The 134,385-nt window shown below is 41.5% G+C and overlaps 1 protein-coding gene across 1 annotated transcript; it reads left to right on the top strand.

The window, feature by feature from the left end:
• Positions 1-56,312: 56,312 nt before the first annotated feature.
• xylt1 (xylosyltransferase I) lies at positions 56,313-131,152 on the top strand. The gene is made up of 11 exons (XM_051384887.1): positions 56,313-56,705; positions 95,752-96,340; positions 101,188-101,360; positions 101,549-101,751; positions 106,048-106,128; positions 107,555-107,771; positions 108,164-108,340; positions 113,271-113,536; positions 117,808-118,006; positions 123,864-124,197; positions 127,893-131,152. The coding sequence occupies exons 1-11, from the start codon at positions 56,424-56,426 to the stop codon at positions 128,213-128,215; spliced, it is 2,844 nt and encodes a 947-aa protein (XP_051240847.1). The 5' UTR covers positions 56,313-56,423; the 3' UTR covers positions 128,216-131,152.
• Positions 131,153-134,385: the final 3,233 nt, after the last annotated feature.

Genomic DNA, 134,385 nt, shown 5'->3' with positions numbered 1-134,385 from the left:
AGGTGCCCAGTGCTCACGAATGATTTGTGTTGGTACCTGCGGGCTTGAACTCTTGGCCTTTTCTGCCGTGACTCTGCATCAAACGTGCAGGCAAGAGCTGATCAGCCCTAACGAGCAATCTCGGGTTAACACTGATGAGCCGAGATTAAATGGGGAGCTACGCGTTAAAGCACTTAATCACACGGTTAATAGGTCTGGTTTTGGTGCCACAGAGGTAAGGAGGAGTGAGGTGAAAACCGTTGCCACCATTTCCTGCTCACCTGATCATGTTGCATTTCAAGGGTACATGAAACTCGTCCTGCACATTTAAAAATAGCATAAACTGTCCATGTAACCTGATTTAAACACTCCTCTAGGGGCTCTGAAATCATGAAATGATTTATCAGAGTTGACACATCAATTTCTTTGCACTCACAAATTTTGCTGCATATGCTTGCTGCATATGCTTATGGTCATGAGATTATTTTCTTATGAACACTGTCACAGATGTAAATTTTGACAACTTCTTTTTTCCCGCAGTAAAATGCTGTCACTTTTAATTCAACTAGCACATTTATCAGTTAAGAGCTTTGAATACAAATCCAGTCCTATCTATTACTGTACATAATTTTCATCTGTACATTAATATTCAGTGGAGCACAGTGAATCTATCATTCAGGCCCTTTTTCTGACAGTACAACACTATTCAGATTGCCGCCAATGCAATTATTCCACTTTAATTACATGACGGCTACGCACTCAGACAGAGGACTGACACATATTTGACAAGTGACATTTTTACAGAGTACTTCCATATCCACTGTGTTGTAAAATACATATATGCATTTCAGAGAAGCCAAATGTTTTATGGTGATATGGTGAATATAGCACACTCAGTCCTCTACGACTCTCACCTCCTTTATCACTCTGCCTACTTCCTTTTATCTGTCTTTTGCTGCTTTTCCCAGTTGGTTGTCTCTCGGGTCCATATAAAATGAGTTTGGAAGACTGGAGGATGGTAGTAGGGTTTAATTCCTCCATGGCCATTGGTCAGCTCTGCCTTCCCTGAAAACCAGATTGGGCCACTTTTCACTGCCACAGAGTTTACAAATCCCCTCCATAATGTCAGGACTGCTGTTCCAGGAATGTGGGATTTTGCTGGGAGGTTCCACTGGCATTTTCTCAAAAGGTCAAATGGAGCCATTCACTGTTCAGTTATAGGTATGACTTTTAGAGTATCCTTTTTAAACAAATGTTCGATAGTATTATTGAGTCTTTAAAGTTTAAATAAATGTATTTTAAGTCACTATCGCTGAATGATGTAACATTGAGGTAATGGTGACTGAGCCTTTGGGCCATTGAGGAAATTATTGTGATTTTTTAAAGAGTTTTTCTTTTGGCTTTTTATTGCCTTTGTTTGATAGATACAGCTGAAGACAGACAGGAAAGGGGAGTAGAGAGAGGGGATGACACACAGCAAAGGACTGCAGGTTGGATTCGAACCCTGGGCCGCTGCAGCAAGGACTCAGCCTCGGTACATGGGTTGCCAACTCTACCCATTGAGCTAACCGTGCACCCTATTGTGATTTTTAATGTGATTAATGAACTAGGTATCTGTGGCGACGTTCCCGTGGAAAATGCTGTATAAAGTCGATGCTAATTCAAAATTTCCTACTGCTGCAGCTTCACATTAAAAGCATTTAAGTGGCAAAATATTAGTTGACTTTTATTATGAAGTGCAAATCAATGCAATGTGGTTGTCAGTGAAACTGTCCAGCCCTAACTATAAAGTATCTTAAGTGTATATATGGTTCTGAGATGAAAACATTTTCATACAGTAGAAATTATTCTTAATCCAATTTATTGGATTTTTTATTTTTATTTTAAAGATGAATATTATAAAGGGCTCGTCTAACTGGAAACCTAACACTAGACAGGAGCAGTGATATTGGAAAATTTTGTAAAACCATGGATGACATTCAGTGACATGTCCAGTGCCAATAATTTGTTTCTAAAGTTATTGTTTTAGCCCATATGTGCATTACAAAAAATTTTGGGAAATAGTTACAGCAAAAAAAGGAAACTAACCATAACCATAGCAAATAATAAAAAAGCAAATCTGAATTGCAAGTTAAAGGGCAGGTCAGAAAACACTTGTTATAGAGGGCATGGACAATGTATATTTTTGCAAGCACTTGTTGCAGCAGTATATTATAGTTTCTCTTGTGTTTGTTTTCTATTTTCTATTGTTTTTCATGATGGAGATAGGAGCAAAAGCAGTAACTTGTCTGTATGTTAAGGAAACATGAGAATTGTGTCCATTATGAAAATGCAATACTTTTGCTGCCATGCATGAATTACTAAAGAAAGCCTCTTTTGTGTCTAAGTGTCTTAAGATGTTTTTTTCCTCTGCGTGTTTGTTGCAGACCATATATAATCTATTCTGTAGACGCAGCTCTGAGTACCTTGGAACATAACTCTGCAGTGTTGCGGAGATGTTTTTTTTTAAGCTGACAATGCTTAGAGGGTGTCTTTGCATTCCAACAAGCTTATGCATGAGAACTTTGATTTGACAAGATCCATTTTCAGAAGACCTGCGTGGAAATGTATTCCTTGCCATGAGCATACAGTAACATTCAGATAGCACAGTGGGTTTGCATTTATATAATCATCAATAAATTATGGATTTTAGTTTTTTTTCATTCTAGCTAAGAGTAAGAGAGCTGTCTGTGCTGCATTCTTGTTGGCCTTCACAGGAAGCCAAAAATTTTGTTATTTAATTTTTACTCCCATAGATATTATGTCTGGCAAAATCTTTTGGTAATGACAGTGAGTCACTGTTTTCTTAAGTACCAGGCATTTTACCCTTCCACAAACTTTTAGTAATTGGCAGACCAAACAAAGAACTTAAAGTGTGGGCACAGAGATGTTTTGTCGATTGTGTGTGTGTGAGAGAGAACTAGCATGTCTATCATGATGCAAGTGTGTGTACTTCTCATTTTTTATGCCGACTGTGAATATGTGTGATTGGACACACAAATATGAATGTGTGTGTGCACATGAATGGATGCGCTGAGAAGTAATTGGTTTGGTCCGTGCAGAATCACCAGTGGAACAGCAGAGGACAGGAGGAGAGGAGAGAGAAGGAAGAGAGAGGATGCTTTGCTTCAGCTCATTAACCAACGCCTGTTAGCTTGGAAATAAATTGGGTGAGATTCCACCACTGGAGAGGCTGATTAGTTCATTTTTCTCCTCCCCCCGACTGATCCGTCGTAGGTGTAGTGAGGCAAGGCCGCTCTCTCTCTCACACTCTCTCACTCTGTCTCACTTACACACTTGCCATGTGAGCCCAAGCACGCATACACTCAAATCAGCGGCCCATGGGTCTTGGAGCAGATGTGAATGAGACAGGTGTCAGATGACTTGCAGCCTGCCACAGCTCAAAGGTCACCTAGACCTACAGTATCTCTGTCTGGCTGGGCTCACAGCCAGTAGTCCGGGCTCCATCCAGTGGGACTGATGGCTGACAGAAAACTTCAAGAAGCAGACAGAGTGATGGGAATTGCTCAGAGCACCAGGAAAACAAGGAAAACTTTCCTCTGTGAAGCTGGTGGCTCTGCAAAGGTGTAACCCACTTTGCCAGAGATGGTTTTAGTCTAGTGTCGACTCTAACCTAACATATGATTCTGAGATATCATCCCTGTTATTACCACTGCATTGGAAAATGTCTCTAGTGCAGTGTCGCAGGCATCATAGCAGACTTCGGCATAAAAGCCGAATGAATGAATTTGGATCATATCTTGTCATTTGAAAAACCTTGGCATGGGTGGTTACCATTATTAGCATGCTGTTCAAAACTCTGGCTGAACAGTTGACCGGGCTGAAAAAACCATTGTCATCCTGAGTGAAAGCACCTCAATTTGGCAGAAGTGCAAGACAGAATGGAGATGATTTTTTTCAAAATAAGTATTTGCTGCAGTAACTGACTATAATATGTGTTTAGCTGAGAAACTGGCTCACAGCAGTGGAAAAACACCAAAGCATTTCACCGACCGGCTACTTCACACTACTGTTTTGATGAGTTTGTCAATAGACACTATACATGTGTGTACTGTATGTTCACTCCCTCATACCCACTTACACAGCTCATCAGAAGCAATGCATTAATAGACATCAATAGACACACTGCATGCATGAATGCACCGCTGAGCACAAATGTGCGATCTGGTGCACATTAAAATGTTAATTTTGTGTACAGACACATGTGGCAGAATGGACTTGTTGAAAACTTACTGCTCAAATGCACACACACACGTTAGTGGTCAATCACAGAATGGCCTGTCATCTTTTTCCCCCCCACTGCTCCTCCCTCCTTAATAACATCATTAATCAGGAGTGTCAGCGCTGAGATATGGGTCGATAAACAATTTGGTGCAACATGCCTAATGGAAACCGGAGTCATTTAATATATTCACCTGCTTATAAATCCTACAGATTAGACCCTGCTCTCTGGAATCCGCCCACCAAAGGTATTATGCAATACTTCTCTAACAGGGGTAAGCATATAAAGCATTTAAAGAAATCTCTACCAAGCACTCATTGTTTAATAGGATTGTAGCACTCTGTATGCCTGACCTTAACACCTGTTACACACCTGAAAGTCTTGGAAGGGAGACGCCTTTTCCGAGCTTGATTGATGTCTTTGATTAAAGTTGGACTTGACGAATTACAACAGGTTGGAAACAAACAGGTTTTCTCTGTCTAATAAAAATGTCATAAAGAATGTATTTTAACCTTTAACTTTAACCATTTTTAACACATTTGTGCCGATATTAATTAGGCACATGGGAGGGAAGGCTGCAGTGTCAGTATGGACCAATAGGCTTCATTAATTGTGATAATAAAATTATTACAAACATTTTAAATAAGCCCAAGTTCTTCCAGATACAATCAGACAACATTAATCATAAATCATACAATCAAATGAGTGTTACACATGTTTTAAAAACAAATGTCAGAATCTGTATATCAGAAGAAAAAAATCGACAACAAACAACAACAGAAATAACCACAAGCACAAGGCAAGATTACTCCTTGTCACTCCTTAGCTCATCAAACTAGACTTATGGAGGGAGTAAATGGTGTGGACATTTCAAAGAATAGTATAAGTACTTTATGTGTGGACGATTTGATATTTAAATATCATAAATTATGAAGTTAATAGTAGTAATGTAAAGATTGTGAGACAGTTAAATCGTGATACATGATACTCTTTTTGAACAGCAGAGGGCGCTATCTACTTTTGACAAATGCATTTTGTAGATTGTTGTCGGAGAAATAAAATAATCTTTTTCAGTCATAATTTGTCTTCAGTCTCATTTTGTTAGACAAATCATGAGAACATTGTAACGAGAACACAGTATTGTGAATTGCATCGAATCATGAGTTGAGTGTATCGTTACATCCCTCGTTAATAGCAATTAGAAAAATAATTTTGTAAAATAGGATGTTTCAAAATCAACATTGATAAAACCAAATTGATGATTTTGTTTTACTGTTCTTCAGTCAGTATCTTGTAATATTTTTAACATGTCATCAAGTCTCCCTTGGAAAGCACTTGCTTGCAAAGAATAAGATTGCTCTATTCAAAATTATATTTTATATATCTACAAATGTTTTTGATGAAATATAATTACACTCTGACCTGTACGAATTATAATTAACCATATCCTTAATTGGAATCTGACATGTGGGAATGATATCTCCAAAAGTCAGAATATTTCAGACATAATAATAACACAGATATCATAAAGCCATTTTAAAAGACAAACCAGATTCATACTGTGAATATCTGAGGCTTATTTATAAGAAGTCAAAACATTAATTGAAGATAATTCATTTCAGTACCTTTTGACCCTAAATTAATGATATCTACAACTTAGTTCAGACTATCTGAAATGAATTTAGATCACTAGATCACTCAGCAGCCAAATTTGTAAGGAGATATCTTGAATTTAAGTAAATACTACAGCACAACATTAAAGGGCCAATGTATAGGATTGAGTGTAATCTAGTGGTGAAGTTTCAGATTGCACCTAACTGAACACCGCTCGTGTCTGTATTTGTCGACCTGGGAATGAGAAGAGCCTGTGAATTGTTTAGGAGAAACTACAGTGGCAGCGAAACTTCCAAAAAACACAAAATGCCCTATCTATAGCCAGTGTTTGATTTGTCCATTTTTGACTCCACAGAATAAAACAGCTCATTCTGAGCTAACAAAAACATAACAATTCTTATATTCATGTAATTATACACTAATGAAAACATACCTATGAATATTAAATTCCATTTCTGCATATAGATCATCCAAAATGTTACACACTTGACCTTTAATAAACATAATATATTTATTGATACAATTATTGGAGTTTCATTATGTTTTTAAAAGAAAAAGAAACAAGTTTCTGAACTTTCGCCACATATTTCAGCAGCATCTGTGGTTGATGATTAATTTCAGACACGGGCACAGGCAGCAGCACTGATGGGAATAAAATCACACTTTTTGTTTGCCCACATCACACCCTCGAAAATGGATGTACAAATTTGTGCACATAAACCACCATGGGTTTAAAGAGGCCAGACTGGAGGCTATCTCTATTGTAAATGGCAAAGAGCACGCGCACACACACACACACACACACACACACACACACACACACACACACACACACACACACACACACACACACAGACACACACACACACACAAGCATCCAACTTTGTAGGTTACTGGAAGACACACTCATGCCAGACTGGTGGGGGAAGAGTGCTAACTGGATTAGTCATGCATACACAGTTTCATGTGTGTGTGTGTGTGTGTGTGTGTGTGTGTGTGTGTGTGTGTGTGGTTTTGTGTCCATACATACACATCCATGGCCTGCTCCCTAAAGCATCACTTGCTGTCACTACATCGACACAGCCTGCTGGGCTGCGAGGCTCACATACAGTACCTTCATGTTTGATGAAAGCAGTCAAATATGTCCCTCCTCAAAAGCTTGATGATGCTCACTGTTATCTTGCTATTATCTTGTTGCCTTGTCATCTCCACCTGAATGGTCCTCACCAGCATCTATTATGAAGAAGGTAACAGATAAATGCATGCATGTACACAGTGAGCAAGAAGGGCTGTATCCCTGACTGAGCCGATCTCAGGCTTGCCTCTCTCTCGTCTTTCTGTGTCAGCCCCCCTGAGTGACATGCAGCCTGAGTGGTCATGGCACTGTCATCTGACTTGGACCAAATGAGCCGTGAGTAACGACAGGGGACACCCAGCCCATTGGCTAATTGTCCTGAATAATGAGCCTGGTCCTCCTCTCTGATTGGTGTTAGAGGTGGGAGGTTGGCAGTTGGCAGATCTGTCCACGGTGTACAGCACAGTGTCACTAAAATGGATTTGTCATCTGCCTGCTGGTGTGGCAGGAGTCAAACCTCCATTTTCCATCCACCCACTGCAACATACTCTCTATGCGAGGGATAAGCCCTGGTAGTCTACTGCCCGGCTACTCTGCAGTACAAGAATATCCCTCAAAGACAGCTTTTGTTTCAGGTTTGGCTTCAGTGGACTTACATTCTAAGGCGTAGCTATTTTACAGAGCAGAGAAAATTTGATTTCAAAGCTTCTCTGGGTGAGTTTATTCCCTCTGCCCACATAAGGAATTTCATGTACCTGTACTTGAACTACCTGTTCAGTTTCCAAAACTAATTCCTAGAAAAAAATAGCTGCCATTACTTCCACATCTGAAGCTAAAACATGGTTATTTTTCCGATGTTTTGCAGCCTTATCCAGTACCAGAGCACAAAAACAACCTGTGAAAAAAGGTTTCACCAGTGCTACAGAAATAGGGGAGGCACTGCAGTTGCTTTATGTTACACAAGACTTGATTGTAGGTTTACTTCTAACTGGACTGTAATCCCATTTTCAGTGTGGCTAGCCGCTACTGCTGGTGCTCCTGCTGGTGCTCTTGATTGGGTTGTCAGAATCCAGCCAGTCGCTGTGTGACATGCAGAACACAGACCTGATTGCACTTGGAACCAGAGCTGACAAAAGTTGAGGGGGGTGGGTGGGAGAGTAAGAAACATGTAATAGAGGATGGGGCGTCATGAGTTCAAAGATCTCACTCTGGGTTCATTTGTATTACACATGGTTTGATATGAAATAATGATCTGAGTCCTTCATACACCATGGTGGGACATGCTAGGGAACAAACCAATAAACAGAGGAATATTGAAATGAAAAGTTGAACTCAAGTGCACAGAAACAAAGAATGACAACATTGCATTGCATGGAGAAATTTTAATGATTATTTGGTTTTACAGTTGCACTTGTTGAAACTGGCAATAAGGAGCAAAAAACATGCAATATAAAAAAAACAAATATAGAATGGAAAAGACTATCTTTATTCCAGAAAAGAGATCTTTATTCCAGCTGTAAAGCTAAGCCTGATAAATATCAACGATGCACCAATCGATATTTTCATATTAACAATGGATCAAATGATTATAATGTGAATGGGGTTGCTTGTGACGACCAACCAACCATGACGACCAACCAAGAGAATCATCAACCGACTCTGCAGTTCCCCTCAGATCTACAAAGCTTTTGAGCTTCTTTCAGCTCATTGTTTTGGTTTTACAGCCAAACAACTTTCACCACTCCCAACTTTGTTTCCAGCATCACTTTTCAGTGATACACTTTCTATATGCTGCTGTATCTACCAAGCACCAAACAGCAAACAGACACAGTTAGCATCTAGCAAAACAGAGCTAAAAGAAAATGCTTGATTAAATGTAAGTCCAAATAGTATTGGACATACATTTGTCAGGAGGCCAGAAACAAGACCCAAGTGGAATGATGGTTCTCTGTGTATGGTGGAAGTGCAAATAGGCAAATGTTTGCTAACACATTCACCACAAGAACATTTATCAAAAAAACCTAAATGCCCATTACAATGTATTTTAGACAGAAATAACCAGGGTAAGTTTTTACCAACCAATAACCAACGTTGGACAAATTGGCAAAACAACTGATTATGTTCAATTACAAGATTGTTCAATGCCAATGTTTTTAGCATTCTTTCATTTGAAATATCTACACATGGAAGCTAATGATGAGGATTAAGTAAAGAGAAACTATGGTGAAGAAGAGGTGACAAGTCATGAACGCTGGTCTGCCACATACAAGCCCAGCAACCTACCCATCCACCACCGTGACCTCCTCAGCCATAGATTCCACCTTGCTAAATAAAGGGCACACAATTCCCGCAATGGCACTGAACGTTGATGGGATGTAAATAGTGAGGTGTAGCATATTCTAATTATGGTAATTCTGGATACCGCTGGTTTTATAGTTAAACTGACTTATTACGAAGAACAAATTACTCTTACAGCTCCAAAACAAATATGTAAAGTAGGAGACAACCTTTCATGTAGCTATAAAACTTGACATGATATCTAAGTAGCTTTAATTTGTACCTTTCCCTTCCCCACAAGCTAACAGCAGATTTTTATGACAGATTTTGGTAAATAGATGCAAAAAAGGAGGCAGCTGTCTCTGTTATGCTTTTTTCGTGGTTGGTAATGGTTTGCACCTTTCATGGTAAATCAAAGCCGCAGTGTCATATATGCTTGGCACAATATGTCAACATAAATACGGAATTTCTGAATTACCAAAATATCAAGTCGTGTCATGTGACAAATGTATCAGTGAGACGCCGTCATAGATGTCTTTCATGTCATTCAGCTGATTTTTGCCTCTGTCTTTTCCTGGCTGTCATCTCCCCCCCCTCTTTCTCTTTTTCTCGCCCCCTCTGTGCTGAGGCTTGCTGGGACTTCACACAGCCCACTCACAGTCTGCTCATCAAGTCCGCTACACACACACATAAACACTCACACACATATATTCATGCACCTCGCCATTCTGCAGCACCTTGCGGCACAGCAGGTCGCCTTCGCCTGTCTGTCAGTGCCTCCCCCAAAACATACCCAGAGCAGCAGTAGTATTACTCTATCAGCAGCCGGGCCTAGGCCGACGAGCTGTGCTCTCGCACCCCCCTACTGAGCCTACCCACCGGAGCGTGACCACACCAGGTGGGAGACAGCCACATAGTGCCAGCTCTGAAAGGAAGTGGTTTGACTAATTCGTAATTCTACATTTATGGATTTTTGTCTTAAAATTTAAAAAGATTGTTTCACAGACACTCAGGTGCAAGTTCAAGTTCAAGTTCAAGTTCAAGTTGAACTGATCTGATCTCTTTTGGTCCGTAATTTTCTCACTCCAAGTACGAGTCAGGTATGCAAGTGTCTGAATACAAGTGTAACTGTGGTAGCTTTGTTATCTTGTGGCGTTTTTCCATACACATGTGCAGGCTTGGCTAGACTCGGTTTGACCCGGCGCACCAGCCCAGTGTGGCAAGGATTTGCATTTCCACAACAACAGCTACCCCCTCGAAGGTGTGTCTTTACCATCAGAGAGCTCAAGATTGAATGAAAAGAGGGGACTGGCATTTTTGTATTTTTTTAAAGAAAAGCTGCTAAGTAAGCTCTGCTACAGTGATAAACACATTTAACTTCCTATAAATTCTTCACAATAAAAGTCTCCGGTTAGTTTGTTATTTAAACGCTTTTATTATGAAGCAGCAAAAAAAAAAGGAAGTGTTGACAAGAAGAAAGGGGGGTGGAAGTGTTAACATTATGTGACAGGTGAAAATAATCTTGTAGGTTGGATCAATTTCCTAAACATTACCAAACATCAAGTTGAGATTTTGCATGTTTTAGACAATTTAGTACAAATCACATATACTTTACATCACAGCTAATCATTTTGCAATTCAGGCTGCTGGGTATTGAAAGTATTTCTTGCAGCGTTCCAGGAATCTATGTTTTTATTTCATTTGTGACGAGTACAGAATCTACTACTCTGTGTGGAACACACGCTTGAAACTTGTTTGAGCTGTGTGATCCATCACGGTGACCACCAGGTCTGCATTAATGTTTGTCAAAGCTACACTGTCATTATGCAGTGCAGACGTTTCAAATCAATCTGCATAACCATGCAATAATCATGTAACTGAAACAATTAATGCAGACTTGATGTTCACTGTGATGGATCACACAACTAGAACAGGTTTCGAGAGTTGATTGATTTTCATGCCGTAAGGAAATTAATGAAAAATTGGCTGCCTGGGAGTGGATGAAAAATACATTAAAAAAAATCTGAAACCTGCATTTGAAAAAAATTCTAAATGTACATGACTTAAAACAACTTAAACCTGCATTCAACAAGCTGTAAACACAATGTACATACTAACAGTATAGCAAATGTGACGCTTATTTATACATCTAACAGACATGGAGCAACATTGGCATTGATTCCACCTGATGAACGTTGTTGATATGTACTCTCCTTTTTTGCTCTGTTTTTGGTCTTTGCTGCCCTAGTCACTAACTTTGTTGACATTTGTCATTTGGTGCTAGGCAGGTAGTGTACAGTAGGTCTACTGGAGCTTTGTGTGCTGAAAACAGCCGCTTGCTGTGTCTGTAAAAGACACAGCAGGCAGGCATAAAACTTTTAAAAGCACACTTTCTCTCTTCTTTCTTTTCATCTCTTGATTCCACAAGAAGCAGTGCAGCCTTACTGCAGTCCAAAACGTTGTCAGTACTCCATCATTTGCTTGTAGCTTGTTAGCTTGGGTCCTTCTAGTTGCTGCAGAGGCTTTGACATTGGGAACATATGGTGACAAATGCACTGGTCAGACAATCGGAGGCTTGTTACAGCAGTCTTCCTCCAAGGAGATCCAGTAATCCTGGAGGTCTTGGAGGGAAAATTTGTCCATGCTGCCTCCTTGCCTTCCACTCAGAGTTAAGTTCTGGCCCTTGGTGACTTTAATTAGCAACAAATGGGTAAAGCCAATTGATGAATTAATTTTCACTGATGAAGAGTGCGGAGACCACCCATAAAGCGGAGGACCCACAATGCTTTGCCATCAGCCTGTATCTCTCTGTGTATCTCTGGGTTTCCCAGTCTGTGCGTCTGGGTCACCTCCATGCCCAGCACTACTTGTCTGGATAATTAGCTGCCCAGCCCTCGCTGCCAGACTGCACGCCCCATGGATTTATGATGGTGATGGCTGGTCTGGTCTCTCGGGGTGGTGGTGGTGTGTGTTTGTGTGTGGGTATGTGCCAATGAGGCCAAGGGAGACATGGCTGTCCTACTAATGAGGGGACACAAGGTTATTTACGGCAGGCTGGACCAGTGTCATGGATATGGAGATAAGGCAATACCTGGGTAATAAATCATTACGAATACGCGTGAGTTTGGAGGTGTGTGTGTGTGTGTGTGTGTGTGTGTGTGTGTGTGTGTGTGTGTGTAGTCCAAATGCTGAAATCATCGCAGATGGGTGTGCTTTTCAGTATCGGCCTCTTTCTCACACTTCTACTGCAAGGACAAGAGAGGCTTCATCTTTATGATTCACTATCTCTGCTCTCTACATATTCAGACACTCACATTCAGTAGAAAATATATCTGTCACCGGCGTTTCTTTACATTATGTATCACTCCCTTTATTAGCTTAGCTGTGAACAAAACTGAAAAGCTCTCTCTCCACTCCTCCACTGTAGTGACTCATCATTTCTTTATTTTCAGTCCATTACAGAGCAGTTCAGAGCAGAGCTGGACGTCCATTGCCTGCAGATCAATGGGCGACAGGTACTGAATACAGCTCGCTTGTTTTTAGTGTTGCTTCTGTAACTATTATGTAAACATTTGCACTGCTTGCATCAGAGCAGCTATTTGTGTGGTTCTTTTCTCTTTGTTACAAATGGTAAACAGAAGCATTCCAAGGACGTTAGTGTCGTCAGCATGCAAGGGAAGCGTGAATGGTTGAGAGTGTAAACCAGAAGCAATAGACCACTTTACTCTGATCTATGGTTATGAAATGTACTCTGAAGGTTTTAAAGCATGCCCCGCAGACAACAGTTTAATCGAGCATCCAAAATAAGCCTGCTGTATTCGAAGAGCACTCGTACACTGTAGGAATTAAAGTTTTCTGTTTCGAGAACTCCTTGAGTGTCTCTGTCCAGACAAGCTTGACCTATCTGACCCGTTCAAGGGCGAAAGCATCCAACTCATCCAGCATTGAGAAGATTAAAAATTGCCTCTGTACAATACGGGCCTGTTGCTGTGTGGATATTTTTCTCTCATAAAAAAAGGAATACATTTTAAAATGAAGCTCTGACAATTTTTGTAGCCAGTGATCTGACCTTTGGATAGATCTCTTTTATTAAAGTGGAGTGCTTGTCTGGCTGTGGATTGGCTGCACTGTCGGGTCTCCCTTCTGGTGACCTTGTTAACCAGAGAGCTGACCTGCGTCCTCACCTCCTTTTTTTTCCTGCTTCAAGCCAAATTTGTCCTCCAGCAGAAATGCGAACCTTTGACCCCATGTGCTTTTGTAATTTATGTTTTTTTCAGTCTGACTGTTATGCCGTGGTGTTTTTGTTTCACGTTACAGAGCTTTTTTCTCCCCGTGTCAGAGTCAGGCGCCCACAAGGAAAAATCACCTTGTCAGAGCAAACATAATACAGTCTGTATTTTAAACTCCATTTCTACATACCTCACTGGCCACCTACATTTCCCATTTCTGTTGTACTTGACAGTACTGTCAGACCTCATTAAGTGTATTATACAACACTTGTTTTCATTAGATCACTTACATTCTCTTGTACAAAGGCCCATCACCTTCTTAAATAGCACCCATTCATATTCTTAAGCGTAATGTCACAGCAGGTATATTCAAAAGTTCTTTAAGAGCTTTTTCAGACAATCTCTGACTGATCAAGGACACACAAATGTAAAAGCACACTGCACTTACACACTGTTAACAACAGCACTTTGCCTCAATACAATGTAGAAGGGGAGTGGTAGTTTATCAAAAGGCGTGGATTTTATTGTTTTTTTCAAGAGAGTGTAGGCCTCCCCCCTCAGATCAAGCCCTGCTTGTAATAGACACGTTAAACTACACTATTTCATACACATATAATGCGTTAAAAGGTCTCAAACTCAAATTTGCTTAGGGCCACTTCTGGTATTGTCGTCTTACAGGAGGGCCACTTCAAAGTTCAAGCACAAAAAAGTGCAATATTCAGAAAAATATTTCCATTACTAATATCCTACTTAACAAATTTTTTTATATTTTAATATTTTTTCATATCATCTTTTTCATTCGCAGCCAAACAACAAAAGAAGCCCCAAAACCTGTTCTCCTTATATCAACTCTTTGCACTGATTACGGTGCACCTGTGACCTTTGCCATTATTTGAAAAACTGGATTATATGATATATGATTTAAAGGGCCCTTCCATTGATTTTACATAGGAACATCAGCTAACTCCTTTCCAAGAGTACTTATCAGCCTGTGTAATGTCATCTGTGGCTCTGCATGGGGATTTCCAAAGTCAGTTTGCAGCCTCAATAATCAATGATCTCTGACAAAATCAGCTGCTGCAAATGTGGGCTGTGTAGTTTCCAGAAAATGCAATGCTAGATTGGTGGACTGCCTTTTTAACTGTACTGCTACGACTGAAAAGTATACTGACGCTGATGGAAACACAAGGAGCTGCAGAGCTCCATTGAAACATTGAGCATTTTAATTATTCAGCCTGGCCTGTGGCTTGAGACAAAGGCTCATCTATGATCTCTCTGGGCATCAGGAGGCAATACAGTGTAGACACACAAGAGAATTAAATGTCAATATGATAGCCTTTGATTGCTGACCTAACCACAGAACAAATAAGGGACTGTCAGTTTAGAGCATCAACCAGTCATACAATGTTCCTGCACGGATAACATCAAAAGCTTGCCATCAAACCCAGAAATGTTTGTGCTACAGTATCATTCTCTTCAAAAGTGTACTTCCAAGTTGCTCCAGGCACACAATCTCATCAAAAATAACATGAAGAGAGAGCTGCACACCTTCACTGAAATACCAAGACAGTTTAGCATGTAACCCCTTAGGTCTGCACAGGTAATTCCCTCAACATACTCTGTCAGATTTCTTCAAAGCTCTTCAAGTTGAAGAAGGCAGCAACAGAAAATACATATGATGTAGCGTTGGCAGGAATCATGGCAACCGCTTGAGGTTTCAGCTTGAAACGGGCATGATACTCTTTTTTTATTCGGCTTCATACAACAGAGACCTGTGTTTAAAAAAGGAAAAAGCTAAAGTTGGGGCTGAACATCAATATGAATGTGACACTGTCAAAAGAACTTCATTTCTGGGCCACTTAATATTCCCATCTGGCATCTGTTAGCTCCATTTTATGTAGATAGCATTTTGAATGGCTCAGTGGGAAAATGCAATGTCAATGAATTACATCACATTATCTTAGCCACCTAGCTTTGTCATTCACTTGATGGGTCTGTCGTCTGTATATGCCTGGACAACTCGGGCTGTTTGCCAGCTTGTCCTGTTGATGTAGCCAACTTTATCCCCTTTACCAGCGAGCTGTGACTAATATGAAAACACATCTGACATCTGGCTTACTCAATCTGCTGGTTTTAAATAGATGTTGGCTCGGTAAAGCATTCATTCGCTCTTTTCTTTAAGGAGGTAGACATCTGCCTGTGCTGTGTTTGGGGAAAATTCAAGAAAAGCTTCTCAGATGGTGATATTTGCACTGAAAGTGTAATGTGTACATATGGATAAGTGGGCATTTGTGACCTTTTCATATTACTTTTGTCCTGTGGTGTTTTTTGTTTTGGCATACAAAACCCCAGACAAATAATGTAACAAATATCGGCATTATGTAGACGTGTTCCTGCACTGCAAACTCCTTTTGGCGGGTCAGGTCACCTGGGTCCTGAGACTTTACTTGCCTTTCTGGTGAAACTCCTCGCTGTCAAATGAAAATGAAAAATCTGATGACTCTGTGTGTATAAGAGCAAACACACTTCACTACACCAGTGGTTCTAGTGTCTACTTTGACCCCTTGTCACAGGTCATGGCCGCATTGTGGACATGAGTTATAAGTTCAGATTGTTTCATTTAAAGGATTAAAGCATAGATAAAGGTGTCTAGTATTTCATAAGAAAAAGGAAATATTAGAAAGAAGTCAAAAAATAAACACAATTTAATTGTATATAAGTTGTGGGTCCCAACCCTCAGGTTGGGGACCTCTGGTCTTCAACCTCCCTAGGCCAACAGAGGGAGTTAGCAGTGACAAGGACTATAGTAAAAGAAAAGGGGGAAAGGGAAATGTAGTGAAAAAGGAAATGTAAGTAGGTAGATAGGCATAAGATTCATATTTTTTTCTATCTTGTAAAAATGATAACAGACAGATATGAGTTTTTAACTCTATGTACGTTTGTGGCTTCTACTTGATTCTCTGTGGTTTGAAGTTCAGTTGAACTCCTGTGTACTGTTTGTAGATATCAGCCTTATTATACTGTTTACTGATCTCTTTCAGTCCTACTGAAGTTGTGTTATGTTCAACAACAAAAAAACAAAATTTGAAAAACCCTTATACCTAACGGCTTTTTAACTTTCGGATGACATAAAACTTTACTGGCGGGATGGCAGTTGCAGAGTCTGACCTTTATCCATCAGCACCCTTCACAACTTCTTACATTATTTGCAGTTAAATCTGTGGAGCTCAGTCAACGAACAAGAAAACTGTTGAATAAAACAGGATATCTTCAGGGCAAGGCGATGGTTTGATGCATGTTCGCTGTGCAATAAAAGATTACTTGCTCTTAGTGTCTAATTACTCCTCCCATTGTACATCAGCTCTCTGCCGCTTCCCCCTCTCTGTCTTCTTTCCTTGACCTCAGGAAAAACAATGAAAAAAAAATCAACTGCTCAGGATCCCTTTGTTCCACTTGCATATTTTTGTAGCACAGAGCTAATTCATCAAATGCCTCACATTTACCCTGTCCTCCGGCTCCCTGACATCAGGAGAACCTTTTGTTTTTGTTCTCCCAGTTATTCACACCAAATCTACACTCTGTATGGAAGTGCTATTACTCAAAATCAAGTGTAATTATTAGGGATTTTTTGGCTTAGGGAAAAATAAATATGTGCCGTGGTCCTGTAAATGAGTAAAAACAGGAATATTATCAACTGTATTAACAAACATCAGCATGAGCACATTATGGTTTTAATATTAATATAAAAAATTCAAAGCACTGCCCTGCTTATCCAATCAAGAACTGGAGGTTAAACTTAGGTACCACTTGTTCCATTTTGGTGTCATGTATCTATAACCTATTACAGATGAATAATTCATTGACCATCAGCTGAAGCAGTGGATAATTAGTGCACAGTCACTGTACATCCCTGGCCTTGGTTTCCTCCTCTGAAGACATCCTGCAGTGCCAGCTAAGGACAAGTAACAAATTTATGCTTCAGTCTGCAGAAACAGCTGTGGTGCACTTCAGGACTCCTTTCTTCAAGACTGAAATAGCAAAGTGCAGTTTAAGTGGAATGCGATGAGCCCTCACAACTTACGCATTCCAAGAAATAGCATGTTTGAGTTTTCATGAAACCGATATATATGTTTCGGGCATTCCTTGGTGCTACAGGTACATAGCCCCCATACTGTAACTCATTGTGATTGTGAAGAATTGTTCTGGCCCCTCATTTCTATTTGATTCAATTATTGGATACTTGAAGTTACCTTGGGCCAAAATATTACCCAAATATTAATGAGAAGCCTTACTTTCACTTACTACACTTTGTTGTAACTAGTATTGAAAAGTACATAGATTAAAGCAAAAGCTGTACATGGCTCCAAATGACTGTAACACATACACTACTCTCAATCTTTGTTGCCACGGTTGTAAAACATTTGCAAATGCCTCCATAGCCCCTCCACTGTCTTGTTGCCTGCAAAGTACTGTCATTCATGAAGGTTTTTACTATAACATCCCATACTACAGAAAAAACTCACATATTAGAAAGCAGTTCTTTGCTGAATTCTCCTCAGGTTGACCTTAGAATGGAGAGTCATCAAACCTACAAAGAAACTGACTGAACAATGTTAACCCTGATCTTTACATAGTTGTTTGCTGCTATATTAATGTTTAAAATCTTATATATGTAACCTTTAAGACTGCAAACACCTAAAACAACACAAATCTTTTGACAGTATCTATCATTATTAGACATAGGCATATTCTGGGTCAGCATATGAATCCACACCAAAAACAAAACATTTGGCCGGTGGCATATTCCACCACATTTTACTAACGCTGTTCATTTTTTAAATATTCTGCTAACAAGTCAAACGAGACTGAAAACATAATCTCCTTGACAGAGGAAACAGTGAACACATTAAATAGAATGTACTTGATTTTTAAAGGATTAAAAGATGATCATTAATGAATAAAACAAAAGTATTATTAAAAGTATTAACTTAATGCAAAGGCAAGATTATGCAAGTGTAATACCAGTACCAACAATAGGGATAACACATGTATTAGACAGGGTTTATGTATATATATATATACCAGGCTGCCATCTGACAGAAAGAATAGGAAAAATGGAGGAAGCACAAAAAGGTGGAGGGGAGGTGGAGGGAAGGAAGAATGGATGTGGATGGAGAGAAAGAAGCCAGTGTAGTGATCTTTCATCATAATCCTGTTACTGTTGAATAATTTAAGTATCTCCTTGCAGACATTAATTTCCTATCATCTACTTTGCCTCTAATTCACTGGGAGAATTAATGAGGATTGACATGGCCGCTCTTTCTTGTGCCGTGAAAGCCAACATGGAGCTGTTGATAAGCGGGACGTGGTGCTGGAACAATGGGCAGCTGGTTATAGCCTAATCGTTTATTTTACATTTCATCCGAGCTTTCATTAGCTTCCATGGAAATAGGGCATGAAAATATATGAAATAATTATCTACAGTAATAATTATTATCAAAATTATTAAAGTACTACAGATATGTTGCATTTCCAATAAAAAAGTTAATTTATTTTAAAGTGAATTAAGAATATACCACCATCTTTAGTGTGCATTATCTCTGTAAGGTCACCTCTATGCAGTGTAGTAGACATGTCGAGGACAAAACCATGCAGCTGATAGGCCATCTGTTTCAAAGATTGATAGCTCTCTGCTGCTATCAACGATACGCCCATGTGCCTCTTAGCATTCTGTAGATCTTCAATGTTTTTCTTCAAGGACATCATATCATACAACAACATATAAAATGCCGTTTCTGAATAATAGAAAGAGGGATGCAGCAGGAAGAGTGGGAGAAATAAAGATAGTCCAAAAAAAAACACACCACTGTCAACAATGTTAGCACAATTGGTTTGAAATACAGCGCTGTAGTGTCGCACAGCTCGTCATTTTAGGCTGGAGGAGAGGAGCAGGAGAACATCGCCGGGAAGAGTGGGGGTGCGGCTTCAAAGATCTGTCATGTTCCAGGCCAACTTTAATGGCTGAGCTGGAGAACGGAGCTGCACTGACATTCACATCATAGAAACCCAAAGGAGTTTTATAAAAGATAAAAAACAAAGGATGTCAGTGTCTAGATGTAGAATGGTGATGGGGAATTACCTTAATTTTTATTTTATATGTTTTTGTGAATGGGCAGTCACCCTAGCTGTTCCTGTCTTTCTTTAGTCCAAACTATTTTCTAAAAACAGACATCTTTTAGTGTCAGTGAAACCTGAGATTGTTTCTGGCTCGTCTATCCTCTCCTGCTTTAGCTGGGGACATTTCCTACACTTTTCGAAGTAATTCAGATCCTTCAGAGTGAAAAAAAATCTGTACAAGATATGAAGTCAACAATACTCTTGGCACTTGTGATAGCAATTTAATTGAAATGTCAGTCGAGAGACAGGGACTCCAAATCCCCAGAATCTGTGTTTTTTCCGGTGTCCTCCTCTCTTTCTCTTCTCTTCTGTCTCTTTCTCTCCTTCTCTGCTCTGAGTTACAACTTCATCTTTCAGCCCATAACCGAGGACAGGGGGTGAGCCATGCATCAGGTAACGCCATCAATGCCGCACTCATTTGACCCATCACCCCAACAATGGAGGCTGACCCTGAGCTGCTCCTCCAATTAATCACCTAACCTTCCCTTCACACCACCAGCCACCCTCCCTCCTCCCCCATCTCTCTCCATCTCGACCCCCCCGTCCGAGTTGACCCAAGGCAGCCGAAAAACCTCCACTGCTTCCTCTGCCTACAAGGGTCGAAGACAGTCGTCCACCATTCCGCATGACTGCCAGTATAAATCTGACGGAAGTAATTACCCATCACCCTCTGGGGGCCATGAGCAGGCTTCACGCCCCCTCTTCAGCTTCAACATAGTTCAACCTTATTATACTCAGCTGGGAGGAGAATTGCGGTGCATGAGCGGAGAGAGTCGTATTTAGAGTTAATTGCCTCTGGCAGGTGAGGACATCAGTTCCACCGTGTGCCCAGGCAGATGGCTCACTGGAGGCAGGTTCAATCAACTAATTGTAAAGTTCTGATAGGGCTTTGGGGAGGTGTTGACCTAGAGCTGAGGTTGGGGGACATGAGACAGACTAAAGGTCTGCGCAGGGCGGAGTTTATTTTGCATGCTTCCAAATTTTCTGCATGTGCTAAATCACCCCTTTACACATTTCTGCCCCTTCAAACATCACATACAGTGTGTGCGCAGACTTTTAGGAATTCACAACACACACATACCGCACACAGGTATGCATAAACACATGCACGTATAAAGCGAGGCCCCGCTCAAGCACATGTCCTTGCTGTTGCCTTGAGCTGTGGCCTTTATTGCTGAGGGAATTGGGGGGAGATGTAAATAAAGTTGTAGGCTGAGGTGAAATTACTTTGCTGGCAAAAACAAAAGGTAAGGAAGCCAATATGGAGGGAGGCCAAAGAAAGAGAGAAGCGAGAGGCTATAGTCAACCAACCAACACCCACAGCTGTCAAATGCCACACACGTGAAAAAATAAAAGTTGCCTCGCCATTTCTTTTTAATATTGACTTGTGAGGTTTTATTCTTTTGCCCAGCTTTTCCACTGTCTTTATTTCAAAAGCTAAATGTCCAAAAGATTCTGAAGGTAACCGTATAAAACAGGCCAGAGCCAGACATTTGAACAAGATATGAGAGATAAAGTGGGAGAAAAGGACAGAGAGGGGTGAGGTGAGATGGATGGAGCGTGCTTCAGAGAGCAGAGGGAGAGTGATGACAGGTCAGGTGTGCCCATGGGGCTTGTGTCAGTGAATAATCTTCACATTACCGTTGACTCATTTAAATAATATGGATCACTCAGCAGATACAATGTTGCTTCAGGAATATTAAACCCTCAGCTGCCTTTAAACAAATGTGTTGTATTAAATCCCACTTGGGTTGATGTTTTGGGTGGTTAATTGTCTAAATATAATAGCATGCTAAACCTGATATGCTATAGTCGAATGAGACCTTTATACCTGCAGATGCCATAGGTCCCCGCCATGTTGAACCTCAAACCAAACACTGTCTCTAGATAGAGGCGTTCACAGTTTTTGTCTGTTTTCATAGTCTGGAAGGGGAGGGAAATGAAGGTAGGGAGTTACAATCTGCAACTACACCGCCACTAAATCCTACACACTGGTCCTTTAATGTTTGCCGCGGTGACTTCATGCAGTAGCACAAAAGAAGTCTGCACTATTAAGTCATGGGGTTCACACACCCTCCAACTCTGAACAAAACCAGCTGATTCCTGAATTCCTGAATGTAGGCTTACCAGCGTTAGCAAGCCAGATAAGTGCAAGCAACATGTAATCAACCACGCCACCCTGCCTAAGCTAACATGAGCACAATGTCAGTCTGAATAAATGAAGTGAAACAAACTGACTGTTGAGTCTGATTATCAGGCTACCACTGAAATTGCTTACTGTATTACTAGACATGAAAACCACTAAATCAATTCAACATTTGTTTAATATCATGTTTCATTACTTCAAACAACATTGCTCAATGCAATTACAAATCACTGCACTGCTGCAGAAAATGAGAAAACCTATATGGTCTTTTGAGCATGAAGCTGACCAGCGCAGTTAAAGGCAGGAGGTCACGGATGAGTTCATGTTCAAGTGGTTGCTGCTTTAACAATAAACTGTAATAGTGTTTTGGATACACAGTTTTAATTGGCTTTTGCGGGGTTACTGCAACCGTGAAGGAACACATTCACTTTGCTGATGTTGGAAAAACTTTTTGCTAAACATATAAAAGTTGTCTCGGTTTTGAGTTTTTCTCGCTGACAGTTCTTTATTAGAATATATTCCCAGAAATAATAAAAACAGAAGTGTGACAGGCACTGGGAGCAACTTTGCTTGGGGAAAGTCCTTTTTGTTTACTGTGATGTCGATCAGCCATCGGTTTAGATGGAACATGTAAAGCCTCTAAGCAGCAGCAGCTCTGCCTTTTCTCTGACAGGATATCCGTCATAAAACGTGATAGTCTTTCATTCCTCACTGAGACACTCAAAGTCAGCTTACCCCCTCCTCTAGCAGATTACACATTCGATCCACTTTGGATCTCTCTATTCGTCATGAGTGAATTGTTGTGCTGTTGACTGCGCTGTGTTGTGGTGATGCAGTTGATAAACGCCAACGGGGGCGACTGCTAAACCTCACCTTCACAAAAACATAAGAGCTGAAAACAACCAGACATGACTGAAATCTCACCTTGACTTTGATGGGTCACAACAGGACCAAAACAGTAATGAACTGCAGAGGCTCAGCCATAGAAACAGCAAGTGAGAGTTTGAGGGATGAGTTGAGGTGGCATTATACTCATCAGACACAATGACAGCTCTGGTGGATTGGATTTGTCTCCTTCTTTTGCAGCCATAACTCATTCTGCCCGTGCAGCTGCTGAGCCGCAGCAGACGGAGACAACAAGTGTCGTTTCAGTGGGTTATTGAATTGTTTTTCTTCTCTTATTTTAGTGAAAATGAATTCAGTTCATATTTGAGTGCAATGCTTTTAGCTCAAACTGCACGATGAATGTGTCAAATGAAGTGTGTTACACAAGCTCCTTGGCCTTGAGAGAACTGTGCTGCCTTTAATGAGCAATCCTTTACGTGTGTGTGTGTGAGAGAGAGAGAGAGAGAGAGAGAGAGAGAGAGGGAGAGAGTTAATGGTCTCTGTGTGTTTCCACATATGTGCTGCATGTGTGCAGACACTGATGTGCATTAGTGGGTAAGCAATAGGGATCCAGACTGCTTTTACAGAGGTGAGAATATTGAAAGTTGGGTTGCCACAGCAACCGTGATGACAACTATAAATCACATTAATGGTGCCTCTCATTGTGCCTCCATTTTGATCAAATTCAGGTGCTGAAAAAATGAAGGGGCCCTGCCCAGACTGCAGCTGACGCTGTCAGAGAAAACGCAATAACGACAGCAAGTCGCAGTGACAAGTTGTTCGTTCCATGTGTCCGTTTTCTGTCAATATTGTAATATCTCTCTCTTTAGATGCTTCCCATCACTGCAGATGTGTTAAGAGGGGAGCAGTAAGTTCACAGTGCTCTTGTTGTAGCTGATAATTGCTGAATAAGTGTATATGATTCATGTGTTGTCCTGAGACTGAAGGGGAGAGCAGCATAAAAACAGAACAAAATGTATTCTAAAATGGTAAATTTGATAATTTAATAATAACAATAATAATAACAATTTCACCTGATTGGCAATGAGAAAACACACTCTTGTCTTAACATTCCTTTTACAGAACCTATAAATATAACTATGTTCATGTTAAACCTGCTTTAATTGATATTTTTGGGCCACATGGGTGCAGCAGAACAAGGTGTAAACACAACATTGACATATCATCTTAAAGTTGATGAAGTTGAACATTACCATTAATTTGAAGTTGTGCTCATTTCCCCTGACAAAAAAGTCCAATATTGACTCTCCTTTTAGCTCTGGTTTCCTTTAACTCCTGAGGGAAATATCTGGCTTTAGCTGCTAAATGCTCCACTATGTTCCCAGCTAGTTGCTAACCCTGCCTCTCTGCTGTTTGGTGCATGGCAGGCGACATGCTGTAGGTCTACCGGAGCTTTATCTCTGAAGACAGCTGCCAGCTGTGGCTGGAAACAAGGTTGATGAGAGAGGTTGGTGAGACTGAACCAAAACAGTTAAGTTGTGGGATGTAAAACCAAAACAATAAGTTTAAAGATGCTACAATGGCTCATAGAGCTGAGGGGAACAGCAGAGTTGGGTGATGTTTCACGACACATATTGCACATTGTAATTATAAAAATATTAATTAGGGCAGTTTTAAAATCCTACGTTAAAATAAATACATATCTCTTTCCTAACAAGTAATTCTAAACACAAATCCATACCCATCACTGTCATTTACTTACTGCTCTGCTCCTGCACAGGTTCATGGTGGTGACCGTTGCCTCTGAGTTTAGAGGGAGTGGGCTCAAATGAAATTGTCAATTTGAAGTCAGACGAAAAGCCAAAGAAGCATTTGTTCACCTCCACCTCATCCCTCACAACCCCCACGGCTGTCTTCACAGAGACAGCAGCAAAGCTTCTAAGATACACATCTGCACACAACACATCCTGCATGCTGCTGTAGTGGACTGTCAAATATCTGCCACCGAATCTGTAAATTGTTACTTTAGCTGGAAATGCTTTAAAGGCAACGTATCGTTAATCTTTAATATGATGAGTAAATATGGTGCATATACTGTATTTTATCACATTCTTGCTGCAGTAATAACCAAATTCAGCCTCAGGGATCAATAGAGTTCATTTAATCTTCCCCCTTTAACAACAAGGGAGCAGTAAAAATGTCTTCCACAAACAATGATGCAGGCCCCCCTATGTGAGCCAATCAGCAACAAATACAGAACCTTATTTTTATCTGGAATATGTTGCGGTGTAATTTCAATCAAACTGTGAGATGCATCATTTTGCAAGTTCCCCAGTTGTTAAAAATTGAGATATCATCAGCACACATACTGTTTGCAACCTAATTGGGATAAAAAGTATTATTTTGAAAACACCACAATCTGGTGTGAGAAACACTATTTTTGATCAGTGCTGGCTGACAAAACAGAAAGTAAACAGAAGGAAACACACAGTTCTCCCCTAAAGGTGCAGCACAAGTTTATATGTTTCTGAGCAGTAATTTAGGTCTAACAGGTCAGCAGCACTGTGTGGGTGTCTGTCTTTGTTCCTGTTTGATGTATTTAGCCATGAAAATCTGCCATTGTTCAACTCCGATTTCTCCTTTTTGTGAAGAATTATTATCATTGCCACTCTGCAGGTGACTCTCTCTCAATAAACACAGTAACGAGAGAAAAGACTCTACGACTTATCTCCCAGACAAGGATAAGGATCAGTAACTGTACAGTGTCCTTTATTCTAAGGGCCCTCATTTTCACTGGGATGTAAGCACTCTCCCTGGTGAATGCTGAGTTTCGTGCATGTAAGGACACACACATATACATGCACATACTGTACACAGAGCCATGTACCGTGACCTCCCTCTGACATGAAGGGGGCAGAGGCACCAAGGCGTGACCGGGGTTGGAGGGCATGAATCAAGATCACCATAAACAGAATTAAAAAGAATAAATACTTAGCTATCATAGAGGCCGAGTGATTTATTCTACACATTCACAGCGCTGGCTGAACAGCGGCCCCCGAGAAATCAATATGTAATTATAGACATCCTACCCTGGGCCGTTCCTCTCCCAGCATCCAGCTCCCACCACCTGCCCCGCACCAACACCACCAGCCTCAAAACAAATGTCAGAACAGCACTGGGCGCGGAACAAGAAGAACAAGAAATAAAAGACTTCTCCCTGGTGAGCACAGCTTTGTGTCTTTGTGTGTTTACTGTCTGTACATGCACAGGTCTGTATCTTGGAGTCATTTTGCATGGATTTGATTCAACTGAGATAAAGTAAGGAATGAAAATAAAAAGTCATAGTGGGTCTATGTTATGAGACACTGCACCAAAACAATAGACATCTTTTTTTTTAAATAACAACTTTGAATTTTTAAGTCAGAACTTATCGGAATATTTTGACATTAGCTTAGCATAAAGACTAGAAATAGGTAGGCAGCTTGCCTTACTGTGTCCAAAGGCAAAGAAAATAGCTGACCAGCACCAATACACCTCTGTAATTAGCACATTATTTCTTGTTTGTTTAATCCGTGTAAAAATGACAACTTGTAGTTTTCCGGTCCATACTTTGGTCTCTTCAGTGTTCGATACAGTCATAGAGAAGGGCCTTGGTGGGTGCTGTAGGCCCTGACACATTGATGAACAGCTGTACAGGTCTGAACCCTGCTCATCGCTCTGTACTCACTCTCCCAACTAAATCAATGGGGTAACCAGTCAATGCTTGCCCACACTCAAGCTATTGCCAAGCCCTTATCTGGCCCCGGCAGTTTAACACTGACCCCCGCACAGGTAGCAGGAGACACACTAATCCATCTCTCCTTGCCCAGACAGACTCATCTCATTTCATCCCAGCTATCTCCCCCCTTTCTATCTCCCCAAGCCTCACCCATTCAGTTACTCAAACACATTTGCTTTTCTCTCCTCCAGTTTCTCTCTTCATGTCTCGCACAGTTTCATCTTCCCTGTATCTATGTACTCATCCTTTTCCCTGCTGCTGCATTTCTCTCTGTATCCTGATCCATCTGTAAACCCCCCTCCTGTCTTCCACAACTGGTTCAAAGCTCTCTCACTGTCCTCCCTGCTCTCACTGTGGGTGCCTCCCGGTCTGGCCATGGGAGACGGAGCTCTGGTCAAATTGACACACACATCATTGCCTATCAATATCTGCTCTCAATGAGGGCTGAAATGATTGGGAAGTGGAGCTGTTTTGATTCGCCTCCCCCTCCTTCCGCCTCGGGCTCCAGGGTTTGATTACAAAGAGCTTCAGTCGAGCTGCACAAGAATGTCTGAAAATATCCCTGTATCCATAATAGCCATATGGAAGTAAAGTCATTTGATGCAACGCACCTCTCAGATTGTTGCAGAGGAACAAGTGTTAGTAGCAGATTGAGACTGCAGACATAATTGTATCATAAGAGCAAACAGTGAATGTTGGAAGCCGCTATGGCTTATGGCGTTACCGTTGTGGAAACAATTAGCTGATGTTGTAAAAGCAAAAGACTTAAACAACATCTTAACTAAACATTTTTTTTGTGAATCTGAGTAAACACAGCCCACTGGATGCCTTATGTAGTTCATGTAAACAAAAACACTTCTCCGGCGTGAGACTATAACCCTATAGCAAAGCTCTGTATGAAAATTATAGGGTTGGAGAGGAAAGCGAAGCCAAGATCTCCAAACACTGTATTCGTGGCAAACATAACAAAGAGGTAAAAATACAACCACTCTCTACTTTTGAATAGAATTGCTGAAAAAATTGGTTTACATCCACCGAACATGCGAAGCATGAACCGTGTCACCACATAGCTGAATGAGACACCCCACTATTTTTGTTACCTACTCAGGATTCCAAATAATACAAATAAATATAAATTGCATTTTATTGTATTGTTATATGAGATCAGATATCTGAATGTTGTAAACCAATTACATATTGCTTAAATTGCATTCGTTTTGGGGACAATGTTGGAGAAAATTACTATAAATAGGGAGCAGTTATATCAAGAGACAATATCTGTGTGTGTGTGTTTTTCCCTTTTGTCATAGCACATGCTATGTCAGTGTTTGTTAGTCCAAATTCAAATCAGCACCATTTGGCAAGAAGAAAAACAGCACAATTCTCCAGGAATCTATAGCAAAACCTCCTATTACATTAATGTTAGCAACAACAAATCTCAATGTCAATCAAGACTGCATCCCCTCCCATTACGGTGGGAATCCTGCTGATCAGTCAGATATCTCCTGTACCATTGTGGCCGCAGGATCAGCACCTTGGACAGTGATCATGATGCGCTTTGTGTCGAAAATTAAAGAAGATCCACCTGTAAAGCAGGAGGCTCCTACAGGCCACAAGGTAGGCTGAACTACTGATACTGATGAACAAATGTGAGTTTAAAATGGTACAAATCATTAGTTTTAAATTGATGTCACAATGTAGGGCCAACATGTTAATGTCCTTAACAATGGTAGTCCAGTCTGCAGTTGATGGAGAAGCTGTTTGATAGAACAGACACATTATTTCTTGGCTGCAAACATTAATTATTTTAAATGGATTTGCGTTACAATACTGAATGGGGGTATTTCCCACAGAGCATAATCAGATACGAGACACTTCGATTTGCACAAATTGATTGACCAAAAGGACTATATTAATAACAGTCTATAATCTAGATCCTCTGCAGACGTGGGGTTTCCTGTGTATTAATCTGTGCCAGGGTACAGCCACCAACTGTGGCTCCTGGGGAGATTGAGCACTGTATTTCTGTAATGAAAACATTAAAACCAACAATCACTTTTGCCTAGAGCTTCTTAACAAGTCAAGAAAACGTTCTTTTATCTACAGTATCCATCCATTCGTTTATTTATTCAAACAAAAAGCAATAATGTCCTCACACCTTGCATCTTCTGTTTGGTCACCAACATGTTCCAGTGGAAACTAGCATTTTCTACAATGAAGTTTTATCATACACTATAAAATGAGAGTACAGTATATGATAAACATAACAAATGTGAAAGAAATATATATATTTATTTATTAATATTGTGAGGAATTTCAATGTGAACTCTCATCCCTCTCTCTAGCTCAACTCCTTACCTCTATATGGAGGAATTCAAAACACACCATCCCTAAAGTGTAGATAGAGGCAAAGATTTGCCAAGAGCAATGTAGAAAGAAAGTATTTGGTATTGGTATCTTTAAATACTTCATATAGGGACCAGAGGAAAAAGATTTAACTGAAACTAACAAGTAAGGTAAAAGAGAGACAGTGTGAAAAGAGAGTTAGGGAGAGAGAAAAAGAGTTAAACGTGTATCCAAAGCTCCTCAGCTTGCTGTCATACAGCATGTCTGACTATAGGGATCTGATACGCTGAATTGAACAAGAATTAAAGCGAGAGAGATAGGATTTCAGAGCAGAAAGAAGTGGGACAATGATGTGAACAAGAGCGAAAAAAGAAACAGAGAGGCAGGAAGGAAGAGTGAAGGCACTGGTGGACCCCCTAGTGCCCTCTTGTTTGAAAAAAGACACATCTTAAGTGCCCTCTTGGATGCCCCCCATGGTAGGTAAAACATGATAAAGTGCCCTCTGCAGGGGGTTCCAGAGGAGACATGTGGTGCAGTGCACTAATGGGTGCCTTTAAAATGGAGAAAACAGTGCCATGTCGGCTACCCTACATGCTAGAAAATGAGTTGGACTCTACGTGCTACTGGTTGATGGTTAAATAGTTAATAGTTCCTGTGTGTTTTTACTATAGTGGTGCGGTAGTTATACTTAAAATAATAAAATATTTTTAATCATGGTTTGGAACTGTTTCACCATAAATGCCTCACGACTTTTTGCATGCTGGTTGCATTTGGTGCGCTTTTTTATTTTTTTTGACACCACTGAGTGAAGGAGTGAAGGCCATATTGCCAGTAGGCATTGGCATTTAAGATTCATTACGTGCAACCACGCCTGTTTCAACAGGGAGAAACTCAGCCGTCATCCTGATATATGATAGCAGTGTTTCCCTTAAATTCTGACGGCCCACGGTAATTTGGTATTTAGTAAGTGATGTTTATCTGCCCTCCTTCTCTTTCTCCCTGCCACTCTCTGTAATAGCTGCACATTGACATTCTGCTTCGCTTTAAGGAGCTACAGTAAATAAGCAAGACAAAGTCGCTGTGGATGTTTTTGTATTTGAGGGAGATAGCTTGCTAGAGTCTCCCTGTTATTTGATGCGAAGTGACATCAGGTCGCACTGGCTTCCAGGGATTCAAGAGAACATCTACAACAGACTGGACAATCATTCTGCTGGTCTCAGTGCTTGTTCAGACAGGTGGCATGATTTGAACAATCTATGAGGCTGGAGCTACTCCAGTGTGTGGAGAAGGTCTGAGTCAGAGAATGTCTCACAGAGGGCATGAAGTGTCTATTTCAGACATGTGTGAGTTTTGACGACCACCTCTAGCTGGAGACAGGTTAAGGCAGTTCCCTTTTTCTATATGTCCCTCTTTGGACTGAAAAGAGTTTTACACCAGTGTAGACCAGTTTAATTTTTAATGACACTAGCGGTGTAAGGGTGACATTGTTGGCTGGTCATGTGGTCCATCACTTTGGTCCATTCTGGAATATCTCTATATTTATTTAACTATTTTTACCATTCCCTGATGCTTTATCTCACGCTACCAGCAGGTTGACTTTTCTATTTTTAATAAATTGTCCCAACAATTATTGGATGTAAATTTGTCAGACATTCATGCTCCTCAGAGGATACATTTGAATAACTCTGGGGATTCCCTGACTTTTCATAGCACCATTTCCAGGTAAAACTTTCAGTTGATCCAATAATATTTTGGTTCATGACGTAATACCTGCAAGAGAATCACACTCCATCATTATGCTGTTAGCCATTAACAGTATTTAACTATTTAACTATTTAACATTAACTTTTATTTTATTGAAATGAATCACAGTTGGGAAGCAGCATGATTGTTACTTATGTGTAAATGAAAAATGCAAGCTAAATTTTTTCCATCTGCCTTTTAGACACAAGGCTCTGCTACATTGACAGGGAACTCAACAGCAGGATAAATTTAGTCATCTTTTACTCAGTTACTTTTCAGCATTCACACCCAAAATACTGCATCAACACTAGATTGGCTTTATGATATAGAGGAAAAGCTGTTTTCCATGAGTAAAAAATGTTTTGTCAGGTTTACTGACAATCATGCATCTTCGGTGTTCACTAGCGGTGTGCATCTCTCCCATCTAACATGATCCAATATATATCCAGATACATAGGCTACGATGCAACTCAGGGACAAAGAATTTTAATTTGGAACAATATGGTTCGATCCGATTTGATGCAATCTAAAACAGTTCTTAACATTTTTTTTTCTTCCATACAGAATCCAAATATCTTCCAAACCTTAGTCAAACCTTAAACCTTTGTCGGACGTGTTTGTTTATGTACTGACCTCATAAGCCACACTGCATTAATGTTACTCTCGTCACTCTTGTCATGAGACCCTCACGTTGATATTTTACCATTCCCGAGAGAGGAGAGGCTGTTAGCAGCAAAGCTTAAGTAAATCGATTCATTCATCTTTAGAATCAGACCAACGACCGGTTCGTGGTACATTTAGATCGATCCGGGGTCCACGAACCAGTGTGGTGTAGAGTTAAAACCAAATTCCAACTTGTATTGGTAAATCTTTACACCCCTAGCATTCACCTTTGTAACCTTTTCTCATAACCTGAAAGCCTGCCATGCTCGCAGGGGCCTTTTTATAGCCTAACTGGCACATCCCAGCCTCGGCCTGTACTTGACATGCCAGTGTTTGTTTTGTGATAATAAGAGCATGAATAAATGTTACCATTGCGTACATGAGCATGTGTGGCTGCACAGCTGAGGTTTAAATACATACATTAACTTGGCATGCATGGGTGTAACACAAAGAGTCTCTGTTTGTGTCTGCAAAGTCATATCATCTATTTCTGCTGTGTCTCCTGAGCATGCATCCGATTCGTCTGGCGCTGTCCACTCGAGGCTTTTTCCCAAAAGATCTTTGTACCAGTGAAGCAAAAAGGCCTCGAATCAGACCAGCTGCATCCTTTGCTTTGGGCTACGTGACATAGATATAAAGGCAACTCTTCCTCCATGTAGGCTGTTTTCATTCACCCCCAAGCAGAGCCGTGTACAGCCCAGCATGGCAAATCTCTGCTGGTTGCCCCGTGTTTTCTCATCATCATTCCTCACCTGGGGAGCTGGATACAGCCGCGGATGCATATGTGACGAGAGGCTAAGAGAGAGAGAGAGAGAGGACAAGAGACAGAGAGAGAGAGAAAGAGAGAGAGAGAGAGAGAGAGAGAGAGAGAGAGAGAGAGAGAGAGAGAGAGAGAGAGGGAGATGAAACTTTCATGAGGCGCAGGGTTGGTGTGGGCAACCACAATGAAAATGCAAAGATTGAACTTTCCCCAAGACTGAGGGTGGGGTGATGAGAGTAAAGACAGCCAGGAGGCATGTGGGTGAGGGCAGGAGAGGCAGGTGAGGGGCTGGGGGAGTCAGGGAGTAAAGATAGCCCCTGGATGTGAGGAGGGAACAAAAAGAAAAGGTTTATCATTGGAATTCTAATCCCACTGTTCCTCTTCTATTCCCACCCTCTTGTGTTGTTTACCCCCTTTAATCTCCTCCTGTCTTTATTCCCCATCGGCCCCATTTTTCATTTATTTCATCCTCCATCTCATTTGAACCTCCTACTCTATTATTTTCCATCTCCACCAATGCTGCACCATCCTCCCGGATGTGGTGGGCGCAGGAACGAGAACTCTGACCACAGGCTGGAGGAAGCGTCAGGAGACCGGGGCTGGGAGGTGGCAGATGTCTGGGTGGTACCCTACAGAGGATGTCTAAGTCCCCAGAATGTCTTCCAGTCCTCTATTGTGTCAGTACACACACACACACACAAGTGCACCGGCTCCACTGTTCTCCCTCTCCGCGTCATCTTGTCTCCCTCTTCCAGGAAATGTGCGGTGCCGTGTTATGATCGATGGGTTGCGTTCAGAGACGGAGCAGCCCCCACTGTTTGTTTGTCTCTGTTACGCATGGCTGCAGAATGACAGCTGGGACCAATGCATGGTTTTAAGTCTGTCTGGCACGAAAAGTTGGGCTCCTTTGGTTTAACTCGTCTTTTGTTCCAAAGAAGGAAAGAGAAGAGAGTTTCACAGTGTTACATGGCTCAGATATGAATACCCTTTGGTAAACCATATTCACTCTGGGCACTTGAGGAATTTTGAATATTACATGCTGCTGCCAGAATGTATGTCGTCCAAGCTTGATTATGCAGCAAAAGAAATCAGAGGATGTTAGCTTTGCAAGTGTGTGTGTATCTAGGATGTTTGCCATCAGATGGAGTCTGTTTGAGGAAAGGAAAAGAAGGGCAGGAGATGTGTGTTTAGCATGTGTGTAAGGATATGAACGCTTTCAATTATTGCTTATTTCTGAGTGTTCTATCATCTCCTCTGTATATCCTCGGTACATGCTAATCTATGCTCTGTGTGTGTATGTGTGCTGCCAAAGCATAAAAACAGAGTAATCAGCAAAACATAAGGAGATGTGTTTTCGATCTGGAAGTCTAACTCAGGAAATGAAAGCAGTCTCACATCTCTGAGTTCATCTGATAATAAATTCTGCTTTTATAGCCCAAAAATGAAATTCAAGCATTTCTTGATCTTGACTGACGATGATTCACTGATTCACTAATTACCATTACCTTGGCATGGTGCATTGGAGATTAACCAAACCTATACTGATAAAACCCCACACTGCACAAACTGTACTACAGCTAATCTTACAACAACATTTCCTGTGTAATCTAGTTCCAGAGGCAGTTTGGGCTTACTTACAAACAAGATGAGAATATCAAGTGATGATAAGCTATTATCATCTTGTTTGATTTTCAATCAAGATTTTCAAGTTGCTATTTGAGGAGGTGTCCTAAACAGGGGCGGATCTAGAGGAAGTGGTGGCAAGGCCATAACCCTCCCTCCGGCCCACGACATGATGTCAAAAATATGTTATCTATATAATATAATCCAATCCTGTTATTTTTGATTTTTTTTTCTATTTGTTTCATATCAATTGAAACTACCCATTAATATCCAATTAAAATAAAAACACAATTATATTAGAAAAAAGTAGAAAAGAAAAGAGCAGGTTTTGGGCCTTCATTTGTTGTTTGGCTGCAAACAAAAAGATGTAAAGAAACTGCTGTTTGCATTTTTTGTAGTATGATCCTATTCTCGTATAACTTGAATGTTGAAGTGGCCCTCCTATGATATATGACAATTAAAGCAGTGGCCCCAAGCCAATTTGAGTTTGAGACTCATTCACAAACAATTACATAGATCAAAAAACCACATATATCAATTTGTAGTTTTTTTTATATTTGCATGGAGGAGCCCCCAAATTAAGATATTTAAACCCAAAAACATTACATTGTTGTGGCACATTAAATTATAGAAATATCTAAAGTTGACATTGACAAAAAGCTTTCTTATCACTTAGACTAAGATGTGGCCATAACAGATCATTAAATCATTGTTAAATTGTTTTTTAACATGTTATTTTTAAATTAATCTAAATGAATGTGTTACATTTGACAGCATTTGACATTTGGCCACCCCTCTAGATCTAGTTTTTTTCCTTGTTTGTTTGTTTTTTGTCAAAACACTGCAACATCCTCCAATTAGAGGTTTTATTTTACTCTTTCACTTTACATTATCCAAGTCCGGGTTTCTGTGTGAAAATCAATATTTCACTGAAAACACCCAGATTTCAATAAACAGTTAATCACAGCTAAAACTGGATTTGATGTCCCCTTGCACAAAAGTAGTGTTTCCTGCTGCAAGATGACACTGCTTGCACCAACGAAAGAGGCCCTTCCACAGCGCTGACAACCAAAAATGCTGCTGGGAATCCAAATTGAAGAGAAGAATGCAAATGAACTGCTAATTACTCATAAGAATCCAACCATAAGCCTACACTCGCATTGATTTTTTTGTATTTTCTAGGGCTGTAGTCAAACAAAAAAAATTATTGGTCGACTACAATTTTAACTATTCTTTAACCAATTGATTGGTTGATGAGAAAAAAAATCTGCACGTTATCTCTAGATTAACTAAATCGATAGTTAGTCCTTGTTAGGAAAGCAATCCGTAGTAAAATGCACACACACGTTGTCCCCTCAGCTCGTCTGTCCTCTGAGGCTGGGGGACAATGTGGCAGTTTTTGCTGGTCAGTTGACATTGTATCAGTTGGTTCGGAGGTGAGTAAATTAAAGCAAATTAAACCCTGCAGTCTCCAGGCTGGTCAGCTGAAGTTGTTAAAACAGGGTTGTTGTTTTGACATCCTGGGTTCCATAGGTCTTACCGTCTTTTTAACTGTACTATTACTGAAAAAAAAAAACATATTTGTTGAGTAAAATATATTGTCCCTCCCACCCCAAAAAAGATTAAGAAGCAGTCTTCTCCTTACGAGAGTAACACCAGCGATTGTCCAACCAATGAGAATTTGGACCAGACGATGTCAGCCCTAGTATTTTCAGTTTTTACTTAGATCATAACCAACACTGATAATATTAAACCCCTGAACAACTTTTGACTAATTAGGCCAGTTCTTATCACCTTCATTGGGCTTTTAGTTTTGTACATGGATGAACAGATTCGTTCAGTTGTTTTCCTTTACAGCATTTTGGAAACCTTGTGTTTGTTAAAATCGTGCTATATAAATAAAGTGGATTGGATTGGATTGGATTACTTTTAATTATGATTCAACCCTCTGTGAAAAATTTGGAGTTGGAGCTCCTGTTAAGTGTCGGATCAGTCTGAGTCTAACAAACATGGTTGGTGCATACATTGCTAGGTAGCCAACACAGATACAGCTACAGTGTATATGGTTCAAACACTGGTTGTTTGCTGCAAATAAACAGACTTTTTTTTGCATTCATCATTTATACAAGCCAGAAAAATGTTTTGCTTCAAAATTCATTTTATATATTAAAGAGTAACCTGTTATTGTTCATGTGTACTGTAGCCTACTTGAACTACCACCTACCAAATATAGTCTCAAACCCAAAAACAAGCTTTTTTATTTTTTTTCTATCCATAAGTACATGCTTTAACTTAAACTGTAAACCAAAAATGGGATGTAGCAGCCAAAATCAGGGCCCCTATGAAATGTATATTAGGATCATTTAAAAACCATGTTTGTTTTTTTAAACCTGCGGCCAGAACCAAAATGTAATGCCCTACAGGGCAAGCTACAAGCGACAGTAGGATTATCCTGATGCACTACCTCAGTTAAAAAAACTTCTGTTGGAATAGGATTTTGCATAAAATAGTTTTACACCTGGAAACTAATGAAAAAATACAACACTTAAAAAGACAATAGAAAAATGTATCAGGCCAACACAGAACAACTGAACATACTGCAGCCTCACGCTGTCTCACTACCACCCGCACCCATGGAGACATCAAAGGATTTCTCATCACAGCAGGGAAAGTTTCGAAGCTGGTTAAAATTATACAGCTGAACACAGTTGTTGTATCATCATATCATCATCCTCATGAAACATCCACAGAGAAATGCTGGCTGGCACGCAGGCTTCACACTGCTTTCATAGATAGATAATGAAGGAATGGTACAGCACTCCAACTCAACATCCTGTAATATTAAAGATTCTAGATGGATTAAAATAGCTGTATGGTTGTACGTCTGCTTGACAGATACTGTTGTTGATTATTGTATTTACATATTCACCTTATTATTAGATTCATATACATTGATATACTGTATACTCATACATAAAACACACAAGCCATTTGTGTAAGCATGTGTGAACGCATACATTATTGTTACTATTACATGCGCACAGATTAACGCTCACATACAAATACAATATTTGCAATATGCTGTACAAATACAAATCCAATAGAAATTAGTGTAATTTTCACTGTACCACCTGGTGCTCAAGCTTGATGATAAATAACATCATATTCACATTCATTTAACATGCCAGCACATTAATATGAACACAAGCATACTGTACAATGACACCCACAGAACAGACGGGCATGAGCCCCAGGATCCACAGACATGAACATATAGTGCATAAACACAAAAAAGCACTCAAGAGTGTGAATAAAAATACCTGCCTTCTTCTCTGACACACACGTACCTGTATATGCAAATAAATCCCTCCTCCTTTGAGACTCTCAGACATAAATACTTACACAGGTAGCAGAGTTGCCTGGGGTTTTCTGTGCACCTTTTGTCTTAACCTTGATGTTCTCTCCAATTCCCACACATCTGCTTAACACGTGTAGCCCTGAGCATTCACTTCCGCCTGACAAGAGAAAAAGGAGAGATGAGAAGAGAGGGAGAGAAGGGTTGGGGGGGGATCAGGTGTCTCCAGAGACACCAATTGGCATTCAGAAGTTCAGCTTCCAGTCCTCGTGCCCTGCATCCCTTAGAGGTCCACCAGGCCTTTGCAAGGTGTCGAGAAACGGAACAAGAGTTACAGATATCCTCGGTTTCCCTCTGACAGGAGGTTGGTTTTGAGAGTAGCATCGTTATTATAATGGTTATAATGGTTTATTAGTGATTAGTGTGGTTTTATGTTGCATCAAGGTCACTTGAGTTCAGTTTGGTTACAGATGGTTAGTTAGTTGGTTGGCAGGGCTGTCCCTGATTATTATTATTTGGTAAGCTTCAGTGAGTATGACCCAGGAATATCTGATGGGAGGAGGGTGTCCGGTTTGTTCATATGAGAAACAAAATGTGCTGTGAAGGATATGCTGAGACAGGGATACAAAGCTAGTGTTTCACTAGTGTTTACTCACAAACTATTTTAATCTGCTCGCCTTGCTTTTCCTTACAGTTCTCTTTCCCCCATACACACACACACACACACACACACACACACACACACACAGCTGCACCTCTGTCTCTGCACCGCTTTGCACAGAATACCACCTTGCCCTGCCCTGCCTCTTTCTATTTCTCTTTTCCTGTCAGTTGACTTTCTTCACCAGCAATATGTTTTATAAATTTTGCCCAAAACACACTCAACTCACGTTTTGTTTTTTTCCCTCTGCAATTCAGTTTTCACAGCAGCAGGCGAGCTGCTACACGTGGTGGACGCTTGTTAGTAAGGACGAAACCTATCGAAGCCAACTTGGTATCAAAGTTTACTGGTCCTGCTTGCAAAATATCCACCATGTCTGTGTCTTCCAACGAAATACCAGATAACGTCTCTCTCTCCCTCCTCTCTCTCTCTCTCTCTCTCTCTCTCTCTCTCTCTCTCTCTCTCTCTCTGAGCTTCACAATAGCTCTTTAGAAACCTATGGGTGGTATCAGCATAGCCAGCTGTCTAGATGTTGAAATTTTATTTTATTTAATTTTTATAAATTTTTAATTAAATTTAAGTCACAGTGCTAAACATCTAATTTATAAAATAAAAATGTGACCTTTGAAAAGCTAATTTAACACACTTGCTTCTGTTCTGAAGGTCTTTACAGACTCCTACATAGTGTGTCTTCTGCACAATAAAAGATTTCTTTCTTTATCCGGGTACGTTGCCAGAAAGTTTAATGCTGTATGGTTGCTCTTTTTATAAAAACAAACAGTGTTGACACATTATTTTGTTTGAAAATATAGTATGAAATATTTTGGTTCATGTTGTAATGTCCTGTCATTTCTGGCCACCATCTTTGTTTGGATTAGGAAAAGAAGAAACTTATTTTTTATTCAGATGGTTAGAACCATCGTTAAGGATGATTGAAATTCAGAACAGCAGCAAGTGTTGTTAAATGACCTTCTGAGTTTTACAACCAAAAAAAAAGCTGGGTATCTTATTTTCTGGCAAATGAGACACTTATCTCTGTGGTAGATGAAAAGCTTCCCACGTCACATACTAAAACCTCAGTGTCTTCAATATTAACTGCTAAACAGTGCTTAGAGAGATATTTATTTCATCCCCAGAAGACATCACAGACCTTAAGAAGCAAACAAGAAGGGCAAACACTTCTTTTATTTCTGGCCACAGACAGAGACAAGAACCAGAAGGAAATATCTTTGGTTACAGGAAGAACAAACGTAAAAGTATTCCTGCCTCTGTATATGTGTGTGAGTGCTTGTATGTGTGTGCATGGAGGGGGTGTTATTGCTGAGGGCAGAAAATCAAAGGGAAGAGAAAACAATACAGGCTATTCTCTCCATTCTCTCCCTTGGTGGCTCTCAGAGACCGACTTCTCTGCAGAGATGCGCCGCCTTCTCTTAATAGCTTCTCCCTCATTTTTTTCCCCATCTCTCATCCTTTCTTCTGTTTTTCCTCTGTGTTTTATGTACCATGTTTCCACAGTTTTCTCCTCTGTCTCTGTCTCCCTCTTTCTCTTGCACTTTGTCCCTCTGGAGAAAACCACTGAAGTTGTCTCCGCTTACTCAGGGGTTTGCAGCATGTAAGAGAAGGCTGCTCGTGCCTGTAACTGAAAACGGTGCCTAAAGTGAAAGAAATTAATAGTGACATGCCCCCAACACACACACATACACACACACACACACACACACACACACACACACACACACACACACACACACACACACACACACACACACACACACACATCTTCTGCAACTCATTTAGAGCTTTGCACATTCAAGTCATGCCCCCCTTGTAACAACACATCCTGGGATAGATGTTCCTACTCTCAAACCACTTCACCCCAACTCCCAGCTCGGATAAACAGTGCTTGTCATCTTGTAAAATACCCTCTATTCCTCTCTGTTTCCCATCTGACTTTGACTGAGTCCTCACTCCATCATTCTCCCACTCCATCAGTGTGATGTGACTTTTAAAAGAAAAAGAAGAGGTGGGGGGGATCCTCATGGACAGACTGGTTCCTGTCCAACCATTTGTGGCTTCCATTAGCCCGACCCATGCAGCCTCACTGGTTTCACACTACATTTCCCTTCATTCACTTTAACACTCCATTGGGTCTCAAAAAGAAAGGGGGTGGGGTGTAATTGCATTTTGAGTGATGTTTGTGTCATTACCTTGCTTCAAAGTCAGCGACAACAACAACAATTTAGCAACACACACTCAGCCTGCCTTAAAAGTCGCAGCTGGCAATTTGGAGTGGGGATGGTCTGGACCGAAAAATAAAGTCTGCAGGTTTTGAGGAGTCACTTTCAACAGTGCTTAATACTCGTCACACATCCTCTCAAGTAAATTCTCACTTTGTGTGTAAATAAGTAAGAAACAATAATGATATTGAGCAGATTTTTCCATTTCCACAGGACTGTAAAACCATTCTTGGACATATTGGAAACAGCATCTAAAATCCAAACTTGTTGTTGAGTATTTCCCATGGCAGCGTTTGACATTTAAGAGCCAGCGTTACTAGGAGACGCACTCTTCATTTCTGTGCTGCGATGACTGGGGCATTTCAAAGCCCTGTATTGCCTACAAACGTTGATTCAAAGCACACACCCCACCACCACCTACTTCAACAACTCCATATAGCGTTATCTTCCATCAGCAGTGTAAGTCTTAGATTTAAGTTTATGTTTGTTCCCTTAAAATATTTGATATTTGTGATGACCCTATTGTGCTGTTAAACTTTTATTCTAATCAGAAAGTTTGAGCTAGCAAGCTAGAGTAATTATTTCAACATCTGCTGAATTATCAGCAGCTCCCATATATTGAGTGTTGCACCAGTTAGGGTCCAGTTAGCTTTAACTTTTTCATGAACCCACACACCTGTCAGACTGTTGGAGTATTTTCTGCACGTTTGCAGCAATCAAATAACAGTAGCGTAATTGTCAGTCGGAACCAGAACTTCACGGCCCCCTGAGAACCCCAATTAATTTCTTCTTTAAATATGAATTACTAGAAAAATACATTCTAATTTCAGTTTGATTTTAAAGTGCTGACTTTAAATTTTACATGACAATATGGTAGTGGGTGTTTCAAAGCAAATGAGAAAAGATTAAATAATGACTCAGGGCTTAATCACACAAAACCCACTGACATTTCAGAATTTGAAGAAGCTGTCTGGTCAGCAACATTTAAAATGTATGTTTCTCAATTTGCGATCTTCAGATTGTTCCACAGTATTGTTCAGCGCATCAAGGCTTGAATATGTTGATTACACTTGAATATTGCATGTGACAGCAGAATGCCTTTAATCTATTCTACTTGAACGCTGCAGTTCTTTTGTTATCATTTGGCTTGTTGTTATAATGACGATCTGAGCTTATTCTACTACTGCTGGTATTATAGATGCCACTGATGTTGCAATGTGATTTCCTTTTGGCATGATGTGAAGCACAACATTTTAATGGCTGTGTCGAAGCTAGACTTCATTTATAAGCCAAGCAGACTCACACAGTTGCATAAACACAGCTGTTGTTTGTTTATGTTTACAAAGGCTCGCAATTGCAAATTGTTCCTCAGTTTCAGATTCAAAAGATAATAAAATTATGTGCTCAATTTCTACTCCAAAAAGCTGCGGAGCGCTGACCAGAAATAGACTGCTGTCTGTTCAATTAATGAGGGAGTCATTTGCCAAGGCGAGAGATGCTCAGCTGGACTGATTCAGCAAATAACCATATTCCAACCCAAAACACAGCTTTGGTTCAACCTGTCAAAAAGTCAAGAGTCATACTATCCTTTTTATCTCCTCTGTTGCCAAATTGCAGGGCCTGGCATCCTGCAGCGCCACGGCAACCTGGCGTTGACCTGTCCGTGTGCTCTTGCTGTTTCGGCCTGCAACATGCATATGCGAATACATGAGTGTACGCTTTTACTGTTTGAGCATGGTTTTGCTGTGCTGTGCTATGCTAATCTGCTCAGACAACAGGACCAGCCGTGTCCAGAGGCTATGGGCTAAGGACAGAAGGACCTTGACAGCGCTGAATCTGTGAGAGTGTAAAGATGCCTCCACCCACAGTGACTGGTCGGCCTCTCTCGCTGCGTGACTGTCAAGACAATTATTATTGTGCCCGTAGCGTAGAATTAGATTAAAACAAGGCTTGGGGGAGACAACTTCCTGAAATATAGACAGCCATCTAATGTGCAGTCTCAGAAACACATTGGGCATATTGGCAGCGACAGGAGGTGAGTCATTTTTTTTTTTAACATTAAAATAAAAAGACTGCGATAAAATGAAAGACAGGCAAGCTTAATTGAGTGACAGGACGGAGAACAAGATAACAGCATGACAGTAGCACAGAGATAGTAGAGGGGGAGATAAAAAGGAGGGAGAGAGACAGAGAGAGCGAGCTAGAGAGATATGGGCAGCCAGCCAGTGGTGGCTCTGGAGGGAAGCTGGGATTGCTGGGGGTTGAACAGCACGTCAAGCAGCTGGTCAGTCCGCGCCATTTGCTATATTGGCCTTAAAGCACTGCTGAGATGAAAGCCTCCCACAACCCAAACCCTTACACACACACACACACACACACACACACACACACACACACACACTTCGATATGCCCTCCTCTGAGTGCATGCACCTGCACTCCTGTGGCTAAAAGACATCTACAATTATCGCATAATAGATCTTTGCCCCGTTCCTGGAACCGAGCCACCTGGATATCAGATGAACTGAACTTCTTCTTCTTCAGGTGTTCGAAAGGAAAGAAGGAAGGAAGAAGGAAAAGAGTGAGAGAGGGAGATAGGACTGGAGAAAAACACATACATTTGTGGGGTCAGTCCAATATTAGCAGTCCACATGGAGCAGAAATCATGCATCAACTCTAATAGGTCTCATTCATCACTATGCTCACTGAGGAAGACCAACCTTATGCATACAGCGCTCCCTGCCAAAGACGTATTGCTTGTTGTCAGTGTGAGGGGCACTTCATAGATTAAATTCATCACTGACCTCATCAAGTGCACAAAGAAAACAAATTGGTTGAAAATGTACTATGTTTGTCATTAGTTGACATGTGGCCTATTTTCCACCCCCTCTTGTCACTCCCTAATTTGAAACATCGACGCCGCGGGCCGCCACACAGTGCAAAGAAATGTAACAGCGCTGCTCTGCCGAGAGCGCGCTCTGACTTGTATCTAGACAAACAAATCGATAAGCAGTCCACTCTGTTCCATTATCGGGCGGAAAAAGTTAACCACCAGCACCAACAGCGGGAGCACAACAGCAGCGGAGACTCATGAGGAGGAGGAAGAAAACAATATGAATTCCAAATTCATTTGAGAGCAAACACTTACACTGGCATCTTATTGATTGAGGACAAGTTGGGTGGAAACTATTAGTGTTTTAATGCTGAATTCAGCAGGGCTTTCTCTGCAGTGCCACCCCTACTTCTGCCAGAAAAATCAGATATGGCATTAAAGTTCAACCTTAGTTACATCTGAAGTTTGGAGCAAACTTCAGATGTAACTTTGAAAATGTATGTGATATTTCTCCAAGTTTGTACTTACTGCAAATATCAAGAGGCAAGATTTATCTTTCAGGCCATCTGTTGTATATTTTGTTTTTCGCGTTTCATGTAATCACCCATGAATGCGACATTTATCCTGGAATGACTCCATACCAACAGATTTTGATACACCTACAGAAAGGTACAAAAGATACTTACAGTAGCATTGATAAAAAATCTGCCTGTAATATTCAAATCAGGAAACTTCACAATTTGAAGAAAGCTGTGTGCTATGATGTAAGTGAGGTAATTTGTAATGTTGCAGCCTCTGTAGCAGAGGTCACTGCTAATCAGCCAAACCAGCAGGGGCATATAGTCTCTCTCACCTACGCAGCTGAAAGTTGGGCCGCTCTAAGGACTTCTGTAGCTGGCACATATATTTCCCAGGCTCGCTCTCCCTCATTACCTGCCTCCTTCCCTCCCTCTCTCTTTGTCTTTCTTCTTAACAGTCTCTTGCTTCTCTCAAATCATCACTGGTGTTACTATTTTTACCAATCTAACAAGGTTGCTTGGTCACAGAGGACTGTGGGGAGCGGCGGAGGAAAGAAATGTTCACTGAGATCGAAGATGCAGACATGCTACTTCTGTTACGCCTGCCCTCAGAGTAAAGGGTCCTGGGGCTGAAAGCGGAGGCCCCCCCCGAGATGGAGAGAGATGGGAGAAAAAGAAGACAGAGCGGGTGCAAGAGCTGCTGCTGCAGTCCAGGCGATGGTTAGACAAACTCTTAACCTTGAAGACAGATGAAAAGAATCAGCCTGGAGCTGAGTGAATATGAAGAAAATCTGAGTTTAAATCAGGGTTGTGTGGTGTCGTTTGGGGATGAAAAGTTGAACCTTTGAAAAGTCAAAAAGGAAAAAGACTTTGATGTACAAAATAAAGTGGAACTACTGAGTAACTATTTGAACTGGTCTTACCCTCTCGCCATGTTAGCTTTCACCGGAAGCATCAGTTGATCTAATGATTGTTTTGGATTAGTGTCAACCTTCAATGAATTCATATTACCTTTTCAAATGGAGCCAGGCTAGCTGTTTCCCGGTTTCCAGTCTTTATGCTAAGCTAAGCAGCTCCAGCTTCATATTTAATAGACAGATGTAAGAGTATATCGATTTTCTTATCCTACTCTTGGCAGAAAAGCGGATATGTGTATTTCCCAAAATGTCATACTACTCTGTTATAGAGTTTACAGTACAGTCAGAAGCTAGACAAAGTCCAGTTCAACCTCTGCTCCTATGTTGGCATAATACTTAATTTACAATCAGTTGTGGTAACTTTTTTAAGAAATATGCACCACGCAACCAGTATCTTAACTGACATAATAAAGCTGTTAAAACTAGATTTTGACTCAAAGGCTATCTGAAAGATATGGCCACAAAATGATCGTATAATGCAGGACACAGATCAGATTGTACTTCACTGTTGGGAATTCCCTGACAAATTTGCAATTAGTTAAATTACTAAAACCAACTGACATAGAGTAAACCTGGGTTTAGTTTTTTTTTTTGTTTTTTGACAAAAATGATTAAGCATATTTCCCAAAATGTCAAAATCCTTATTTAATAGTTTGTAAAATAGGTTTAGTTATATGGTACATTGATGCACTAGAAATATAATGTATATTACTGCCTTAGAGATGTATTGTCTGCGTACAAGATGACTTTTACAGGCATGAGACTCCATAATAAACTAAAAATACCGAAACCTGATTAGAGATCAAAGTATCTACACTGGTCGTGGTGATGATTTCCTTTTTCATAGAAATACTGTGCGGAGCTCTGAAGGAGCCAGGTCATATGAAATACAATATCTCCCTATTTACATAGAGGTCACACGTAGTCCATTTGATATAATCCACTGGCTTCCCATGTCATATGAATAACTCATGCTCATGAGAGGAGCAGACGTCAATGCGCAAAAAGTCATTTTCTGTCTGTCAGACATGGAAACTCATTCAAACCTATTTAACTGTGCTTTACATTATGTCTTGTCAGCAAAAAACAGGAGGGGCTGGATCTGGGAAAGATGAATTATTCAGTGCTTTAATGAAGGTGCACTGGGGTAAATTTGTTCTGTAAAATGGTGCGCCCACAGGAGAGGAAGTTCACTGAGTGACTCGGGACAAACAGAATAGATGTAAGGTCATAGAATATCAATATTAATAGATGTAAAGCTACAGAGAGCTGTAATATTCCCCAAAGGTTAATGCTACTGACAGGTTACATGACACGACATCCATACACTTTGGCTTGGAGAGGGGAAGGTCGGATTTAAAGGTGCCCTCTTTCTGTGGCGTTATTCCATCATGGTGACAAGCAGGGACCACGGCCAATTACATCCCAAACAGACAATGTGAGGGCCGACAGACAAAGACTGCTAGCTGTTCAAATGTCACCTAGATTATATACCATATATCTCAGATTTATCCAAAACCAGATCGGTTTTATAAAACATTTGGTGGCATCGCACCAGGGACAGTAATGTCAGTCCCCTTCCACTGAGCTGTTGGGGAGACTTTTAGGCTTGTTTTTTTCCTCAACCCTCTCAAATGGACTAGTAAAACAGCGATATAACAGAAAACCCTGTTTGATGGTTGGCTTGTTGGGAGACCACCACTTTAAACTGTCTAGTGTGAGGTGCTTTTGTCAAGACTAAAAAACACAATGAGCAGCTTTATTATGTGCTTGCTGTTCCACTAAGGCAGGGGAAAAGTATTTTACTGCTTTATAGATAAAAATTGTTCACATCAAGGAGAAAGTACAAATCAATTATCAGGACAAAAGACAATTGGTGATTGCTTCAATCATTTTGAAATTCATATTCATGATTATGACAGCCGGTAATCCAGGTCTGTTCAGATCGTGAAGTTTTTTTCCATATTTAGATATTCACTCTTTAAAAAATGAGCATTAAGGACAAATGCACAAACATAAGCTTTTATTACACCAGCATGTTTTACTATGCCCATCAATATTGTCTAATTGGTATAGATATATTGTTTTAGAAGGGAACTGTTCATTTCCTGTCGAGTGAGCATTTTCGTAAGTATAATACCAGTGTAATTTTACTTGCTTCCTTTCACCCTTAACGCATGACAAGACTAAACCCACTGATGTATTTGCAGTTGAGCCTCATTACATTTTTTGAAATGAGCACAGATTACATATGATTATGTTCCTCCACCACAATTTAAATTGTGTGAATTGGACACGAACTATGGAAACCCTTTTCTCTTGAAGGTCATGGTGCTAATATTTCCTTATTTCCTCTCTCAGAAGCTGCTACTATGTTCTACATAGTCATAGGCCGCCTTGAGTAATTTGTCATCTTAAATAACATATGTAGCACTTTATTGAATCCATCATAATTTCAGTAGAAATCATTTCAAATTTAGCTTCTTTCTGCAGGGACAGGATTTTGTAAGATTTTTGTGCATATTTTGCCTATACTACTCCCAGTGTGTATAATTTCTTAATACATGTGTAATTGTGCTTTAAAGGACCAGTGTGGAGGATTTAGTGGCATCTAGCGGTGTTGCAGATTGCAACTAAATGAATGCCACTTGTCTCTGTATATGACAACCTGGGAATGATAACAGGCTGTATGTAGGCGAAACTGTGGTGGCTGTGAAACTCGCTAAAGGTCCTATCTACAGCCAGTGTTGGGTTTGTAAATTCTGGGCTACTGTAGAAACATGGTGGTTCAACATGGCGGACTCCATGGAAGGCGACGTATGTAAATAAAAACAACTCATTCTAAGGTAAAGAAAACCCAACTACTCATGGAGTAGTCTCTTGTGAGGTAGTTCAGGTGACATGTCTCGCACACCATAACCAGCTCTCCCTCTGCAGCAGATGTCGCTCCTGCACTGCATCAGTATTGCTGCCTGATGTTCTGTAAGCCCCACCACCACCCCAGCATCCACCTGTAGGCAATGGCTAGGGGGTTTAAGGTATTTGCTCATCACTCTCCAGTATCTCTATGTGAGCCTTGACGCCAACATCTAACTATGTTATACTGCTGTAATAAACATTTCAAACGTGAGTTGTCTGACTATATTGAGGTTATTATAAACTGATGAAAACATACCCACGTACATTATTTTCCATTTCTGCCAATAGATCCTCCTAAATGTTACACACTGGACCTTTACAATCCCCTGTTACATTAGTCAAATGTCCCCACTTTCCATAAATTCTATAGCGCTGAAAGGTGAAAGAGCCAAGAGGTGGTAGATCTTAGAAGTGTATGAAAATAAAGCTGCACTAGAACTTCTGAATATAGCAAATACACAGGTTGATAGCAACAATAGGAAAATACTAGACTGTACTGTTCTTTAACTAAGAACAACATGCCAATTATAAATCTTGTTGTACAGGTAACTCGACAAGAAATTTTAGTCTACTTTAAAAAGAAAAAATGTCTCAGTGTTTGCTAGTGTACACAACAACATCTGCTGCTTTTGTTGCCTAGCAACTAAAACTTTATGGACTTGTAGCAAGGTCTGACCTTCTACTAACTTGACAGTGGTCTTTGAAGTGGGCATTGGGACCCAGAATTGTTGCCATGGCATTAGATTACTTCTACAAAGGTGCATAAAACTCCTTGATACTACAAATATAGAAATCGGCCCCATTCCAAACAACACATCAAATCACCACTCTGATGTGCAAATATGTTTTCTCCATCTTTTGATTATCCTCCACTACAAAACAAATGGCATAAATGCACTGTCTTGTAGAAATTTTCTTTCAGCTAACTTCATTTTTCTTTATCCGTTTGCCCTTTTGAAGCTGTGGCTCCACATTGTACTGGATGGTCTGTTTTCCCTGGTGGTGATTTCAGCTTTGTACCTGATAAGAGGTGCTGTGTTCCTCCAGGATAAGCTGTCTGATGTGAGAAAAGCTTAGTATCCTGGAATACATCCATTTCCTCAGGAAACATGCTCACATTCATGCACATGTGCACACGTGTCAGTGGAAACTGACATACAGCCTCTCGCCATATGAGATAAGGTGACTAACTTCACATCACCAAACTCAGCTTCAAAATGAGCCAATCATAACAGCAAGCTGTCACCAGTCAGCTAATGGCACTGTCACATCAAGGATGTGACACATACAGGGGGAATATTTTGATCCAACACCCTGACCTTTTAATAGCTTTGCAGTGACCTTTGTGACCCCTGACTGTGCTCAAGAACAGTGAGAGGTACTGACGTTAGTTAGCTAGCTAGTGTATGCTTACACTAAAACTCCATGAGTTGGTTGAAAACTACTGTCTCCTGTTGACTTTTTAATGTTTACAGATGATTCATTTTAACGCTCATGATGGATACTGTACATGGTAAAATTGTACTGTAGAAGCAAAAGCTACACATCCCAGGCCAAATGTCAGCATCCCTACCCGCTGATGATGAGTTGGGAAAAGCAGCACTGCATTAAGCATTGTTTGTGTATTGTAAGTAACGTTAGTTAGTCCCTGTATTGTAGTAGGCCTTACAGTAAAAAATAAATAATTATTATTATTCTTCACAGTATAACCCTTGGCTAACCCTTTGGGTGCTTTAAAAACATCCTTTGATAAGCAACATACAGTTTAAAATGAAGCTTTAATGTTGGAAAAAAAGAAATGTTATTTGAAATGTTATTCCTTTCTTTTATTATGCCTGGGCACCGGTGACCTGGCCAAAGGTATTATGTGTTTGGGTCCATCCGTCCTTCCATCCGTCCGTCCCAATCTTGTGAACGCGATATCTCAGTAATGCCTTGAGGACTGAAGAATGAGCTGATTAGACGGTAGATTTGGTGGTCAAAGGTCAATGTCAGTCCGACTTCACAAAACACATTTTTGGACATAATTAGGACAAAATTTCACAAATGTCTAATAGGATAAAATTATGAAGTGATGACATTTTATATTCTAAAAAGGTCAATGGTCAACTTCACTGTGACATCATCCGTCTGTCCCATTCTTGTGAATGTGATATCTCAGGTACGCCTCAGAACCAATTTAGCAAATTGGAGGTCAAGGTCATTGTGACCTGACAAAACATATATTTGTCAAGAATTAATGACCATATTTCACAATTGGTCAGACAATATTTTGGTGACACTTTTGATTCAGATGTTAAAGGTCACTGTGACCTCAAAATTACCACTAACACATTTTACTCAAGAATTAATGCAGTAATTATAACAAAATTTCACACAGTTGTTTAATGGGATACTAGGATGAAGATGACATATTTTTAGTCAAAAGGTCAAAGGGCACTTCCTTTTTCACTGTGTCATCATAATGCCTGGGAAACACTTATTTGGCCATCATTCAGCACTATAACTTATGAACAGAAGTGGAGATTGTAACAATATTTCACAGTTGGTCGGACAATTGATGACACCTTTGACTAAAAGGTCATCGTGACCTCAAAATAGGGTTTTAGCCATTATTTAAGAATAAACGAGGGAATTCCAGATTTCACATGCATGTTGACTGGGACAACACAATGAATAAACAATAACTAGCCCAGTACAGGCTTTCATCTTTCCATCTCATCCATTCACTTACTCTCTCATTCTGAATTTCAAGCGCCATCATGATCGCGTGAACTAGGGTTGGGGTTAGGGTTCACCTTTCTAGTTTTGGAGATGCTAAAAAAAAACCATAGCCATCCAAACTCTCAAGATAGAATATTGCACTTATTAGCCACCCTGTGCACACCGTTGTGTAGAAATCCAAAGCTTGATGTCCTGCCTGCTGTGCTGCAGGTTGCTAAGACATGATTGGACAATTGCTGTCCAGGGCAGGGGTTTAGTGTTCAATTAAAACAGTTTTACACCAGAACCAACAGGTCTTCCCTGGGCCCTCTTATACTCTAACAGCTTAAACGTTGCATGAACTTTCTAGCAGCCCTTTGTAGTTATGTAAAAAAGTCAACACCTCTGTCTCCCTTCCTGTGTGCACAGTGGCATCAGAAATGTACGAACCATGGCTGCTGCTTTAGTCTCTTGTCGTATCACAGTGGGAGAAAAAAGGCTCCCTCTGGTCCCCTGAGGGCATCGCTGTCAAGGACACCTGTCTGCTGCTGTGTTTTCACTGTGTTCTGCTGCACTCCAGTCAGCATGCTGCCTGATTACATAAAACACTGAAGGCATGAGAGTGTCCTACAGCAGGACGCCTAAGGCTTCAACAGTCATGTTGTGCAGCGCCTACTCGAGTTCCTCTCCCTCCTGTCCCAGACTCACTCCACCAGCTGGCTGCTCATCTGTCTCTCTCTCTACCTCGCCGTCTCTCTGTTATTTGTACTTCAGAAGACCCACTCGCTCGAATCTCCCAGTGAGTTACTCTGGTCAGTCTATGTGTGTGTGTCTGTCTCTCTGAGTGACAAAGAGGTCGGCTCTAATTAAAATCAGCATTTGTTGCCACAGGGAATGGTAACCACTGTCGTGGCGACAGTCAGCCCACTCGGTCCCCTAAGCAACAGAGCTACAGCTAATGAGAGGGGAAGACATGGCTGTGCTGCCAGAGGAGCATGAGCAGCTCTCCGTCTCATGTTATTTTCTTTTTACTGCGCCTTTTAATCATCTTTACATTGAGCTCATAAATGGTTTTGTTTTTCTGCTCTCTGTCTTCCTCTGATTCCACCCTTATCCATCTCTCTTTCTGCTAATTCAGTAGACCTGTAGGCGTACTTGCATGTATTGATTATGTTTTCTATTCCCTCTCCCGTTTTCTGACTTCACCCCTACTTTCCAATTACATCCAGTTTTGTCTTTTAACTGTTCTTCATCTCGCTCTTCTTTCATTTCGCTCTCATTAATGGCAGGACGTGCATCTCCTCCCTCCCTCACCTCTCCCTTCCTCTGTCTCGTCTCTGCCATAATTAACAACTTTACATTTCTCTCCATTGCAGGCTCTCTTTCCGTCCTCCTGTCCCTCACTCTCCTTGATGAAGAAAGAATTAACATTTATAAGATGTTGAAATATCTTTGGAGTGTCTGTGAGCATATAAAGACATTTTGGAATTCAACGACAGAATTTATCTGTCTGTGGTCTGCAGCCTTATCGCTGTAGCGTTAGCTCTGTTTGCCTGCAGAAATACCACCAAATTAATAATTTGTGCTGCAATTCAAATGCTGAAAGACTTCAATAAAGCTGTATGAGAATACAGATTAAACATGGATGACAGAATACTTTAGCAACTTCTCTTTGTGACAAGTGCTGCAATCCAATATATATTATATTCCTGCCTATCTAGCTGATGGCCAGCAAAACAGGTGACATCAATTGGTGTCTTTCATTTTGCTCAAGTTTGGATAGACATGCTCAATTGGGAATTGAGTTCCAGTTCTTTGATAGGGGGGAAGTGTACAGGGATAGGTTTAACAAACAGTTAAGCCAACAGTTATTCTAAAAAGCCCATGTGTAATTCTGAAAATGGCAGGAATGTTTAATTGCCATACCGATTGAAGAACCACAAGGTCAGCGACACGCACTCTGAGAGAAATATCTTCCTTTGTCTCCTACAGAGCTGTTGTTTTGGGCTTTGCACTATATGCTTTGTCTCTCTGTCAGTCGAGGCATTCCTGAAGATGAAAACCACACTGTGGTGCTCAAAATGATAACTTCTGTTTCTGAGTTTCAGCAGCCACTGCAGTATATAATTCACTTCCCAATCCAAGCCCTGATATATGCAAAACTTTGTCTGGTGTCAAAATTCGCATCCAGCAATTTTCATTTCTTTTCCGCCCACAATTATCTTATTTTGGCCACAATTCAGCACATAACCAGCTATCAATGTGTCAGAAAGCTATATCTACTGTCTGTTTCAGGTCTGCAATCGTATTTATTCACCTCAGTGGCATGTTGCTCAGAAACAAAGAAAAAAAAGACCAAAATGGCTTTGACCACAAATAGCTTTCATGAGTGTGTTTCTTCAGCATTATTAAATGAGCTGTTGGGTGTATTCTCTTTCTTTGGTGTGCAATAATATTGTAGCCTGTGTCCCAAAGCTTTCTGAGCCTTGGTTTGCTGTTATCCAAGGTCTACCTTTAAACATGAAACAAAGTGACAGACGCAATAGAGAGTACATAAATTCAAAGTTTCTTCTGCAGTCAGTTCAAACCTCTTTAAATTTGCCTTTTTTTTGGTTGGCGAATTATCATTTATCCCATCTATAGACTTTGGTAGCCTAAAGCTCTATCGCTTATTAATCACCACAGAGTAAACATGATAAATGCTTGGAGTAGGCAGTCTCTTCTTTCATTTACCAGTAGTCTGTGTCAGATCTTAGTAAATGAAAAACTCTCCCCTCGCAGCTTTCATTAAAAGCTTCAGTTCTTGTTTGAATGTGAGGCAGATGAAACTGTAACCTTAACATCAGACAGGTGTCTGTTGTGAGTGATTAGGCGAACTAATGTTACAGTCGGTGGCGCTTTAACATTAGCAGGCTCAAAACCTTTAGATCGAGGATGGTCTGGTTTATCACAGTTGTTTATCACAGTTGTCAGGGCTTCCTCATTGGGTGACTGTGGTGTGTCGAGGCTTTGAAGCTGCATTAATATCTTTATATAAACAATGGATCCAATGACTACATATAATGTGAAAGGTGTCTTATTGACGAACCCACAGAGAATTATCCCTGTCTGTTATAACAGATTATTTTGTGTTGATGTCGAGAACCATTACTCATAATAAGAAGCTGATTATGTATGTTTTCAGAGGCTTTAAGAGATAATTATGGAATGTCTAAATGGGTGAGGGCGGCCAAAAACCTTTCTTCTTTAGTGTGTGTGACAGCCGCAGGGAAATTCAAGACAAAATATAAAGTAGACTTGAATGAAGATTGGACGAATGGCTGTTACTGGGTCATTATCTGGTGCTTTGCTCCATTTTTAAATGTGCACAGATGTGGTAAAAAAAAAAAAAAGAAAAAAAGCAAAGTGATTGTAAGTGTTGTGTAACATTCATTTAATAAAATATGGTCCTTATGTTTGAATTGACAAAAAAATCAAAAAGATTTGAGGAATGGTACCTCTCAGAGCCTCTGAGGTGCAGCAACAGCAGCCTCATCTAGAGAGCTCCTAGTATTCTGAGACATCACCAGGCTGACGAAGACCAGTCTACTCTCAGGATGAGTTTTATTTCCATTTATACAGTCGCCCAAAGTAAAATTATGCTCTGTAGTGCATTTAAATGTCGTAATTTTAATCAAATTTCCATGTATAAACATTCTTTAGTGTTAAGACTTGGTCTCAGCCTATAAATTATTAAGAAAGCATGTATCACAACCCTGTTAGGAGTCAGTCAGACCTTCCAAAGTAAAAAATATATTTTGGAAATGTATGGAGACATGAAGTTGATCAAAGTTAGATAGTCTGTTCCACACTTATGGTCTTGAGTCCTTAGTTCAGCTCTATGTACAACCAGGTAAATTGGCAAGCCAAGATTCAGAGCTAAGTGTATCCCACAATTCATCATGGTCTACTGTGCCACATCACTACAGTTGTTGGTGGTTGTTGGTTAAGATACACAGCTATAAGCTAATTTGTCAAATGGCACTACTCAACAAACGTGGAGTAGAAATGAATCCTCAAGTTCATGGCATGTTGATTTATGTGATTACAATTAGATACTCTCATGTTAATGTAATCATGTTAATATTCCACATAGAGAGACTATAATAGAATAATAATAAAGATTATCATGGGCAAATATCTCATCACACAGTGCAAACTTTGTTATCCTTCAATATATTAAAGAATATGTAACACCGAATATAAATGAGTGATGAGTGGGCCTTCAGAGGTGTACATTAAACACTGACGAATGGTGTGATGCAGCCCTGACACATAACCTTTGGAGGCCTGCAATTGGCTGATTCAGTGCTTGAGGGAGAGCATTTTTGGTAGACATCACTTTAGTACTTATTTTTACAGCACTAAGGAGGCATTGCCGTCAGGACTTGAGTCACAGATTTGGATTTAGCTGTATGTTTATTTTAGCACTTTAAAGTGCCTGAGCCCTACTTCTGCGAAGAATTTCTTGACTCACAAGTCAAAGTGTAAAATTATTCTTAGGAGTATTTCTTATTCATTTTATAGCATGGCCAAGGTCTTAAGCTTGGCAGCATCAACATCATCCTGCTACTGTACAAATCAAGAGGCAAAACCAAAATGATTTGGTGTAGGTGAAGTGTTGTGTGTCTGCCAGGGAAGCTATCTCTGTTACTCATGGTGTTTGCATGTCAATGGAGCTCAGGAAGTGTTTTTAACAAGCATCTCTGAATCACTCTGAAAGTTTGATTGGACTAAAAATATTCACTCCTCAGAGTAAGACTTGAGAGTTATTTATGAAGCTTCCTACACAGACTCTCAACAAGTGCTAGACGGTCTCCTGTGTGAATGGAATCATCATCTTAAGAAGTGTTGTAGTTTTTCTTAGTAATTACCCTGTGCAGTCAAGACTAACAGACATAAATGTAGAATTTGAGGCGGGAATTAGGAGTGTCAAATGTGAAAGCGCTTTGATTAATTTACAGGGTGTTTTCATGTGAGCTATTCAGTCACAAATCAAAGGACACAACCAGTTTGAGTAGCATATTTTTAATCACATTAAGCAGCAGAGAAATACTGAACACAGGGTCCGTTTGAAGCACTGAGGTGCAATAAACTCTATCACTGTTGTGAAGGAGCCAAGTCATCACTGTTGTAGATGCTTTTTTTTAGTCACATAGTAACCACAGCGTTGTGGGGCCGGTACAATATCTTAATGTAATTTGAATCCAATCAATATAGTTAAAGAATCTTATTCTGAATCAAAAGTTCCATGAGTTCAGGTTGTTATGCTCTCTGATCATGTCCAAATAAGGTCAGCTCACAGGGTATATTAACTAAAGCTGTGCCACATGTTCAAACTCAACTTGGACAAAAAGGGCTTTAAATACAACATTCTTTAGAAATGAAATAAGATAAAAAAAACTTTTCAAACATTATGACATTTTTACTTATGAATGTATTCTTTAAGAACTACTGTCCACTGTGTATTTGAAGAGCCTCTTTGAATCTCTCCTTGTCTATTCTTTTTTACTGTATGTTTCCCTGCCTTTTGTCATGTGAGGATTATAACACTGTAGATCAACAATCAAACACCATATATCTACTAAATTTGGGTTTAAGTACATTTAACGGTGGTATCTAGCTGATGTGAGGCGTCCGTATTTGTTTTGTGTTAATAAGTGCCAAATGAGGTAGGTATATCAGAGCATGCAGAAAAAATCGGAGTTTCCCAGTTGTATGTATACGGCTTGGATGTTGATGTGAACACTACTTAGTCAACAAGTTTGCGAGAAAAAATGACATGGAAATCAGCAACATCAGTAAGTGAGTGGTGATAAATGAAATGTGTGGATGTTGATGGGAACAAATAATAAGAAACCCAAACAGGAGAATCTTTCAAAGGGGAAAGTGGCAGCTTTTTTTTAGTATCTGGAAGCATTGGGTACTGAGTGACCACCCCCGCCAGTCACCTGGAAGAGAGCTAGAATAAATGACCAGGCGCACCCAATCAGAGTGTCACAGGGGGCCAATCTCTGAATTCATAACAGCACCAGCACACAGCTGTAACTTACATCCTAGGAGGCAAGAGAAGAAAAATACTTTTTCCTGTTGGATTCCAGCTGGGATCCAGCAAGTGGGGTGTAAAATATAGCCAATATAATCTTCCCAAAGTTGGAGAGGCCCTACAAAAATTCCAGTGGGGTTTTTGAATTAGTTAAAAGTGTCCTGAGGCACTCAGAATTCCTGGCTACGCCCCTGTTGGGCTCAGCATGTCTGTCAAACCCTCCCTGGAGGCCCAATAACACTGCTGTTCTCTGCTTAATGATATTGAGCATTGCAAATTTCAACATTTGCAGGTATTTGGCCATTATCTGAATCCCCTCTTGGAAAGAGAAAAAAAATGAGGGTGTAATTTAGAGAACAGACAGCTGAGTCGCACAGTAGCCTGGAGCATCATGTCTGTCGCTGCACATCAACGCGCCGACTTTCACCACACGGTGGCCCTGTGCCTCTCCTTCTCAAAGCTCCTCCTCGCCTCCGCCACCGTAAAGCTCAGCCTCCCTCCCCTCCCCTCATCTCCCCCCTCCCCTCCCTTTCCTCCTCCTCCTCCTCCGCCACCACACAACCTCCTCATCGTCCTCCCCTCTACTTCCACTCCTTTCCTCCGGTCGCGCTGCGCAGAGCCACAGACGGTCCTCCAGCTCCGTGCAGCCCGGTGCGAAGATGGTTGGCGGCTTGTGTGCTCGCAGGTTGGCCCGCCGGTCGCGGTCCGCCCTGATAGCAGCCCTCACGGTGCTGCTGGTGCAGACGCTGATTGTGTGGAACTTCAGCAGCCTCGACTCCGGCGAAGACAGGGAAAACGGAGGCTCCAACATGCGGGAGAAGAGGGACCGGGTCGCAGGCAACAAAGCCACTGGCAGCGACTATATCCAGCACGGGGTCCGGCGGCAGCAGCAGCATCTTCCTCCGCTGGGGAAGGGGACGTCTCGCCACATACAGCAGCCGGTAAGACAGAGGCTTGCTGCCGATGTATTCATGTCATATCCCCGCTACATAAAGAGACTGTCTCGCCGGGGATGAAGCCCCTAGGGGTTGGCAGGCAGGTCAAAACATCTCCAGTTTGCGCTTTTTTTGGGGGGATAAGCCACACGGCCGGGCCTCAGAATGAATGAATGTATGATTGTTGTCACTTGAACGGAGGCTGCCTCGTAGGGAAATGATAGGATATCTGAAGCCAGGCAGATGCAAAGCGAGTCCCCCCCCTTTTATCGCTCCCCCCGATGCTGGGAGACGAGCATCCTCAGCTGAATGCTCGCTGAGGACAGGAGCCACATTGCGCCGTTTGAATGGACGCACTCCGGTCCAACACTCCGGCTTTAGAAATGCCAAAGCTGAGTATGAAATGTGAACTCAGCGGTGTAGTTCACTTCAGGGCAGCACGATGAGCACGACGGGCCAAATCCCTTCAAGATAGTAGCTGAGGGGGTGCGTGGATAGCAGAGTGACTGGCTGGGGTTGTAGCCTGTATAACTGTCACGGTCAGTTTGGTGTTTTAAGTCAAATACAGCAGCTGCATGGCTCAGCAGATGCTGTCTGGGCAAGGCCACATTGAAACATAACCTAATTTGCAGAGTTGTTTTTTGATGAGTGCACAAAGATTAGAGTCATCTGCTGTTTGTAAAGACACAAAGTGTTTTATTGGTGGTGGCAACATGAGACAGAAAGGTCAAGATAGATGTGATTGTGGAGCCGAAGCAAACATAATGAACATCAAAATGAATAAATGAAATTAAAGACAACCTGTGGACCGGTGTCCATTCAGAAGCAGTGGAGATGATGCCATGCTTTGCTCTTTTGAAAATGTAACAATTGGCTCCCCCCAAAAACCCAATTGTTTACCTGTAGGCTCCACTGACTGCTCCCTGTGCCCTGGAGGCTGCACACCGAGCAGGTTTTTGTATTCGCACAGTGCTTTTTTCCGTGCGCCGTGTGATTAATTTTAACAACCTGATGTCTGGAATTAAATTCTCGAAAAAATTGGGCTTCTCGCTCGCATGGTCTCTCAAGCAGTTAGGCTGCCTTAAAGAAATTGGCCGCAGTTGTTCCTGGCAAGAGTACAGCGTTTTCCCCTCCACAAAGCTGCCAGCCATTCAAGTACAGCCTACACTCTTCAGCCACCATGCAAACCAGTAGATAAGCGGCCTTGATGTAGCATGATACACTGTGGCCTCCGTGCTCAGTCAGTCACTCGGAGCCATGCACTGTATCATCTGTCTCCTCTGCAGATCTTACAGTGACTCACTCACTTCATTGTCCCACCTGCCGGCATCTCCACAGTACAAAGTCACACTAAGGACGGGTTATATTTGAGTCTATTTTTGGGCAATTGGAGAATCCTCTAACGAAGTATTCCTTGTGATAGTCCTGCAGAGACTCGTTAGTGAGTTTATACTATAACTCTTTGGGGTATTGTTATTATTGTGTGGAATCTCTGCAGTATTCCTATAAGGATTGTACATAAATGAGTAATGCTGTGACATAACAGGAACTGTGGCTCAGTTGTGTCAGAACTTATTCACGCTGCGTCAACACCGATTTGTCCGAATGTGTTTCACTATTAAAACACACAGTGGATCTGCACCCATGACCTTTTGATGAAGGGCTTTCATCCCCATCGCCTTGAGGCACTTCACACAGCCTGTATGCCAGTCAGTCCACCAGCCAGTCAGCTCGCCTGCTGCCTGCCTGTCAGCTTGTCGACTCTCTGCAGTTCTGTGGCCCCCGGACTCTTAACATTCAACTGGTCACCCTCGGCCACATGCACTCCCTCAACTGGTTAATCACTGCCTTTTCATTCTTTCTCCCCTAGTGTGGGTGTCTGTGTGTGTGTGTGTGTGTGTGTGTGTGTGTGTGTGTGTGTGTGTGTGTGTGTGTGTGTGTGTGTGTGTGTGTGTGAGAGAGAGAGAGGCTTGGCAAGGCAAGAGTTGTCCAGCCTAAGGGTGACGCATAAGCGCCAACTGATGCTATATGAGGCACCACGCCTGAGAGAGGGGAGAGCAGCACTTTGATCCAGAATAGAACAAGCCAGAAGCTACAGTATGACAATAGCAGAATTTCTATGTGATAACTTGTGTTGGATGGGAACATTATGCATAGCTTCGGATGTGTCATCCCAGCAGGCAGGAGCTACAGTTGTCATTAGTGGTTGTCTCCTGTTGTGTCTCTTGAGGGAAATGCTGCTAGAGAGCATAGATGTTTTCTTCTCTAGTCCGACAGACACCACAGCTTGTTGTTCACATCTCCACTGCCTCATATATATGGATATAATGGTCTGAATCATATTATGTTAGCTGTGAGTGTTAAGTCTTTACACGCAGACAGTAGCTACCTGTTGCTGATTCCCCCATCAGAATTGTCTAAACTTATTAATTAGTCTGTCTTGTTTTGCCTGACATCGGTTTATTACAGGAGATAGCATCACAATTATTATTAATAGGTGCTTATTAAGGCGGTCCTGGTGATGGATGTAAAAAAACGGCTAATGTGCCAGAATTAAACCAGTCTACCTTGAGCAGGAGACTGAGTAAAGCTTTGAAAAGCGCCTCCGAGCTTCACATCTGGTCGTCAGCGTTTTCTTTCCATCTGCCACTGTAGTCATATACTGTCATGATCCCCATGTGCCCACAGCGGGTGTCCAGCTCACACATGTTGTAAAGAGTTTCCCTATTAGTCATAGCATTACACGTAACATTACCTCTGATGTACACTTTTTCCATTGCAATGAGTTTTCCTAATGGATTCCGATGGCAAAGATGGCATGACAAACCATCTGAAAATTCACTTTTACCCTTTTTTTCTACTTGTTTTCCACAGTATGGTGATAATGTAATACATACATGACAAGCTTTACCAAGGAATATTATCTTAATATTTTATTACAAAGATGGTCACTACAGTTTTTTCCCCACAGTGGCTCACTTGGCTTTGCTGCATACCTAATTTATACAAAGAAGTGATTGCTAGCAGATATTTTACTTGAATAATTTGTGACTGACGGAGGATGTTGTACGTTCTGTGTCAGAGAGGGAAACAGAATTTAGAGAAGCAAGAAGTGGAAGAAAACCTGAAACTGCTGTCTCACCAGCTCTGTGGGGATTCCGACTGTAAATAGCCTGATATTAATGTTCTTATTAACAACATTTCTTATTCTCATATAGCAGTGGCAACTTATACCAACTGCAATCAAAGTCTTTGAAGCCGTTTTTCAGGAGTTAATGAGAGTAAATGAGCTCTTAGATGTTTGGCAAAGACTGTCAGAATTAACATTAAAGGGATTGGAAATGAAATAATTTAGTAAACACTCCAGTCATGCTGGGATTGTTGATTTTAAATTGTAATCATGTGTAGTACAAGTAACAATGCACCAATGCACTGTACAGATGTTTTGCATTTAGGAGCTATGCTGAATTCTATTGTTGCTACCAGTCTATTCTCCAGCTACCACCACAACCACAATGTGATTCATCCCACTGTGTCCGTGATCACAGTGCTGACTCACACACACACACACACACACACACACACACACACACACACACACACACACACACACACACACACACACACACACACACTGGCACTCACACAACCCAAAATTATGCATGTACATACGTAGATACAGGAAAGCAGCTCCACACAAACACACCCACATACATATTTATAGTAACACACACACACACACACACACACACACACACACACACACACACACACACACACAAAATTATGAGGGCTTTTTTTCCAATTTCCTTTTTTTTTTTGAATTGGTACATAGTGCTAGGATGTACGTTGTGTTGAAGAGGGTGCACACAGTCATAGCTAATGCAGTCCTATTAGCTCCGAGGTGTGTGACTGTGTGGCCACTTCTCTGTTTGTGAATATGTATTTGGGCTGTCAGCTTCAAATTGAAATTGGAACTGCAGTTTGGACTTGGGAACAAATCAAGTAATTGTGTGGGAAGATGGAGTCGTTTTTCGGAAACCACATTCATGGTCAAGAATGAGCTTCCCTTCTTAAACCTTACAGTTTATAAGCACAACGGGCCGTGTCTTCTGCTCCAACAAGGTGCTTTCGGATAATGCAGTCATGTATTATTTACCCCGCTGCTCTCAGAAACTGTTATTGTTCGCTTTGCTTGCGTAAAATGGTGTGAACTAGCAAGCTGTGCTGACCAGATAATTATGACACCAGACTTTCGTAATGTAATGTGAGGAAGCGTTTTGGACTCGATAACATTGAGGGGAAATTTGAGGATAAAGACAAGGCTGTTAGTTGACTTTGTAAAATGCAGCTTCCTTACGTAACTTTAGCTTAACGTCAGTCAAGTAAAGCCGCAGGGGAACAAAGTCAGTTCTACAACATCAGTTTCCGATTAGGCATGTATGTTTATGTGTTAGTTCTCATTCATTCAGACTTGGTTTTTTTGACAGTGACAGCCCTAATATATACTGTTTATTACAGAGGAGTATGACGGAAGTACTCCATTGTGTGCCAGGATTCTCATTTTTATTCCCTGAACGTCGTTTACTTATTTTACTTTACCGCCTTTCTCACCTTTCCCACGTGTTTCAGATTCACCCTCTCACATTGCGTTCTTTGGCAGTGTAGTTTGTTCCAGTGCCATTTCTTGTGCCAGTCACTGTCAGTGCTGGTTTTTGTATCATACAAACCACTTTAGTAGTGGTAATTGGCAGTTAAATTGGCACTCCTCGGGAGTAAATCGTCTTGGAGTATGAGCTATTCTGCTTTAAACAGACCTTTGAACATACATAATTACAGTCCAGAGACACCCAGAAGATGCACTGTGTGATTTAAAATTTCAAACGTCCCAATCATTACACCAATAAAGTGTGTCTCTGTAAAACCTGTAATGAGGGAAAAGTAAAGTACAGCCTGCCCATCAGTCCATCCATCTGTCGTTGAGATTTCGCATACAGAGAGCTTCTTTTGCTGTTAGTCTCGGAGAGAGGAGGGAACATATTGAGATCTGAGGGAAGAAGTATGCACCTCAGACTTGAAAGAGGTACATCGAAAACCCAAGACACTTTGATGTTGAAGTGTAATTTGTATACATGACACCATCCCTCAAAACCTGCAGTGGAAAACATTTTATTATTATCATAATGCAGTATACCGTTAAAACCCTGTCGTGTTATTTCCCCGAGCGACTCATATGCAAAATATCAATGTCAGAATGGAATCCTAAAACTTCAGCCTATGTATAGTTTGTAGACTGAAAGTTTGGGTATCCATAGCAGCTCAAACATCACAACGCAGACACGTCCCTGTGAAACACTCCTTCTAGCACAGGTGCTGAATGTACTGCAGGCCTCTTCAGTGTGGTATCCATGTAATCTGTTTACAGCAGAGGCTGCAGCCTCTCTCTCTGCCCCCTTCAGTCCTCTTTGCTGACTTTGTGTAAAGGAGAAGTAGCCATTTAACTATTCAACATGTGTCAGGATGTTAGAAATACTACACGTACACTCTGGAGCAGAAAACACACTGGCATGACTCACACAGTCCTGACAATTATATTGACTCTTGCTTAGGAGATGAGAGTAGAGCAAGTTCCATTATCATATTATATTTAACAGGGCAAATGGATTACTGCATCATCAAGTTAATAGCAAACAGTGTGTTGTGGGTTTAACATTTGTACCATATGTATATATTCTACTTAAAAATGGCTCAAAAGTAATGCGTAAATGCAGAATAGCTCTGGTGGTAGAATTTAATTCCTGTCTGATTAAAGAATGAGAGGACAAGAACTCTAACCAAGCAGTCAAGTACTGATGATACACATTGCTATGGATGCAATTTAATTTCAGTATAGAAGGCTGCAATGGGAAGGAAAGCCAAAATTCTCATATTTTATCACAAAGTTAGAATATGTAAAATAATTTGATGATATAACTTTTGGCTTCACTATTTTCTGATGGATTATTGACTAAAAGATTAATTAGCAACCACACAAGCAATGTAGCTCCATTTGTAATCCCCCTGTCATGTTTGAACATAATCAATACTGAGCTTTTCGGTAACACAGACCAACAGATGGGTGACAAATGGAACGAAAAATCCACGTAAAGGCTTGGAGCACGGCTTTGGGTCACGATGAGTCTCCTGAACAGCTTCAGGGCTCCTTGTTACAGATTCTTCAAGTCTCTGGTACTCTGATCTTTATAACTACCAAGCAAAACCGCTGCCTCATTCGGTGTTTGGTGATGGCGGTAGAGTGCGTCGTCTAACATCGTCGTCCGAAATAGGTGTTCAGTTGGTTTGAGATCTGGTGACCAGGCCATAGCGTATGTGACCCCTCGTGTCCTGTGTTTTTCCTTTCATCTGTCACTTGTCTGTCTGTTTGTTTGAAAACCCCAAACCAATTACGTTCAGATATATGAATATGGAAATGTTTGGGATGGCATGTCTAAAATGATTTTAAAAAAGGGTCTTTTTACAATACAGTGAAAAATATTTATGTCTGAAAGGGGCTTAACAGACACAATTCACTGTCCTCTCTCCTCTGTTAGTCTGTGTATATGCCTGCGTGTCTGTGTGTGCTTTGTGCTCAGCTTGATGTCTTTGTATGTCTCATCTGTAAAACTGCAAAATCAAAGATCATAACTACTGTTCATCTCTCTCCTGTCAAGTCTATTCAAACAAACCTCACCATTACCACCAATTAGAGTTGCAGCGCTCTGTGTCAATCCATACACACAACACATCACCACAACTCCAGCCCAGCCATCTCTCCCGCCTCTGCGAGACAGCCTGCCCCCCCCCCATCTTCCCCTCATCCTCCCATCATCCTCTGCCGCCGTTACAGATGGTTTCATTCCCCAACACATTAATAACGCATCATCCAGATGAATGAAGCTATATAATACCTAGCGTTGCCAATAATCCCATAGGTAAGAGGCTTAGCAGGCAGCCCTGAGAGAGAGACAGAGAGAGAGACATAGAGAGATAGGAAGACGAGGCCGGGTGGGGGGGGCTGAATTTGTTTTATCTGTAGTCGGGTATCCATGTTGATATTTAGCACAGAGCTAAAATTCTACACACACTCACACACCCAGACGTTTGGACTACACGGTCACCATATGGAGGGGTTATTAGGCCAATCGCTCAAGTCCCTCGCTGTTTAGTAGTTGCAGGGTTATCCCTTTAAATAGATCTGCTGTATATTTTATCAGAGATCAGTGCAAACTGCTTTAAGTGATGTACTTGAATTACACAATTTTCTGGATTTGTCATCATATTGAACTGCTTAATAAAAAGGTGTTTTTTTATTAGTCAAAGGACACGTTTGTAAATGTATTGAATTTTAATCAGATTATTTTTGACTTAAACTTTGATCTATGTTCAAACATTCAGTCTCTGAATGTAAGTACTATTGTCAATGCAAAAGAACTCTGTGAACTTTTGTGAAAACTAAAACTCAGAGTACCGCATTATCGGGTTTTTATTTTTAAGACCATGCGCACAGCATGTGTCTCAGAGCCTAATCTGAAGTGAAAAAAAAGCGTTTTAACTGGCTTTGACTTTGGACAAATTTATAACAGAAAATCTGTGTTACAAACTGGAGGTGTGAAGGAGTTTGAAAGAGGTTTACCAAACAGGGGTGGTCTAACGAAAGACTCCAATTGCGTTATAGGAAATCTGGGATCCAGCATTTTTGGATATTTGACTCATACTCAGGACTAAAAATCATCATATTTCAACCTCTGCTGCACATATTTGGACTACCCTTCCACCAACGTTAATAGAACTGCAATACTAAAATGCTTGAATATCTCTTTAAGAAGTTTTATGGGGCTTGAAGCCCACAAGTAAAAGTATACTTTTAAGCTGTTTTAATCTCCAATTATGCCTTACAACATCAGATTTTGAACTAACGTGTTCAACAAATGCATTTTTTTGAGCATGAAATGACTGCTGCTGAACAACATATAACCTCTGCTGGAACTAACCTTTATTCATAACCAGCAGAGGGACAATCAGTAGTAACAAAATGACTGCCTTATTGATTGTGTTTTTATACACAGATTCTGCAGAGACCTGTATTTTAGAGAGGATCATATGTTTTGTCTCTTTATGTTGTTAGCTGCCGAGATGGGAAGGTGTGACATGAGGAGAAGCTGCACTAGCACTTTCCCATCATGTCAGATTGCCTAGAGTGGCAGTCATATATCCTTTTTGTTGCTTTTTGTCTTTACAGTTTGTATTGTATCTATAGCATCTATATTGCAGCCCCAGCAGAATGGACTTCAGTAAGAGATCATTAGACAGTAGGGAGCTTGTTTGTCTCTCAACCATAATGGTCACATCACACTGAAAAACACTTGACAGCCTTGTCCTTGTCAGGAAGCATACAGTAGATTGCCCACTTCTCTGAAATCGCTGCAGTGCCGTGATGCAGACATGCAACATGCTGATCCACATGTAACACCCAACTGCACATGAACATGTAATCACACCCACACAAAGTAATGACACTGAGTATGAGCTACTGCCTTGCTATCTCCTCCTCAACACACCATACACTAATCCCCATGAATTGTGTTATTCTAATAAGACAGGGGGGTTTGTGACAGAAAAAGAAAAGAGTACGTGGCAGTATGGTGAGGACACAGGGCGATGACACGTCGGTTGGGTAGAGATAGGGGCGATCCGGCCTGTCAGGGAAAGCTTTTGTCCTTCCAGTCCCGTAGAGCAAGAGGAGAGGAACTGACAGCGGCGCTTTTCTTCTTTTCCTTCCTCCTCCTCCCTCTTTTTTCTTCTTCTCACTTCTGGAGCTGAATGCCAACAGCCCAGAAGACTTGTCTCTATCTATGATTAAGAGAGAAAGTGAGAGGAGAAAGAAAGAAACAGAGATAGAGACAGGCATAAAATGCAAGGGGGACAGATATGCAAGACGGAAGAAAGCTGGAAGAAATGTTTTTAGGGGAAAAAAGAAAAGATAAACGTCTCATCCCTTCTACAAATCCGACGTCAACTCAAATCCCGGCGTAATCCTCAGGAGAACCCGGTTTGGTTTGAAGGCTTGTTAGTGTAGCTTGGGCCCGGCTGGCAAAGACTGTGTGGTTGGAGACCATTTCTGGAAACTAACCTGAGTCCAAATGGCCTCCATGCATGCAGGGATCAGGTCTGTAATTTTCCCCTCTGTTGGTGAAGTTTAGGATTTAGAGGTAGGCTGATGCCAAGTAACTGATCAAGCTGGTTTTATCAAGCATCTCTAAGTAGGAGCTCTGATTTAGGATTAGACTGAAGAGGATGGTTGAGGGAATCTGCCCAATAATCCCAGTTCTTCACTGCCACTTGAAACAGGTTGTGATTCCACTAGTTTAATTATTCATCCTGATGGATCCTTGCTTCTGTTGGAAATTTCTTTGGATTATCCACATCTGGATAACATTTCAGAGTAGCCAATGCTTTGTAATGAGAATGTTTATTATGTTTTCTTATGCTATTCAACCCTACAGATTCTGAAATAGGCCAATGTATCATCATCAATGCAGAGAAATTATGCAAAAAGTATACAGTGTTCCATTGTATGCAATGGCGCCGCTACAGCTGTGCGTTGAGCCTCAATGCCAACTGAAGTACCATAGCTTGGCATCAAATGTCAGTTTTTTTATTTTATTGATTTATTTGATCAGATAGTTCCTCTTCCTGTGTGTCTACTTGTGTTTGGACACATTTTTGGTCCTCTTCTACAGAGTCTGCCATGTTGAAACGCCATGTTTTCTACAGTAGCCCAGAACGGACAAACCAAACACTGGCTCTAGATAGGGTCTTTCATGCTTTTTACGAGTTTCGCAGGTACCGTAGTTTCTCCTACACGCCTGGAACGAGAGGGTGAGTCTAGGGGGTTGTAATCTGCAACTACAGCGCTAAATGCCACTAAATCCTACACACTGGTCCTTTAAGGCTACATAAAAGATGGTTAAAGGAAACACTGGCAACATGAGAATTCAAGTGGTAAATATATCCTGTAAGAATACCTTGATGTGGTAGTATTGGCCTAGTTTGGCCTAGAGAGAGAATTACCACATGTTTCAACCATTACATACTCATGACACAGTTACCGGTTACATTATGCATAAGTGAATCAAGGTTTGGGTTCATGGTCAAGGTCACATTGAGTAATCGCTTGCTTAGAGGTCAGCTGAGGTTGCCTTTGCCTCAGGGCAGCCACTTTTACTAGATGTTGCAAGGACACAGTGGATACAGCCAGGATGCACTAGTTAGATATACACACCTGCAAAGCATCCACACAAATGCATACACGTGCATACACACTCCCACGCACTCTTCAGCGTCCCCTCGGTGCTAAACGCGCACACCTACAGAATACATAAAATACTCTCCTTCCTGTGTCACAAAAAAACACTCACCCACACAATCTCCCTCTCACAAACAAACACACACACACACACACACACACACACACACACACTTGCACATACACAGTGGCCTCTATCTTCCTGCTCCTTCCCCCTCGGCACATACGCGCACACACACACACACACACACACAAACACACACACAAACATGCATTTTGAGAGTAAATAAAATTATAAAACACTCTGTGCACCACATGAATAGCTGCTCTTCACCGCCAGGACAAGCCGGAGAGAGCTCTTACTCATTACTGAACAGGTGTTTCCTCCGTCAGCAGTGCATCTAGACCCTGTCTGTCCTTCCTGCCCGTCTCCACTCTGCCGCAGGCCTCAAGTGCGGAGCTCGTAAGCTCTTAACGCGCACGCACGCATGAACGCCGTCACGTTTGCCTCCTTCTCCTTGACTGCTTCCTCACCCTCTTCATCCCCGCATGCTCCCACTCCTCCTCTCCCCGGTCGTCCTCTCCTGCCTCCCCATCTTCTCCCATCTCAAGTGGAGATGTCTTACCGCACCACCAAGTCGCTCGCTGGTCCTCCAGACACCGCAGGCCTCCCAAATCAGCTTCAATGAGGAGCCCTGCAGAGGCTGTCGCTGCCGGGGAGAAATTGCGCTGTAATTGAGCTGCTTGATAATAATACGTTCTTCTCTCTGATTTCCTACCAGCAGTGAATCATCAACACCATCATCATCCTGCCATCACATCAGCAACGCTCCGCAGACGCTTCCACGCTGCCGCCGTCGGAGTTGACCTGCTCTTTCATATGACTCTCTCTCTCTCTCTCTCTCTCTCTCTCTCTCTCTCTCTCTCTCTCTCTCTCCGTCAATTGCTCTCGTTCCACTTATTTTATTCCCATTTCCTCTCCCTTTCACTTTTCTCCCGCTCCGTCCTCGCCACTACACTCTCCTCTCATCTGTCTCCAACCATCCTTCCCGTTTCTGTTCCATTTCATTGGACGGCATGCCTCAGAGGTATACAGAAATTACAATGTACGGAAAAAAAGTGTGTGTGTGTAGGGGGAGGGCAGTGGGAGAGAAGATAATTAGGATGGCTGATTGTGTGAGCACAATGTCAAATGCCTTTTTGCTACGTACTTAAGGCATTCATGCATCTATGGCAGGAACCGGGGAAGCTTGAACATTTTAGTAGAACAGTTTACTTTTTTAGAAGAGGATCTGAATTTCAAACACTTTGAACATTTAACCCATAAGAGCTCTGTTTTACTTACTCTCTCCATTCGGTTGCAAAATATTTCCTGTTCATGTATTCCCATGTAAAACTTTCAAAGGGCATAAAGGCCTCTGTTTTTCCCTTGTGGCATTTGCTGTTTGTTAAAGGCGAGGGAATGTTTGTGCGTGTGCACGCGCATGTTCATGTAAATGTGAGAAAGGATGAGAAAAAGTCTAATTATTGCCAAGCAATATTGGAAAGTTGGTTAAATTGTGAGGAAAGTAAGTAAGATTTTGTGGCCTAGAGGGGAAAAAACTGAGACAGAGGGTTAATCGACTCCGAGACTCACAGGCTCAGATGTAAAGAGAAAAAGAGGTTAAAGGAAAGGGAGCGCTTGCCAAGATGGGTTTTAGACTTAGTGAGAGAGTGTGTGTGTGTGAGTCGTGGGTGGGGGTGGGGGGAGGCTGGTTTACACATGGCTTTCAGTGCTTTAACCATCCTCATGAGAATTGCCTTTCCATAGAAGAGAACAATTAGGAAAATCATTGACTGCTTATTGGTGTCAGCACTCTATTGGTGTGTGTGTGTGTGTGTATGTGTGTGTGTGTGTGTGTGTGTGTGTGTGTGTGTGTGTGTGAGCTGAAACAAAGAACAATACTGCTCTTTTTTCTCAGTCCCTCTCTCCCCTCCGAATGGCCAGTCTAGTTTTTCGGGGGGGTAGGGAGGGGGTTTTAGAGCTTTTTTTTTTACTTCTCTCTTTGTCCTCAACTTTCCCCCTTAACTGCTGTGAGTGAAATACGTTTCACTCAAATAGGCCTAAAACAATCTTTTTATGTAACTCTCAGTTTATCCGCAGGATAGATGAATACGTCCAAGTAGGTCTCACAGCACTCTTCCAGTAACTTTCATACATACCTTATGGCTTTGTGATCTCTGGACATGGCTTGGCTGCTTCTATGGGGCTGAAATGTGAGTACACCCAACCACATGCCATACCTGTACATGCAAATTGGATTAGCGAGGAGCTGCTGTACAGAAGTATATATACTGTATGGATGTACTGAGTTAGTGTGTTTATTAATATTAGCCTGCTGCACATGTATTGCATATATGCATGTGTTCCAGTGGCATATAGAGTACGCAGACATAATTGTCTTAACTGCTGAGAAAGAGATTTGGTCAAGGCAATTATAATTCAGCCAGGGCACATCTGCTTGCTTAGCACTCAGTTTGTTTGCTTAAAAGACACAAATGACTGCAATTTAACAGCAATAGAGAAGGACTGTAATGAGTTGGTAACTATTTGCCTGATGTGAGCGTGTTGCTCTAAGGTGGGAAGAATAATCAAAGGAATGGGACTATGTTTTCACTGGCATTATGTCCAGTGGCAGCAATGGAGATTAATGAGTGTGAGGTTTATTAGCTTCTCAATGCTATTCTGCTTGCTTTTTTTTCAATCTTATTTTTTTTCTTTTTTCCCCCTAATAGACTCAGAATATAGCTTATATATTGCTTCTGCTGGACATATTCTGTTTAATACCTGATGGCGAGGTTATAATGATGCCTGCTGCCCTGGTAACAGTAGCAAGAAAATGTGCTCCACACATAGAGCTCCATACTATCTGTGGACGTGTTGCTACATTATTACTAACAATGGCTAACATTGCTAGAGCTTGGTTTTCCAACTTCTTGTACTGGAGCACGGTCAATTCACCATTGCCAGCTCCAACTTCACATTTCCGAGGTAAATGGAAAGCAGAATTAAGATGTTCACATGCATACCAGTGTCCTGGTTAAAGGAATAGTTCAACATAACACTAGTGCTGTCAAACGATTAAAATATTTAATCGCGATTAATCGCATTAATGTCATAGTTAACTCGCAATTAATCGCACATTTTTATGTATTCTAAATGTCCCTTGATTTCTTTTTGTCCCATTATTTTTTCTAATTTTAATGCTCTTATCAACATGGAAAAGTGGATCGGATTGCTTTGTGCAAATGTTGTTTTTATTGAAAAATCATCCATTGTCGCCTGGCTTTGACGAGGGGGCGGAGAATTCGTATCAGCTGTGTGTTTGGCCATCAAGTGGTATTTCAGACTGGACGTGCTGCGATGATAGCTTAATCACAACGACAAAACACGCTCGCCATCCACTAGGCGTGCTAGGCCAAAAATAACGTTAATCTTGCGATAAAAAAATGTACGCCGTTAAAATGGGTTTGCGTTAACGCCGTTAATAACGCATTTAACTCACAGCACTACTAAACACATTTAAGATATAACATGTTCATTAGGGAGCTTTAGAGGTTCTGATGAGCAGATGTTGTTACCTTTGGACTAAGGCTAGCTGTTTACCCCTGTTTCCAGTCTTTATGCTAAGCTAAGCTAACCTACTGCTTGCTCCAGCTACAGTACATACCAGTGTCCACAGTGGTATCAATCTTCTCACCTTACTTCTAGGCAAGAAAGCATATTTTTAAAAAAACTATTCTTACTAAGTGTTAACCTGGTTTTGATCACATTTGGGATAAGACATTTACATAGAGCATAGGGAAACGTGATTATGCTTATTCATATCCCTGAGTACATGTCAATATCCAAGCATGAGTCTCTGTAATTTGTGCACCATTTGATTTACCTCAGTTGTTGAGGACACTTTAGTTCGGGCTCTGTCTAATCACTGGCAATTTGAGACAGGAGTGATAAGTGAACCGATTTATGCCCCACATTAGTGATGTCAGACTTTCACTTCAGTGTCCATCATTATTACATGGTTTCTTATCATAGTTGATGTTGTTCGGACTAACTGCTATGTATTTTGAGATTGGGATCCTCCTGCACACATAACAGACCATCAGAAACCTGTTAAAGGTGCACACCCCCCTTAGTGTCTCAGTTTCTTTCTGAGTAACATATTGTGTTTTATCAAAATTGGGATTATGGTTTTATGCTGATTTTTTACATTTCAGGTTTGAAACAGCAGTTGACAGAACAATCTCAGCTCAAGGACCACCTACTCGCCTATTCTGGAGCTTTCAACCGTATCAGATGGCCCACACCAGCAGATGGAGTTTGCTCGTTTGAGTGATGGAATAGTAGAACTTTCTATTATACTGAGCACCATCTGCTGATGAGGATTGTATGATACAGCCGGAAGCTTCAAAATGAGTGAAGCAAATAGGTGTACCATGAGATTGTTTGTATATCAATATATATATATATATATATATATATGTGTGTGTATATATATATGTGTGTATATATATATATGTGTATATATATATATATGTGTATATATATATATATATATATATGTGTGTGTATATATATATATATATATATATTTATATACACACTGTCACATTGCTCCTGTTTCTATCTTTTCTCTTCTTTCTATATGTGTGTTAGAATATACCACCGACACCAACGCAAATTCCTTTGCATTCATTTGACTTTAAAAAATGTAGTAAGAACATAATCCACAGTACTATATATGTTGAATTATAAATGAGGTGTGTGTGTTGAGTGTCTGAGATGCCTGAGATCAAACCGTTTGTTTCCTGCACGGCCCGTGCTGTGAGACGTGCACTGCACACTGTATGTATCACGTACAGAAATTCACTATAAAGTTGTATTACGTATCTTTAATGGATGAAGGGTTGTGAGTTTATGATGGCCCGTGGCTGCACACGCTTATGTTTGTGTGTGTGTGTGTGTGTGTGTATAGAAGTGGGGGCGGCCATGAGGAGATGTGTGCCTGCTGCATTGAACATCAAAGGTCAGGGAAGGTGATGGTTCCCTCTCGTTGTGTGTGCGTGCGCGTTGTGCTCCACATGGTGTCCCAGCCTGCAGCGGGCCTGATGATTCAGAGGACACAGGCTGCATGATGTGCACTGTCTTTGACCCTTCTCTACAGCAGCTGTTAATGTAACGCTGCAGCTGTGTGTTTGTTTATGTTGTTGTTTAGTGGCAATGAGGAGAGAGGGCAGTGTAAATGGGACTAAATATGTATGTTTGTCATAAAGTTGTCACTATTAGTATGCATTCATTGTGAATGATATGTACATTGCTGTGTGTCTTTCATATCAGTGTACAGCTGTGTGTATTTAGCGCCTGCTGGGTCACCCCAAGCCCTTTGCGCTCTTGCCAGTGCCCTGCTTTGGCTCCCAGGGGCCCCAGAGGATTTTTTGCTGGGATATAGCTGACAAATTGATGCTGCCGGATTGGCTAAATGCTCCTTCTGTGGCTGGGACCGGCTACAACATACTCTGAATACCAAGTGTTGGCCCTGAGCAACTTTTCTCTGTCTTTGTTCCCCACAAAAACACACACAAACAATATGACATCATCAGGCAAAACCCAGAATTTCAGATGGGCCCAGCTTGAGGAAAAAAGCCCCAAATCCAGCCTAAAATCTGGATCAAAAACCTAATCCTCCACTCTGGGGGATCTGATCTGAGTCGCTGCGGGCTCTGGCTATTGGCCATCACTCCATTCCTCATTGCCCTCTCTCTCTCCCTGTCTCCCCTTTCCTCTCTCTATAGTTCAGTCTCTCAAATTTTAGACAGCTGTTTCACACTGTGAAAATAGGGGAAAGTAGCTTTAATTTTGCCAATAATGCCTCAGTCTGTGCATCTGCTATGTCGGAGTGATTAGCGAAGCAGAAGCTGTCTTTACTATGGTGACAAGCCCATATGGTTTCCGTATGTACTAGTAAGCATTATGCTTGATCTGTCACTTTGTATTAGAATTTGTTTTACATATAATATAATATAATCATTACATCTTTCCCACAGTACGGTGGGGGCAGGGTTTGTGTGTTTGATTGTAGTATATGTGTTTGTAACTGATTTTCCAGGATGAGTTAACTCTTAAACCAAGAGTCTGTGTGGTTTTGGAGGTCAGAAATGGATTAGAAAAGACAACAGACATCAATGTAGAAGTCACTGAGTTAATCCAAATGGAGTGTGTGTGTGTGTGTGTGTGTGTGTGTGTGTGTGTGTGTGTGTGTGTGTGTGTGTGTGTGTGTGTGTGTGTGTGTGTTTGGGGGGAATTTGGCTACTGATCTGGTAAATGTGTGATAGATGTTTTGCTGTTGAGTCTAATCTCACACACTCCTCCACACAAACACACACACACACAAAGCAGTCTTTACATCCACAGTGTGACTGAACCCAGTGAACCTCAGCTACACTCTTCAGTAAAGATACTCCTTCTTGTTACACACACACACACACACACACACACACACACACACACACACACACACACACACACACACACACAGAGGGGGCTCTGTACGGCTCTTTAACAGTTTCCTCTCAGACAGAGGGAATTTAGCTCCATCCTAGTTTCGGTTTGCCACACAGTGCACCACTGTAGCCGGCTAGCCATGCCTTCGTCTTCCGGGGCCTTTAGCTGTACCAATAATCAGCTAACCTCCACCACTTGCCAAGGCTAACCACATAATTACTGTACTCATCTGGCCGAATCTCTTCTCAATGCAGCGCAGAAGCATGATCCTGCAGTTGCAGAGAGCCGCTTTAGCCGAACCCTCGAGCACCGAACACTACAAGGCTGCTGCTCAGCTCTCATAACCCTCACTGCAGCGTGGTGAAGATAGAGCCGACTTTCTCAGCTTATCTTTCTCAGAAGGTCATGGATTAGCAATCCTTGGGCCTTGTAGCTCTGACTCATTCTTATGGATCAGCATGGAGCACAGTCAACAAACCAGTATCGCAGTATGAAGTGCTCAGAGTTGTGGTAGGAAAGTCTGATTGGTGGTGGTCGGACTGTGTTGGAACAGGATCGCAATGGCATTCCTCTGGAGGACTGGAGAGTCACTCTGCTACACCAGCGCAGGAGCCGGGGCCAGACAGACTGGAGAAGCTAATGAATGAGTGTTTTATGGGGTGCATGGGAATGGCAGGTATATATATGCCTTTGCCTGTGTTCCAGAGTGTCTTTTTCATACCTAATTTATGTATGGCGTATGCATGAGCGAGTAGACGACATGAATTTCACCCTGGTTACATCCTGTCCCCATAACAGGAAAAGAAGGAGTAGACAAAACGCAGCCAGGAAATACTTTAATTGGACGCCTCTCTGTGCAGTCATTCATGAAACATGGGGATTTTCTCAGCTTTATGTTTTTTCCTCCATTGTACGTCAGAGAGCAACAGCGGAACTCTCAAGAGTGTAAGATCTAAAAGAAGGGGATTAGTGTGTCAACTAAATAAATAATTTGTTATTTTCCTGTGATTACATCTCCATCCATCTCCTCCAACTCAACGTCTCACTATCAGCTTACTCCAGAAAGACAAACCCCAAAAATCTTAGTGTTAGACAATGTTGGGAAGTTTTTTTTCAAATCAGTATAATGATATGGGATACCAACTTGCTTTTGCCATCATGAGATAAATGATTTAACTATAGGATTACTAGAAGGTTATACAATCATTATAGGATTATTATAACCTTATAGTTGACACTGCTTGTGTTGTATCTAGGCCTGTCAACCACAATTTTGTTAATTTCAGAGATACTTATTTTACGTTTTTTTTTTACATTTCATTTAATTTTTTTCTGCTTCGTTAACTTTTCATAGGTAGGCCAAATGAGGACAAACATCTTGAAAAAGTTACACCTCTCATCAAGGGCTGCAACCAGCTTTTATTATCATTATCGATTAAGTAGTTCATTGATTGTTTGGTTTATGAAATGACTGGAAAGTTTTCCTGCTTTCCAACATTTTTAAATTGCCTATGTCCGACCAGCAGCCCAAAACCCAAAGATATTCAGTTTACTGTTATAGAAGACAACAAATTTAGCTTTTTGCAGGTATTTTCTGTCTTTATTTATTAATTAATTGACAAACTGTTTAAGCTCTACATTATTAGCACTACATTACATTATTATTTTTCATGATTTTTACTCTGGTCTGGTGTAATTCAGGACGGGCAAAGAAAACGTACAGTATTGGAAAAACGGTATGAAAGGGATGTCAGTGTGATGATAACAATCCTTGAACTCCTTGAACAAGCTGCCCTTATAGAACTTGGCGCATTCAAAGTGATCAAATGCTCTGAATCCCTCACTTCCATTCAAGTTGCACAACAGGTGACGGGCGACCGAACACGCTCAACCATGACTCAACGGCACCCGACAGCCGACAGTCAGCTCGGTGCCTTACACCTGCTGGCGGATTGTGAAAAGAGAATTGCAACCAGAAAAGGTGGTACCCTCAGCTGTGTGTTAGACCCTCTCAGCAAAGTACTTAAGGCATAGTAAATGTTCTGCTGTGCCAATGGAAAACGTGTAAAAGATTCTGCCTTGTCAGACGCTTTGTAGAAAAGTAATTTCCTCTTGTTTCTATTGAGGCTGGAGATAAGCCAGGACTCCTGGTACACTGAGGAACAACTTACAGATTACACACACTTTCTGTTATAGTAGAGAAAATACAGACTCACACAGCACAAACACAGTCACACACGTGCACACACACACACACACACACACACACACACACACACACACACACACACACACACACACATACACATACACATAAGTAAGCATGCATGTTATAAGCTGTAGGAACTTGTGCAAAATATGAACTTACACCCACATATACTGTACACACTGACCTTCATATATATACACATAGCAGCTGACAGGAGAGCTTCACAGTTAGCTTTTACAAATCTTGTCGTTTTCTTCCACCACAGAGACACTGAAAAGAGATGTCTTTATTTAAAACCTGCACATTTATTTAATTCCACGATTCAATTATGTATTTACCTCTGCAGTATTTACTTTTAGCAAAAAAACAACAACGCTGTACATCATTAGTAAGATAACCCGCTGAGAAAAACTGACAAGTGAAAAAAAGAAAGGAAAAGAGAGAATGAGAAACGAAGGAGGCAAATGACAAACATGATGAAATAAAAAAGTTTTTCGGAATAACGCTGCGTGGGAGGAGATTTGGAGTGACCTAATTAAAATGTTGGAATCCTGAGAGGAATAAATTAAGAAAATGTCAGTTAGGCTGAGCCGGAGGAGGGGAGATTAAGAGGCGCAAGCTCGAATACTGTCTTATTTCTGCTCTTCTTCTCTTTTATCACTGCTGCATGGAACATTGGTCTTAAACAACAACATAGTGCCATAGTATTGCCCAAATGTTAACCATTTGAGTACATGAGGACAGTGTGCAGTGACATATGTGAAAAGAAAAGCAATGGTGTGGCAAGTTGAGAAAGTTTTGAGCGTAAAGAAAAAGTTGGATAGGCATGTAACTAGTCTGACACGGCTGATGTTCTATTCTTCAGACTTCCCGAGGAAACTTTGAAATGAAAATGGAAATGTGAGAGTAAAAAAAGAAAGAGAGAGACAGGAAGCTACAGAGCTTCATCAAAATAGTCCCACCTTGCAGTTTAAGCTGCTTAAGGTTTCCACATCATTACTGTACAGTAGCACTATGAAAGGCAGCAGTGTATTAGCATCATCCAGCTAGCATCCTCACTGACTTCCACCAGCCGTCCCAGATACATTCCCCCTGTGGGGAAGCTCCATATGGGGCCAACATGTTTCTGCTGTGCTGGGCAGGATGGGACCATACGGACGCTGTCGGACTGCATGTAGCATGTATGAGAGCAGATGACGGCAATGGCAATGTGTCAATTGTCAACACAGAGGAGGAAAGAGATGGGATGAACAATAAGGGGGGGCGGGGGGGCTGAGCAGGAGGAGGATGGAGGGAGAAAGGGAGGGAGGGAGGAGAAGGAAGAAAGGACAGCTGGTACCAAGATTGGTGTTAGTTAAGGATGACTAAGTGACATGTTGACAAGAGACAGATAAGAGGACTCCATGGAACAAAGATGAAAAAGGCGAGTATCAGTGAGCCTCTGATGCCAGTGTGCTTTAGTAAAGTACAAGATCTTTGATTCCACTTCCCTTTGAAGTGATCCATGGAAATAACGCCATGTGGCATGCATGAATTTCAGCATTGGGGGAAAAAAACAGATCCAGCCTGGTGCAGCATCCCTAATGTCGAGCCTTCACATTGACTGACACAGCAGCAGAGTTCTTCTGCATGCTTTGACGACATTACACCAGTATGCACCTTCACGCTGTTGGCTCAATGAGCACTCACTTTACACTCAATTGCAATCAATTCAGAAAGTTAAATTTCATCAAAGTTTTAACAATAAAAAACTTCGGCACTGAAAAGGATGTTATATCTAATCTGTTGGACAATAATCGCTCGCAAATGAAACAGCAGTTTCATTTTACATTTTCAAGCGAGCTGAAATGAAAGCGAATTCCCCCCTAACGCTTGCGTGCCACACTCCAGCACCTAGACCCACACTGTGTCATCCAGGCGTGTAGTGTTTGTTTAGAGGGAATCCATTTCAGTGCTGCACTCCACAGCAACAACAGCAGGTCATTTGTTTCAATCTAACAAGAGATGGTTGGAACATCTATTTTTCTCTCAGTTCCTCCAAAAACCCTGCATCGGCCTGGGGAGGCTTTACATAATTTCTGTCATCATTCCTTATCCCGACGTTAAATCTCCTGTGGAGTCTTAGGTGTGTGAGGCTCTGCTCTCCCGTGTAGTAGCATGCAGCAGTGGGTCTATGTCGGTGGTTAGTAGTGTAACAATGGCTGTGGGGCTACACTCCACTTAAGCTGTCACGCCTGTAATGAACAGCAGATTTCAGTGTGAAGCAGCTCATCTGTTGGTGTGTGTGTGTGTGTGTGTGTGTGTGTGTGTGTGTGTGCTGAGAGAGAGAAAAAGAGAGGGGAATCTGAAGCATAAAATGGCAAACATTGTAGCTTACGGGAGAAGTTCTGACTGACTGCTGTGGTTACACTTGGTCTGTTTCCATCCACCTGTTGTTATGCACCAGACAAAGATGCTCTAGGGATGGAAATGTCGGCCTGCCAGTCCGTCAGTCCATCTTTTATATATCAACAACTATTGGATGCACTGGCACATGTTTTTGTACAGATGGGCGTGGTTTCTAGATGATAAATCCTAATGATTTTGGTGATTTTACTGACTTTTCCTCTAGCGCCACCATTTGTTGTTTGGGGTATAATATCTCTACAACTATTGGATGCATTGTCATGAAATGTTGTCGCCATCATCCGGTCAACATTAGTAGTCGACCCATTTCAGTATATAATCAGTGGACAGAGCTTCCGGCTCTGTGAAGTGAAGCCAACGCGGAAGTATCTTAAACCTGCATTCTTTCTCAGCAGGGGGCAGCTCCATTGGCTGCAAAAAAAAGAGTCTGGCCTCTTTATCCTACCTCCTATTAAAAGTAGGGCTGTCCCCGACTAAAGACAGATAGCCATTAGTTAAAACCAATAGTCAACTGATTGTCAAATGTTTATGATATTAATTTAATTATTTAAATTATATATATATTCATTTATATATTTTAACAGCTGCCTTTCCAATGATTTAGCCTCAGCTACACCCTTTGATTAGTCCATGAGTCCAGTCCAATGCTAACCCCCATCACCACAGCAGCTGATAAAAACATCACATTCATAAAAAGAACACAAATGCCCTCCTAGATGTGAAACACAGATGGAATGTCATCATTTATCAGAGTTACTGTGCTCAATTAATTATGAAATCTTGTGATGTCCTCTGGAATATATCCAATTCAACTGCAGTTGAAGGAAACATACACTCATTCACACTTTGTTTTGCAGAAATGTCATTGTAATGTAAAAACATGACAAGGGAGCCTCAACAGGATGCTGTTGTCTGGCAGGGTTCAGGTTTTTTTCTCTCCCTTCCTTTTCTCACTGCTATTTTTTCATTTTTCCCTGCATCTTTTTATTTTCAACTGTACGTCTGTGTCTCATTTGTCTTTCTGTTTCCTTCTTTTTTTGCTTCCACTTACTTTCACACAGTAGCTCTGTCACCTCAGCACTTCTCCCACTGTGTGTGTCTGCTGCGCCCAGTGTGTGTGTGTGTGTGTGTGTGTGTGTGTGTGTGTGTGTGTGTGTGTGTGTGTCTTTTTGTAGTGACATTTCCGTGCCAGGTGTGACAAATGGCAGGCAGAGAGGAAACATTTATTCCCTGTGGTGAGCTTAATTAGCCTATCAGCTAAGCCTTGGCACCAGCTTGTTTTGAAAACCACACACGCACACTTGCATGCACACACATTCATCCTCAAGTAAGAATGCACCAACAAGTGCACACTCAGGCATATACACACACAACAGACAAATCACTTCAGTACATGAACTGCATAGATAATTGGACAGTACAATTAAATGATGTCTAAATCACTGCTACAATCCTTATTTTTCTTCTCTGGCTTCACATCCAGAGGGACTCAGCTGTAGCCAACCTCATCTTTTCTCTATTAAAAGGTTAAATCATTTACAAATTACAGCTCTCTTCCAGCAGTTAGCATATGGTGGGTGTGTAGAGGCCATACAAGGCCAGCAGGCAACACTGGAGGAGAGACAGTGAAGAGATTGCATGTGTGTTGCTTCTGTGTGTGATTTTGTATGCAGGGTATCACATCCAGTGCAGCTTCACATCACATAAGCATGTGTATGTGTGCATGCATGTGTGGAAACATCTGTCCACTTCTGTGTTGGTTCATTGTCATGCCAAATCTAACATCTGCAGCTAAGGGCTGGATGTTGTGGAGGGGGGATAGAGGGGGAGAAGGAGTCCTGATGTCCAGTAACCATGCAGCCAAGCCATGGAGCTGTAACACGGCACTGCTAATTACACACACACACACACACACACACACAACACACACACACACAAATACAAACACACGCATAAATGTGCTTTCAACTGAATGAGTGGTATCTGAGGGCCTTTCTTTGTCTCTTTTCTCCTCATTCTGTGGACACATTACAGACATTATTGGCTGAGAAAGAGACTCCCTGTCTACCTCGGTGTTTTTCTCTTTCACACTGAGCCGGGGCCCTGGCATGTCCCTGTGTGCACCCCCGCTGCGGAGAAGGAAATGAAAGCCAAAAATGTTGCTGATGTGTCTCCCTGCTAAGCACTGGGTTTCTGGGCTTTGATGCCAGCCAGGTGGTGGAGGGGATATTAAGGTGCCCTTTTGGGATAGAAAAGGGGGAGGTGAACATTGTAATTTGACCGGATTGTGTTGTGACTTGTTTTGGGTGTGGCCTGGTCCGGCAGCCCTGCTGGCGACAAATGGCTTTTGATGTTGGGGTTAAAAGGTTTGGTGGGATTTTGCAGCGACTCCATGCGGTTCTGTGGTGGGATTAATTGTTGGAAAGGCAACAATGAGAAATGGTGCTTGATGTTCTCGAGGCACCTCAGCAGCCATGGCTGCTTTTAAATGATTGTTTAAAGGCGTATTGATATTGTTCATGCCTTCATCATGTGACCCACTGGTTAATAAAGACAGGTCACTTTGTCCAGTCATGGTTTGGCATTTGCAAAAATCCACTCTTCAGCTTGAGTCATGAGAGCATGGCTCTACAGATGGTAATGTCGGTTGGTCTGTCTGTGTCAGTCCACCATTATTGTACAGACTGAAATATCTCAACACCTACTGGATGGATCGCCATGACATTTTGTACAGACATTCATGCTGCCCAGAGGATGAATCCTAATGACTTTGTTGTTCCCCCTTTTCATCTAATACCATCATCAGGACAAATTTTCAATTCTTTGGTTTATGACCAAATACCTGCAGAACTAACAACATTCCCATTTGCCTTAGCTTTACTTTATATTCAGTGCTAATTAGATAATTAGGTGAATATATGGTAAACAATCCATGGCTAAACATCAGCATGCTGACTTTAGCATTGAATCACCGCAGTACGTATGGCAGTGTATCTGAAATCGTAAATAATCTCTCAGTGCTTTAGATAAACATTTGTGTTTGAATAAGAGCTTTACACATTTTTAACAGTTCCGCTCTTCCACCTCTTCATCCTTTTCTCTCTGATATCCAACTGGTTTACACTTTTATCACTCACCTGCACTATTTCTATTAAGTTTGAAGATAAGCATTGAATTTCAGAGCCAGTCAAATCGACAGAATCTTTATTGACCCGTCCTCTCTTTTAGACAAAAAAAAATGAATGCAGTGGTTGGGAATCTAGTACTTTGTCAATGAAGGATTCATCTGCAAATAACTTGTGCCACAAAGGTCAATGTCTTTGATAGGACAACATTAATCAGAGCACTGCTGATAAACCCTGTAGGTAACTGGTGCCAAAATTAATACTGGGGTTAAGCATCTCTGGCTGTGTCATTCCAAACAGTATTAGAATGAATCAATAGCTCCTTTGATAAACACAGTAACTGTAGTTATTGCTATAGAAGAACTAATTTAGTCAGACAGGGAATCAAGACTTGTTTGGTTTTGTTGCAAAATGACTGTATAACATTTTCACCCTGTATATGTTGTTATTAGACTGTTGATTTTTCTTTGGATCCATTTGAGGTCCTTCAAAGGTATGAAAACAGCTTAAAGTCTAAAATCTCCTTCCTGCTTGAGGATCTGCTGTGCTGGATAGTGGGGCCCTCAATCATTTAGGTGTTTTAATGATCTGGGTGTCCGACCAAAAGATCGTATCAGCCGTCTCTCCACTCGTTATTGCTAGCTTAGGTGCTTAACTCCTCACCTTCACTTTCTCCTCCTCCCCCCTGTTTTCCTCTGATCTTTATCTCCCCGTCATTCCATCAGACAGACAACGCTGTAGACTTCTGTGACTTTAGAAAGTTATCAACTACATTCTTCTGGAACGTTTTTTTTATTTATTTTGTGGTGACCAAGCATGACTGGCAGTGTGTCGCACTATATAACCCCACGAGAGTATCGCAGCTGTTTGGAGAAAAGCCATTAGTTGCTTGCATTTGTTGTTTAAATGCAAATCTGACCACATGATGTGACTTTCAAATGAATTGATAATGTCATTTGGAAAATGATATTCAAGACAAATGTTTAACTACTCAGCATGCAAAATGCATTAAGCAAATGTTAATGCAACAACTGGACCATTCCACATTTGTAAAAGTAATTTTTTGTGTATTTCTGCTTCAGTAAACATTTGTGCTGCAACCTGGCAGATTTTCACCCCCAATTCTCTCGGCAGATACCCAACCAACAACTGTCTCCACAGGCTACTTCTGATTTCTGCAAAACAGCCTGAACCGTTTCTGTCTGACAGCCAAGAAGTGATTATAAGACTGTGACCGGATTCAAAATGTCCCTCCTGGAAATAATGGGGGTCCTCAGTTACACTGTAATGCATCGTGTATTTATGCATACAGGGCTCCTCTGTATACGACTTGCTCTGGCCTTAGTGCCTGTAAGATTCCTGGTTTAGCCTAACAATGCTAGCATGAGTATGGTATCGCCCTTATTTCTCTAAATAGGGCAATGTTTCGCGACCCCCATAATTTCTCCCTCGTGCTTGGAAAGGGAGGGTAAAACGAGTGAGTTGCAATCTGCAATTACACCGCTAGATGCCACTAAATCCTACACACTGGTCCTTTAATATCAGTTTGATCTCTCTGTGGTTCAATACACAGATGGGGAGTTCTGGCTGGGGAGAGGTGGTTAGCCTTGTGTGTTCTTGGCTGGCTTGCTAACATTGGTCTCAGGTACATTTTTCAGGATTCATCTAGTTTGTTCGGACTTGGAGGTGTGTGCAGCCAAGGTCGGGACTTCTGGAGAGCTACGTGCAGGCCTCGAGATTAAGCTAGCTGCTAGATGGTCAGTAAATGCCTGTTAAACCACAATGTCTCATTTTCTATTTCTACATGTTAAATACAAAAGTCACGTCTTTGTGGATATGAAGGTTTTGGAGTTCTTTAAAAGTCAACTCCACTTTTTTTAAGTCCGATCACAAGTGGACACTCGAGACGCACATGGAGACGCATTTTAATGTCAGGTGTGAACTGACGTGCTTAGAACCTTTCCACTTGTGATCGGATCACCCATGATGCATCTTAATAAGCCCCAAAGTGCTTTCAAGTACATCAGCCTCCTCCCCACAGTCAGTATGCTTCAATCGAAGTGCTTGTCGAATTGTTGAACAATGTCTGAAACTTCCTCCGCCAGCACCCTTCTAATGTCAGACTTCAGGGAGCTACTGATGAAAATATTCATACCTTTTCCGAAACCAACAATCTGACAGGCATGCTCACTTTGATTTTGGCAATTGGTCAATTTGAACTCCTCTCTCAAGCTCTTTTTTCATTCTTGCTTAACTATTTCCTTCTCTTTTGTGTGTACAACTACGTGCAACACCATGAATACCTTTGAGGAGACTGTCCAAATTGTGCTCCATTATACCCATTCGTATGATTATCACATCTTGCCTCTATTTTCTGACGGCAGGCTTTTTGCCTTGTATTTGAGTGCGGCCACCAGCTATAAACACTTTTAGAAGCATAACCCAATTTGGGGTAAGACTGGATTTTTAATTAATTTGTGTATATCTATGTGTGATTGACATTTGAAGCAAGCGAAATAAATCCCTACGCTTCCTCAGCAGTAAGGCCTGTATTTATAGTGATTCTAACTCAAACTCTTAAAAGTAACTTACAGCTGTCTGTGCAGTTGGCCTCATAGGAGAAGCTCAAGTCTACAGACATAAAGCTTCAGGTGATTAACATTGTCCCTCTTCCACATCATTTCATCTTGTTTTTCACCCCACCATCAGAAATTAATTTCCTCAGCAGGTGTAAACAGAGCAGATAGGGTCGTCACCTCGGTGCACAGTACATGGGTTCTTTGTATTGTTAGAGTGACACAGGTCACTGACAATTTATGTCATTTGCAAAACTGTGTTCCCAGAAAAATGCCTCTTGTTATTGTCTGGGCCTGATGTATTCAGGTGTTCTTTTCCGGAGCTGAATTCGTCTTGACACAGAATACAGATGAGAGAGAGAGAAGTGATGTGTGTCAAGGCATGAGGAGCTTCGTTTGAAGCCACGTAGAGATGTATGTTGTGTGCATCTAAGTCACCAGACCTACCAGCAAACCAAAACATCATTAATAAATGTAATTACCAGGAGCCTTACATTCCCATGACAGTAGAGCTGTAACAGGAAACACACCTAAACAATTTGAAGCAATCCCCCGGACTGTTCTTACAGCAGATTAGGAAGCAATGTACTTCTCCTGTTTGTTTGTCAGTCAGCAGAATGTCTTAGAAACCTTAAGTTTGACAGTTCATTCTTTACCTTGGATACAGCAGTTGACAAAACTCAAGGTCCACTTACATGCTCGTTCCTGAGCTTTTTACCACATTGAACAGCCCATGATTCTGAGCACTTTTAGGCAGTCTTCATCAGCAGAATGGAAGACTGTATAATATGGTTGAAAGCTCTGGAAGAAGCCCATTAAGCGGACCTTGAGTTGGGAGCGTTTTGTCAAATCAGAAATCCGTAAACAGATTTCAGTGAAATATGGTGGTAAGTTAGGCCATGGCACAAGAAACAGGCAACTAGTGTTGGTGCATCTTTGTGATGATCAAGGAATTTTTTTTCACTGCATGTACTAATCTTATATTATTATTATTATTATTTTGATTCACACGGACAAGAGAGTCTACAGCCATGCTAGCATCTCCGTGAGGCTGTGCTTAGGCACTGTGATACTTTGAGCTACGTGCCAGTGTCAGCATGCTAGCATGCTCACAATAACAATGCTAACATGCTGATGTTAATTCAATTAATTAGTTGTTGAGACATCTGAGTCTGGCGTGCAAAGAACTGACAAAATAACCTAGCTTAAAGCCAAGCCACTAGCATGGCTCAATATGTTTTTATCTAGTTTCTATGATTACAATAAACAATAAATCTAAAGCTCTGTGCACCGTCAGCAAACATATGGACCATCTATGGGTGCTGTCTTTGTTTAGTCATCTTTCACCTTAATAACTTAGAGGAAAGTACTTCGGAAAATAGTTTTTGTAAAATAGTTTGTGTTTTCAGTTGAGTTGCTCAGAAGGGAATCTTTTTTTCACTTCTGCATATTACTTATACTTACACAATAATGTGCTCCTGGAGGCTCATTCAGCTGACAGAATTTGTGGTTGCATTGTGGAAGTGAAACCAAAGCTATCACCGTTGTGATATATTTGCACATCATTAGCATGCTGCACCCAGACACAGGCACATAAGTGAAACACACACACATTCTTCCTTTTTTGGTTTTTACCAATCCTATACAAGAATTATATAGTGAATGAATGGAGCTTGCATAAATCCAGAGCTTGTCATATTGTGTTTTGCCATGACATGAAAGAGCAAACCCACTCTGACCTCTGCATCAGGGTCACAACGGGGTCATGCCATGTCACCGCTATGTCACACAGATGCCTGGAATCTCAGCTATGTTCCCTGACACACTCCCTACAGACCTTACATCATACATTCACATGTCGTTCCCACCAGGCAATTCATGCAGAAGAAAGAAAGGGGATGGGGGCTCTTCCCATCAGGGGTCTCTCACCCCATCTCTCTCTCTCTCTCTCTCTTGTTCTGCTCTTCTAAACTACTTTTCTCCATTTTCTCCCAGGCTTTTATCTTACTCTGTCTCCTCCACCCTCCTCCACTTGTAATCTCTCTCCCCCTTTTTCTCTGTTATTCTTAACCCTAAATCTATTTAGAGGCCTCTGTACAATGTACATGTGTGAAGGGCTGTTCCTCTTTGGCACACACACACACACACACACACATCCTTTGCCCCCCTATAGATCAGCTGTAGGATCCCACTATGCTTTCTGACCACGTGGCCTCAATGCACAGAAGGGACCCTCTGTTGCGGTGCCATTGAGCAGGGGGCCCATGATGTCACAGGGAAATCACCTTCATCTCTCACACACACTGCACAGTGCGCAGGCCCTCCCCCGCTCTCTTTTCTTCTCATCGCCGTGGTGAATGGAATTGCATGGCTGTGCAGTTCAATCACTGTCAAGTGCAAAGAAAAGGGGTCTCTTGTGCAAAATTTCATGATTCACAATTGATTAAATAGGGGTGTCATTTCATGGCTGAACAGGGAGGTGTACAGAGAGGAGAGGGGGAGTAAGGCTTTTTCATGCCCTTGTGAGATATGGCTCAGAAATCGCCTGATGGGCTCCATTCAGTGCTGGAGATGTAAAGTTCTGGGGTTTATTCACAAAGGAAAATAAGAGGCCGGTATAAGAGAGAGGAGGGGGTAAAGGGACACAGTAGGAGGGTTGCCAGTATCTTCACATGGCTTGTTAAAGGGCTTTTATGCCCTTGAGCGATATAGACCTAATATATTGTATGTAAGCCATATGATTTAGATTCCTTTTGTCATGTGGAAACTCCCCGGGTTCATGCAGAAGGAAGGCAGAGTAAGACAGAGGACAGGAAGTGGTCTTGAGAAAAAAGATGAGGAAAGAGGATGGTTTTGAGGGAGTGAGTGGGCATCATTTTACTGTAATATTGCAGTATTATTGTGGGAACTGTATTGAGTTGCAAACCTCAGACTGTAAACAGTGAGGTTTCTTAATTGAAATTATTGTATTCTAAAGTCCAGTGACCTGCACTTCCCTATTTAGACAAAAGCCAGAAACAAGGTTGAGCCACTTTATCCCACTGGGACCATCTAAAACATAACTACATTTAGGAAACTATTTTATGATATCCAATTGACCTAAATCAATCATAAACCCTGCCAAATACGCTCTTCTTACAAGAACTCGAACTAAACATTTTAACAGATGAGAGAAATGTGTTTTATTCTATAACGTTTTCTTTAATGACTGGTTGTTTAGGAAGCTTGTTACACAACTGATTATAAACTACTCGTATACTGGACTGTATGCTTTATTTCTATATTCATGACTCCCAAAGTTAGAGGATTTTAAAATGAATAGTCTCCATAATGAGAATGTTAGACCCCTATAAGGTAATTCTATAGCTGTGTCCCTCATTCACTCATTCACTACTCACTAAATAATGGACCTTTTTCACAGCAGCCATTATGACATGCAATAGCAGGGTGAACACAGGTGTTAGCAATAATACTAATAGCAGTAGCAGAGCCTTTCCAGTGAGCCCGTATGCACAATAGCAGCTCTATGACTGTTGACCTGAATGGAACTGTACCTTATTTAGTACCATTGGTAACACCTGTGTTTACCCTACTGTTTCATGTCAAAGTGGCTGCTGTGAAAAAGGTTTATAGACCCACAAATTTGCTCTATAGTGAGGAGTAAATTAAGATGTCAAACACATCATTGACAGCTGTGGAGTTGCACAATGGTTCTATTTTCATCTATAATATGCAAAAATTGCCCTCGCCTTCTTAAGCCTACTTCCTATAACTAGCTATTCCAAGATAAACAAAAATGTTAACTAACATGTCGTAACGTCATATTGTTGGAAATTCATGAGCATAGAATTCATACTATTCTAAGTGTGTATTCATATGTGATGGAATAGTAAGGAGCGCTAAGTCATTTGTGAATGAGCGTTCTCTTGTTTTTACATGTCAGTCACATAGAGACACAGGGAAAATCTTAGTGGACATAGATATGCAAATTGCACCTTTTAGAGCAGTTTTTGTTTTACATGTCAGTCCGGTCTCTTCTGTACATAAACACTGAAGCACTCACACCCTCAGCTTCAATACCCTCCCTGGCTCCTGCTGTCTCCACAGCAGGGAAATCATATATTACTCCAAACTCACACACACCCTTGGACACACACACTAGTCTCACTTGTGAGGCTGGTTTAGTGCAAGTCACATTTATCCTGGGGCCTGTGTGTGCGTGTGGGTGTGTGTCCGTGTGTGTGCAGATTAGTGTGTGTATTGGAAACAGAGGACAAGTGAGTCTGGAGATGCAGGTGTGTGTGTGTGTGCGTGCATGTGTGTGTTGGTGTGTGTAGTAATCCATCTATGTAAGCTGCTGGGATGCCGAGTAAAGATTTTTAAGGGGAGAAGGCGAACCAAACCTTGTGAGACTCAGGCAGCCCGGCTTCACTTTTGCCACATGCTTTGGGGATTTCAGCTATAACATTGTTCCCTGTGTGAGTTTCCTTGTTGTTCAGAATAAATCTTTGAGGTTTTTTGAGGTCGCCTCTCAACTCTGTGCCTTCTTAATCCAATTTAGGGGGAAAGTTCCAGAAGAGAATAATCTTGATATCAACACATTTGGGGTATTTTCTTATTTTTTCCACTATAGTATTCACTTCTGTTCTTTTCCACCACAGTGAGCAGAGTCTGGATTAAATTATGCCCATTAAGTGGCTCATTTACATCTCAAGCATTTATCTGATGCTCTTATGCTGAGAGATTTATAGTAATCACAGTGGGTGAGTTAGCTGAATTCCTGGATTTCCAATGCTCAAAACAGCCAAGAGTAATGAATTTAATGGTCAAGAGTGTGAACATAGAATACTAATGTCTGTTTGTGCTACATGTATTGGTATCAGTGGCCAGGAAGAACAAAAGAATTAATTAAACATAGAAGTGGCTATATCGAACATATATTGAGGGGGCACTGAATCAGCACTGGAGGCCAAAAACAGCTACAAACTATTTCTCAAACTGCCCTATGGGAGGAGAGGAATTTCCTATAAATCCTTTTATTACCCTTGACCAAACCTTTATTGTATTTCATTGATACTTTTGCATCCCCTAGCGCTAGTTTTCCATTCCCAATGCCTTTCTCTGGCAACGGATACTGGCTACCTCGCTGAGAATTTATTAAGTTATTTCAGCCACACCTAACACCTTTAAAGGAAAAGTTTGACTAGTTTCGGGAAATACGTTTATTTGCTTGTTTGCAGGAAGTTGGATGAGACGACTGATTCCATTCTCATATAAATATGAAGCTTCAACCAGTGAGCTTAGCTAGGCATAAAGTCTTGAAATGGGGAAACAGCTAGCGTGGCTCTGTCCAAAGGTTATTTTCCCATCAACCCATTAATTAACACATTTTGTTTAATCTGTATAAAAACCAAAGTGTAAAAAAACTACAAGTTATCCAATAATAAAGATGATAATTATTATAATCTGTCCAGGCTAAACAGAGTACAAAGCTGAGTGAAGGAGGTCTAATGAGCTCAAATTAATTTGAATTACCTGTGTGGGTTTGGGCCTTAAATATTATATCTGTAGTATCTTAGAATTATTTGAACTGCACAGTTGTGGGCTTCACATATCAACAGGCCGTCAGAGAATATCAGTGCTTTGAGGGTGCTCAGCATTATGTTTACACAAGCGAAACTCTTGGGAAAAACTATTGCGACAGATCACAAAAGTATTGCAGTGGCATGCAAACATATTGTGCGTGATTGTGAGTATTTTTAATTCCACTCTGGCCTTCTGGGAACTCCCCAGATAATCCCCCACAGTTAATACATTTCTTCTTATGTATCTTTTTGTGAAACTTTTCACGTAGACCTATGCCGTTTTTAAAGAGGTTACTTTTTTGAGGAAGAGGAAGTCCATGTTCCTTTCTTGTGTCTGTGGTTATGAGGGCAGAAGTCTGTCTTTTTTTTGGGGTCTCCTTTCTCAGTTCAAATCCATGCATGCAAATATAATGAGTGAAGCCATATAGTTGCAATACACGAAAATCCATCAGAAAGAAGCAGAAATTCAACAGCAGCTTGTGAATTCACCTCTGCCCTCTGGTCTTAGTGAACACCCACATGTCTCAACCCCAGCATCATTGTCTCTGGAAGACTTTGATGTCTTTTCAGTGGTTTCAACAAGTAGCCGATTACAATCATTTGTCTGTTTGCCAGGGGAAAGGCATTTTTGTATATTTTTGCTTCCCTTTCAGATAATGCATCCTTTCTTCAAATTCTATTTGCCAAACCTAAAGCTGTTAAGTAGTTTTCAGAGGTTCTCGCTGTCTGTCTCCTCTAGGTATTTGTAACACATTTGCACACACTCACACTAAGACACACACACACACACACACACACACACACACACACACACACACACAAAAAAAAAAAAAAGACACACTCCCTTTTCACTACTTTCGCTCCAGGGCTTGTCGCAGGGCACACAACAAGAGGCTTCTGTGCATACCAAACCCAGACTGTTCACTCAGAGCTGCCGCTAATCATGCATTTGCGCACACATGCACGTACACACTTACATTACATGTGACCAGCATTCCTCCAGTTTTAGCTACTGGAATAGAAGGGGATTGAAGGGATTGACCGAAGGGAGAAAAAGAAAGAGAAATGTCGCAGAAACCCAGGAAAAATTCATAACGAAAGTGAAACCAAACACAGCTTCTCTTATGAAAACCGCTTAACTGAGACACCCGAAACATTCTTGTATTTCTTTACCCTCAATTTGATTGTCTTATTGTCAGGTAACAGTACAGTACTCTTCACTGTATTTGTTGCTGAACTGAAATCAAAGCTCAGTCTACGTTGCCGTGCTTTGTATGAGTGTTGGATACCTAAACCATGAATCTAAGAAAGCAGAAAAGAGCAACTGCTGTCGTCCCCAAACTCTACAGCTGATAAGCTACGATAAGTAAGACTTCTAAGAAGTCACTAAGCATTTAGGTCGACCCTGGCTCATTTCTCACCTGAGGTGCTAGAGCAGCTGTGAACTAAGTCTGTCAGTGTATCAGTCTCCCGTGACACGCCAGACGCCACATCTTGCTCTGAGTATCGTAGGGATTCAGTCCAGGTAATTAATCTGAGCTTGTTAGCCACATGGCAGGCAGGTCGTACCAGAAGCTGGTCTGTGCGCCACACGAGGTGACTCAACACCCACCTACTCACATAAAGGCAGTACTATATTTCCTAATAAACTTGTGTTTATGCACATGGCGGTATCATTGTCTGCATGGCTGTCCATACAGCTTGTGTTGACAGAGTACGTGCCGCTGGCACACGCAGTCGCTTATCTCTGCTCGGCCCCATAGGAATGATGTCTTTTAAAGGAAGCGGTTTGGGAGGGTGGGGTGAAACTGATATGTGCTGCTACCTTGCTCTCCCTCACATCTACCATGGGACTGCAACAGTAAATGATGGCATTAGGGAGGAGGGGAGGGGGCGGAGCAGATGAACTGCTTTCCTTCCTAGAGCGAGGGATGATACGTGGGCCAAGGGAGGAGGAGGAGGAGGAGGTGGAGAAGGAGAGTTGTGAAGCCAGACAGGTGCTGAGAGAGAGATATGTGCTTTTTTTTCTCTGCTGCTCAGGAGATTGGGGGGGAATGGAGAGAAAGTGAGAGAGAGAAAAAGGACAGGTGAAATATTTCCCCCTGTGGCAGAGGAAATGGGGAAAAGTGGAAAGGGCCAGCTCTGTATTGAGAAATGGACTGAACCATTCCCAGAGGGGATGCTGTAACTCCCAGCCCCACAGGCCTCTCTAAATGTACCTACCAGTGATGGATGATATTAACGTTTACCCCCTCTGCTTTTTCCTCACTCCTCAGCAGAGCTCAGGGAGGGCTATTTGTGTGTGTGTGTGTGTGTGTGTGTGTGTGTGTGTGTGTGTGTGTGTGTGTGTGTGTGTGTGTGTGTGTGTGTGTGTGTGTGCACAACCAGCACACTGCATGCCAGGCAATCCTGGCTTGGCCTCCTCGACACTCCCGGGGAGCAGAAAACATATCCCCTGTAACAATCGATAGCTACCCCCAGCTCCCAGCCCCATCTGCAGTCCAACGCAGCTCCTATCTCCAATGGCCGCCACCACTATTAATTCTGTGCCCCACCGCTTCCTGCTTAGAGCCCGGTCCCTGAGATTAAAGAGCAACACAGCTACTGGAGTCCTTTGCTCACAGGAGGAGGGGGAGGAGGGGAGAGAAGGGAGCACAGTGTGAAGATTGTTTATCCAGAGGAATCTCCTCAGTGCCAGCTTACAAATACTGCTCATTTCCACTTTAGGGCCACATGGGGCTACCCTCGCCTAACTCTTAACCGTGTCAATTAATTAGCTACAAATCAACATCTTTGTGATGTTTTTTTGCTTTTTTTTCCCACCCAAAGAAATTATAGCCAGCTGAATGCATTCAAAGAAGTCTTTTTAAATACGGCAATCTCGTGCTAAAATGATTAGTCGATTAGTTAGGTGATCTAAATGTGTCTAGAACTATTCTAGTAGTCGAGTAATTGTTGATGAATCATTTATTAAGGAAATATTTGTCAAACATTTGCAGGTTCCAGCTTCTCAAATGTGAGGATTTGCTGCTTTTGTCTGTCTTACATGGTTTGGAGGGCTAGTGGAACAAAAGAAAGTTTGATCGTGACTGATCGGGCTGTTTGTCTTTACGTCTCCCACCTTGCAAAAACGTAGAACAATGTGCGGCTCTGATTAATAACTGCAACGGAACATATGATGTGCTCAATCAATCACCGTTACCTGCTGAGCTGAATCAGACAGATTCTGACGTATCTTGTCTCATTATCAGTTGAGTTATTAAACAATTCCTCACTTATGAAATACATGGCCTTTGGTGTGTGACGTAGCGCCACTGTTTGCTTCATTTCTTTAAAGCTTAAAGGCACTTTCCACTTTCTTTCCAGCAGTTGGATTAGAAGATATCTCTTTCATGTCTGCGGGTTAAATATACTGTGAAGCTACAGCCAGAAGCTAGTTAGCTTAGCTTAGCATAGCTCGACTGGGAGTAGGAACTTCCTGAAGCCTTTGAGCTGGTTACCTGGTTGGTTTTTGTAAGATTAAACAAACAAGATATCATTTCTTAATTAGTGAACTTTAAAGGTGCTGATAGATGTTTTTTTTTTACCTTTGGACACAGACGAATAGCTGTTGTCTCCAGTCTTTATTTTAAGCTAAGCTAACCCTCTCCTAGGTCTAACTTCATATTTACTGTAGGCTACGTCAGTGACGGTGGTGTCAATCTTCTCATCTAACTCTCAACATGAAAGTAAAGAAGCGTATTGATGTCTATAATGCCAACTATTCCTTTAATAAGCCTAATATCATATTTCATTAAAATGTCATAATCTCTTCTGACATTGGCAGAGACTTTAAGGTGAGGTCTCTACTATAAAATTCGGCCATGCAAATTTTTAATGAACATTTTGTACAGTTTTCTAATCTTATTTAGATTAAATGATTAATCAAAAAAATAATTAGTTTTATCCTTACATCAGTCCTCTTTTTGCTTTATACAGTACAGACATTCTTGGGTAAGCCTCACTTGGCCCTGCTGTGGAAATGAGACTCTTTCGCATACTTTCGTAAAGAATTATTCTGGATAGTATGAATTCAGTGGAATGAGAATATGGTATCTGTTGGTATCTATCTGTTGTAAGCAAAGTGGATTTCCATAAAGATGGGTTAAGGGACATTCGGGCTGTGTTGTTTTTATTGTTTGCTCACTTGGGCATTTTTCCAATTTAACTGTGACCCTCATCTTCTCATGTCTCTCGCAGTGGGGCTCAAAGTAAGAGTATCCGTTCCTCCAGGGCAAACACATGCCGCCTCTACTTTACTTGCTCTCTTCCTCCCTTAGACACACACACACACACACACACAGTGTGAAAAAAAGTGAACACTTTTAGAAAAAGAAGAAGCATGCGCTGTACACACATAATTGTGAATGCACACAGACTCATTTTACCTCTGCAAACACCCAGTGACTTGCGCTGCATGGATTAGCCACCTAAAGCATTCCCTTTGAAACTCGGCAAGTAGGGATTTCTTTTTAGGTGATCACTGGCCTAAGCAGCTGTTACACGCAGGATTAGCAGGTTCTGCCATTCAGACAACATGGTCTGTTTAAACTGGCAGGGTGAAGAAAGTAGAGAAAAGACAAGGAGGGGAGGAGAAGGGTGAGGTTATGACAGGCTGGAGCAGAGATGGAAGTTGAGAATAAAGGGGAGAGAGAGGAGGGAGAAAAGGAGGCGCGAAAGATGTGAAATGGAGGAACAGATGATGAGAGAAGGGGAGCGTGATGTGGTGCAGGAGGGATGAGAGGTGAAAGGAGCAGAGTAGAGAGGTGGAATCGGGATGTGTGAAGAGACGTGTGAACGGAAGGAGAGGGGGTAAAAAGGCAAAGAGCAGAGAGAAGCAAAATGAGTGGAGAAGGAGAGAAAAGGAGGATAGGAGAGGCAGAAGCTTAAAGGTATCCAGTGTTGTGAGACTTAGACCTCTGCCAAGGAAGCAGCTTAAAAGGAGCTGACAATGAGAATATTGTTCCTCCTCTGTTTTTCATCCAGTTTGTTGTTTCTTGTTTCGCTTCTATAAGATCATCCCCCCTCCTGTCTCTTCGAGTGTGAAAGTGTGTCATCCAGCCACCTTTGTAATTGTGCTGGTACAAGGTGTTTGCAGAGAGGGAAAGTTGATGGGCTGATAACATGCCTTGCTTTAGGGGTGGAAAGACATTTTCATGCTGAGTGGCTGGCTCACAATAGCATCTCACTTGCTTCCCTTGTGTGTCTCACCTCTCCTGCTTCCATTCTGTCTCACATACCTCATATTGCACTTAGTACCTTCCCCTTTCTCTCCTATTCTCTGTGTCTTGTAAATGGAGAAACACATCAGGGATCCCTGTTGTTATGAGCTCTATCTTTCCTTGGCTGCTGTTTGCCGCTCCATTCCCCACTCACTTTTTGCCCTCCGCCTCCTCTCGTGTGTCTACCAAGGTGTGCAACAGTAGTGTGGCAGCCAGGCAGCTTTCTTAGTTTTCCGTTTGATGCATCGCGGCACATTTCACTGGAACAAGCCAGCGCTTCCTGCGAGCAGAACTCATGCCTTGTGTCAGCGCTCCTTTGCCCTGCACTCACCACTTTCACTCATTACCCTTTTTCCTCTTTCTGCTCTCCCCTGTGCCCCTCCTTCGCTTTCAGCCTATTCTGCTGGAAAGATAGGGAAATTGTACATTCAGACGTTCACACACACACACACTATCTCACATATGCAGACGAACAGCGCTGACAAGCGCAGCCTTTCCAGTCTCACGCCACACCACAACGATTTCTTCACATTCTCATGTGGCTTGACTGAAAAAGGAATTGTACACATGCATGCACACCCACGCATAAACACAAACACCCACACAATCTCACAGTCATATTCTGGCCCTTTATCCCTACTTGGTAATCTGTTTACGGAGTGCTGGGCCCATTTGCGGGAGAATTTAATTGAAACCGGGGCTAATCTGATGATGGCACGGAGCGGCAGAGCCCTCAACCCTGCATCACCTCCAGTTAGGTTGCACCTTGTAGTCCTCACACTCAATACCTTGCTACTTCATTTCATGCCTCACGGTTCAGTGCAGCGCTGCCCACTCATACATGCCACATTGATTGTTAATCCGACATTTGATATGCACCGCGCTCACTCAATTTTGATCTTGTTTTTCTTGTTTGTGTCCTCCCTCCTCCTCTTTCCTCCCCACCATTTACCCAACGCTTCCCTTGTCTTTCTCCTCCTGTTCCCTCTCTCCTCATCCAGGATGGATATTACTCCCACCGGCCGAAAGAGAAAAATAGAGTGGACAGCAACAACGAGAACTCTGTGCCCAAAGACTTTGAGAACATAGACAATAGTAACTTTGGTGCACGCTCACAGCCACACCGGCAGTCTGTAGGGGCCACCAGCAGCAAGCAGCAGCGGGAGCATCTGCAGGAGAAAGCCCACGCCCAGCAGCAGGCCTGGCGGGACAACTCCCCAAGTCTGGGCCGCAGCTCAAACGAAGTGCTGCCTGTAGGCCACCAACCATTGGCGGTCAGCAACAATGCCTCCTACCCGGGTGGTCAGGGCGTCGCAGGAGTGTCGCGCCAACACTACCGTGCCTCACAGGCCCAGCAGGCCCAGTCACAGCACGGACATCAGCACCCCCACAGGAGGCAGGTGACTGCAGCGCCGCTGGAGGTGACCTATGATCAACCACCCAAGTGCGAGATCAGTGGGAAGGAAGCCATTTCAGCTCTATCCAGGGCCAAGAGCAAGGAGTGCCGGCAACAGATTGCTGAGGTGTACTGCAGACATAGGGAAGGGCAGTTAATGCCTGAAAAGGTCACTCGCTACTGCCCCATCGAGGGTGAGTAACTGTAATTAATTTGATTGATTATTTGATTTTAGTTAATACAAATGGTTACGTCTGTGACGTCAGCGCAGTCACTTTGTATTCTGCTCAAATATTGTCTCACCGAATGGGTCGATATCTATCAAGCTTCCCAGCGTGAGAACATCTGATTGTTGAGGTCCAAATAGTTGTGTCATGTGAAATGCCACATAGATACCTCTAAGTCCGTGAAAACTGGTTTCAAATCTTATTTAGTATTTCTCCATAACATTAATTTTTTATGATTAAAGAAGCAAAAGTGATTTTACTATTTTTTGAGAAAAAAACATATTCTGCTTCATCAGAGCTGTGTGGATTTAGATCATGTTTGATTAACTTATTAACATTTTTATTTAAATGTTGCTAAATGCTGATTGACTGACATTTCGTTCTTCCAACTGAGCTCTGCCCACTATAATCCAGTTAGAAATAAAGGACAAAAATAACCAGAAGCATTCAAACATTTGCAGAAATGTTCAGGTTCATGTAGGATCACGTTGCTTATAGTAAGAATTTTGTTGAGAAAATAGGTTTTTAGGACCTTTAACACCTCACAGGTTTTTTTTTTAGCTGTGCTATACCTGTCAAAATGTCAAAAAGACAATTTGGTTCAGTCAACAAAATGATTGTTAATGATTTATCTAAGTGGATTAAGAAGGACACTAAGACAAAGTTAGAGGTTCTGATCATGCTAAGTCCAAACACTGTATGCATCACAGTACTTGAAGATATATGAGAATAAATAAATCTTCCGAATGCAGCATTTATGGGAAAACTGTAAAAATAGATGAGGCAGAGGAGAGCCCCTTACTGCAGTGCTCTTATATATTATTCTTCACAAATCACTTAAAAAATAGATTAAAAATCAGAGAGAGATTTTTGCTTGAGCTGATTATTCTAGCAGACTAACTAAAGACACAAAGAAAAATCCTCCTGGAAAATAATGCAGACAGGTTGTCAATGTATTTCCTCATATAGTTTGACATTAAATTTTTTCATATTATTTCCTCATACAGTACAAGCTTTCTTTTCATAGCAAAAAAGAAAAAACTATATCCGCAAAGCTAAGCACAAAAAGTGTAGTCTGACCAGTCAGGCTTTAGTACGTGGTAAAATATTTCCTGTTCTCGTAATTGCAATTCTCGTCAAAGGCAAGACATTTCTTTTTTTGCTGATATGTAATTGGTGAAGTAAATTGTTGGAGAAAATGGGGATGCTGCTTGTATTCTCTCCAAATTGGTTTCCAATTTTCATTTGTTTTGTCAAGCTGGCCACAGAACAGAGGTTCTCCTTTCTTTTTCTCAAACAGACGCTCACAAACACACACACAGGCTCTTTTTTTCTCTAAGAATTTATGGACATCTGCAGTCTGGTTGTGGCTTCTGTAAACATAATCTGTTGCGGCTGCTACCATCGGTGAGCAGCATGCATCAGCAACCATGTTTAAGTGAACAGCACATGCATTTACACTCATGGGAGTGGGCTGGATGCAGTATGGACAGCAGGGAAGGAGGAGAAAGCTATTATACATCCTGCCTGTTCTTGATACCTTCCTGGCCCTCGCTCATGTTATTGGAACTCGGGGAGGCACCGTGACTTAGCAACTTTTGCGCATTCCCCTTCCCAAGAGCAGGAGTATCGTTTGTCTGTGCCTAAGCTCCTGTCATCTCACACAGCAACTCACCAGCCCACTCAAACTGACAGTTTGATCAAAGGAGACAAAGAAATTGAAAAGGGCTTTCCCCTGGTGGCTGGGCTGTAACAACACGACAGCTAAATTAAATCACTTTTCTTTCTTACTCTCCATCTGCCTGCCTGCTGCCTGCCAATGTGTTATCTCTCTCTCTCTCTCTCTCTCTCTCTCTCTCTCTCTCTCTCTCTCTCTCTCTCTCTCTGTTCCCCATCCCAAATCAAGTCCTAACCTTGTTAGCAGAAAATTTGATTTGATCGGTATTCTGTCCTTGAGGCCTTGGCTAGATTAGCAATTGTGTTAGCTCTGGTATTAGCATCATTGAATACAGGAGGAACATGTTCAATCTCTTTGACTCCCATATGCTAACTTGGCTGTAATGATATGACTGGCCGGCGCTGCTCCAGCAGGGCTGATAGTGGGCAGTCAGTGACCTTGTCCCCCGTACCCATCTTTAGCCTCACGTCCTTGTACTGAAAAGGATCAGACAGCATACATCACGCTGCTATAATCAATATATTTACAATAGCAATTGATCAAATGGCTAGGTTACTTTAGCTTTCTTTTAGCTTAATGTCTTGGTTTTGTGGCCTTAACTGTTTTAGTTCACGCTCATTGTTCTTATAGCACCATTATTCAGTAGCTTTGATATGCTAAGTTAGCTAATGGAGCATTCACACACACACACTCATACACTGTTGCACTGAGCAGCATACTACTGGTGCTAGCAGCGTGCTAGCTTGTGCAACACGTTGTTAGCCGGCTGCAGCTAGCTCCAATGCTACTGTTGCTCCGTGTCTGCTGGATGTGAAACAGGCAACGGTGATAATATGTAAGTGTTATGTTCAGTTGTTAAAGGTTCAAAGAAAAGGAAATGAAAATTGTTATCGTATTCATATAAAGATTTATATGTCTGCAAAGCTGGCGTTGGTGAGGGTTTCAAGCAGCAGACACCATCCCCAAGACATTTTTAAATGCAGTTTTATACAAGCCCGTCGGGGTTATAGCTCAGTTCTTGTTCTAACCTCTCATATGAGCAGTTAAGATGGAGGGCGGGTAAGAGCCTGAAGTTACACAAGATGATGGAGGAAGAGAGTGGGGTGATAGCAGATGAGGGAGATGCAGTTTAAAAGATTGATGGCGATGGGAAGGATGATGAAGAGTGATGAGTTCAAGAGGAGGGCTTTTGTTGTTGTTTTTTTGATGGAATAGGCCTTCGGTCTCTTCAGGTGCCGAGCCTCCTGCAGATAAACACACATGCTCCACAAAACTGACAGTACATTTTAAGTTCTCTCACACACACAGCAGTGCTCATTAGTTCAGCTAGGTAGCATAGCACACACTCTCAAAGTGCTTTGTGAAGCGACTGGCCAATTATCCGTGTGCAAAGCAAACCAGTGAACCTTCTTAGCTGGCCACCAATTACCGTTCAATCTGATACGGCCCGCAGCAGATTTCCCCCCTGAGCTGTCACACACGCACGCAGAGAGAGAGAGAGAGAGAGAGAGAGAGAGAGAGAGAGAAATAAGTATGAGTGACTGACAGAAGCCACGGCCAATTGGGGCCAATTGGAGCCAAGGGACCATGTCATTAACCCCAACCTTGTGGTCAAGCTTTAAACAAAGCCATGTTGGACACCTGCCCTTAAATTTGAATGAATGAGATTTGTTAAATGGAAGGGACCAGGCCTTCTTTGTCCACCCTTGACAACTCATAAAGAGAAGACGTAGTGGACACTTGCCCTAAAATTTTGAGTAATTACAGAGCCTTAGGGCCAGACAGGGAGAGGAGCCGGGAGGGGCATTTTTGAGGAAGCATAACCTCAGGGGAATGAACAGCCCCCACCTTAGTATTCCTTCAGCTTCCACTACTTCTTCGGCACAAACAGGCTCTTGGGAACTGAAGTCCCAAATTATAGTCATTAATCTCCTTAAGGCACGTTCTGTGAACAAACATGTCTCATAAGCCGCATGTGTGCATTTGCTGTAATAACTGAAGATTTAAAAACAAACAATGTCTGGGATAATGTTGGGGGGCTTGATGGTGCAGAACTGGTTGCAGGAAGTTTTTTTTAAGGTTTCAAGTGTTTGTTTTTGAGCAGTTAAGGGTGGTACAAAACCACACAACAGAGCTATGTGAGGTTACCAATGGCTCTCTAGAGATAGTTGGAATTGTTTAATTTGATAGTGGCTTGGCAGGCCACGACCAGGGCGGTGTTTTCTCTGCTTGCTTATTGTTGTCATTTGTGTGAAATCCAAGGCATCTTCCGGGAGTTCTGCCTGAGAGGAATGATGGCACATTGTCAAACCGTGCTCCACCCTGAAAACCCCAGAGTAATGGTCTATAGGATTCCTGTCTGAATGAGGATAGTAGTTACAGTGTGTTTAGTGTCTGGTTCAAATTGTTCTACAGCAGGGCTTGAGTAGCTGTATGACTTTTTTGTTTTTATTTATTAATGTCTCAGTTGTAGCAAGGCTTTCTGTCCCCGTGTGTAATCCTGACCAATCCCGAGAAACTCTGATGTATTTAAATGACACAGTGGAGAGCAAATGTTATGTTATATACTCCCTCTGCCTGTGACAGTCAGTGTTTCAAGGGATAATAGTGGTATTATATCTAAATATCTTCAAGAGAGCAGCCAGATTAACTAGAAGTAAAACTCAGTTCAGACTGTGTCACACTTAGAGACAATCTAAATTGCCTAATGTTCACTTTTGACATAGCAGTTAATTGTTATGAATATGCTAATCAAACCACTCCAACTGCTACTTACAGTGTTGCCTAGCAACATGAGGTTGCTATTGTTGTTAAGCTATTCATGTTTATTGTTTAATAAAAGAATAACATTAAATTATCATTAATAACTATATTCATATGATTTGGCATTTGTTTTCTTTGTCCCTCGAAGATATTTATAGGTGCTCCCCGTCATATCGTTGCTAATAGCGCTGCATGTGCAACCTCTCATAGATGAGCAAATGAATAACCGATCTGATTTGGTAATCAAAACAAGAAAACAACCCCTGATTATATAACTGATGAAGAATTCAATGTTGAGTGAATGAAATGAAATTAATGTCTTCATTGGTATGGTTAAAATAAATATGGACGTTGTTGTGTTTGCACCTCACAGGTAAAGCCAATGCTAACATCCAGTGGGATGAGGACTCTGCTGAGAGCTTTCCATCAAAACCAGTCAGAATAGCGTTTGTCCTGGTGGTCCATGGACGAGCCTCTCGCCAGTTTCAACGCCTCTTCAAAGCCATCTACCACACCTCGCACTACTACTACATACACGTCGATCAGGTGAGCCACTCAAGAGAGAGCCTCCAAACATTATGCACCTTTTTAATGTGAAACCAGTCGAGCCCTTTTAAATCCATCCTTCATTGGAAGCTTGGCTAAAGTATTAATTTGCTCTTTGTTTTTTAATTACATTAACTTAACTTAATGACTTAATATTAATCGTTGCGTGACCATTTCCTTTGCTCCAGCGCTCCAACTACCTGCACAGGCAGGTGCAAGTCTTGGCTTCACAGTATCCAAATGTGAGGGTGACACCCTGGCGCATGGCCACCATCTGGGGTGGTGCCAGTCTGCTGACCATGTATCTTCGCAGCATGGCTGACCTGCTGGCCATGAGGGATTGGAGCTGGGATTTCTTCATCAACCTCAGTGCTGCTGACTACCCCATAAGGTAACAAAGGATAGTGGGGTTGGCCTGAGGGGGAAGGCAGTCTGGTAATGAATTGTACTGTAAGGAAATGAAGTGAGGTGTGGGGGCAAGCATCTAATATAGGTGACAAAGGCAGTCACCAGAGCACATACAATAACAGACTGTTCTCAGCCAATAAGAAAGAAATTCAATACACACAGGTCTGGGCTCCTGTGGTTAACTGTGAGCTTTAAATAAAGAGTCACTCAAAACCAAACAGATCAATGAAGTAGAACCTCTGCTTTTCTCAAACACTATTCGTTAACACCTTCTTTTCCAAGTCCCTGCTTCCTTGCTTGCACTCCATTGAATGGGTTACATGTTAAACTGATTACAATTTAATTGCCCAGGGTCGATACCTATTGACTTTCCAGGCCCATTGTGTACTGTACAGTCCGAGAGTCATCTATCCACTCCAAAGCATCCTTTTTAAAAAGCTGTTAAAGGTAATTAAAGCCACAAAGTCTACGTGAACTGGACATGAAGTCATGGAAATAGCCTGTTGGAGGAGATATTTTGTGACTTGAACTTTTTTTAAAGTGAGTTTATAGTCCTTCTGGGAGTTCAGGGTCTGCTGGGTTTTTGATGTAGCTTTGCAGTAGCCAATTAAAATCCTCCTATTAAGGAGAGAGTTATCTCTTCTGTGCAGCCAGATGTCCACCCTTTGAATATAGACAAGCTGTAATGGCCACTGGGTAACAAGAAGCTGGATCTGATGTCTCCACAGCTGGAGCCAAGATGCAGGCGCAAATGTGGATTTTGTTCATAGATGGGTTCAGTCTTGTTGTGTTTGGTTTTTGTTATCGATGAATGCTGCTGTAATGCTGGTAGTGTATGTGTGTCAGGGTTTCGGCACCTATGTATGTGTGTGTGTGTGTGTGTGTGTGCGTGTGTGTGTGTGCGTGTCTGAGTTTATGTCATGCTGTCTGCATAGTTCAGTGTGTCTCAGCACCTGTCTGTGTACATGTGTGCATATTTATCTGGTCTGTACGCCTGTCTTTCTGTCTGTCTGTCTGTCTGTCTGTCTGTCAGTACGTGATTAAAGGTATTTGCGACACTGTTTTCTTCCCGTCTTTTCCCTCCTCATTTGCATGAGGGTGATGTTGTTGAGAAAAAGGCTGACAGAGGAGGTTTTAAGCCCCATCTGTTGGGAAACGAAACGATTGAAGGAGCAAAAGACGGAGCCGAGAGGCAGAAATGACAGCAAGAGGCGAGAGAGCAAGAATAAGCAGTTAGGTGTAGGGGAACAAGAGGGAACTGCATGTTTTGGATACATGCAATATGGAAATATGGAAATTGCACTCTTGTATCTTTGCTCAGCAAGTGCATTTGTAACCACAGCTTGGATTTGACCAAGTCTGCACACTGCATACTTAACTTAGTTGAACTTGCGAATATGGTCCTTTTAAGTGGCAGGCCTGGGTTCAAGCCTCAGTGAGAGGCAGCATCCGTGCTACTCGAGTGTCCTCAGGCAAGAAACTGAAACCCATTCAGCTGTTTTGTCGCTGACAATCCTTTCTGATTTTTTTGGGGGGGGAACAGGATCAGGCGGAAATTGACATTCTGCCTCAGCAATAAACACCTCAGCATTACATTATCATTATGGACTTACTGTAGCACACTACAGCACAGACAGACATGTTGGAATAAGCAGATGCCTCACTTTTGCCAGACTGCAAATACAGCCATGTGTTAAGCTGCCAGTATGCTCCATCTGAACTGCTTGTTGAATAGCTTCCGAAACATCCCTGCCCCCACACCCTTCCACTTCTGTTACTTTCTAAAATCGACAATCTGACATTCACACCCACTTCACGCCATGATTGGCCAACACTGCGGAAGGTGAAAAACGAGCCACGCTTTGAAGATCTCTCTCAGCTTTTTTTTTTTTTTTCAGGTGTGGCTGTTTAGAACAACAACATGTTGCGCGTTTTAGTTCTTTTCAAGCATAACCCGAACCTTATTCTACCAGCTCCTTTATCAATTTAGTTTAAGCCGTAACCCATCATTTATATTCACCGCACTACATTTATTCATAAATGTAATGTATTGTGAACCTGCCCCTGTCTTGTCTTAATGTAGCTTTAAGTTTCAGTATTTTTGGTCACAGATTTTCCAAATGGCACTAGTTTTCCCGTTGTGCGCTGATGCAGCCCCCCCTACACCACGCTGTCCTGACTACTGCGGTTGTTATCAGTGGGACTGGAGACAAGCATTATTTCCCCTCTAATTCCCTGATAATGTCTGTCCTGCCGCATGGATGGCTCTCAAAGGCAAACCCAGAGCCCCTCACACCAGCAGAGGGGCTGTATGTCCAGGGGGGAGATATACTGTGTGTGTGTGTGTGTGTGTGTGTGTGTGTGTGTGTGTGTGTGTGTGTGTGTGTGTGTGTGTGTGTGTGTGTGTGTGTGTGTGTGTCCAGAGAGGCCAGATGATGAGTTACACGCTTGCTTTGTCAGAGTGCAACCCTCTTTTCCCAGCTTTTATCTACACAGCCTCCTTGCTCTTACCTCTTTTTCCCCTGTAAAGCCCCTTTCATGGACTTTACAGCAGCTTTTAAGAAGTCTGAGCTTTGTGGGACAATGAGAGGCTGCGGGCGTTATATCTTCTAATCTCTTTCACTTTGTCATCTCTTTCAGTAACCTGTTGTATCTCATATTTTAGGTTTCTTCCATAAGTGATGTCATTCTTATAACCCATAAGAACTCCTTTGAATCAAATGTGATTCTAAAAATGTATAGAATTTTTTTTTTTTAATTAAGTTACAGAACTTTTTGCAGGTTTCTTCAGGACAAATATGATGAATATATCCATCTCTCATCTGTTTGAGTGTGGGTTCATAACCTGTCAGCCAGAATTCAACTATTCCCCTCAGGAATGGTATTTTTATATATATTTTAAGTCCTTGTTATAAAAAAAAAAGCACATTATTAATTTAATAGTAAGACCATGGAAGTGAAACAGTGGCATAATGATGAAGTTTAACTGGCTATGATATTGAAAAGGTGCAACTTTTGTTGAAACTGTGTGTGTGTGTGTGTGTGTGTGTGTGTGTGTGTGTGTGTGTGTGTGTGTGTGTGTGTGTGTGTGTGTTAGTTACTGTAATGTGTGCATGTGAATACCACTGTGAGACAGAGCAGCCACAGGGCTGACAGTAAGCAAACTAGACCCAGTGGACAGGGTGACCACTCAGGTGGCAAATCTAGAGCTTGACATGAATTCCCCTCGCTCTGTGTGTGTGTGTGTGTGTGTGCTGCGTGCCTACAAGCCTTTGTGTGTCTCTGTGCGTGTATATTGCATTGTCAGTGTGCATACTAGCAGATACACAGCGTGCATGCGTGCGTGTGTGGTGTGTGGGGGGGGAGTAGAGACAGAGAAGACTGCATGTGTCTGTACAGCACATCATCAGTTAGGCTTTATGGCTCAGGACCTCCTAAGATAAACCCCCCAGGCTGTGAAATTGCTCCTTCAAGAGAAAATGACATTAATATGCGCTTGTCCCTCCCCCCACTGATCCTTGAGCTTTCTACCAGGGCCTCGCTGCTCTTTTAGAAAGGCAAGCCAAGCCATCATGAAAGGCTCCACCACAGATGAAATGTTAGAGTCATTGACTGGGGCATAGCCTGCAGAGCAAAGCTTTTAGCCTGTCTGGCCTGTATATGAGGAAGTAGACTGCTCTACAATGTAAGAGCAGCATGAAGTCATTCATCAAAATCATGGATAGTACAATCTTTTGTATAATCCTAAATAGTTTTAACAGTTTGAAGAACCTGGAGGACTGACACCAAGTTCAGCCAAGGATCTTTAACTGAAAACTTGGTTTAGTATTTCTCCACAGCATTAAAGTCCCCCTCCACTCAAACATTTGTTTTGCTTCTTATTTGCAGAGTGATGTACAGTATGTGCAGAGTCTGTTGCTACATTCACGTAGAAATGAATAAGTTTTTGCAGACTGAGATCCAAACACACACCTCTGACCCATTATGTGGTTCTGCTTGCTAAACGCCATCATCAACGGTCCAGTGTGGGCTTATATGACAGCTAGTGTCCTGAAATCACATTTAATTGGATCTGCGTGTACACGCCCACAATAAAATATTTTTATTTTACAGTGTCTTTAAGGAACTATTTGTTTAGCAACCAGTAACAGGTTAATTTTCCTCCAAAACTTACATTGTACCCACAGCATGTACTGCACTGCAAAATCAATGTTCCACCTCCAGCAAGGTCTCACCATATGTTTCCCAGTCAAAAGTAAGTCATTTTCTTCCATTTCAGGACCAATAACCAGCTGGTGGCCTTCCTGTCCAAATACAGAGACATGAACTTCATCAAGTCCCACGGCAGGGACAACGCCAGGTGAGATGCAAACTCCCCCCTCTCTCTCTTACTCTCTGTTTGTCTCTCTTACTCACACACAGCAGCACCTATGCGCACACACACAGTGATCTCCTGCCAGCACGGCGTGGTCACTGAATCATAATACAATTAGCTCCCATCTGTGGCTTCATTAATTAACCTTCCTGGTGGGGTGAGCTAGCGAGGTCCCTGCCAGAATACCCTTCTCTGCCGCTGCCACCCTGCCGCCCTCTACTTTCTGCTTCATCACACCACAGTGACAAACCAGTCATCGCCCGACACCATGGGCAAAAAAATACCCAAAACACATGAAAAAAAAAAATAAAATCGTCCAGCATGGACGCGTGAGTCAGCGTGACTCAGCGGTACCTTTTTGTATTTGCCATCACTGTATTTTATTCAGTGCTGTTTGATGAGAGCGAAGCTGTTTTGTTCCCGATTTAATTCATCAGCAATAAATAGCTTACTAATCCACCACCATATGCATATGTGTGGATGGCTGAAACTATTTGAAATGCTTGAAAAAAATGACACTTGCATATATACATGCACATGTTCCCATGGGCCTCAGGGTCAATATTTCAACCGTCTTTGTCACAGAATAGAGGGAACAGTCTGACCCAGTTGACCTGAATTTGACTCCTTCCATCTGACACTCGATATGTTCACAGGAGTAACACCATCCATTATGCATGCAGGGTGTCACTCTTGTTGTTGCTGATAAGTGTATAGTGACAAGTGCGAACAACACACTTGTCAAGTCATTTAAAGGTCCAGTGTGCAACATTTAGGAGAATCTATTGGCAGAAATGGAAAATTATATTCATAGGTATGTTTTCATTAGTGTGTAATCACCTGAAAATAGGAATTGTTGTGCTTTTGTTACCTTAGAATGAGATTTTTATATCTACAGACTCTGTGGGTCGCCTTCCGAGGAGTCAGCTTCTTTGAACCACCATGTTTCTACAGTAGCCCTGAAGGGACAAACCAAACACTGGCTCTAGATAGGGCCGTTAGTGTTTTCATACATTTCAATCTGCAGTTATATTGTTAGATGCCACTAAATCCTACACACCGGTCATTTAAGGCCAAGGACAAGATTCAGTGAATATGAACCTGAATATATTTTAGTTGCGTACTCTGTTTTTTTTTTTATTACAAGTACTCCAAACATGTGTTTCCACTGAAGTTTACAGTTAACAAGGGCCTCTTGTGACAACCACCGCTAAAAATCTTATAGAGAGTAAAAAGAAATAGTTTTTGGAGAAAATATAAACAAGCTGCTGATTAGGCACATTAAAACAACAACATAGTGTGCATTTTTATATAAATGGTATTTTTCATCATAATTAGCCCTCATTGTATTGTATATTTAATTATATTCAGTTGTCAGTGTTATAATCGCATCTGCGTTTGTGTCCACCAGGTTTATCCGTAAGCAGGGTTTGGATCGTCTTTTCTTCGAGTGCGACACCCACATGTGGAGGCTGGGTGACCGTAAAATCCCAGAGGGCATCTCGGTGGACGGCGGGTCCGACTGGTTCCTCCTCAACCGAATGTTCGTTGAATATGTCATCAACTCCAAGGACGACTTGGTCACCAACATGAAACGCTTCTACGCCTACACTCTGCTGCCTGCCGAGGTAACACACATACACAAAGACACTGCTTTCACACGTTCACAAATGTTTCTTAACCTTTGACTGACAGGTAAGCACGGCTTTGTACTTACACCACATCTCTTATAGAAACAGTACACACTGTTCCCTTCTCATCGCAGTGGAGGCAAGATGTAGAGGCTGACTTTCCAACCGTATACAAGGATTGGATGAGAACTGAATGATCTCTGTGGGGAAATTGGATTTTTATCATGAGCTACTGTGAATCTCCGTTCTCTGCTGCTACTCTATTTCCTCTCCGTGAATTGAATGGTGTAAAAAATAAAAGGTATACAATTTTCTAATTTTGTTTCTCTGTCTCTGCTTCCCCCCTCTCCCTCTGTCTCCCTATTCCATTTCTGTTTCTCAATACCTAGTCGTTCTTCCACACAGTGCTGGAGAACAGTGCCCACTGTGAGAGCATGGTGGATAACAACCTGCGCATCACCAACTGGAACCGTAAACTGGGCTGCAAGTGCCAGTACAAGCACATTGTTGATTGGTGTGGATGCTCCCCGAATGACTTCAAGCCTGCAGACTTCCACCGCTTCCAGGTAATAATAACACACACCACAAATGTGGATAAATTTCGATCAATGAACTGGCCGACAGCAGAGTGAGTGGCACTAGTTGCACATCAAAGTATCTCACAGGTATTTTCTAAAGCAAACATTTCAGTTGACTGTATACAAAGTGCTTCGCAGGGATGTGGAGGGCAGTATGGTAAAAGAAAGAGGGCTTTTTTTTTTAAAGATATAATTAAATATTTGGAATAGAAGTCAATCAAGATAAGATAAGATAAGACTTCACTGATTCCTAGAGGGGAAATCAAGGTGTTAAATCACATAGGACAGAAAAAAGTAAGTAATGTATCAAGAAAGTATATAAATAGAATGAAAATTCAAATAGAAACCATAAAATAGAAATTAAACTAGTACTGTACATGTAAGTGTAATATGATACCATCTACTATAACAGCTTACAATAGAATAATATATAATGTTAATAGATAATAAAATAAATAATAAACTTGTATTTATTAATACAGAAATAGGATATAGTACATGATTTAATAAACCAGTATAACATATTAATATTATGACTAATGAATAAAGTACAGTATAATATGTACAGGATAGAAAATGTGTGAAATGTTGTTGTGATAGTATAACATATAATATACTATTGTACAGCAATATAGCATATAATATAAAATATAGTAAAGTTTATTTATTGTATAGTATCCAATAAAAATCTAAAATGCCCTTTTGTCACACACAATCACCATAAAGTGGCACAGGATGAATATTTATTTAAAATACTTGTTGCTGCTAGTGAGAAAGACGTCACACAGAAACATCTGCAACACTGTGATGACTAGAATGCTATTTACAATGTAGAAAACTGGCCTTCATCTCAAGATTATAATATGAACATTTTGTAAAATGCTGCAGAATGTGACTATATATAGAATATAAGCCATTACATATGTCATTGAAAGACACTCTTCTTGTTCTGTGCGGCCAATGTCAACCCACTCTTTTAGCATTAAAATATCAATAAGAATAAATTTGCAACTAGAGAATTCTCCAAAGTGCCAGCTTATGATTAAAGAAGTTAAAAAAGTGAAGTGTATAAAAGTGAAATGCACCTGTGACAGTATGTGATCAATGATTAATGACATTTATGTTCAGAGCAAGAATAACCAATCAGACACATGTATTTGTCTTCCATCTGCTATCTTCAGCAGCTATTCACACATGACGATAACAACAAGTAGCCTCCAATCATAGGTGGGGGTAGGAAATTTGCTAAAATGTAATCAGAAAGAAAGCTTGACAAGAGCGTTAAGGAAACTATGCTGCAGGTAGACGAGGAAAACATCAGGAAAAAAATACTCATGGTAGAAACATTTTTGAGTATTTCTAAGTCAAAATAAATGGGATCAATAGGTTCCATTCTCTTGTGAGTAGGAGTAAAAGTGAAGGATTATTACTTTTATCTTTCATCTAATTCCAAAACTTCCCCTTTTAGCAGTTCCATAAATACAGGTCCTGACAAAAGGCCACATCTTCCAGCATACATCCATCAGAGACATCAGACAAACCTCCAAACATACAGACATTAAAATGAGATGAATACATCACTTTCTGTGGACGTTTGCCACACGCACACCTCGGGGTGTCGTGGGAAATCAGCAGCAGTCAATCTCTCAATTCTCTACCCTCAAGGTCTGTCCTCTCAGCCTCAGCATCCAGCCTGCTCCCACAGCTTTCACAATCAATATGTGCAAAATTATGTCTCGATTAGTATGACCCTGAAAGGGGGAAAAAAAATAATAGTAATTAGATCCCCTTTGCCTTGAGTGTGAGGGAGAGAAGAGGGTTAGTTAGCTTTTAACAATGAAAGTGAATGAGTGGCAGTGACTCCAGGACCCCAGAGAACATCGGTATCGCAGTTTGACTTTTAATGTGCCCCTAAAAAGTAAAAGCTGCGGTACAAAGTGAAAACGTTCTGCCGCAGTTAAATATCACTTCAAGTCATATCCTTTAAGTGCTGTGACTCACTTCGTCTCTCCTGTCCTTCACATACCAGTCAAAGCCGCCGCGCTGACCTCACTTCTCCCTTTGCCAGACCCCTCTGCCGTCTGTCTCGCCTCAGTCTCTGGCAGCTCAGTGCCAACACATTACCACAGGTCCTTGGCACTGCCGCTGGGTCTGGTTGGCACCATGGTATCAGTAAAGTCCAACCATGGGAACAAAGCAGCCATTCCAAAAGCAAAGCCAGGCCCTGGTATTAATAGGACTTAATATCCCATTGAGTGCACAATCCGAGTTTCGCTTTGAACCATTGCATTGGAGAAGATACAGACAAGTAAAGTAGGCTTGAATTTGGTTTGCAGATGAGAAGAATAATTCAAGGTACATCTGTTGAGTTTCCCACGTAGTGATTTTGAAGTGCACTCACCAGGAAGGGGGGTTATTGTGGAGAGGGAGAGTGGTGGTGATGTGCCTTTTGTCTTGGTGCTACATTGTTTAGTAATGTGTTTCAGAATGAGGTGAATTTGGTAAGTCTGTTGGAAAGACAGGCTGTGACAGGTCGCTGCTTTCAGTTGACTGCACTTCGGGCATGTCAGAATGCACAAAATCTGGGAATGTGTGAAAAAAAAAAAGAACCTCCCTCCTTCATGTTTCAATATTTCATTTGATATCTGCGGCCGGTCACTGAGGGTTAATGCATCATCTGGTAACTGTGTGAAGCCTCAGTCGCCTCTTGAGCATGAGAAAAAGCTGAAGTGTACCGCAGCTTGATTAGGTCTCAGTTTTTTTAGCAGGTAGCACCGAGGTGTTCAGTGCTGGGTAACTATCAGTAAATAGTTTTGTGTCTGGGACTGAAAAGACGTCTTTGTGTGTAAGCCAAGCTGTGGAGGCGGCAGATTTCATGATGCACCATCAACCACATAAGCAACAGTGCGGCAGGGACAGAGAGGGTGAGAAAGACATGGGTGGAGTGGAGGAGGTCAGACAGAGCGACAAGTGCAAAGAAGTGCTGAGAAAAGAAATGATGAATGATGAAAAAAGGACAGTACCTCCATATAAATGTAAGGCATCTTCTCATCTTTCTTAGTGAAATACCTTCAGCCCCAGACATTGACTGTAAGTCCTGTTATGAAGCTTTCTGACACAGATGCCCTGACTGACTTGCACCCTTTCATCAATAGTTTCATTGAGATTAACTTTAACTTTAAGACCTCTCTCAATGGGTAATTCATCTTCCCCTTAATTTCTCCTTTGACATCCCACCCTGCATCTGAGATAGCAATCACAGTCTTTCTAAGTCAATATTGGAATTTCCCCATTGTGGGACAAATAAAGGAATAACTATATATATATATATATATATTTTTTTTTTTTTTTTTAAGTATTCAGCTCAGAAAATGTGTACTGTTCCGATCTTGTCTGCACAGGGTGAATTGAAGATGGGTAGTTTCCTTGTTAATTCAAATATTATAGGGAGTGCATTGTTTTTACAAACTGGAACAAGGGATAATTGACTCATGGGAACCACAAAGAGTGGCCTATGACCCTTTAAAACAATGTAAAGTTTACGTACAAACGTCTGTCACCAGTTGCATATGTCTACCAGTTGGACCAAGTTTGGTTATCCAGTCTTGAAGAAGCACATTTATCCAGTAATTTACAAAAAAGCCTTATATTTAATGAAAGTCTGAAAGGGAAAGCATGACTTTTTGTACCAGAAATGTTCTGCTTTCCTCTTCTCTTCAAGGGGAATTGCGCCAATTTTACACATCAATCTGTGTTCATAGGTCTTGGAGGTTGCTAACTTACTTACTATGTGAAAACAAGTTGTGTAAAGCCTTTTGTGGCAGATGGAGCCTCAACTGATGTCACTGTAGAGTTAGAATGAAGTAAGCTTACCAGACCTTTGTAGCCCACTCCTCATCTCTGCTTGTGTCTACCATTCTTGGCATAGCACACGAGAAGACTGCATAGAACAAAAAGACTCTGGTTCTGTTGCATCAATTTTAATTCAATATATAACTGTCCATCATGAGTCCAACAATGTTCTTTTGCGAGGGCAATGCTATGTTAGTATTTTTATCCCTTCTTAACCCCTCTACTTTATCTTGCAACTCCTTGTAGGGGTCCTGACCCCCAGGTTGGGTAACAATGGCGTAGAGAAAACAAGATTGAACACATACGGACCATTTTTTCTGAAAGTGAAAGAAAGAGAGGGACAGACAGAGGAGAGAGTACCCCTTTGGGGGGGGCGCCAGAGAATGCAGGGGGTGCGCACAACTTTATCTGCTGAGGTTGTGAGGTTACCAAAATTATTATTGACAAAAATTAAATTTAAAAAATCCCAATAACACACCCGATTGGATAATCAAAACTCTGTATAATCCAAATTGAAACATATTTTTGGTCCACATTTAAATTCATTAAGCTATTTATTACCTATTTAGTGCGTGTATGTGGGTAGGGGTTGGGGTTGGGGGGGCCTGACTTGTTTTGGACACGGGCAAGGGGGGCTTCAAGGAAAAAAGGTTGGGAACCACTGCTTTAATGTGTATATGTGCCCACGATGTGGTAAACAAAAACACATTGCGATTATTTTTACCATCATTGTAACGCTTTATCAAAAAACTTAATGAGACCATATTGCGATTTCAATAATATTTCAATTATTTATGAAGCTCTCGTGTGTGTGTGTGTGTTTGTGTGTGTGTGTATAAATGAATCCACACAACCAGACAGAAAAGATTTGCCTCCTTTGATCTGCTACCACCTGTACTCTCTTCTCTTTCTTCTCTCTGCCCACACATCACTTCAAGACACATCTAACGCATCACATTTGTTCCACTGCCATCCTGGCACACCATTCCTAATCTTCTCCTTTTTTCTTCCCTTTATCTCTTCCCTCCCTGCTTTGCTGTTCCGCTCCTTCCCTTTCCCTCTGCAGCAAACCGTGCGGCCCACCTTCTTTGCCAGGAAGTTCGAAGCCAGCGTGAACCAGGAGATAGTGAACCAGCTGGACAGCTACCTGTTTGGACCATTTCCCCAGGGAACGCCGAGCCTAAACTCGTACTGGGAGAGCGTGTACGACGAGCCAGATGGCGTGGCCAGTCTGACGGACACGCAGCTCACGTACTTCCACTCCTTCTCCCAGCTGGGCCTGGCCAGAGCTGCCGCCTCGCTGCAGGGAAACCCAAAGGATCACAGCTGCAGGTTAGTTTTGTCAACGCACTCACCTATGCACATGCTTCCTACTTTCTTGTTCTGTTCTCCATCCACACACACCGTCATCATCAGTGTAATGATACACCTGCACCTGTACCCGCAGGTGCACTTCAGTTTGTGTTTACTCTGACAAGCCAGCCACACCCATGTTAGCATTAGAAACCACAATAGATATATAAAAAGCCTTTGTATGTCTGTAGATCCGCCATCTCTGTCTGGCATTGCATGTCATGGAAATACTATAACAATGAATAGCTCCAATCAGCAGCTGGGAACTCTGGGTAATGCTATTCATTTTGTAACATGATATAACACTTACTATATTATCCCATAGATAATGAGGCTATATGGTTCATAGCATTGGAAGCTGTCCCATCATGCCAGTGTATTATTAGTAGAAGTGTATGAATTCCAGTGTGTTAACATACAATATGCAGTTAAAATTAAAATGGAAAATCATACTATGCTTTCATATTTCATGGCCAAATAAAACATTTCAGCTTCACCTACTTCAGTAAGAGTTTTCAAGAGCATATGTTTTCAGTAGCATCTGGTGTAGGAGCCTTTAGGTGAGCTTTCCATTAGTTTATTTGCACAGCGATGAAACCCAGACATAAAGCGATTAAAAAACAACATGATGATTCAAAACAGAAAGCCGACGTGTAAATTGCTAATTTGCGTATGTGTGACAGATAGACCTGTGCATCTCATTAAAAGCATCTTACCACGAAACAAAAGATAAAGCAAACACGACACCTACAGTAGCAGCAAACATTAAGATAACATCTTTACGTTCATCTTAATGTTGTCATTAAGATGAATTTTCCCCTCATGAGACAGGATAACAGAAAGTAAATGGAGCACAGCATGAAAGAAAGCTGTTGTTTTAACAATACACGGAGAGAAACTGACATCCAAGCTGCCAATATATATTGTTGTACTCAGGAAAGTTTAAAAAAAATCGTCAGGTAAAGTGGCTGATAGCATATGCATTGTCACTTGGTCCTCCCCCATTTCCCTCGCTCCTGCATTGTGGGTGTTCTGTAAAGCCAAGCAAAGACAGGAAGCATGTTTCCATCTGTCAAACCTCAAAACCATCTAATGCCTACACCTGTTTCTACTCGTTCACTGCATCTGTTAAAAGAGAGAGCAAGAGCAGACCAAGGAGACGGTGTTTACATACATATGCGTGTGTGTTTGCATATGTAAAGGGGGGGGGGGTTTTCTTCACATCTCCGTCATTGTCAGGAAATGTCTGTGCCCGTGAGAAAAGGCATTTCCTTAAGTTAAACAAGCTAATTTCAGTCATTTACATGTAAAAGCCATTTTAGATAGCTGAGAGGAGGCCAAAGGTTAACAAGCAGGAAATAAAGAGAATGACTGTAAATGTCTACGTGTGTGTATGTAGAGTAAGTGTTGTATGTGTGTGTATGTGTGTGTGTGTGTGTGTGTGTGTGTTTATGCAAGCCACTGGTCCTGTTACTGTGTATGTGTGCGTATGTATCGCCTATTCAAACATACACACAAATTCAAGTGTCACCTTGCAGATGTGTATGGGCTTCTCTGTGTCAATCCAACAGTGATCCAGTTAGTGTATCCGTGTATACATATGTTAAACAAATGCACGCAGACTGAAGTGTCACCTTGTGTGTGAGCTGTATTAAGCCTTTTGGGTACAGTCCTCATATGCAAACTGTAAGTCAGGATGAAGCCTGTGAGCTTTCTGAATGCTTACAAAGCTGTTTTACTGGTGTTTTTACATCTCTGAGTCCAAAGTCTTTTACTACATTTTATTTGGGATGGAGCTAATTGAACACAGATGAGAAAGCGCATTCCTAATAAAAAAGAATGATTTAAGTGCTGTGGGCCCACCTTTCTGAAATGAGCAGAACACATATTACCACAGTAAATGGCAGAATTAGGAAAAAATAAACCTGTAAGCTTACCCAACATTAGCCCCAGTTTGTACTTCTCATGTATTAACATATTACAGTCTAAGCGCCTGATTTTCTGAAAATAATAAATAATTCCCCGGTGATCTTTGAAGAACCCAGTAGGGTGTTTAAGATCACTTACCGTACTGGAAGTATTTCCAAAATCCACAAAGACTCTTTTAACCATCTGGATTAAAAAAATATTCTGTCTGCTGAAGAATGCACTTCTTTTTTCATAACCTACACAGAGATGGTTGCAGGAAATGACATATCTCTACAACATTTGTACAATGCATTAAGAATTTGATTCTGTTTTACAAAATAAGCAAAGACATATGTCATCTCCGGCTGCCTGGATAAGGAAATACAGTCACAAGATAAGTATTAGTTCATGAAGTGTATTGGCAAAAATCTGGACTTCGTACATAAATAATGTGAGCTCATATGAGTCACAGCTGCAGTGAGGCACTGTGGAGCTCAGGCTAAAAGTAAAATGAGCTTGTGATTTTATATTTGAATTTATAGGCCTAATAATTACATACACATTGTGTGTGGCATGGCCTCACACGGCTTGCCTGGTGTGGGCTGCCTTATTTATGTTTTATTGATCTGAAATTTTACTGATCAAGCCGGTTAATTAAAACCGATTTTTTGAAGTGCTATGTCTTCTTCGAGTCCCAGTCTGAAGTCTCAAGTACTGCCACATATGGTGTGTGTGTGTGTGTGTGTGTGTGTGTGTGTGTGTGTGTGTGTGTGTGTGTGTGTGTGTGTGTGTGTGTGTGTGTGTGTGTCCACATATTTTGCATGCATGTAGAATTCAGATCTGCTACCAACAGACGGATGGGTCAGCCTCAGTGTGAGACTGAGAGGCAAAGGCCACAGAGAGGGATTTGGCTCTTTTAGCAGCCCGCTGTGACTCAATTGGAGAGACTGTGGAGTAAAAAGCCTGAATGGAGCTTCTGTGCAGGCTACGCCCCGACCCCTTCTCACTGTCTTTCACGCTGGCAGCCACGTCTCTTTTGGGAAAGACAGGGCAAGAGAGCCGAGCGATGAGGACAGAAGGCAGGGTGAAAGGAGGAGAAGAGGAGGGGAACGAAGAGGAAAAGGAAGAAGGGGAAATAGAGAAGAGGTGAAAGGGAGTAAGGCGCAGGGAGAGGGAGCAGGAGAGGAGGGAGTGTGCACTGCTATCCTTGTGGGTGTAAATATTTGCTGTTCTGCTTGTCAGGGTAGCATTTACCGGGACGGGTTGACTCCTGGTCCTTTAGTGGAATACTGATGAAGGCTAGGGAGCAGGGAGGGACAGTGTGTGTGTGTCTCTGTGTGTGTGTGTGTGTGTGTGTGTGTGTGTGTTAATCCCTGTGTGTGTGTGTGCAAACGAGAAGGGAATGAAGACGAATTCGAGGAAGCAGAAGGATGAGAAATCTGGGCGAGAAGGAGTCAGTTTGTGTGTAGAGTAGCAGCTGTAGAGTGTTCCCCAGCAGTGCCCACCCTGGCTCCGTTTTTGTTTTTCCAGAAGTCACTCGGGCTGGCTGCCCCGAGGGCCGGCCCTCTGCCACGTATGAAGCGACACACAAACAAACAACAGACTAATCAGAGGGGCAAGACCTTCATTCGGCTTCAGCTGACTGGATGACCCAGTTCAACTTTGTTCAGCAGACTTGTAATGTGTTTAGTTGGATTTGTCTGTGTGTGTTCGGAACTCTGACTAATCTGAGTCTGCTGCCAATACAGCCCATTTCTATGCTGTAATTTTCTGTTGCCAGCAGAACGCTGTGGTCACATGTCTTCTTTAACCATCCCCTCCACTTCAGAACCAGAGCACATGCTGAAGCAACCAGCATGTTGTAAAGCAATAATTAGCATAGAAGGAGTTTGTTATTTACTTACTTAGAAGTTCTGAATGGTACTTGGGCTTTACTAACTGGTTGCTAACCTATTACTTATCTTTGATACACTGTAATAATCACGTTCAAGCATAAAAATAGTTGAGAACCCCGGCATGGCAACCAACAAGCAATGCTTAATGGAAATTATCAGCATGGTCGGCACATGTCTGCGGACCAATTGGTTTTCTGTTAAAGGTTATTGAATTAATGCTCTCTGTCACACAATCACAGAGCACATTGACTCCCCACTAATCTTCACTGCAAGCATACATTAGCTTTCAGACAGATTAGCATGTCCAAGGCTGGCTCCTTGCAGTTATCCAGATGAATCTAGATATTCTCCTCCTCTTACACTGCTGGCCCTGAAAAGCGGCACAGCAGGTAGGTCAGCAGGTATCGGGTTTGCTAATGGATTCTTACTGTCTCAATGCTCTGCCAGGTACTTCCCCATGGGCCACCCGGTGTCAGTGCATCTCTACTTCCAGGCAGACCAGTTCCAGGGATACCTGGTCAAGCACCACGCTACCAACCTGGCAACCAGCAAGCTGGAGACCATTGAGACCTGGGTGGCACCCAAGAAGAACTTTAAGCTAACGACCCCTCCCAGCAGCACATTCAGCAGGTTGCAGTTCGCAGAGGTGAGTCAGCAGATTGGCTTCCACTGCGCAGCGTTGCTTTTTTAATTTACATTTTAAGTCACTTGTTTGGCATGAGCCACAAAACAATCATTCAGACACTGCCAGTGTCAGGAAATGAGTTCTATTAAAACCCTAAGCACCCCATAGTTTTTCCTATGTGGTGCATATAATTAGAGGTGAGATATACAGCTCATTGCCATGGTGACCTTATATTCATTGCTATGGCGACCTTGCCAAGACTCATAGCAGCACATCTCCACACAATTAAACTGGTGCCTGTAATGGCCTTGTAAAACGTAAATTGATTGAATTCATCCAAGTTTATAGGGATGAGCGCTTCATGTGCTGCTTATTTGTTGTTTCCTAATAGAACGTCTTCTCACCTTCACACTGGAATGCTTCCCTTGATTGTCTTGTTATGTTAATCTGTGTTTCTGTTTACCACAACGCCTGTTTAGGACACAGCCGCTCGGCTGTGATGTGACAGCCACGGAGTGTCTTTTTAAAAAGGACAAAATTAACTGAGTGAATATAAATTGACCTTTTTCCTCTGGGTTTATCGTGTACAGCTTTGTAGGAAGCACAAATGTCAACTAACTTGTGAATGAATTTGCTTGCTCTGTTTGTGCCTGTGGACCACACTCGCACACATGGACACACCTTAACCCCGTTTGACCTCTTCCAGCCGCCTCAAAGTGCTCCAGACGGGCCAGTGGTCACGTCGGCCCCTCTCACTAAGCCCTGTGTGTGTGTGTGTGTCTAGCCTTTGAAACTGTGAGTGACAGAGAAGTGATGTGAGCTTTAGCTTTTATCTGGATGCTCAGCCAAAGAAAGCATTCACTGTCTGGCACTGTGCAGTGGCTGTCAGTCAGTCAGTTTGTCCATCTGTCATTCAAAAGGAGAGCAGAAAGAGCTTAAATAAGACATCATGGCGTAGTAGCAGTAGCTCTGTGCTTTTTGTCAACTTAGCAGATATGACCCATTATACTAAAGCTATACGCTGGAGTTTGCTAGATAAACCATATGGTTGGCTTAACAATGTGGTTCCTGTCCTCCTTTAGATATAAAGGAAGACAGATATTTCATTCTTTTCACTCCTCTACTTCCACTACTTCCCAGCTGCTTTTATAGGCCTTTTTAGTGCATGATTTAGTGTGGGGCCACTTACAGCCCACACAGTTAAAATTAGTATTTTACCTTAAGTCAGACTTGACATTGAGAGGTATATTGTCCTTTGTTGGACTAAGAATGATTGACTTTGACTGCTGGTTTAGTCTTCATTCCACCACTACGTATGTATATACACATGCATATTGTGATATACAGGGAGTGACAAAATGATAGCAGCACATTACGATGGAAGTGGAATAAACATTTATCTGACACAGTCTCAAAAAATTACCATCTTCAGATCAAAAAAAGGTGTGAAAGCCTAGTGTATTGGCTACTGTAAGGTGTCATTTTTCCCACACTTCAATTCTGAACCAATTTTCATGACATTTGGTTTGTCATAAATGTGAGATATTGAACATGATACTGGTTACGTGTTGGAATTAATTCAGTTACTGGGGATAGGCATAAATAGTCAGACATAAATGTATTACATGGCATGTTAGGAGTAAATCATAGTCCAATAAGAGTTGCCTTTGACTGTATGTGGACTGGTATTTCTTTAATATTGTGAAATGTGTAAAAATATTTTCTTGGTGTATAATTTCGGAATCATTTCTATAAAATCTAAGCTGTACATGCAAAAATGTGAATTTGTCTACCGGCAAACATATAATTCAACATTCATGCAGCATCTTTCCAAGCGGTGACTCTTGACTGTTGGCAGTCGTGCAGATAAATGTCAAACGGTATCTACGTTTCTGCATCTATTGTGAGGCAAACATCCAGTACAGAGCAGACCGTAGGCAAACATGCTAACTAGTCAGCCTTTTAGAAGACAGATAGACATTTTGGGAAATACACTTATTTGCTTACTTGCCTGGAGTTCGTGAAAAGACGACTGTATGTAAGTCTGTACAGTAAATATGAGCCGGTTAGCTTAGCTTAGCACAAAAACTGGAAGCACGAGTAAACTAGCTAGCTTGGCTCTGTCTGAAGAAATAGTTCCAGCATGCAGTCTCCTGTAAAACCTTAATGTGTCACTTTCACACTTCTTTTTTTCATTTTTAACTGGCCATACAAACAAGTATTGACATGTTTATCAGTGGGCTTTAGCAGTGTATTAGGCAGACATGTTCTTACCTTTCAACAGAGCCAGGCTAGCTGTTTCTTGCTGTCGCTTCATATCTGTTGTACAGACATTAAAGTGGTATCCATCTTCTCGTCTAACTCTCGGTAACAAAGATAATAAGCACAACTCCCACAGTTTTCACAATTTTAAGTGTGTTTTGATGCATGTCTACTACAGAAAATGTTCTCTGTCCCCACTGTTCTTCCTTATACATCTCTCCACAATGTATCTTTATTAGCAAGCCTGCGGCCATCTTACCCATAGTTCCTCAGTAGTGTAAACTGTGTCCCAGGGGAGTCTTCTGGTGCTGCTGGTGAACACCTGTGTTTGATTATCCCCACAAAAAGGGCCACTAATAAGTCTCTAAATAGAGCCTCGAGGGGCATTCATGCCCTGTGGCTTTAATCAAGGCCAGATGTAGACTGGGACTGTCCATGCTGCTGCCTGATCAATTTGACATATCTTTTTTAATGGAGGTGTTAGAGTGTGGGCGCCGGCAAGACGGCGACCTGAAGAAAGGGTTTGCGGGGTTACCGGGTCAGAAAGAAGAAATGGAAGAGAGGTGGATTATGAGATGGGAGCATTTTATGTTTCCTATTAAGTGAGGTAGGGGATTGAGCAGAGGGTGACACGAGTAATATGGGTAATCGACATAAATGATGAGGCGTGGGTGGAGGGAAGTAAAATATCTAATGTAGTCGTTATCAGATGTGAGTTTCTCGTTTGTCAGCTCAACAGCAGAGGACACATGGGGGTTAAATCTGCTGAAATTAACAATGGTTGTTAGTAATTGCTGGTTAAGAGTGTAAAAACTGGTTCAAATGAGTGGAAAGTGTGAGTAAACAGGCCAGTAGAGAGATGGGAGTAATTGAAAAAGGAGGGGTAGAGGTCACAATGAGGTTGCTGGATCAGCATTAGTTCCACAAAAGCATGTTCGTCTAAGTATAAGTGAAAGAAGGTCATAAGCCTGCAACTTGGTGAGCGGTCGGTCATAAGGCTTGATTGGTTATTGGTCTTAAGCCAAAGCTTATTGGGTAGAAGCAGCAAAGGACAGGTTGAGTGTGGAGGTCAGTGTAAGCTATAGGCTGTGGCTGAAATGGGCCAGAAGTTAATCCCTGTTTGACCCACTTTCATACTGGTAGAAAGATTTTCTTGCTCCTGGTGCCTTCGTCTGTTACCTGCTGATATACCTTGAGTTGAATACCTCAGTCGCAGAAAAGGATAATTACAATATTTAAAGCAAATAACTTTGTGAATGTAGTTTCAGCAAACTTCCAGCTGAAGTAAAAAACAATGGTGTGTATTTATGTGGGCATAAGGACCTTCAGCTCTCTGCCTAAAAATACAATAGGTCAGTGTATGGAACTGTGTATTTTACACTTTTTCTGGCTGGAATTGCTTTCTTGTGCCCAGTATTTCTGTGGCAACCAGGGTAAGGACTGAGCATCGCTCATGAGGCAGACAGCCAGAAAAATAAGTTACATGTGTGTGTACAGTACCATATGCTTGTGTGTGTGTGTGTGTGTGTGTGTGTTTGTGCAGAGAGTGAAAAGCCTGTGGGGTGAAGCAAGGAAGCTGCCCACTCGTTTGGCCTGAAACTGCTCGAAAAAAGTGAAACTTGGACTGTTGTGCATAATTTATGTCGCAATTAGTTGATGTTTGTTGCTAAATAAACTATGGGCAAGTCTCGGGGGGTCCCCTCCTACTCAATGTGAACATTGTCAGAATTTCCCTCTCACAACTCTAACTTTAGTCAGGCTCTCTCCCAGTGGATTACAGTGAGATTCCTCTGTCAATACTCCCCTCATTTCTTTTTGCAGCTTAGAACGAGAGAGCTGCCAATCAATTGGGGATGTAGTGAATGCCAGCGAGTCAGCCTTGAATAAAATAATGAGCTACAGAGGTGCCAGACAAGAGAGTTGATTAGTAATTTAAAGAGAAAAGAACTGAGGTCCAAAGGGCAGAAATGGCAGAGGTCAGTCCAATAATTGAGATGAAAGTGAGGTGTCTTTTTACAGATGGCCAAGGCGCACACACATACACTGTCTCATTTATGCAAGTAATGTCTATTTATACTGTACATCGCAATCGCAATTCTCAAAGGATGTTATACAGAGTCAGTTCCAGTCAGCCATTGATCGTCCAGCAGGGTGAGGCTGTGTTAATCAGCTACCATTGTAAGGATGAGCGCTTCCTAAAGCCGCTATCCCTCTCACATTTCTGCCAACACCCAAGACATATTTCACTGTCAGTACGTGTGTGTGTGTGTGTGTGTGTGTGTTGCCTCCCTCTCTATCACCCCATCTCCCCCATCAATCTCGATGGCACTGTGTCTCTCATTTTGCATACCGCACGCTTTTGCAATCTCTGCCATCCGACACACACACAGATCACACCTCTTCAGTTACAGCCTTGACCGCAGTGAAGACATTAAAGGCAATTAGCTGCACACTACTTACTGTATGTATTCTTCCTGTTCTTGTAATTGGTTCGTCTATCTTTCTTTAGGGTTTATTTCATTACAGTTGAGTGACAGAATCAGTCTTCTAAAATAACCTATGAATCTCAGTTCAATCGAACGAACAAACCTGCAAGCAAACATGTGTATACTAAATGTTAATTATGTAAGCTTACAAGACGTAATAATCTTAAATTGGCCCATTGTTCCACTGGCAGTCCTCCAGTGAGCGACAGGCTGGCAGCTTGTCCCATGTTGTGCAGCCAGAGGCACTGCATGTTTCATAATTCACCAAAGATATATTTGACTTTGGTATTATCTGTTACATTTTTACATTCAGTTTCTCAAAATCATCACAGAGAATGCAGCCGACTCCATCTTTGTTGAAGCACTAAAACCTTATTTATATGGAAGTTTGCTCCATAGACTCCCCTTCTTCTGTCACGAGGCTGTGGCCGCCGTGTCTGCGTATAATGACAGTATGTATAGTGTCTTCTTCTGTTTGGCTTTTTCTCACTGATGTCAGGTTGTAATCTTCTCCCCTGTAGTTTCTGTTTAGGTTAAATACTGCTCACACTGGATACTGCTGTTCATTGCCTTCCCTCTATCTCTCTGAAATGTGTTCAGAGAGCAAACAGGGATGCATTTGATCTTCAGCCCAAGGGGATACGGTCGGGGTCTAGTCATACGCCTTCCTCAGCCTGCCTCTCATTTTCCTTGTCAAAGATATACTCAGGCATACAGCACCAGCAACTGTGGACAAATAGACTCAAACACACAAGACGAAACAAACAGGCTTGTCAGCTCCTGCATATCATAACATTATATAACAGCTGTGAAAAGGGTTGGGCCGGAGTGTGGTGCTGTTTGATGAAAAATGCATGCTGAAGATTATTTCTCATGATAGCAATTCAGTGCTGATATTGGTTTTCTTAATAGTGTGGTGAAATGGTGAAGCATGCACACAGTATCTTAGTTACTATGATCTCTGTGCACTATATGCAGTAGCTTGAGTGAATTTATACACCCTTACCTCTTCTGCTCTTTGCTGTTGTGTCTCTCCTTGTCTTTCTTGTTACCTCATTCTGTCACTCACTCTTGTCTTCCTGTTTACGTTCCCCCTCCTTTCCCTATTCTCCTTCTTTTTGCATCGTCAGATCGGCACAGAGTGGGACGCCAAAGAACGTATGTTTCGAAACTTCGGCGGGCTGATGGGCCCCATGGACGAGACGGTGGGCATGCAGAAATGGAGTAAGGGCCCTAACGTCACCGTCACAGTCGTGTGGATCGACCCTACCAATGTCATCGCGGCCACCTACGACATTCTGATTGACGCCAGCGCCGAGTTCACCCACTACCGCCCGCCACTCAACCAGCCTCTGCGGCCTGGTGTGTGGAGTGTCCGCATCCTGCACCACTGGAGCCCCGTGGCTGAGATGCGCTTCCTTATTGCCCCGTTGGCCTACAATAAGCACCAGCCCATACGACAAGGTGAGCGAGAGATCCTTCTGTGATTGTCATGAGGTTTATGTATAACTAGCACTTGTTTCAGCTTTATTATATCACAAAAGACTATTGATTGTGTTATTTGTACAAATAGCCTTGCTAGACTTATTGCACTGCTGTGCTGTTCCTCAACAACAGATAATCATTCATCAGAGAAGTACTTAAGGCGTTTCTCTAAATGCCAAAGTTTTCACTGCATATATAGATGTGGACATTGAGCACTGCACGGGTAAAATAAGACCTACTCAGTACTATGGAGCCTGCAATAAACCCTATGTTTGTGAAGTTTATAACATTGACTCGTTTGTCATGTCGTTCACAGAGGGGTTGGTTGGTTATTTTTGAGCCTTTATTTTGTGGGTTTTGTATCTTTATACTGTCAAGTGTAGCCAGTGCTGGAAATTAACTATGTACATTAACTCCAGTATTGTACTTTAGTCAAATATTTTATACTACTACGATCAGCTTATAAAATATGCTTATTAAATTTGAACCAGACTGAGCAACGCTGTAAAAAGTAGATATACAGTAATCAGTGCCACCAACATCCAACAGTAAAATGCTGCTATACATTAATGATTCAGTAATGATCCAGTAACATATATAATCATATCACTTTCTCAAACATTCTTTTTCTTGACTCATTTCCTTTGTATGATACTTATTATTTCTGCTCCTGTGGATGTCAGAGGGCAATATTGTACATTTTACTCCACTCATTTATCTGACCGACCGAATCCGACCCCATTAACAATAACCTTACAAAACATCGGCAGTTCTCTCGCTGATGGTCTTGTTTGTTTCTGTAGGTCATGCAGAGGCATCAGTATTTAACTGAGACTGTTACATAACCAATTAAAAGCTCCTTGAAGTATGTGTAAGTAAAATTTTGAATGCGGGACTTTTACTTGTTATTTGTACAGTGTATCTCATTACTTCCACACTGAGTGTATCTAATATTTTGTCGCACCCAACAAAGTAAGACTTCACAATTTGTTATCAGTCTGACACACTGAGCACAATTCATACATTCAGTTTATATTTTTAGTATTTTCCATTGACACCAACATAGCGTCACAGTGTAACATTGCATTCTCTGTGAAGAAACAATTGCTAGGTGCTCTAAAATGTCTGCACACACACACACACACACACACACTCACTCAAACACACACATACACACACACACACTCAAACACACACATACACACACACACACACACACACACACACACACACACGGCCTTGTATTTGCAGTGATGCCCTTTCTAATCAAGCCTCTGGGCCTCTGCAGACCCTGGTTGTTTGTCATCAAGTCACCCTTAATAACCCAGCGAGCTGCTCATACACACTAAACAGAGTGTTAAACAACAGCGCACTTAGCCCTCCAAAAACAATGACACAATTAAATCAATCAGCCAGCGTGGATAAGGGGCAAGACGGCATTGTTCTAGTCCGTAAGCAGCCAGTTTGCTCTGAAAGTCACATGAGAGTTGAGACGCTAGCTTCGGCATAATCGTGCCTTTCTCCGTTTAATAATCTCACTGAGCCGTTTTAATGATGAAGACAACAACAAATAAAGTTACAGCTTTTGTCTTTGACCTGAGTCTCAGTGGGGCTGTTGGCGGTGGAGGGGGGTTGTAGTGCGACAGTGTGTGTTAAAAATATTCATCTCTGGTTTACAGCTCTTTAGGTTCATTTGCATTTGGCTTCCGGATGGATAAATTTGCCTGGTACTAATTTAACCCCAATACCCCATATTTTTTTCCTGTTAACAATTGCCGTCCCTTCGGTGTTGTAGCTCAGCTCAGTCGTACGATTAACAGTGTCAGAAAGAGTCAGCTGTCAGTTCATTAAGTGATGATGATTTATTGGTGATTTTTTTTGTGGTCCGTTAAAAATTAAACCATAAAGCAATTCAGCCTCCTACCCAAAATGACCATAAAGTTGAAACAGCACCTCTCTAAAGCAGTTTTGACAGAACCTGACCATTATTGCCTTCATGAAGGTAAAGATTTATTACAGTAAGAGGCATAAAAAGTACTCTGGCTCTTTACTCAAGTATAAGTAGCAATACCACTCTGTTACAACTAAAAGTGCCATCGTGAAAATCCTTCTGAAGTAAAAGTATTACCAGCTAAATCTACTCAAAGTATTAAAAGTAAAAGTACTCATTCCGCAAAATTATGCCTAATTTCAGAATGTTGTATTTTTAGTAGTTATTTTCATATATATTGTATTTTGTGTGTTTGTTTTTTTACAAATTAGACTTTAAAATATAGGCCTGTTTTCCCTGTGACTGCAGCGAAACTATGTAACGTTTGATTGTAGATATAATACAAACTTCCTCTTACAAATGAAAAGTTGAATTCATAAGCAATAAAATGCACCTTTATTCAATTCAGTGCGCTCAGAAATATTCCTGCTACAGCGTCACTTTGACTGGTATGACCAGTAGTTTATGGTGGTTACTGTTACAACTTTAGATGGACATTACTGAGTCGGCTCACTGATTTCAGGACTCTATGTGCTACTGTTACACTAACCTTTTAGCATTTAAAAGATAAAGATTTCAATCGTTTTTTTACTTAGATGGTCGTTGTTGCCTTGTGATTGGTGAGTGGTAGCAGGATCCAGTCGTATTATTGGCCGTTTGAGCTACTCTTGGCTTAAGCGTTGTGCCTTTGGATTTCACTCCATAAGAAATGGCTGACATGAAGTAGTGTTAAATCCTAAACATATGTTTTACAATGTAAGGAATAAGGATACATAATCATTAGTTATAAGTATATTACCAATACTAATTATTGTTAGTATTAGTTCTATTGACTTTTTGTGTTTAAGTGGAGTTTATAGTCAGTATGTTGGCTTACAGTGTGTATGTGTGTGCTTTCATGTGTTGTTCCATCCACCCTCCTTTATTTACTGCCATGTCTGGCACCTGGTTTCCCTCCTACATGCAGTGCCAGTAAAACTTTATGGCGTGGCCTTCCACTCGCATTGGCAGCATACACTCATGCATACACACACACGTTTTTATACATAAACACAAAACTTTACACAGATTCATGACTTCATAACACACTCTGCTACCACAGAGCTAGCTGGCATGGATTGGACATCTCCTTGCCTGGTGGAGCACCGCATGTCTGACTGCATCTTTCTGTCACCAGTGCATGAAAAGCACCGATGTCTGCTCAGCCATGCTTAGAAAGGATGGCTAGGGCCCAAGTTAGAGGGCCAGTGAGGAATTTACAGCTTCAGTGGAGCTCAGGGTGGAGAAAGTGTTTTAAGTTGTGTCTGCGCTTTCTGTCTTCCTGACCGTCATGGGAAGAAAGAATGAGGGCGCGTCTGAATATTCCTGACCGTTTCCAAAAAGTCAGCATTGCAGTGGCTTGACATACCACATCAAAGAATGGGATTTAGGGAGTCCAGTCGTAAAAATCAATCCAAGCAAATTAGCAACCAGCTTAAGCTTTTCAGATAATAATGAAGCAAATCACGTTCCCTACTTTGATATTTTACCATCCATGTCTCCCTTTTTCTTTTTCTCCCTTTTCATTCAACTCTCTTCCCCTTCTGACTATCCCCACTCTCTGCCTGACCACTGATTATCAACTCCTCACACATTATCTCCCTCTCTGTTCTCTCTTTCTTCCTTCCTTCCCACGTCTCTCCAGAGGATACTCTGAAGCTCCACAACGGGCCAGCAAAGAACAGCTACATGGAGCAGAGTTTCCATGGCCTCAACCCCGTGCTCAACATCCCTGTCAGCCTGGGCTACGTGGAGCAGGCCAAGAGGAACGCGGCCCTGACCGGCCCGGAGCTCGAGCGTTGGCTAGACAGCCTGGTGGGTGAGTTGTGGGAGGCTGCCGACGTCTGCGCCGTGGGCCCTACCGCCTGCCCTGTCATGCAGGCCTGCCCCAAGAACCCTTGGAGCTCCCTGAGCCCAGACCCCAAATCCCATCTGGGAGCACCGCGCGTCAACGGGCGCATCAGGTAGCAGCGAGGCCTCCAGCTGGACAGGAGGCCACGGCACAGGAGATTCACTGTTGATTTTTATTTATTTAAGGGGTAAGTGTTTTTCCTCTGTCTCGGGAGAAGAAGGAAACAAAGTGGATTTTTTTGGGGGGGGAGGTTGTCGAGGGTGTCTGGACAGAAAGTGGGGAGAATGATTTTCAGATCCTCCCACGGGGTTCCTCCTTTTAGGGGATTATGCTGGCTTTGCTATTTCAGTTTCTCAGTGTATTTATTTTTCTTCTCATGGCTGAGTTTTACTGTGATCAAACGTTGCAATTTTCGAGCATTTATTTTGCTGCTGAATGAATTATGAAGTCAGCTTATAAAGCCCTGCATGGGGCACAGCGGTCATGTGAGTGCGGGTTGTCGACACTGGTAGCAGACCAAATTCTGCTGCAAAAAGGCCTTAGCTCTAAGACATATGAGGAGGTATCCCGGTACTGAATTAAATATGCCTCCTAAAGTGTATGTCAGCATAAACAAAATGAGAAGATATCTGAGTGTTCAGATACACCCAAACAGTCCAAAAGGAATATTTTGATACGACTCAAATGCAGCACCATTAAAAGCAAATTTCCTGTTTATGAAAAAACTTTGAACAACAAATATGTTAGCATTATTAAAGCCAATTATTTCAAAACTCTCGAGTTTCTGATAGTTCAGTGACTCTTTTTGTAAATCAGTAGAATAAATCAGTAACAGCAGCACTACTTCTTTCAGTTCAGTGCCTGATCAGGATGTGGAACTGTTGTGGCTGGGCTAACCATCTGCTGCAGTCACGTTTCGTAAATATGGAAAAAGAGAAATGCAAATGCAGAGGCCTTCTCAGAATGATTAAACCTATTTGGATTATAATAGAAATTTAACATAGACATTTTAGAGTTCTAAATTCCTGAATGCTTCATTTGTGGTTGTTGTACAATAGCATTTTAAGACTTAACATTTACATTGTGTAGGTTTTTTTTTTAATCACGCCCAGACATTGTGACAGGCGGAGGAAAAAGAGAGAATTGTTTTGTCCCTCTTGGATTTCTTACCAACCTGCCTCAAACTTGAAACACAATTATCTCAAGCTGACCTTAAAATGATCATCCTTGTTTTCAGTGTCATCTTTTTTTTTTCTCCCTTTATTCCAGTCATTTCAATGATACTTTATGTTGTACATGATTATACATGAAGTCTCAAAGTGTGTGAATGGGGGGAGGGGGGTGAGTCCATGAGTCGCTATTTATTTATAAGTTTATATTAATACTGATATTTTTAGTCAGTGACTAAATAACTGCGACGCTGCCTTGGCAGCATGATAAATATTTTTTTGTAAAGAAAGCCGCCTTTATTTACAAAGGCCAACATCCCAAACTTATACTGTACCTTTTTATGGCCCGCACCTGTGTGTTAGTCAGTGTTGTCCTGTCTGAATAGATCTTCTTGTCTTGGTTTCTTACATGGCTGTTTGCCAAGTGCATCACAAGAGAAAGCCACCCCTGACCTGTGAGGTCAGAGGTCAGCTACCTAACAACCTCACCAAACAGAGAAGGTGAACAGAGACACTGTTCACAACCGAACACATTGGACAACGTCTGGACATTGAAGGAGAAACTGTGCTTTTTTGGTGTTTTATGGTTCCTGTCAGTTTCAGAATGATAGTGAGTGGTAGTGATCTTCATGCTGTGACAATAATGTACAATTTCAAGTGAATATTATATTGTGTCTTGATTGCAAAATGCATCATTTATTAGATCGGGTCTACGGCACCTTTTCAACTCTATCTACATTTGAAGTACCATCAAGACAATCTCTGGACGTTTGAGACAAGTTGATTACACTGAGGGTAGCACTGCACCACAACACATCCTGAACAAGAGGTATGGTCACATATTTGTCTTACTTTGAAATAAGTTTCATCTGAAGCCAATTAGGAGTTCAATCTGTGATTGTCAACATTGTTTAGCCACCACACGAGCTAAGTGAGTGTTTTTGCACAAGCTAATTAAGAGACATTACTGTTCATTAATGTCAAGTTCACCTTGCCTCTCTGTCAGATGTGTCGATTATAATTGCTATCACTCCTTCCCTCTCAAATCTACACTGCTTCTGGGGCTGGGTTGTAAAGGACTATTTTGTTTTTCATTGGCTGGCTTCTCCTGCCACCTTTTAACTTATAGTGCCACCGTGCTCAGAACAGTTACTTCACACAATACATATTATTATGTAAGCTCAATGACAGTTTTGGAAAAAGGTGAATTAAATAAATGTAACTCATTGTGCAAGTCCTATTTTGTAACAAAATGATTAACAAATGAAGAAGATGTACATAGGTATTTTGTATTGAACTATTGTTTAAAAGGTATTGTACATGTAAATACAGATGTGGTAAAATGACATTGAATTATTAAGAGTTTTTGAAGTGTCAATAACTGGGCACGAAGATTGAATTGATGGTGTTTATTGATCAACATACATAACCTGTTTCAGTGTTTTTGGACAGCTGTGACAACAACCTTGTCCTATTTGCCTCTCAGAGAAAATCACATGCCAGATTGTTGTTGTTCTTGCTGGAATGTAATGTCGAGCAACTGTTGCACAAATTTCTCTGAACTGACGTTTCTCCCGTTACTTTTTTCTGGGGAGGCTCTGTGTGCCTTAGCTGACTTTTAGAACCTTCTCTGTCCATTAAAAGAAAACAACCTTATTTTGTTATTTGTTTTGATCTCATGTAAGGATTACCATGAGTTTGTCGAGTGATTCACTGGTACTGCAACACCAAAAAGATGTCTGCTGTTGTATATATCATCAGGCCTTCTGTCTTTACCAGCTTTTTTTTTTTTCTTCCCTTTGGGGGTTTTGTTTTGTTGTACTTGACTGGCTTGTTTTACTTTTCTCTGACTGCTTTTTGGAAATAAAATTCTATGAAAAAACAGCTCATGTGGACTCTACAGCAGTAATGTACTAGAGAGTATGTAGTGGTTGATAACTAAACATTAAGCCTGCTGAAGCATCTTCCCACCATTACTCTGTTATTTCTTATTAAAAGCATGTTGCTTTGCAAATATAGCCCAAATCCATTTAACTGGGTAATATAATGCATTTAATACAGTATATTTGATGCACTCACAGGGATCATTGAACTTTAATTTTATTTTATCATTTTAATTTCAGGGATATTTATATAGTGTTAGTGGAAGGACATTAAATTTGTTTCAAAGTACCAGTGCTTACGAACTTTATATAAGCTAAGCTAAATGTGGCCTATTCCATTAAAGCTTCACCAGTCAAAATGTTGATATTCACAAGAGATCAAATGATGAATGTGTGTAATGTGAAAAAGGTCGCTCATAGTAAGAAACCCACAGAGAATTATCACCCGACTCTAGTTCCCATTAGCTTTAAGGAGCATTTTAGTGTCTTTTAGCTAATTGTTTTGGTTTTACAGCCCGCAACTTTATTGTTTTACTTCATCCTCACCGCACTCGTCAGTGTTGTTTCCTACTGAAGCGTGCAGCTTTTTTCACCTAAAAAGCTCTAAAAAACTCACTGTACTGACTCAAAATGAATGTTAATATTCTGCAGCTGCTACAAATAAAAACATTTAATTATAAGAATAATACATCAATGATAAATATGGATGAAATAATTAAAAAAATATATTTCAAAGGCATTCCTATTTGACTCAACACGTACGCCTCCCAGTTGGAAATCATTTCAGGCTTCAACCATCACTTCATGCTTTAAGTATTTTCCTCGATCCAACTAAAGTAGTTGAATTGTTAACCGTGGGTACAGCTAGTTGCTCCCATATGTTTTCCACCAAATTAGCTTCAGCGTTGTCCTCTCACAGAGATTTTCACCCAACGCCCACACCATCACAACACAGCTCTTAAATATGCGGCTACAGGGAGAGTTAAAGCATTTCAAATGAATCATGACTTCCTATAAACGAGACATACTATTCACCCATTTTATACAGATATGAAGCGCAGTTACACTTGTTTTGCTTACAGCATCTGAGGACAAAAGTGGAGACTTGTCAATAGGTAGACAAACAAATCTAATTTTTTGTTCACGCTTTGTGCGTGTGCGTTCCCCAGAGACTGTCTACCACAACACAGTACTGTTGAGTGTTTGACAGGCCTTGATCAAAGGAACACTACAGTGCCAACAGATCCCATTTACTGTCCCATAAGACTTGGGACAGGCGGCCTAATTAGTCCTCGCTTACTCTGCTGTGTGTTAGTGTGTGTGCATGCGTTTCCTGAGTAAGCAAGTAAGAAAGCAAAACACATTGCATGCAGGTTTACATGCATGTGTGGGTGTGCCAGTTAAGACGGATGTGAAGAGAATAATGTGCATCCTTGTGCTGCTGACTTCACTCACAGCAGGATGAGCGGTATTATGTTTGTTCGACTGCGATGTGAAACACTAAAAGCTATCCTGCTGATGTTGGGAGGAAATGACTCGGATTAATGGCAGATAAACACTCTGATGATCATTTTCAGCTTTTAACTCTCGCTCACTGACACACATGCTGCTTGATTAATTAGTGTCCCTGAAACTGAGAGAGATTGTAATAACAGTGATAGTAGGCATCTCTCTCCACACTGTTACATGGCCATCTGCACATGGAGGGCAAGGGAAGGCATGTTTGTCACCACTGAACACATTTGAGTCACGAATACAATGACAAAGACATTTTGATAAATAACGTGTATTACACCCGATCCACCAATGTTAACTTATAATACAGATCATGTATAAGGTATATGATCTTACTTGCTGCACTGTTACCCTCATTATAAAAAATATACATTCAAATAAGAAGAAAAAAACTATGATTCTCTCCAAATTGGTTAAATGATGTCAATAAATCCCATATAAAAGAACAAAACCAACCATTAATTGATCCGTCTAACAAGTATTGTTATTATTATAGTACTGTGTAGTTAACAATAAATATTGACAAGGTAGCAGATCTTCTTATCAACAGAATAAAGTAAAAAAATAAAAATAATAACAACTTAGAAACCAGTTTAAACTGCAGTCTGTACTACAGTGATAAACTGCCTTTCTAATGTAAGTAGTCCTCAAAATGAAACAGCAAAATAGTTTGATTATCCATGGCCTCTAGAACGACAGGAGGAGAACATAATGTGTCTGTGCCTTCCAAAACCAAAAGAACAATAAATCTGTTGTATCATCTGACAGTGCTATGGTTTAGGTTCAGTTAGGCACAAAAATGACAATAAACATTGAACTCGTGGTTTGGATTAAAATGACAACTTGATTCCAGCAACATTTCTAGGTTTTTATGTCTTAAAGTAAAGCTCTGTAACTTGTTTATTACTATTACCATTACTTCACTAAAGTTACAATACCTTTGGCGTCATGGTTACAATGAATATCAGCTGGAAACAGTAAACAAACAACAGTCTCCTAAGTTAAAATCCAGTGTTTTGTGGACCCATCCATCCACTCTGACCTCCTCCTTATGAAGACTTTGTCGCTCTGTAATACTGTCACCTCATTTCCTCCCTTGCTCCCATCATGATTATTGTGGAAGCTACAGGGCTTTGTCACTTGCATGTATACATATGTCATTTTATGGCACCGGCTGAAACAAATTGGCAACAAGAGTTACAGTTGCTTCTGATTTTCTCTCCTGCCCTCATCGCTCTGCTTTCTTCCCTCCGTCGTACTGTATAATTGCATTATATGAAGATTTATAAATGTGACACATAGTATGTGCATTCCTCTTCTCTCCAATACTTTTTTTTACTTGAATCCAATGTAATAAGCAAAAGGTTATATTTAAATGCAGTAACTCACCATCTAATAGTGAGACACTTGATGATTGAGTTCTCTGCTCTCATCCCTCATCCTCTATCTATGTAGCCTGCAGTTCTGAGATACTGAGCATCAAGACTTTCACCTCCCAGCAGTAAAAAACTGTTCTGCAGTCAAACATATCTGTAGAGCAGCATCCTCACTGAATGGTACACTGAATGTAAAATATCAAAAACAACAATTACAAATTGTATTCTCAAGGCCCAAACTAAGAAAAAACAATGTTTATTGTAATATTTATTGTAAGCAACTGTAGAGGAGCCTACCACAAAACAAGATGAATGTCATTCAAAAGAGACAATGTCTGAAACT

This window comes from Dicentrarchus labrax, unplaced genomic scaffold, assembly GCF_905237075.1.
Source record: "Dicentrarchus labrax unplaced genomic scaffold, dlabrax2021, whole genome shotgun sequence".
NCBI classification, from domain to species: domain Eukaryota; kingdom Metazoa; phylum Chordata; class Actinopteri; family Moronidae; genus Dicentrarchus; species Dicentrarchus labrax.
The sequence above is the reverse complement of the archived record's forward strand: the minus strand, read 5'-3'. Positions and strand labels throughout refer to the sequence as shown.

What these genes read in the sequence shown, in the direction of transcription:
- xylt1 (XM_051384887.1), top strand. Translation starts at nt 56,424, where the DNA reads ATGGTTGGCGGCTTGTGTGCTCGCAGGTTGGCCCGCCGGTCGCGGTCC. An exon ending in GCTGCTGACTACCCCATAAG is followed by an intron (nt 101,752 to 106,047) that starts GTAACAAAGGAT and finishes CTTCCATTTCAG; the next exon opens with GACCAATAACCAGCTGGTGG. An exon ending in GCAGGTTGCAGTTCGCAGAG is followed by an intron (nt 118,007 to 123,863) that starts GTGAGTCAGCAG and finishes TTGCATCGTCAG; the next exon opens with ATCGGCACAGAGTGGGACGC.